Source organism: Xiphophorus maculatus, chromosome 19 (genome assembly GCF_002775205.1).
Source record: "Xiphophorus maculatus strain JP 163 A chromosome 19, X_maculatus-5.0-male, whole genome shotgun sequence".
Taxonomy (NCBI): Eukaryota; Metazoa; Chordata; class Actinopteri; order Cyprinodontiformes; family Poeciliidae; genus Xiphophorus; species Xiphophorus maculatus.
Window position 1 is genome coordinate 26,020,783 of NC_036461.1, and position 122,225 is coordinate 26,143,007.

A 122,225-nucleotide genomic window follows, 5' to 3' on the forward strand; every position below is an offset into this window, starting at 1 on the left:
ATGTTTTGAGTAGAAATCTTGAAGGATGTGTTTGTTCGTCAACTCAACAGAACCAAAGGCTCTTCTTTCAAACCAAACAAGGAGGTGTGCATGCTGACGCTGCAGATGTGTTGGTATTCACAATGTCAAACTTGTACAGTCATAATGCACAAACACTCACAGTCACACTTCCCAGCAATGTGCTGTCATTGGTGCAAAGAAACATTAACATAAGCACTCACACACACACACTGCGAAAACCATGCCAAACACACTTAGTCTTCTAACCAGACAGTGAGTGACAGAACACCAGGTCTTTCCATCAGCAGCCTGTACACTCACTCCTCCTCCTCTTTTGACCTCTGACCCTGATGACAACCGACTGTCATCACCGTCACTCCTGGAAGATAAACACTCCATCCCGAGTGTTTGTTCTCGTGTTGATGTACGCTCATTTTATGTGTATCTGAGTGTGTCCGTTCCTCTTTAAACATTTGGGTTGTTGCGATTTTTTACTTTTTTTTTGACTTGACCCTTTTCTTCACCTCTTTTTTATTTTTTATTTTACTCATCCAAGTTAATCGTCCTGCGCATACTTTGTTAATCAGCTCCAGTCCACCTGCAGCCCCGGACCAGAGCCAAAAAAAACTTAGATTTTTCTGCTGAATGTTCATGGAAAAGTGAGCTTTCGGGCACAAAATGCTTGCCAAAATGAAAAATATTTACCCTGCGTGACGCAAGCACTTCCCTGGCATTTAAACACTCTCAGCTATATTTAGTCCTCACCACCAGACCAAAGTACTGCCCTCATCAAGATAACATGAAAGGCAGAAAATGACTCTTCTTAAGCAGCAGCTCCCCCCCAGCCCCCATTCCTCTGCTCCCACCAATTTAACTGTCTCAGCACATTTCCAGTTAAGGCCTCTGACGCATCGCCGAATTTCTAATTTCCCAAATTATCCGAGAATCCATGTTCTTGACGTTTCCGTACACCTAAACTCAGCTTGCTCGTACATTTTCCGTATTCTTTGTGAGCTGTTTTCTACAGAGAATGCAACAAACACATGCTTATTTGATTTTTCCACAAATGAAACAAATGTGGAACGAGGGGTGGAGGTTGGCCAAAAGGGGAAAAAAGGGGGATTTGTGGTGGTGTTGGAGGGAAGGGGGTGGGGAGGGAGTAATGAGAAAGAGCCTGAAGCCAGTTTAAGGCTCCTCCTCTCCCTGGAGAACCGCTGAGCGACAGCCAGCTGGAAACCATTGACAGGAGTTTGTAGGGGGGGGTGGTTGTGAGTGAATGTGGAGACGGGCTTGATGGAGGGGATCACAGGGGACCTGCCTGTCTTCGTGAATCTTTATGAAACCAAAGAAAGTGAAGAAAGCAAATTTAGGCCATAATATTTCCAAAAACAAGGGTGGGCAGCAAAGAAGGGGCGCGATGCGAGAACTACAGAGTTCAGTTTTTAAAAATCTACCCTTCTGCCACAGAAAAGCCCAAACGAGTGGAGGTTCATACTTTTCTAAGTGGGACTTGCAGGCCATTCGTAAAAATCCTATTTTCATCCAGACATTTCCAGGCGATCTGCTTTAAAACAAACGTTATCTGCTTAAGTGTTTTGTAATATTATAATATTTCATTAAATGGCGTCAGTGCAACAAACAACATCTGCGTCTGTGTGTGGGATGGTGACAATGTGTTCATTTGAGTCATTCGGCTCTTCAAGCCGTGCCGCAACGCCTAAGTAAATCCAACTTTTCTGGAGTGCAAAGGATTGTTTTTAATCTAAATGAATGCCTGAAATTAGTCAAATAACTCTACCATGAATTTAAATGCAGTTCTTTAGTTGGTTAAAGAAAAAAAAAAACACGTTAAGATGGAAATGTTTTTACAAAATCACTGGTGCCACATTTATTATTCCCTTCTCAGCTCTTCCTTGCCATTTTGAACAATGCTTATCTTCAACACTTCATCATTTTGAAACATCCAGAAGAAGGGACGTTTACTGACTTCTCTTGTGAAATGTCTCTGCATCTTCCAGATCTTGCTCCTCTGTTGTGCCGTATTCACTGATGCTCGCCCTGCAAGTTTCCTTTGAGATGCCGTTCTGGGGACTGCGATGACCGTAGAAGAAGGTTGAGTTTGTGTCCATTCTACCATTTCTGTGGTTTGATCATTTTTCTACCGAAACTCCCCATGACGGTCTATTTTTAGCTCCCTGGCTGAGGCCAACACATCCGTATCTTAAAAACTTTTGTATGTTAAAGAGCTTATGATATCGTACACCCTAATTTTGATTTTCCACATTTCACTCCGACTCTCTACAATTGTTTCTCATATGACCAGATCACATGTGTCCAGTTGAAAGATTTCTCTTTTTTTCTTACATGCTTCCCAAACAACCATTTGACATGTAGTTGGTGTCTGGGGATTGTTTTGGAGTTTAAATGACCCAAAGATGCCAATGTGTGTCGCACCTCTCAAACAACAAACATTTGAGACCTTTACATAAAATGATTGCCCTAAATATAATAATGGGCAACATTACTACACCTAGAGCATAGCCATAAACACATTTCTGCCTTACTGACGTGCCACGTTCTCTTGTTTTTCCCTCTTAGACGACTAAGAGAGATGACACGGATGTCATGGACTGCTAACCGAAAGCTAAAAACACACATGTCTTATCTCAAAGAAATTATTGTGGTTTTGTTTTTCTGAATAATGAGGGGCATAATAGGTGATTCTGGCAATCAAATAGTAAATACATCTCTTAATGCTCAGTGTGTGTGTCCAACTAAATAAGTGCACTCAAATAAAATAATTGGGAATTTTCTACATTTTAATGCCAGATTTGTTCATGTTAAGTGCTTTGGGCACATTATAATTAGTTTTGTCTATCTTTCTAGATTGTTTTGTTCATAGACTTTAGTTAAATTATTTTTCTTTGTCCCTTTGAAGTATATATTGTGTTACATTGTGTCCTTGTCGGACATAACAGTTTGTTTTAGGAATGTACAAGAAGTTAAAGGAGTATAGAGTTCAAACGCTGGGTTACCGAGTACGCAGGTAGAAAAATGTATAAATGCTCAAACAAATAAAAAAAAATCAAAAAATCAATGCATGCTGGTATCTAAATATCTGTTATTTTTTAACATCTTGCGAGATTTCTCATCTTGATGCGTGAAACCATTTCTCCCCAAATTGAAGTGGCGACATGATTCACTGCAAGACAACATGAATAAAGTTTTTTTTTTTTTTCCTAAACCAACAGGATAATGACGGGATTCTCACACAGAAAACACGGCACAAACATCCTCTTAGTGGACCACTTCAAACCAACACCACACTGTGACATAGCCCGCTGACTAACACACAACTTCAGCTGGTCATCTATGTGATTACCACATTACCAAGAAAACTTGGTTATGTGTAAAAAATAATCGGCTCCGGCTTAAAATAATTTCCCTTTCCTTCCTCGACTGCTCCCTTTTGCACGCCGGGTGCCGAAAGCGACCGCGTCGGCAGTGACGAAACGCGTAATAAACGTCTTTGCAAAGCAACGGAGTCCTGTCTCATTCACTCTCTCCCTCTTAATCTCTCCTCTGGACTTTGGGAGCACTTGTGGAAAGTCTGTTTTTATCAGTGTATCTGTAGTGGAGCCATGCGCGGCAGCTGGTTTCCATTGCGCATTGGGCGAAAACAGCAGAAGAAACATGGCTTCCCATGGCCAGGCGAATTGAGGTTTCCACCGCCGGAGTTTTCAAGCTTGTTTCGGATGTCAGAATTAATAACAAATACAGACCGAGACGAAACGTAATCCTTCGGCCCTCGCAAGAAACATCGGTTTTTGTAAACGTTCAATAGAAATTTCACCGTGACCCGTTGAAAATGAGGAATGTCTGGGGTCTGGAAACAAACAGAAAACGACGAGAAGCATCAACATTTCTAGCCGTTTTCACGTGAACGTTTCCAAAAAGGATCCACAAAATGAATCGCACATAAATAAAAAATAAAGAAGTCCAGTGAAAACATTCACAAAGCTCTTGCTCTGGAGTTGGCTAACAGTCAAACACCTCATTCCTCCCTTTGTGAGATCGCGTCAACGGCCGAAGCCAAAAAGCAATCAAGTGTAATGCGTGCTGTTTCCGTCTTTGCCTTTTTCTCGTCCCTAACCGATATGTAGTTTTCTGATCTTTGGAGACGCTCAAATCCCACAGCAGAGCGCTCGCAGCTAACAAATGATTACAAGAGCATGATCACAGTTTCTGGATTCCCCACAGTTGTCCTCCTGGGAGTCGTGGTCACAGCTTGGCATGTCCTAATTCTCTCACAGGGTTGATTAGAAAGCTTGTTGTCCATCGCAGATGTTTCTTAAGGAGGAAAGATAAAGTAGCGGTTTTTTTTCTTAAGGCTCAAATAAAGTACGTAAATCACAGCGTGGGTGCAAGAGTGCAGCCACATGCGCGCTTGAAACTAGAAACCTCATCTGAGGTATCTGCGTGGGAAAATACCCAACAGTGATGGCATCAAAGGGAAGTACGCGAGGAGGCCGATGGTGCTGCGCTTGCCGTCGCGATCCGATCGTTTTAATCGCCGGTGTGAAAGTATTCATGCCTCTTAAAGCTTTTCCACATTTTGACACGCCACAACCGCGACCTGAAATGTGTTTTACTGGGATGCAAAGCTGTGAATTGTTGTTGAAAGGAATGATGAATGGGGTTTCTACAAAGTAAAAATCTGAAAAGTGTGGCGTGCATCTGTATCCGGCCCCGTTTGAGTCAGTCCTTTGTAGAAGCTGTTGAGGGTTTCTCAAGCAAACGTCTAAAGACCTGAGTGTTCCAACTCTTCCTGCAAATCCTAACGTGGATTTAGGATCATTGTAGCTCCGGCTGCTTGTTTATCCTTCTTTTCTTCCGCAATTTCCCCGTATTAAGTGGCCGTCTTCCCATCAGCGGTGGCCAACCTCTCTGTTCCTACTGAACCAAATGATGTGTAGCATGATACTGCCACCACCAATGTTTCACCAGGGGAAAGTGTGCACTGTTATGCTGTTGACACAAAAATTAAAGTTCCTGAAATGAATTTAAGAACAAGAGACAAGATGTGCAAACATTGCTCAAGTTCATCAATCTGGAATTGTGAGATTTAACTTAATTCTGCAACTTGAACCAAATAATTATTTCACAATATGCAAGAAAAAAGCTGCCCCCACCTAGTTAAAGAGCACACACTTCCTGATTAGTTTTACTCACATTATCAAGTTAAAATAACTACTTATTTTGCTTTAGAATAATTTTAATTATTGTTTCAAATTGCATAAACAAAATTTCTGATCCAATAGTGAATTGCATTAAATATTACAATGACTTATGCTCACAATTATCTAGTGTGAACAGAACATAGTCCTGAAGATAAATAAAATAAACATTTCCCTTAATAGTGCACAAGAGTCAGATCAAAGTAACGCACATTCATCTCACTCATAGTGCAACATAAAAACATGCCGCTAAACACTCTGGGAAATAGTTCCCACTCCTGTCTTTGTCTTCTTTCATTTTTTTAAGTGCTAACCTAAAATCTCTAGTTTATTCAACTGGATGGATGACAAAACTAATAAAAAGTTAACACAACTTACTGCTGTAAGTTTAACTTTCACAAACTCACACATTTAGGTTCTAAATCTAAAACTCGCTACATTTATTTGACTTAAAGAGCAGAAAATAGTCGACACAACTAAATGTTTTACAGTGTAGAGCCTCACAGCTCCTCGGAAAATGTTCAGAGGCATCCCTCTCCAGAAAACTATGTATTCTTCTGTCAAACGTGAAAATATCACATACATTTCCAATGTCACACAGTGAAATTTGTGCTTTTATATATAAGGAATTGCCAGTTTTATAGGTCAGCCTCTTTGGTACGAGATTTGAGAAAGCGAGAAGTCATGTCAGAGGGGGAGGCCGGAGCCGAAGCGCCTTCTGCCGCATCATAAGTTTTGAGAATGTCATAGCAAAAGTGGTGAGGTAAGAGCCATCCTCCACGCAGCAGACGGTGACACTCCGACTCAGGTTTGCCTAACTTGGTCATGGAGGACCAGTTCCACCAGCGCCCTTGATGGTCTTCAGCTTCCTGTGGGATAAAGGCGCCAAACTGTACGGGTCAAGGCGTCCTCCTTCATTTGTACGCCCAGTGAAACGAAAGGCAAAAAGCACACAAGCGAGTTGAAAAGTGTTTGCAACGTATAAGAAGGCAAAACTGGCAAATAAATGACCCGAGCTCCCATAAAAGGCAGATGTTGCTTTAAATCGCAAAAATGCTCTGTTATGACCGCTCGTCTCCAAGTGTTTGTGCTTCATAATTAAAACATTTACTGCAAACCGGCATCATCCCAGTCGTCGAGTGGCTTGAGAAAAATACGTCAACGCTCAAGTGTTTATGGGTCTGTAGGTGATTTGCTTTAAAAAGGCAAAAAAAAAAGAAAAAGACATGAGCTGCAAGTTGTGATTTAAGTATTCCGATGAGAGGGAAGGGGCTTGATTTTATTGAAAATGGGTGAAAAAAAGCCAAAACAAAACAAAAAAAACGACTTTGAGACTTGGGTTTTCGTCACCACGATCATTAAAATCATTAAATACGCCCACAGAAAATTAAAAACAGTTTGGGTTTGAAGGAGGCTGACACATCACTGCCTTGTCGAGTTGACCGGTCGGTTCTGAAAAGCCGAGGAGCTTTTCTTTTTATTTTGTTGACTCAAACGTTATCGTGATTCACTGTTAATTGCTGCTCATTATGTAACACAGATTCACAGACTCTGAACTCGGTCCATTGTCTCGAGTCCTAAGCGCCGACGCAGCGACGGCGCTTCCTTTGCCAGAGCAACACAGCCTCCTCAAACACAACTGTCCACAGACGCACAGCCCACCGGCTAGATCCTGCAGCGTAGCACGTATGGAGGAAACGGCTCCAGTTGGAGAAATCAGATCCATCTATGGGGAATATCCGAAAATAAACCCCTCTGTTCTCCCATATCAGGCCTTGTATAAATAAGATAGCACTGCAGGCACACTGCACCATGGGAATTAGCCAATCCAGTCCTGTAAACATCAGCCAATGACTTCTGGCAGGCTGGGCCAGCTCTCAGGAGGGGAGGTTCTGCGCTGGAATTCATAAATAAATCACTTTTTTTTTTCTGGGAGGATTATGTGTCCACACTCCCCGGTCCTCCCAGCACCCTCCCCTTCCTTGAAAAAATAAACAGAGCAAAAGTAGAAATAGAGGCGCAAGCATCACTACAGGAAATTATGTGGGCCCCTCGCTATAATTTGGGGACATTACTTTTGTGACAATTGCATTTTAGTAGAATAGAGGTTTTTTTTCTTCTTCTTTTTTCCCGGCCTTTCGTTGCACCGCCCCCTCAACTCTGCCGAGGTCAAATGACCTTCATCAGAGTCACTTGGCTTTCTAACCACCGGCTGCTTTGGACTTTTGTTTATGCCATTAACAGGGTTAAAGAGGAAGTAATCGACTTCCATTTAAATGTACTTTCCCAGGACATAATTACCTGCTCAGAAAAAAAATAAAATAAAAATAGAGGTGCCAAACTGTATGGGTCAATGTGTCCTCCTTCATTTGTACGGCCAGTGAAACGAAGGCAAAAAAACACCCACAAGCGACTTGCTTGTGTTGCTTATCAGAGTTGGGATCTGTCTCCGGGTGAGACGTTTTTAATAGATTTGCGACGCGTGCTGCCTAAATATAAAAGAAGAAATAATGAATGGAAATGCAGTGTTGTTTAGTCAAAACTGGATTTGGAGATCACCGTGTTGCAAGAATCTGCTTCGAAGAACACTCTGTGAGAACGGCTGTATTGCAATAGCAGCGGCGGCATGCATCACTTCAACCAAGTCGGTCGCATTTCTGGACCCGAATCAGGCCTCCTGTGTGTTGTAAGCACCAACCCCCCCCAAAAAACCCCACATTTGTTTGTATGTGAGTTATGCAACAATAACTGAGAGAAAAGTTTTCTTACGCTTGGGAAAAGTTCTGAATTTTATTATTGTTGCTGTTGTAACAAAGTGGCAAAAGGGCGACTAAAGCCCTATTGTTAGAGATGATTAAATGTGTCTAATCGTGTTTCAGGTCAGGCTAATTACAGTGCAGGGCAAGTTTATTGCTTGGAAAAAGACCATTTTCCTACCGTCAAAAATGTAAACATGCAAAGTTTGCTAAACAACTCCTGAGACTTTAACTGGAATGGCGTGCTTTGGTTAGGTGAAACTAAAGTTTTGGCTTTTCTGCTGCCAACACTTCAGGTGGGTCAGGAATTTATTTATTTATTTTTTTTTTAAAGATGAACATGTGGACAAGCGCCTTATACCCTATTATTAAGAATGGTAGTGGGATCTGTGATGCTGTGGGCTTGTTCATCTTCTAACTGCGATCCATGACACTGGGATCCACCTGGACAATTAAAATAAAAGGCTGGTGGAATCTACAAGATGGCAAAATATCTTTATCTTTATCTGGGTTTTCAATGGGATAATGACTCAAGACATATCAAATCAGTCACTAACCCAATCTTCTGCCACGGCCTTCTCAGTCACAAGATTCATATTTTGCAGAGAATATGTGTGGTGAGCTGAAGAGAAGAGAAATATATCTTTACCAACGGTGCCAATAATGGGCCCAGCACTGTGTGAGGGATTTTAGTCTGAATCATCAGTGCCATGATCTGAGGGTCCTCGTATTTTTTGTTCGTATGTTCCCACAGTTTCCATTTATCGCTGACTCTTCTCTTTTTGAGAGTGTTTTGTTCTTACTTGTGTTCTGTGTATTTGTTTAGGTTTTATTGTTTTGCACCATTCCCTCGGCTCCTTGGGTCAGGTTCTAACCCAGCTGCATTGCGATCCGCTGATTATTTCCACATGGCTTTCATGTCACTAATCACCTCCACCACAGCTTTGAGCCAGTCAGTTTTCTTTCTGCCCTGTCAGTTGCTTCCACTACCAACCAGTTTGCTTGTCCTCACCTGTTTACTGTCGTCTTGCTCCAGATCCCGTCGTTCCTGTTCCACGTCCTTTGTGAGTGAAGCAAATTAACAATCGTTCCGTTGTCCTGCCTGGACTTGTGTCCAACTCACCAGCAACTTATGACAGAAGTCAAGCTAACGTCTTGATTATGACACCCATTTCAGACAGGATGCAGCCACCAAAAACGACTGAAACCTCAAATAAACGAGAGGGTTGAACTGTGGTTGAATTGAAAACGATTTGTCTTCCTTTTTACACAACATTAGTTTCAGTGAAATGGGTTATTTACAGTTACAGTTACTGAGACTTGAGAAAGATTTGCGCTACGGCATGATTGACGATCCAGTACGCCAGATTTGCGTAGCTCCCTGGTGAAAGTCGAGTAAGAACTCTTGACCTGGCGTTCACTTGAACTTGAACCCAACAACGAGAGCACCCAAATATTTGTTTGTCCAACTTCAGCGGTAAGAAAAACAAAGTGACTTGTGTCAGTTCTCACTAACAAGTTCGCCACCTACTTATTATCCACTACTATTCCTGAAAGTGTTGCTGCACCCTCCAGGGGACACTTGGCATCATGACTAGTGGAAAATTTTTAGGGGGTGGGTCGGTTGAATGACGGAAACATTTCAAATGGAACCAATGTCAATTCTTGAATTGTCAAAACTTGCATGTTTTCGCTTCGAAAATCAACAAAGCCGCCTTTCTGTGATAACTCCATCGCGTGTGAGTGAGCGAGCCAACACTGTCTGTTCCGCATCCGTCTGCCAACACATAATAAAGGCACATTAGTGAAAGGTGGAGCAGTGGGACACGAAACATTTTTTAAACTCAAATCGTTGGTTATTCTTCTTTTTAAAAAACTGTTGATAGACGGCGCTATCCCGGATTGCCAGCTTTCGTTTGTTGATGGCGCACTGGCTTCATAGAAAAAACGGTTTCCATCGGCCACTGCAGGAAAAATGTTCACAAGAAGAAGTTCTCCTAATTTAATAACGAGCAGTCCAAATAAAGATACAAGGACATCTTGGAAACTGTAATAACTTTAGTCAATGAAAGAGGGTGTTTTCCCAATGGAGGAGGTTGCTGTTGTTGTTTTCGGCCTTTAGCATTGCTGACTTCTTCTTGTGTGGGCATGAATGGGTTAAAAGGGCGAAAAGACGCCGCAGAGGTGCACAGAAGCATCAAAGTATGGAGCACAGCTCGCCTCCTCCTCATGTTCCGTCCTGTCTGCAGCTAAGCTTTTATTCATACAGTTAAAGGCCTAGAAAAACCTTGTGGGTGTGGAGGATGCCTGCAAAAAGGAGACACAAACAGATCAACCTCCAGCATCCGGTTTGGTACGGTTTGCACACAGGTGCTACAAGCCCACAGGACACCCAGTGTTCAGTTTTGGCACACATGCACCGTACGTCACAGATACAAGTCAGGAAATTAAGTAAACGTTAACATCTGCTGGCTTGTTGTTAAGTGAGGAAGAAATAGGTTGTTTCAACTCTGAAATAGCTTCAGCACACTTTTTTTTAGGCCCTCTAACAACTGCGTCTGGGGAAAGTAAGGGGGCTTCCTTTTTCCACATCAAGAAGATAAGAAAGGAAGTGACATAAGTTCCTGTTGCAGACTGAGCCGCAGCAGCATGAGACGGTGAGGAATGCATGTTTTATGCTTTATGCTCACAGAAGAAAACACAGTGACACAAACCGGGCGAGATCTAAAAGAGATGAACATCAAATGCTCCGTTTTTGTATTTTAACTCTCCTTTAGTGCTCTTTCCCATCGCTCAACTGGGAAATTTGATGTTAATGTCACTTATTTTGCTCAAATAAAGCAAAACTGTGTGGGAATGCAAACTGTTGAGGCAATTCTCTGAAACCATGCAGTGCTTCAGTTATAGCTTGATATCGACAGACAAGATATTGTCCTGCAGTAACCTGCGCTGACTTTGACTGTGAAAGCAGACAAAAAGCCGTGTTATCCAAGTTTAATCAGATCTGTCAACAAATCGGCTGACTCATACCTGTAATAATAACCCAACGTGCTTCAATATCAACCATTCAGACACCAGTAGAGGAACTCTTAACGCTGACGTAAACCCTAAGAGAATGACTTGTGTTAAGAGAGTACACCAGAATGCAAATGTAAGCGACTGTACACGGAGTGGGAAGAGAAAAGGAATACACAAGTTTCTATGCTGCAGGGTGAGATGCGTCCCAGTACTCTTGACCATGGCCAGAGAGGACACATTGAGCAACGCTGTTTGTAAACTGAACCCTGAACTTGCAACTGCAGGGTTCACGGCGTGAGTCACAGCCTGCCTGTGGTGTGGCCAAGGTTTAGCGGCTCAGTAAACATGACAGCAGACTGCCAAAAAGGAGAAAGTGCCCTGGAAAGTACCTAAGACAATTCACTGCGCAGATTGACGAACGCACGCGTTGGCCTCAATCGTTTGATAAGGCGCCTCTGCCTCTGAATATCTATGGAGGGAGGAAGAAAGCAGAGATTAAAATGTGCAACAAGAGAATGCATGTAGGCTGAGTGTATTTTTGTTCTGCGTGGCATAGACGTTAGGGCTATTGGCAAACAAGAAACGCTAAAACGGAAACAAGGTGATAAGAATCTGAACGCTAGCATTTGCTCAAGTGGTCGACTTTGTCAACAAAGTGACATTTAGCTCTGGATCCTGAGGGGGGGTTTAGAGCACATCTAACCCAGACGTGGTCTCACCTTGGTTCGTGGGCAACACAATAATGACTCATTTGAGATGTGGCACTTTCTCATAATAGACGGTCTGTGGAGGGTTAACATGCCACCCTCGTTCTAGATAGTGGACTCGCAGGGCCACATGAAGGCAGAGTTGACACACTGTTGCAGTCTGAAGTCCAGACTTTGAACCCACTCCTCTTTGGACTTGGCTGCATCTCAAACAGGCAGCAGGCCGTTTGCTTAGGCTGATAAACAACTCCCGGGCACGGAAACAAGCTGACTGAGAACAAGCAGAGCTGAACGGTTGCACATCCTACATTTGGCACATGCACACGTTGACTCTTTAAATTCCTTGACCGAGGGGTTTTGAGATTTTACGAATACATTTCCGAACAAATATGGCTCACTGCGGGCGTTTTAACAGCTCACAGTTTCATAATCACCTTTGGGTTTGAGAACATTCTCGAGCATCTCAGAGCACACAAGAGTCCTGTGTCTTGTTTCTTCGCCACCGCACATTACATCAAAACATGAGCGCAGGAAATGGACAGAAGGGGGAGTTCTGTGCACAACTAAAATAGCTTGTCAAAAACAAAGATCTACGTCGCTAGCATTTTACGGTTGCATGTGTTGTCCATTGTTCGTCAGTCTGAGCTCATCATATACAAAAGGGATATATTCTTAAAACAAAAACAGGTGTGGAGGCCTCTCTGTGAAAGGGAAGCAACTCTGCCTCCAAATCCAAGTCCAGTCTTATGCAACAGGCAAGGTAATTTACTCTAACCCACTTAGGAAAGAAAGAGATCAGTGTGGTGGCTGCAAAGTTCATTAGGCAGTGACTCTATTTCTTGGAAGTCTCGAGGGTGCTCTCTATGTTGGACACATGTTGGGCTGACGTGAAAAGTCCAACTTTGAGGAGGTCACCTCTTTTACAGCCATGAATCACCCAAAAATCAACAAGCCAAGTTGTTCCCACTAGAGCCTTTTTCCACCAAACTCTGCCCAGGGTCATATAAAGCATGTGGCATGTCACAGTACACAGTAAAAGGGAGTAGAGTGTAAGATATAGGTTATAAAAAATATTTCTCCCTAATACCTTAAAGGGACAGTTCAGAATGTTTGACTGTTATTGTAGTTATCGTATCTCCTGCAAATAAATCTCTCAGAGATCTTCATCTAGTATAAATCTATTCTGCTGGTCAAGCTAACAGCTATAGCTGTCTGTCTGGTTCCCTAGACCAAAGTGGACTGCTGCCATCAACTCCAGACTCACAAACATCACAGTGGTTTATGCAAATCATGCTATTTTATAACCATTTAAACTGTCATCACACTTGCTTTGGATGGTAATTACACAGAAGGTTGAGGAGACAGTGCGCCACAAATGATCTTCCTGTGGAGAAACACCTACTGAGATCAGAACTAGTTTATTTAGTCACATGTACAAGATGGAATTGACTTAAAGAAATGTGGTGCAAGAAAAGAAAGCAAGAACTCAGTGGTTAACGTGAATTGTATTTCTACAGATTATCCCACTGCCTGTCGCATCAGTGTCCAGCTACAGTCCTCAAGGACCGGTGTCCCGCGCGTTTTGAATCTGTCAGCTGATTAAAATGGTCAAACTTCATCCCCAGCTTGTTTAACGTTTATAAAAAGGAAAGTTTTGTCATCGCCACCAACACACCAGGGTTTCCTAGGAGTCTCCCCATACGTCTGCATCCAGACAGCGTCGCCTGTGCACAGCGGTCAATAACAGTACCATCCATAGGGTGGTGCCAAACACACAGTAGATTTAAATGATGACCAGAAGAAGAAAAACAACTACAAAGCTTGTTTTAATGCACTATAATGAGGATAAATCTGCCGTTTTCCCAATGATATTTTGATGAGGTACTCAATTAGCTTAGCTCAGTTTAGTTTAGCTTCATTTATTTCTTCTTCCACTCTTCATAGTAATAGAGATCATAAACTAGTGCATATCGCCCTCTCAGAGGCTGTAGGAAAAACTGTCTTTTCTGAGTGAAACAATATTATTTATCTTAGCTGAAATTAGTATGAATAGGCTTGTCTGTACGAGAGGTACGTCAATCTCTTTATGTTTTTTTTTTACTAAAGTGGCACTCTGACTAGAAATCTTTTTTGTCCAAGAGGACATTGCCTATAGGAAGTTCTTCCAAAAAAGTTTTAAAAACAACCAGGCTTCTACATCCTTAAACAACTCCAATCTCAAAATGTTCAGAGTGGTGCGCACGCAATTTCAGGGCAATTTTTAAACCTCCGTCATGGTAGGTGACAGTCCACCACCACTGATCTTGATGTGTGAAAAACATAGTAAATACCATAACATAACATAGAAAAATATAGACAGGCGAAAAGCATAAATATAGTCGTTGAAGTGAAAACTAAATGGGCTTGTATTATCTTAACCTAATTCAAAAACATCGATGATATTTTATGAACAAGTAAACTGGCATCACAGTTGTGTTGGACTGTAGAAAGTAGCTGATTACATAGGAAATTGAGGCAGGAAGCGATGAGTTACATTTGATATTCCTGTGTGAAACGTGCCATACCATGAAAAGTGTTTTGGGCTGCAAGTAGCGGATAAAATGACGCTCACTTAAATCCCTTTAATATTAGACTAAAACCAGATACAGAAGGGAAGTTTACATGTTACTGCCATGTAAACAGGCACTTGACAGCAGTTTTAAAGGTTGATAAAATAGCATTCACCTGATTTTAAAGAAAAAAGTAGACAGTAGGACTCAGCTTTGGACTTGTCCTCTCTCAAATTAGCCACTTACTAATCTGGGTTTATGCTAAATGAACATGTTATCTACAACTTACAAGACATTAACTTCACTTTGAAATTCCTGAACTACTCCTTTAACTAACTTCAGGAATACTCTGTAAATAATTCACCACAATTTTATTGTTGCTTTCAAGCTGATGGCAATTTACGAGTGAAACTGCTATCGTTTCCCCCTGGGGAGGCTTTTGTTTAGTGTGTGTTTGGGTGTGTGGGTGCGTGCGCGTGGGTGTGTGTGTGTGTGTGTTTGTGTCCCTTTCTGGATCTTCAGACAGGGTGTGACTATAGTTTATGAATTTGACCTACAACTTTTGACATAACAGGACAGAAGATGATAAACAGATGTTCCACAGGATAAAACCAAACAGCCTTCAAGGCAAGCTTGCTTCAGTTCAAAGTGCTTTACACCATAAAAACAATACAATAACCAGTTATGAAACAAGTGATAATACATTTGTCAAAAGCCATCATCATCAAAATATGCCACTTTGCAGGCAACTTGGAGTTAAGTGCACCCTTAACCCCAGGAAGGAAAATCCTTGACGTGTGTTAATTTTTTTTACAAACATATGCATAGTTAAATATAAACACAGAGGGAGTAAACATTGCGATATTTTTTAAAACAGATTTTAAAAACTGCATAAAAGTAACACTTATGACGCCAGACCTTGTGGTTAGAGTCGTTTAAGCAATACAGTCACATTAGTCACAGTCCAAACCTAAATTTATCTGACAATATGTGGCAAGACTTGAATATTCATGTGCCACTCTCCACTCTTTATGACTGGGCTGTTTAAGCAAAAGTTGCATCTCAAAGAACACAGTCCTGATGTGACTAAATGTGGGGAGGTTCAGGGTTCACGGTTTTGCGAGGCGCTCTGTGTGTCAAAGGATCTGGCCCTGATCTGTGATTATTCTCTAATAAATTCTCTCTGCGTGTGATTTCGTTTTTAAGCGCTCCCTAGGCGTGCTCAGGGGATTTACACGCTTCTAACAATCAAACTGGAGAGTCTGAGGGCTTGTGCTTGCTTTGTCATTATTTACTGCCAAAGTCCCAGGAGCGTCAGGAAGAGAGGAAGCTCCACCCAGCTGCCTGTTCTTCATTAACCTGGCTCAGACAGTCGAGCCGAGTCAAGGCCGCCGTTCACTGCCTCCTTTTAACTTTTATCGTGTCAGCAAGCAGCAAGTACCCGGTCCCCACCCACCAGCTTTGACACATCTGCATACACAGATTTTATTCTTTCCCCATTATCTCTCTGTTTGGGTTCCTCGCAAAATCAAACCCCCCTTTCTCACTGTGCTCCTTTTCATTCCTCCATCCTAGCTGCCTCCCACCTCCCCTTCCTTTTCTTCATCTCTTGGGCCCTCTCACTGACAGCTGGCTCTGATTATGGCTGTGAAAAATGGGGCATTCAAGCCAGGAATCCCCCCCTTCCCTCAGATCCCCCCCACTCCTTAAACATTCCTACAGCATGACTCCGCACTTTCTCCCCACTGCTTTGAGGCCTGTCTTTGCTTCCCTCCCTTCTGCTTCCCTCTGCTTTCTCTGCCTTTCTTCAGCTGTCTTTGTTTCTGTCTTGTTGTTTTTGCAGTTTCAATACTGTACCCTGCAGCAATCAGGAGGGTAAACGTTATGCAAGTACAAGTCTGTATGGGGGGCGGACTTCAGTCTCATGTTTAATTAGACCAGCTAAATATACAAGGTTTATGGGTAGAAAACAAAGGGACGCAAATTGTGTTTAAATTAGCCATAGATGGTTCTTATGTAGCATTCAGCGAAGAATTCATACTGTTCCTGACTTTCTGGGATTCTCTGACCATAATGACAAGTTTGAATAAAACATCCAAACATTTACATTGAATTTAGGGCAGAAATGTCTACAGTGGAGGAAAGGAAAGAAGGAAGGAAGAAAGGGATGACAGAAAGAAAGAAGAATAAAAGGAAGTAAGGATGGAAGGAAGGAAGGAAGGAAGGAAGGAAGGAAGGAAGGAAGGAAGGAAGGAAGGAAGGAAGGAAGGAAGGAAGGAAGGAAGGAAGGAAGGAAGGAAAGAGAATAAAAGGAAGTAAGGATGGTAGGAAGGAAGGATGGTAGGAAGGAAGGAAGGAAGGGATGACAGAAAGAAAGAAGAATATAAAGGAAGGAAGGAAGGAAGGGATGACAGAAAGAAAGAAGAATAAAAGGAGGAGGAAGGAGGAGGAGAGGAAGGAAGGAAGGAAGTAAGGAAGGAAGGAAGGAAGGAAGGAAGGAAGGAAGGAAGGAAGGAAGGAAGGAAGGAAGGAAGGAAGGATTTTCCCTTCCTACAACATGGAAAATGTCTACAAATACAAATATTTTACAGAACGTATTCAGCCTGAAAATATATTTCAGTCCAACTCCACGCTTTTCCATACTTTCCCAAACAGCAACCCTGGCCGTTAGAGAGAGACGGAGGATTTGCGGAAACAGTCCACAGCTTCTTCGCAGATGGAGCCCGGTTTTAAAACATGACCAGCCCGCACAAGAACAAACACACTCCATCACTGCCTCATGCTCTGACGTTTATGGTACGTTACTTGACTGTATAATGACTACAGCATGTCAGAGTGCACACTGTTTTGGCAGATTTCTCCATACATGCTTATTTATTTGTCTTAACTGACACAGAGCAAAACCTCACTGTCACCAGAACCCGCAGTAAATGCTGACAGAGTTTTTGTTGCGTGATCTGGCTGCGCTGAAGCCGTTCAGACGGTAAAAGCAGCTCCATCCACACGCCGACTGCCAAACCTTCCACTCTCTCCTGCTCGGTATACTTGAAAATAAAGTCCTCGTCCGGAGTTCATAGCAGAATGTTGACGTCACGTTAACATTTGGCTAGGAATAATTTTCCCATGATGTAGAATAATCGAGGGATTAATGGGTGAGGTTTCACAATAGGACAATAAACCTGTTTTCTCCTGATGAATTATAGATTTCAAACCATTCTCCCACATCTGGACACTCCTTACTCTAATCGTCCAAACACATGCTAACTATTGTGAAGGCCGAAAGTTATTTGATTATATTGAATGGCAGCTGTGCATACTTAGTCCTCGGAAGTGTTTTGGTGTTTAGCTAAGTTTGTCTTTGCCAAAACATTAGCTGGAAGTCAGGAAATAAATTCAGGTCAATCTCTTGTTGAAAGTTTTATTCCTAATGACTGCAACATCACGCATAAGCTGAAATTTGACCCAGCAGTATTTCTTCCTTAAAATCTTGACTGCGTTGGTAAAGCTTTGAAACCACATCGAAACCAGTGGCTAACACAAACAAATGCATCAATATAGTGGTACCAGTAGAGAAACAAAAATAGCCTGATTAACTGGGGGCTCTTTTTAATTTAGCTAGCGATTAGCCTGCTAAGGCTAGCAGCTAACTAGCTTTCAACTTTCTCTTAAAGTTCTGAAACATTCTGCGCTACGTAATTGTGAAATGGACTGTGCTCTTCATTTTTAACTACCAACAAAAGCTGTCTTACCGATAACGAGTATAAGGTTAAACCGCAACTCATAGATGACTCTAGAGAATAGCTAATCCATCCATCGCTGGTCATAATATTGTCTCATTTATGGCCAGTCGGACATTTTGAGTATTCTTGGAATTGCTTCACCTTTGGTCCTTCAAACAGTAAAAGTTGAGACATTAAAGGGATTTCTGTTTTCACCATGTTGCAGGTATGACTTCTAGAAAACAGCACACCAGCATTGCCTCTCTATGAATCTGATGCATTAGCATAAGTACTGTACAATTTTATTTTAACTTGTAGTTTTTTTGACAAGCTTAAAAATAGAAACTGAAAAGATTATATACATCAGTGACATAAATCACTGCAACATTTAAATAAGTGCTACTGAAATGCTACAGCAATGAGCTGATAATGCCATTACTTCATCTCATGCAATGCTATGCAGACCTTCTGTCTACACTAACGAAGTTTCAGTCACCTTCTTGATGGTTCTAACAACCGGGAAGCTCAAAATATTTTCTGGTTACTTCCGCTAATGGTTTGAAAATTTGATGGACAGGGTCTGTATTTTAATTACTGAATGCTGGGAACCCTAAAAGAAAACTGGAATCCTGAAGTCGATAACTTATACACATAGTAGCCTCCTTTGGTTACAATAGCTGGGAAAGTTGTTGACATTTGTTCACTACTCACCTTCCTATTTGCAGCAGATTGTCAGATAAGGCACTGTTAATAAATGTTAGGTGTACCCTTACATTTCCAGTGGGCTATTTTAGCAGTCATGTTGACAATGTCCATGGCCCAGCACCAGTAACTCAGCTACTAGTGCAGTTTATCACTAGCCTGGTTAGTCTTAGGTGTTGGCAGCAACAATTATTCCCAAATACGTATGCGTTAGTACTCGCTTATTTGTATTAATGTGGTTACTGTGCCATAGTGAGAAGGCATGCTTTCATATAGTCACTAAAAGAGTAAAGCAACAAACACAACCACTTCCATGTTGTGAGTGATTTGAAAATGAAGGTGCAGAAGTTACAAATGAACTATCATGGACATTATTTTTCTGACTTGCCTTTAAGGTTATCTGAGTAAAGTCCCAACATTGTCTTTTTGTGCTTGTGTATAAGCAAAATGAACTAAACTAATGCTGGATTCCTCCAGGAATTGGCTGCCGCCGTAAACGTTCAGATTGATTTTTGTTTCCTCAGGCTGTACCCACATGTTTTAACACCTTTTTGTGGTTTTTAATCATTTGTTCTCACCCAGGGCTTGCTGGTTTTGCTTTCACTCACGGCTGAGTAAGGTTGTTTAAGCAATAAAAAATAATAAAGTGAGAAAAACTGTTGCTGTAACATCTATACTACCCATAGTCATCACTGTGGCTTGCAGTTGTCTTGGAATTGGAAGATTGTGGGTTTGACTCCAGCATCCACATGTTGACAGGAATCTACTTTTCCAACATTTAGTTAAGAAAATACCCTTTGATTGGCCAGTATAGGTACCAAAGCCCAATATGAATCCAGTCCAGAAGCCATGTTACCATCCTCTATCTCTGACCTTCCAGGTAACAGCTTCTGCAAAGCACTGAAAGAAGGCAAAGGCCTGGATTAATCCCACAAAAATCAAATGCGTGGTTTTCTCGTTCGCCAAACAATGCAGGTTTCACTTCTTGCTCTTTCTCTGCTTTAGATCTGTCTGCAGTAACATATCCAAATTTGAAATGACCGTTCTCATAAAAATAAACCAAAAGTCATTGTTTCCAAAAACTCCGGTCTTTTGTGGTGTTTCCTGCATCTTTATATGGCTTCACTCAAGAAAAATTAAACAGGTTTCGATCTCAGACAGCATTAAACGTCTGATCGATACTTTTAAAGACGTGTATTGAAAATCCACAGAGCATGAATACAGCTGACTTGGAATGAAGTAGAACTTCTGCTTTAGACAAACTCTGATCCTTTCTCTCACAGTCTGACAGGGAGTGGAGAAAGCTGTTACAGCATCATCTAAGCTCTCCAGAGGCCAACAGATGTTTTGTGTCATGTTGCATAAACAAGAAAGAACACTTTCATCCATCATGCAGTTGAACTGTGAGCCTTAAGGCCTCTTATCCAGCTTAAGGCGTCTTGTAGAAGCAAAGACACATCAAGGGCGCCAACCTCGATATTACCTCAGTGGACATAAATCAGGCCTAAATACCACGCTTTAAAAATATACCCACTCAATGCTGCGCTGTCTCTCGGACACGAGAAAAGAAAAGAAAAAAAAAAAAGACGGTTCCGATATCATTGTTTCGAAGCTCTTCAACCTCCGTTCGTGTCAAAGTATTCAACCCTCATTTATTAAAAACAAAATCGTATGTGAGCAGAGGCTGATGTTAAACTCACATGAAAGCCCTGCGATGGAAGCTTTTGATTCACAGGCTTGTCGAGTAAGTCAAACTCATATCCTGTGTTTAAAGACTTTCTGAAAATGGCCTCTTGCTCGAGGCATTTCAGGCACCCACCGTAATCAAAATCAGATGAAAGATGTCGATTCCAACACGTCTTCCACAGAGAGAGTTATATTAGGCTAATTAAGCACATTTCTTAGAAGCCAGACAATGCCGCACGGATGATATGTCACTGCTGACGTCACTCTGGGTTTGTTTTTCACATATGCAAAGATGGAGAACTTGACACTTTTCATTGGTATTTTAATTGTTCACTTATCCCCTAAATGAGTCACGGAGCGAGACGGTTGCCCACAGTGGAAGCTCCAGTACTGTACTATGATCCCACCCACATGCTAGCTCTGGTGTCTCCACTGCTGCACATTTATCTTTTCTTTTCACCTGCTAACTCTCTTCCAACTATCTCTTTATTCGATACAGTAGACTTTACCGTTCTAGATTTCAGAGCTATGGACTGTGAGACCATGTGTAAGTAAGACATCTCTTAAAAAAAATAAAATGCCTCACTGCATGAAACAGGGAAAAAAAAAATCTCATAAAACAACATGACTTTCCTTGATCTGAAGAAATTCAGGACGTGATGACAAATAAAGCCAATGAAAAAGACATTTCCATGAGGAATCAAGAACAGTGGTAAACATTTTGAAAACTGGCCGACCCTCTAAAACTACTTCAAGAATGCATCAAAGACTCATTCGAGAAGTCACAAACAAAATCAAAGTAAAGACCCTCCCCCCCAAAAATCTGGATGATCCTAAATATTTTTAGGGAGACAGAGAAACAAAAGTGTGTGTCCCTTTACATCTGGTGTAAAATCTACCACAACATTTCAGAACAAAAACAATATGAAACCCCAGTAGGACATGGCGGTGGTTGTGTGATGGGACAGCGTCTGTTTTCTGTTGGGACTTTCACTGATGGAACCACAAATTTGGTCTTTAATTCAAAGATCCCGAAGAAGAATGCCTTCAGTTTGTGGCCGAACACCGAAGTTTATAAAATTATAATTTGAAAACTACATTTGGTATTTACTCGGCTTGCCTTTGCCAGCTTTTTTTTTTTTCTTTTTTCATTTGTTTGATGATCTGAAGCATCAAAGTGGGACAAAAAGCAAATCTTGTAAAAAACATCTTTCATCAGCTGCTGTCTCCAATCAGACAGCAGCAAAATTGTGCCTGGATGGCTGATGACGCCATCAGTAGTTCTTTGTAGTTCTTGTAGTTCTTTATAAGGATTCTAAAAGTTACAAATTAACATTATAACTCAAATCCACCGAGTCAGACAGCTCCACTGGAGTAAAACACCCAACTAAAAGCTTCAATGACCAGAACGATAGATTGCCTGGGTGTACTTTGGCAGCAGTTTTGGCTTGCAGTTCTGGCAATGATGATGGTCTGAAGGTGGGGGCTGTAAGCCTGGGATTTTTGGTAAATGTAAGTCGGTTGGGTTGAGGGGACTGTAAACTCGCATTTCTGGGAAAGCCACTGACTTTTACAAGCCTTTGCGGAACCTACAGGAGTAGCAAGCAAGAAAAAAAAAAAAAGAAGCAAACCCAAGAGTATTTAACGAGCACAAAAAGTGTTTCCATATTCATGTGTCACACAACACAGCAGCAAAGGGAGCACTCCCCAGGGTTGACACAGTCACGTGGCCTGCCACCGAGAATGATGTGACGTTAATAAAGCTTGCTGGAAGTGGACACAATGAGTGCATTGTGTTGTTTTAGAGAGCATGATAATAATATTAGACTGTTACCAAAACTTGAAACCAAAAAATGTGTTGTCTTTGGTTTTGGGGCTTGAGGCCACACAATGACTGGCAGTAAAGTAACAACAAATATAAATTTAACAAGAAACACAGAACTTTAATTGTTCCTGAACCATCTGGTCCTGCATTAGAGATGTTTGAAATCTTTAAGAGATAGATCCAGGCATATCAGTACTGTCATTTGCTTTCAATTAACACATAATCATTTAATTATGTCTAATTATGCTTACGTCTGTTCAGAAAATAGCAATCTTGTTTAGCTCCAGTGTAAATGCTTGACTTGATCTGATGTTGTGCAACTTGAGTCTGAATCTGAAATCTGAGTCATCATCTGAAGCCAGTATGCAAAAAAAAAATCCTTCAATTGTTTACAATGAAGAAACTATTCTTTGAGGTATTCTGTGATCATAAATAAACTATCCTGGATAAAACAAGTCAAGAAGGAAGAAAATGGGATTTGTCTTGCTTAATTAATGACATTTTTGAAAATGTACACTGCTGTTTGGTGTAAAATGTATTTAAGTCACCTCAAGTTGTCAGACTGACTGAGTTACGATGGCAGCATTTAACATTTCCAGAGCAGAACCTGTTGATCCATACAGCTTTTTGGCTCTCAGACATGTGGAACCCTGTGTGTTATGGGGCTCCAGGTCACTCCCCATTGTGTTGTTGAATGTAGATGGCCGGAGCCCAGGAACTGCTCCGGTTTGCATGTTAGGCACTGGCAAAGTCCACTTAAAACCCTGGCCAGGAAAGTGAACCAAATGGACTGATTCTTCTCATTCAGCCTGAAGGATTCTTCACAGCTGCACGTTGTTTTACAGCCAGGGGGAGACGACAGTCTGAAAGAGGGAGAGGAGGAAGGGAGGCGGACAGGGGAGCAGTTGAGCTGGACAGGCCTTGAAGACTATGAGGCTTGTTTGCTTTGAAGACAAAAAGAAGCGGCTTCAGCTCGGCTTGGACGTAAAACTGCACTCTGGCTCGTTAGGCACTTAGACAAAACTCTTGAAGATTTTTTTTTTTCTTTTTAAACTATTGGAACAGACTCTGTCAATTTAGAAAGGGGGGTGGGGGGTGAAAGGGACCATTGACCATTTTCTACAAAGAAGGGTTCAACTAAGATTTTAATCGGGAAATATGCATCTGAATCCAGCTGGACTCTTGTGTAGCAACAAAATAAACCGTTTAAGTAATAAGAAAGACGTGTTAAAGCAAGAATGGCAACCTACCTGGCATGTTCCCACCTATCTCTCATACACTGTTCCAGGAAAGGACAAGCTCAGCCTACAAGGATTAAGTAGGCTGAGCTTAATTATACCCTAATAATTGTAGGGTACAATTATTAAAATGTTCATAATTTCTGGACTATTTCTCCCTCTGCTCTCTCAAGCCTTCCCAGATTCACCCATTCACCCATTTTCTCCTTGGGCTACATTTGCAAACTTATAATTTACTTACAGACTCTAACTGAGCACCAGTGTTGAAGCAATAATGTGTCCTCTGGTTCAGGCCAAGCTGACAGTACTCACCTGGAAACCCCTAGTTTGGTTCACGAGAGCGTTCTGCTGGTTCTACTCACCAGTCTAATCACTGTATTTTTCAAAAGTAAAAAAATCTTTGAATTTATGTGTTCCAAGGACTTCCATGGCCACAGGTGCACATAATCAGGCACAGCATCCCGGCTGCTTCTACAAACATTTGTGAAAGAACGGGTCGCTCTCAGGACATCAGGAAATTCCAGTGTGATACCGTAATAAGATGCATCCTGTCCTGAAATGTCCTTGCTACTGAAATATTCCACAGTCACCTCTTGCGTGGTGTTATGGCAAAGTGGGAGCAATCTGGGAAAAACAACAGGTCGGACAAAAAAGTGGTAGAATCACAGAGTGGGGCCAGTGAATAGCGATCCGTATAGTTCCCAGAGGTTGCCAAATTTCAGCAGTCAGCATCCACACACCTCCAAACCTTATTTGAGATTAGGTTAAGAATAGTGTGTAGCTTCGTGGAATGGGTTTCCACGGCCAGACAGCTCCATCCAAGTCTTACATCAACGAGTGCAATGCAAGGCTTTGGATACATTGATGTAAGTCAGACTCCATAGCAGTGGTAACGTGCTGTCCAGTTGACAATTTGTCCCTCTTTGGTTGGCGATCCAATGGATGAGTTTGGGTCTAACAATTGCCAGGGGAACAGCACTGCGTCAGGTAAGTTCGTTGCATTGGGCGTTATGGTGTAGGACCGTTTTTCACATGATGGGCTCATCCTCTTAGTTCCCAGGAAAGAAAATTTCATACTGCAGCATGGCAAGACATTTTGGAGTATTTTATGTTTCCAACTATTTGAGAGGAGTTTGTCTGTTCCAAAATGATTCCAGCCAGAACAAAGCCAGAACCATAAGGACATGAATGAGTCCCGATCTCAACATGACAGAACACCTTGGGGATAAATCAGAGCAATGACTGTGAGACAAACCGTTTCATCCAACATCAGCGTCTAACTCACAGCTGAACATTTAAAGCAGCTTTGCAAATAGTTGTTGTCGCTTTAAAGGTTGGGTCAATGGCACATTAAAATCTTTGTGTTAAGATTGGGAAATTATTAAAGTTTGTGTTTTTGTAGTTTTGGCAATACAGTCTAACTCAACACACTCAGAGGTGTTCTGAGTGTTCTTATTATTTGTCACTGAGATGCAAGTAAGTACGATTTTACTTACATAGCACATTTGTAAGTAAAAGATAAAAATCTCAAAGCGATGTGTGAAATGTTACTTTAAAGCGGTGCTAGAGCCTCGCAGCCTGTATGTTTTCTACCTAACTAAAACTTAAGAACTTTTATTCATTACTGTGTGCGCCGCATTTCTTTGGTGTGAGATGAACATTCTGGACACATGGCACCTCAGAGCGAAAATGTATCAATATAATGTTTATGTGAATAGCATGTTCACAAGTGCAGGGAGGAAAGAGCATATGTTGGCAGGAACAAGTAAGAACTGTCAGGAAGCTAAGGATGGTTGTATTACAAACACATTCCTGTACATAGTTTTATCAGTAAACTTCTTGCTAGCCATTGTGCAACCCTCAGCGCTTGTTCAATCGAGTCCAACTCTTTCCTTACACTTTGCGGCTATCAAAGAGTCAGATTCCCTCGCCTGTCTGATATATCAGCGTCTTTACTTTTATCTCTGTGTCTTTACAGTTAAATAAAGATTTCGTTTTTTTCTGTACTTTCCTGGGACTCGCGTTGCTTGACTCTTGTTCATTTCCTTGTTCTCCTTTTAACTGAGAGCGGAAATACTTCTGGAGCTTATGTCAACCCATGGGAGTTGCAGCAGGTCAGAGAGGAGTAAAGAGCAGATGTTACGAGAGCTTCTCACCGCAGCCGGGTTATCGTAGATGCAGCACATGACATGTGCAGTACCGACTACAGCTCACATGGCTCGTGAGACAGCAATTATTAAAGCAAAGTTGAAGGCTTGTTAAAAAGACATATGTGTTGTTTCCTCAGAAATAAGCATGTATGCTGACGTTGAGCATTCGCATGCTCATGTAAGACAACCAAACAAAGAAAGTATGTTTACTAATCTTACAGCACAGGGCTTAGTTATATTAGCTTATTTGGACTGTAATCGGTGACTGGACAGTGGGGTCGTTATCCAGAGTATGTCAGACACTGTTTATGACGTTTTCCCACACTTTATGGTCTGTTGAGCTGACATTTGCTTGACTGAAATCAAGAAGCCAAGGTGTCAGCTCGCTGGCTCCAGACGAGTTGGTGCTCTTAACTCTACAGACGTGACTGAATCGTTGCAGTTTATGCTTCTGGATCCACTCTTTAATGGTTTGGAATCGTTCTCTGATGTTGCAACTGGTTAGAAGGACTTATGTTTTTGTTCCACTAAATGGGTTTGAGTCAGATCTTTCTTGTTTCTAACTGTGCCAAGCTTTGGCTACGACCAATAAGCTGATGCTATCGTGGCTCCGACTTCAGGCTGGGCAAGATGAAAGATATAGTTTTGCCAGGATGTGGAGAGACACAGATCATTTTTCACACGCCTGCCTGCCCTGGTCTTATTTTTTCTATTTAAAAAAAAAACAAAAAAAAAACATTTAAAGCATTTGGGTTTATGATAAAATCAGATTGGTACTTGTTCTTATCTTCCCACTGTTTCTCCAACATAACCCTTCAAAGTTTTAGTTTTGATTTCACACTGGCAGTGTCTAGCCAGCCGCCAAGAAAACATCCTTTTCCAAACTTTCCTGCTCAATAATGTAACTTCCCCAGAAAAACTACAAATAGTTGACATCCCATAATATTATCTGTCTTCAGTAAGTGTTGACCAATCCTGCTGTAAAAGCTTCTTGCAGCTTCCTGTTGGTAGCAATCAGATCAGAGAGCTGGTTTGTGAAATATTCACAAGCACCAATTGTTAAAAAGAACGCTATTAAATGAAGTTGGCTGTACTAGGTCATCACTTAAAGGGATGGCAAGATGAATACGAGTTTTATCGAGAAAACTTTTATAACAAACAGAGGATACTTTCATTTATTTCATTAGCTAACCACCTTAGCTCCGATAACCTAGCGCAATGAATAGTGGTATATCTGATGTCCTTTGTTTTGGTTCTTACCCATGAAAGTAGGAATGAAACAAAATGTACACCCAATGAGAATACTAAATCTGAAATGATTTTTGTATAAATTTTTTCCATTGTTTTTTTTTTTTTCCCATTGGCAAGCGTAGCCTAATTTTAGCCCTTTCAATCCTCTAGGAACTATCAAACCGTGAAGTATATTCATGTAATAGATTGCAGATCATTTTTCACATTCTGTTGGCGACGCAACAAGGCTTTAAAAAGGTTCAGATTAAAATTACAGCTGTAATAAAAGCAGATTTATGGGAATAAACGATCACACATCTGATACCGGTCGACTGAAATGGGTTCTTCTCTCACAGATCTACGAAGTTTAATGAGAACCAACCACTGATCAGTCCGCACATCATCAAAGGCCGATTTCCAAACGCTTGTTCGGTGGGAGCTCCAATCAAACACAATGCAGCCTCTGTCATATTAACAGCATCTGGAAGAATATATCAATAACTGAAATGGTGGCACATCTAATAAATTTGAGGGAGTAAGGAGGTGAAGATTCATACGGGCGACGGGGTTTTAAGCGTTCTACAGAGCCAGACACATGGACGGAGTAATTCTAGTCTAGAAGTGAGCACACATCGCTGGTTGTGAGGTCCGGGAGGGCTGCAAAGTCGAGACAGATGGGTCAGGATTTTTTGGTGGGAGAATGCTTTCCGTGGTTTTAGCATCATACAAAGCCCATTGATTTTTCCTTGCGCTGAGGGACGGGCAGAGGAATATCTGGTTACATCATCCACCACATAACCATGACACCTGGACCACAGAGGGGTCTTGCCAGTTGCCCCCTAGTAGAACAACATGAGGTGGATCCTGCAAACTCCAGGTTGAGGTACTTCATGTTCTCACTGCATGCGATGTGATAAAGCACGGTTTTCAATTAAAAAATAAAAAACAGAATTGTGGGGCATTCATTTGTATTGAGCCTCTTCATTCCTATAACCCTAGATAGATTCCACTGCAACTAATTTTGCCTTCAGATGTCACCCAGTCCCAAATTACGCATTCTGTGAAGGCTGTAGAGGTTTTACAGAAAACGTCAGTGTGATGTTTGCACGCTTATAAAGAAATACACTAGACTGGAGTCAATGTCGCTTTACTAGTCAAGCCATACGAAATGCTTCTGATACAGCAATAGATGGTTACAATCCGTCTCTGGATGTTGTCTGTTCTCTACAACACACATGTGCGCTTGCATCTCCATCTTTCTCCTGGTGCATTTACTGACAGTCTGTAACATAAATGTATAAGTACCGCTGTATACATTACAGTGTACTAACACTCATGAAGACCATCGCTTAGGTAGTATCCCGAGCTCTGGACATCTCACAGAACACTGTTCAGTCATCCAAAAATGGAAAGAATATGCATGTGTATGGAAGAAAGCCATGACATGGCCCCCTTTTACAGTTTGCAACAAGCCATTTAAATGGATCAAGTGAACATATGGGAGAAAATGTTCTGGTTCACTGTGAAAAACACTGTGTGGTAAAAAACAAACAAAATAACAACAACAACAACAATAAAACTAATCCCACTGTGAAAGATAGTGGAGTTCCTTTAGCATAGACAGGAAAGCTGGTCAGAGCTAATGGGAAGATAACTGGAGCTAAGCACAGGGCAATCTTGGTTAAGAAAAAAAAAAACTGTCAGAGGCCGCAGAGGAGTTTGAACTGGGGCAGAGGTTCACCTTCCAGCTGGACAACAGCAGTAAACAGTCAGAGCTACGGTGTAGTCAAAGCACACCACACCACTTTGGGTTTAATATAATACGAAAATCATCATGAAATACATTGAAGTTTGTGGTTTTAATGCTACAAACTCTGCAGAAGTTCAAGGGGTGCGAATGCAAGGCCCTGTGAGACGTCCAGATTGCTAGGGCTATTAGAAAGCTTCTGATGACGGTCTCACTTTTATTGCTAGACGGTTTTGACCCCGGCTTGGTCCAGTGCGCGAACGGAAAACAAAGCTCTTTTTTTCCCATGAGCCCTCTGGATAGACTGGAAGATTGTTCCTCAGGAAGCATGGGTCAGGAAGTCAGATGAGGAAGCTAGTCTTTCGTTCTAAATGCTACCCCCTCCTCTGGAGAGTGCTGCATCAGCAGAGAATTGGACATTAAATCCTGCTTAAAACGCTGACCCCTCGCTCCCTTGTTTTGTTGCTATTTTTGTGTCCTCATCTTCAACCAAAACATCATAACTCCTCTTGTTTTACTGCGAATTGGCACCAGAGAAGCCACAAACCGAGTTGCTGTTTATTTTGAACTCTGGCTGTGATCGCAATGCTGCGACATATCAATGGCTCGCATTGATGCTGTATCCCACCCAGTGTGAGAAGAAGGGCAGTGGAAGTGAGTGGATGGGCATGTTGGAGCGATTCATGGGAACAACATCGGCAAGACCATTTGGCGGTTCACCACTAACAATGCTGTGGCTACCCTTAAGGACGATTAATTGCTTCAAGCTCTCATTTTCCCTCTTCCCTCAATCTCTCGCTCTCCCTCCCAAAGTCTCCTCGGCCGGGGCTAGTTTCATCCTGCACGATGACCACAGCGCTCCCTTATGATCGCTACAGGTCCAGAACACATGAAAGGAGGCAACCATGGTGCCCTGGCTGTCAAAAATGATGCAAACAAGACATGGATTGGACTAAGTGGAGAGGGGGAACAAAAAACTTACACATAAGTAAAAATCAATGCAGCTTTCCAGCGAGCTTGGGCTGATTCGTGGTCAAGAAATCAAACTCTGCTCATATCTGGCTGTCCTAAACCGCTCATTGCTCAACATGCAGCTGGCTGATGAGTTGTTCTGTCGGTGTTTCGAAAGGCATGCTCGCATGTTGTTAAAAAGTGGGAAGTTCAAGAAGTCTTAAGTAAGCGATAACTTTTAATAGGAGCTGAATCGCCACAAGTTGTATTTCTGCCGTTCTGCATACAGTTTTCTAAAACTTTTTTTTTTTTTCTAAAGGAGGAGGAACTCACTGCTGGGCAAAATTCGTTAGAATTGAAGTATCCAAAGAAGGGATGCTTGTTTATACTTTACAACGGTTTAATTGGGAAATTAAACCACCCATTGAAGAAAGTGTTTTTGTTATAAACACAATATCTTTTTTAATTGTTTATCTTAAATTAGACAGTAGTAAATTTTTCTCGTTTTTTGTTTTTGTTATTATTATGTCCGCAGTAGTGATTATGTTCACAGTTTAATCAAGATATGTGTCCTTATGTGAGTATTCTAAAAACTTTCACTTCTTCACTTTTTATCACACTACAACCGTAAATGTCAGCGTATTTAAATGTTTTATAATAGACCAATACAAAGTTGGGAATTATAACTTAAACTTTGACTAGGCCATTCTAACTTTAAATAATCTTGATCTTGATTCTTTTGCCGCCTCTGTCAGGTTTTCTTCCATCTGCTCTCTGATGCTGACCACCTTCGCATAACATTCCCACAGCATGATAATGCCACCTCCATGTCCTACCACAGGGATGGCATTTTAATGGTGAGTGTTAGTTTACCCTCTGCACGCAGTTATTTAGATCTCATGTGACCAGAACATCTTTGTCACATGCCCCGTGTCCCTTTTCACAGATTTCCAAAAGTTGGAAATACCCAGAAAAAAAAAGAGCAATGGATTCATACTGCTAACAGTGGGTAAGCATAAAGTCCTGTAATGTGAGTTGACTCAAGTTATTTTTGTTTGCAAACTGAGCATGTTGCAAGTTGGAATAATAAGTAAATAGGAAAAGCAAGTCTGGTTTCTTTTGTAGTCTAGAACAATTATGCTTGAACAAACTATTTTCACTTGAACGCACGTTTATGGTAATGCCCCCTGATGGCTCATCAGCTGAAAATGCCAGTAAGTATGCGATTTTTTATTTTATTTCATTTTTCACTCCCACATGAAAAAAAATGTGGAGATTTCAGATGGAAATTTACTTGCTTCAACTTCTAGCGCTTGTCAACAACCCTGTCAGTATCCCCTCCCTCCCTAACCCCTCCCCAGAATACACATAATGTCCCTCCAGCAATAAGAACCGTTATTCCTCCTTTGAGGCAGCTTTTTTATGAGCTAGCGGTCACATTAAGTGGGATGTGGTGTTGCAAAGATTAAAAATACCACTCTGCATATGTGAGCACTTGTAACACAGATAAGCTCGTGCTTTATATGAGGCTAGTAAGGTAGTGTGTCAGAGCAGAGGTTGATTACACAACATGCACATCTAGCTGACCCCCAATTCTACTCGATTCAACACACAAAGAGCACTGTGTTTGGGTGAGACAATATGCATATCTAGTTTTTGAAGAATTTACAGGAGGTATAAGTGATCTGATCTTAAAGTATGCATATGGCAGCTATCTAGATCTTTAAATTATGTCTGGGGGGGAAAAAAAGTAAGAAAGAAATGGGGAAATTCTAAATCTGGAGAGAGGAAAGGAAGAACTCTGCCCTCTGTTGGTTGCAATGAAGCACAACAGCAAACTGTTGCTTTAAGAGTCCCTGAATATGTTGTACTTAACTTTTCTTTCATCTCCTGTTCAATTAGATGAAAATTTAACATCCCGTCATCCCACTTAAAGTTTATCAGTGACCTCGAACTCCATCCTCGTCCTCCCTTCTGAGGAGGAGGGAGTGGAAGCAGAAAAGGCAGAAAACAAACCGTGCAGCAAAGGCCGAGGAGTGACTGGCTGCAGCTCCGATGGTGCCTGAAAAACAGGAGGATATCAATGACCTTAAGGCGCTCACGTGTTCTGAAATGAACTGAAACGTTAGCATCTCAAGTTGATAAAAGTCAACATGAACTGACAGCTCATGATTCTTGTCTTTGCACTTTATCAGCTAAAAATAAAAAAGCTTTCAAAAATACCTTAGAAGTTTGTTCTGTATTGCCGGTTTCTTGTCAAGCCAACCTGTTCTCGCTTTGGAGACGTTTCTCATGTCTGGAGGTAAAATTGAAAATATTTTGATTTGAAACAATGTGACGGACAAAACAAGACATCCTGCCCAGTGTTCAGAAGGGAATTTTTCAGACATAAAAAACTAACCGCATTGAGGAAGTGTATGTTTGTGAGCATTGTGAATTTACTGGAATTGCTGTTTGGCACTCTGAACCAGGCCTTGGGAAGCGACAGGGGGGTAAAACATGCTAACATGCCGAAATAAATGATGAAAAATCAGACAGTGTGCACAACCTTTTACACAGTTTTGTTATTTGTGGTTAGCTGGCTGCATATAGAAAGTAGGATTACATGTGGCTACTGCTGTTTGTGTTTGCAGTTTCTTCCTTCAGTTTACCTGGAATCAGGTACCACCTCCTTCTCCTGCTCCTCCTCCTCCTGCTCCTTCTCCTGCTCCTCCTCCTGCCAGGAACAACCATCAAACAATATCATAGTGTAACAATTTAGAAACTTGGGCAGATTTGACGACATTACATAACTAGTTTTATGTATTGTTACTAATAATGTATGTTTTAGATCTGTTCTAACAAAATAGCATGTGAAGTAGAAGTTCAGTTTATTAGCAAGCCTGATGTTAGCATTAGTGCTTCTAATAAGCTACGTACTAAATTGAATTTAACGCCAAGTCCCTGCTCATCAGAAACTTTTTTAAACATAAGTCTTATGAAAGCTCTTTTGTTAAGATGAACCAACTTCAGGTAACATTATAATAGACTGTTTTACCAAAAAACAAAATGCCACTGCTAATGTTAGAATTTGAACTTTTTTTTTATGCCTCATTTACTTACTATTATATTTAACTTCAGTTATTGCTCCAACACGGAAACTTTCTCAGCCACATCTTATAAAGGATCTATATAACTTGATATATCCATTCACAATACAACCCACATAAAAGTATCTGTTCTCTGTCAGTTACTGAACGCAACAAATAAAGCTAACAGCTAACTGATCAAACTATCATCAGCTAAATGCAAAACAAAAACCTCATCTGAGATTTGTTTCAAAAGTAAAGTAGGCGGTGTTGTAAGACATTCACTTGTAGTGGACATTACATTTATAAACTAATGTGCTTAAACATACTGGAAAGAAGATGTAGATCTAATATTTTATACTCACCAGTCTTCTTTTGCATTCAGCATTAGCGCTGAGTGCAAAGCTGGATACGAACATAAATCATTGTTCCAACACAATTAGGTTCTCAACACTACATTTTCCTTTCGGTGAGTTAATGTTAATTCCATTAATATAGCATATATTTATCTCAGCGTATCCTCTGACTCTTCTAAGGTGGACGCAGAGATGAGGAATGAGGCTAGCACTTCACTGAACTAGCATCTTCAAATGAATTTTTACCAAAATAAAGTAGCTGATTTGCCATTATTATACATTTAGTATGCATTTACCAGCTAATATTTTTGACTAATATGCACATAATTGCAATTACTTTTTTATTTCCTCATAAAACTCCTTTAGAAAGTTCACCTTGTTAGCACACTTTAGAAGTAAAGCTGTCGCTAAACTAGCTAAACCTAGATATGAGCGTAAATTCAACTTCATTCACAAAAGTTCCAAACATTTATTGATCTGAAGTATTAATTTATGAAACAGCCCATATAAAATGTTCTGAATACTCTTCAGTATTTCTTTTCATAGCTTACACCAGGGAGCATTAAAGAAAACAATGTAATTTTTGAGTCTTCCTTCAATGCTCCATTGACCTGCCTGAGATCTTTACGACTCTCTGCTGTGAAGTTTCTAGCTGTGAACCTCGCAGCTACGCGAGCACACATTACAGAATACTTAAAGTCTGTTTCATGTCTGGCATGTTGCAGACCTGCAAAGCAATTTCACACCAGCGACATATTTTTTGTTATTTGCACGGTGGGGGGGCGGGAAAGCCCGTGGGCCATGCTGCTGTAAATATTCCTTAGAGGGAGACAATCGATCTGATTCACTTTATCAATCAGTGACGAGGCCTTTGAACTGCAGACGTGATTTCCAGCGGGTCTGCCATCCCACCCTGTCGTCTGTGAAAACACTCCGGGGGGAGATTGCTCCACACAGGCCTGGCTCGTAAAAAACGTTTTTTGTTTTTTTTATGTTCAAACACGCCCTCGCCGATCGTTGACAGAGTCCAGGAAAAGCAACTGTTTGCATAAAGTTCTTCTGCTTTTCTTATTGGACTGCAGTTCCACAAAGGCCTGAGTCAGGCTTTGTACCAGCTCTCTCCTCTGTTCAAACTCCTTTCAGCAGAATACCACCTTCTCTTCCACCTCCACTCCTGCAAGCAAAGAAACAAAGCTCTCCACCCCCTGTGTGGCTCCTATATAGGCAAAGGAGAGGAAGGGGAAAGGGAATGTTTTCCCTCTCTGTCCCCACCTCTCTTCCCTCACCTCCCCAGGCCAGTACTGTGTAGTAATAAAGTCCCCCCTCTGCCCCTACACCCTTCTCCATAAATCTTCTCCTCATGCCATCCTCCCCTTCTTCCGACTCTCCCTCCTCCCCTCAGAACCCTGCCTTTCTTTTTCACTCTTCCCCTTTCTGCTGCGACCCAACGCTGATGTAAACAAACAGCCGATAGCTGCTCTGTCATGGATTTCAGCAGGCGGGAGGAAGATGGGCCTCAGTGGATTTGTATAGGTCCCACAGTCTGCAGCCGGCCCCTTTCCTGTGTCTCTGCATGCGTCACCCATGACAGAATGCAGTGTGAATCTGGTGAGGTCACTTGGGTATCGTGTTATCACCTGCCTGGTGAAATGATATGCACATATTCAATTCAAGGATACCTCTAGGCCTGCATGTAAGGCACAACATTTGAGCTTTGGTTAAAAAAAAAAAAAAAGACAAGACAACAGAGAGGTAGAATGCACATAACTACAGTAGGGGAAAGAGTTTAGCTCCTGCTCTCTAAATTCACCGGAAAGTCCCACAAAGTGACGACAATTAGGAGTAAATTAATTACAGAGCAGTATGGTAGCTGAAACCCTGAGGATCATTTTATAAGTCTCAGTAAACAACCTTCAACTGCTCAAAACTATCCTAAAAAAAGAAATAAAGTAATTTATCTATCTATCTATCTATCTATCTATCTATCTATCTATCTATCTATCTATCTATCTATCTATCTATCTATCTATCTATCTATCTATCTATCTATCTATCTATCTATTTTATGGTGTGCATTATGGCTCATTGCCCAGGGCAGCACAGACATGGGGGCGTCGCAATCCAGATTTCTATTACCTGACTTGTATGTTTCATCAATAATACAGTTTTGAGGTGGTAAAACATTGAGGATCTTACGTACGCTGACGTGAAGGTAAAGTTTGCAGCTGCTTATGGCCCCCTGCTGGTCTGGAGGAGCTCCAACAGAGCTTAAATTCAAAGATGGAAAGTCTGCATATGCATACAAAGAAACCAAATGAATTCTTAATGGATAATAAGAGCAGAAAACAAAGAGAGAAGAGAGAAGAGCCGAGAAAAATGTCCATGTTAACAAGTCGCAGCCTTTTTGTTGTGTGCGTTTGCTTGTGAACGCAACTTTAAGGTTGGATTCCCTTCTCTGGAAAAAAAGAGAAATTAGATTATATGAGCACATTAAAGGATAGTGTAACAGTGTATTTCTTCCGTTTTCACTAATTTGTTGAAATTGCATTTTAACTATCTCATATCCTATTATCTCAGGAGCACTTTATAGTATTACCATAGGAAGCAAATAATTACAAAATATTAAATATTTCTTTCTTTAAATTTACTGTTGGCTCACCAGCAGTAGTAGCTGCTAAAAAAAACTTGTGTTCGCAGAATAATATCAACATGATCGAATACTGCCGGACAATATTGAACGCAGGTCAGGTAGGCTTAACCGGAGGTGGCCCTCCCAAGGAAACTCTGCTTTGGGCCTCATAAAAGTTTGAGCCGCCTCTGGGGGTTGCCACTGATCTGAAAGCAGCCGTGTCTAAGCCGAGCAAACTTCTGCCTCTGTTATTAAGAATTCACAGCAACGTAGTGATGTCAAAGAAACTGACAAGCCAGTGCACATAAAAAAAAAAAAAAAAAAAAAAAAAAAAAAAAAGTCTGTCTGTAAAAGAAGAGGAACAAAAAAAAAGTTCAGAAAGTAACCGCCCAGCACTTCTGTGGCTCCTCCTTGCCGGCGCTTATAAAGCCAATGTCCGAGCTGAAGCGGGGCAGAGGGGGAGTCTGCAGGGTGTAAAATACATAGGAGCTGCGAATCAGAAACTCCGCAGACCTGCGTAACTTTTCTAACAAGCGGCGGCCGCTTTTTTTTTTCTTTCCTAACTCGACTTGGTTGCTGGAAAGATGACCACAGCCGTGGTGTCGCCTTTCTTCGACTTTGACATGATAAACAAGGTATTTTTGAACACATTTTTAAAATCTTGGGCTTAGTTTGGTGAGTCGCAGTGTGCAGGAATGAGGAGCCGCATGACCGCGGCCCTCTGCTGCCACAGCCGCCGCTTTACGCGCAGCCTGGTTTGTTTTGCTGCGTTTCCACTCGCTGTTTTCTTCATTTAGACTAAACAATATGGCCGTGTTTTTTGTTTTCTTTTTTTGACTTGGTTCATCCCCGGCAGGGCGTTTGTGTTTAATAATTATCTCCTAGCCGACTCCAAGCGTGTCGGTGCCGGTAGTTTGACATTAGTTTTAATGGTAAACTCGGGTGTTTTTCATTTTCGGCATGTGCCACATCAGCTAACGCAACTGTTGCTTCAGTTCGGCCCCACAGGCCAAGATTGGCTTCGTCTAAAGAAAGGGAGGTTTTTTGCGCTACTTTTTAACACTCGCAGCAGCCACATGCTCTCTAATCATTAACAAGATTTACTGAGCTTTAGCTTTGGTCTTTGCTCCTGGAAGCTGTTGAAGGCTGCTGCCTCTCAGGGGCGCTTCCAGAAAGTTTATAAAGAGAGCAGTAAATCTTGGGGTGAGCACAACAACGACAAAAGCCGAGCTATTAATCAGAATATTTGGAGTTTCAGTAAGCTGTCCTCCTCCGTGAGGCTGGTTGTCAGTGATGGATACTAAAAAAAAATGGCAAAGAAAACTTGCATTTGTAGTAATTCATATACACCCATTCACACTTTCCTCTCCCCATTTCATACCTGTAAACAAACAGTTTTGTACCCACAAGCTTGAACTGTTTTTCATCTGGTTAATTTTTTTTTCTCATAGCAGCATATTTTTTATTTATTATGGCGATAAATCCTTGTAAAATGCTCAAATATTATTCGTAGTTGAATAGCACTCTTTGTTGGTTTTTTTAAGGTATAAAAACTAGCTGTTACTACTTATTTCCACCCATTGTGATTCTGATCACAGTTTGGACTATTTGACTCTTATGTTACACAGTGCATTGGGTCCACTGACCAAAAATGATTCCAAGGGACTAAATTCTAGTGAATCATAAATACGCTGGGTACAAAAATAACCACATTTGAAGAGGGGCAACATCCCAAAACATTATATTGAATAAGCATCTTGAATTTCTATGATTAAAAACATTATAAGTGTGTCTGGCTGAGGTGGTAAAGCCCCTGTACTCCCCCCAATCTTCCCTTAGTGGCAGCTCTGTTTAAGCTCAGTGAGTGATGACTTCTCTTAGATGTGTCTAACACATTTTATTTCACCTTTCTCCCCCCCCCCGCCCCCATTGCTTCTGTTACTTTTCATTCTCATGTTAATCAGTCACCTGTGGTCGTTGGGTGGGTGTGTTGCGATGCAGACCCAAAGTTTCTCTTTGTAGTCCGGCAGGATGTTTTGCCTCTCTTTCGCTGTCTTTCAAATGACGCAGCCCACAGGCCTCTCATGTGCTGCTGTTGCTCCATTTACTAAACAGGCACACATTCCTAACCAGGGCAACTTGCCAAACCAGCTGCTGTTCTATAGGCCTGTATCCGCTTCTGTTGTGGGAGCCAAAAAGGAACAATCGTGCAGTTCGATGGGAGGTTTCTATTCAGTCCCCCCCCCCCGTACGCCGGTGACCGTAAATAAAGTCAGCTGGCTCCAAATGAAGTAAACAGAAACCAGATGTGTAATCTAATCTTTGGATTAATGCTGCTGTTGCGTGCGTACGTCGTTGTGTGTTGCACTCAATGCACCGTCTCCAGTGTAAAGCATGGTAGAGGCACTGATATGCTGAGGGGATGTTGGATGGAGCTCCTGTATCCAACCATATCCAACTGCAGTCACCATTACAATATCAATATCCTAACCACTGCAATTATGAAGGACTTGTTTTGGAAAAATATCTGGTTGACTGTTGAATGTCAGATGACATTGTACTGAAAACCTTCTTGCCAGTTCTGTATCTGACCACTTGGATTGACTTTAATTTTTGTTCACATTTGTTATTGATCTTACTGATCCTACGGCTCAGGCAGTGCGGTGAAGACTTTTTTTCGTGATGGAAAATAATGTTACAATGTTGTGTTCTCCTAATACTATGCAGCCCTACTTTTTAATATGAGATATCTTTGAAACCCTTGTTACGTCAGTCCTGAAGGCAATCATAGACTATGCTCTCATACCACGTGTTTCTTTCTTTGCAGAACAATAAATTCAGCTACAGCAACAACCTGGGGGGCCCTCACCCAGTGTCTGTCCCTTGCACTGGCACCAGCGTGCCCCTCTCCAACGCCACCGGATCCCTGCTGGACAGGAAGGCGGTGGGATCCCCCGCAATGGCAAGCGTGTTCCATCGGCGTCACTCTGTCAGCAGCACCAAGTTCAGCCAGAACCAGTTTCTGAACAGCCTGAAGACGGTGGAGCACTCCTCACTCATCTCAGGGGCTGGCAATGCCAGCAGCAACAACAAGGAGTCCCGCCTGCGAGACCGCTCCTTCTCTGAGACGGGGGAGCGGCTCCTCAACAAGTGCCTGGGGCCCTCCAGCCCGACGTGCGGTGGTGGCGGCGGCACCAGCCCGGTGAACTCCAGCCGTTACAAAACGGAGCTGTGCAGGCCCTTCGAGGAGAACGGCACCTGCAAGTACGGCGACAAGTGTCAGTTTGCCCACGGGGTGCATGAACTGCGCAGCCTTAGCCGTCACCCCAAATACAAAACCGAGCTGTGCCGCACCTTCCACACCATCGGCTTCTGCCCCTATGGGCCGCGTTGCCACTTCATCCACAATGCCGAGGAGCGTCGCGGACCTCCGCAGCAGTCCTCCCCTTTAAACTCTTCCAACAAGATGGAGAGGCCCCGGCTGCAGCACAGCTACAGCTTCGCCGGCTTCTCCAGCTCCGGAGGACTTAGGGACAGCCCGACCTCGGTCACCCCGCCGCCCATGTTCTTCCCAGACGAGGTCCCAAACTGGCCCAGCAGCAACCCTTTCACCTACTCCAGCCAGGAGCTGGCCAACCTGTTTGGGCCGAGCCTAAGCGCCGGTACGGCAGGCGCGGAGCCAAATAGCGCCGCGCCGCCCTCTCCAACTGGCACGCCTTACTTCTTCAGACCCATGTTGGAGTCCCCTCCGCTGTTCGAAACCCCTTCTAGCCCCCCAGACTCTCTGTCAGACCAGGAAGGCTACCAGAGCAGCTCTGGCTCCGAATCGCCCTCGCTGGACAACAGCCGCCGCCTTCCCATCTTCAGCCGCCTTTCCATCTCTGATGAGTAACGGCACGCATCTAAAGATTGGTGACACAAAGAGAGCATGGCACTCCCCTCTACCTCTTCCCCTCTGTTCCCCTGAGCTTCCCCGGTCCTCCCTTACTCCAGATCCTTGTCCGTTTTTAAGGATGTAATAATAAAATTAAGGGAACTAAATTGTAATTTCACCCCAGCTGATCTGCACATAAAGTTTTAGAAATGATGCCATGTGTCATAGTGCCAAACGAGGAGTGGAAACTGAACAATGAAAATCACAAGAACAACAATTGACTGTTTTTGTTTGTTTGTTTGTTTTCCCCAGGTGCCACTTGTGTATTTTTCTCTTTTCCCTTTTTTTTTCTTTTTTTCATTCATGAATGTGTAGCAGTACAAGTGGCCTTGGAAAGGGGGAGTGCATTGCACTAACCCAACCTTCCCTCCCGTCTTCCTGCTCTGTGTCCCCAATGACATCACTTCCCCCTGAGCTAGCTAGAAGGTGCTCACTAATGTAATTGTAGCTCTGCAGCAGACGTTTTTACAGACTGATATGAGACAAAAACAAAGTAACAGACCCTGAAAATATATGAATAGTTTTTTTTGTGTTTTTTTTTTAAAGGTTTAATAAAAAATAAAGTGCCTGGGGCGGCTTCTGCATGTGTTTAGGGTGAATGGACTACTGTTTTTCGCTTCTTTACCTGCTCCCACGCCACTGTCGGTGCTCCTCAAGTCCCGTCTTCTGTTTCTGATCTGGGTGAGTCTGCAGGAAGGACTTTTGAACTGGAAGTTGGTTAAATACTCCCCTCGCCCTTTCATCTGAGTTTCCCCTCCTGTTGCTGGTCACTGGCTTATATATTTTATTTGTCACTATTTGGGGAAGGAAGTCTTTATCGAACTGATCATTAAACCTGTATGACTTTGCTCCCGCTCCCCCACCTTGTCGCCCTCTCCGGTCTGGGGGATTTCCAGCATTCCCATGGTGCAGTTCAGATCGGACCTCCAAGCTGTTTTACTTTACCCCCCGCCCCCTTGTCCCTCTTTACAACCTGCTCCACTGAGCATTTTGTACTCATTACACCCCTTTTGCTTTCATTATTTGATAATTATTTTTATTAATGTTATTATTACGGTTATTATTTGAAAAAAAAAAGAAAAAAAAACTTTCCAGACAGAAGGTTTGCGTGTCACTGCTTATTTAACTTATCAGAACATATTTATTGGTGATCATATGCATTTTTTTGTTAATTTTGTTTTTTGTATTTATCTGGATAATGAACAATAGAATATATTTTCTTTTATGTTAAATTATGATCTTCCATATTAATCTAAAGATTGTGAAGATGTTTTTTGTCAGTTTTCCTTTTTTTTCACAGTTTAATATATTGTACTTCAATGACTTTTTGTTCTGCAATTACACTTTGTCAGAAATGAAACTAATTTAAAGCAGAAAAAAATGCAAAAAAAGTTTGCGTTTTTGATTATTTATTATACTTTTTTCTTTTCTTTTTTTTTTTTCCTTTTCCTACTCCCTCTCATTGGACTGCAATTCCATCTGAACAAGATTTGCTGGTGTTCATTCCAGATGTTTTCCCTGCACAACTTGCAACAATCTGACGGTCGCAGTTGCCAACTGTTATTACATAAATTGAGCTTTTTGAGATAAAATTCTTGGGAAAAAAAGCCTGCCTCAACTGGAGGACTGGTATAAAATGGATTTCCTCCCAGTTTGTTATTACAAGCAATAGCTGTGACCAAATGAGTTGAGGAAAGAGTTTTTTTTTTTTTTCTTTTCTTTATAATTTGATCGGATGCTTGACGCACTTGCTCGGCCCCCCTTTTGACCAGTGGAAGTGCCTCTTTGAATACATTCCAGGTAGCTAAAGGCTTCTCAGCCTTTTTATATTTGATTTAAAAAAAAAAAGAAACAGTACAGTTTTTAAAGTCTATTGTTCTGTGTTGCCTTCACGTGTGGTGGAAGAGGTGAAAGGATCATGACACAAAGAAAGTGAAACTGTTGAATGTATTTTTTTTTCTTTTGTTTTTAGTTCAGCCATGTGTTTTCACTACAGTAATTTCTGTGAGTTTATATCAAAACCTTTTTTCCCTCTTTTTTTTTTTTGTAAGTATTGATTGCAGTTAAGTCAATAAACCCCATATTTTTTGGAAAACTTAACATGTGTCTCGAGTTCTATCTTTGGGTTGTTGGTGCTTTTTATGAATTTTATGTGATAAAGCAACACACAGTAGTGTATATTCATAAATTCCCACTGGAATGTGGGAATAACGGGCGGATTTCTGTCAGGTCTAAATACCTATTCAAATATTTGATAATTACTAATAATACAATTTACCTAACAATTTCCTTTTAGTATTCCCCCAAATAAAAGAATCTGATGCTGCGTTTCTCCTTGAACACACCAATCCTGTAATGAAGCATGCTTTTATTTTTGCAGGGAGAAGGAATGTGGGCATGGGGCATTGGATGCTGCATAATAAGCTTAAATCTTTCAGTCCTTCAAAGTCAATTTTTTGCAGATGCATCTTTTTTGCTGCAATCATAGCTGCATGTTTTTGGTATTTTTCAAACGGCTTTGCATATCTGAACGAGCCACTGCACTCATTCAAAATGGATCGACCTCAATGAGACTGGAAGAGGAACACCTCCTTTAAATATAACTTAAAATGGACAACCTCTGGCACTTTGTCTAGAGGCCTCAAAAACATGATTTGCTCTATGCCACTGTAGGTCTGGTGGTGTGTTTAGGGTTGTTTTCCTGCTAGGTGAATTTTACAGTTTTGTCAGTGACTTATTTCTTCTCCATAGTGTGATGTTTCCACCACAATTTTTCATTAAGGAGGTGGTGTTGTGCAGGATCAGATTTTCTAGGTACTAATGGTCTATATGGACAGTAATCATACAGGAAATGTGGGGGGGAGGGGGGGAGTCTCAAGGTTAAACCCAAGATGCTATTAGTATCAGATTTTTATTTTTATTATTTTCTTTCCCATTCAGCATTTATGCTAACTTATGTTTGCCTTATGATGAAAATTCATTGAAATGTGTGGCTGTAATGTGGCAAAATGAGAAAAAGGACAAAACGTGTGGCAGAGAACCCTGGAGTGACTCAAAAGAACCAGACATTGCTTTGCATATCTTCACTTCAAACCCAGACCTCTGTAATGCACTTTTAATAGTGTCAGTTAGCCAAAGCCTCAACAAACACAACAAACTCAACTCTTGCTTTGCATAAAGGTTCACAGTGTGTCCACAATTGTTGAAAGGAAAAACCAAATACCAATGGAAAACTAGATTTGCCTCCCAGAACCAAAGGGAGTTTCAGTGTGGTGAGAGTTGATTGGTCAGCTGCTCAGGCTGCAGTCAGGGCTATTGACCCGGGGATAATCAAAGTCTGATTGAGCAGGTTTGGTCACACAAAGAATCAGCACTCCTAGTTTCAGCTGAATTATTGATCAGAGCATTCCGTAACCATAAAGTTTCCAGGAATGAAAAGTTATGCACTCAGGCAATGACCAGATCGTTGACACTAAGTTGCGAGCTGATCAATAAAATGTTTTGAGAATGTTCTTGGCACGGACACAACAAACAACTGCGTTTTGTGCTTGTTAGCCTCCGTTTGTGACGCCGTTCATCTGATGTATTTCTAAAGAAAGATAAATGCATAAAGTTATCTCTGTTCTTCATACCTTAGCTTCTCCTCCATAGACTCAGCTCAACATCTGTGCTGCTTCTGCTTTTTCTCTCCCTTCTCGCTCTGGACTCTTCTGCCTGTCTGTGTTTATACTCTCAGATTGCAAAAAAAAAAAAAAAAGGAGCCTGAACAGGAACTACTTTTCTCGATACAATGGTGAGTGCTGACCCATGACCCCTGGAGATCTTGTGTTGCTTTATTTCAGGGAAACCAAGGCCCTCTAGATTTCTGTCTTCTTTATCTTTACTGCCACTCCCAATCCCAAACAAGCTACAGTGTTCGCAAAAGTATTTACACCCCTTTAACAAATTTGGATTTTACATACAGAAAAAAAAAGCTTTTTTAAAAGGAGGGAGACACCAAGTAGTATATATTTGCAAAGGCAAAGGAAAAGTATATATATATATTATATATATATATATACACCGAGTGTGCTAAAGACTTGAAACCAAGAGAGAGGTTCACCCTGGGCCTAAGCAAAGAATAATAAAAGTAATTAAGAAATGTTTTAAATCCATGCTAGAAAGGCACAGTCAAAGTACAGACCTAAATCCATAACAACAACGGGTACGAATACATTTGCAAGACATTGTACCAGCCCAAAATGGGGTTTTTTAGGTGATTTCTTTAGATTGTGTCAAAACTTTTGAGAGTTTATACGAACTGTTATGTTGATGATTACCTGCTTTACATTAAAAGCAACAGAAACCCTTTTTTTTTTTTTTTTCTGGAAGTTACCCAGTGTTTCCAACTCCAGTCCTTTATGACCTGACCATGTTTTAGATGTGAACCATTCATCTAAATCAGGTGTGTTAAACCAGGGAAAGCTCTACAACATGAAGAACTGACTTTGGCTGCCAGTGAAGTCACCCGATAAAACCAACAAGCTTGTCTGGATGTTTCTTCTGGTTATTATTTTTATTAAATTAAGTTTTTTTATATATAACTTTGGTGGTGGTGAAGTGCAAAGAGGAGAAAAAAAGATAGTCCCTTCCTCAAAAGCTTTATCATGTTGTGTCTTGATTGCATCAAAGGGAAAGCAAAAGAAGAAAAGAAGAAAATTAATAGTAAAGGTCTCTCAAGCTAAATGCAGGGGACTAGAGCTCACACAAGCCTTTTTTTAGAAGAACTTAAAATGCGCAGTTTGAAGCACATGAAAGAGGGCTGCTTCCTGTGCGTGCGGTCTGTGCACAGAGGCACCTTGATATAAAGTACCAGGAAGTGGCTTTTTGTGCCGGCGAAGGTGCCGGATGGAGGGGGTCGTCTATTCTTTGAGATGTGGCAAAAGAAAGGAGAAAAAAAAACCCAAAAAATAAAAACCTTCCATTTCTTCAAAACAACAACAGGTTAGTTTCCAAAATAAAGACAGAGCAGTGACACATATGACACTTACGGTTCATTTACTTGCCACCTGTGCAGTGGGGAAAAAGTGATTGTATTGCTCTGCTCTCGGGGGGCCAATCGTCGCTCACCTTTAACCTGTGAGGTTGAGCAAGCGAATGCCGCAGCATGTACGCCGTGCAACTGTGCTATCAAAAAAAGGACCACCTCCTTGTTTGAGAAAGAGTTGAGCAAATAACGCCGATGTGCTGACTCTCCCTTATCTGTTTAGCTCTTACATCCGAGAGGCCGGCACATATCTGTAGACTGACGCTCGTGGACGCCCGTGCACGGTTGAGGGCCCGTGCACCAGGAGCAGGTGTAGTGGAAGAGGTGATTAATCACCAAACAAGGGCTTAGGTCAACACCGAGTGTGCAGGTTAGGTTACAGGCTTTGTCTGTAGAAAACAGAGACACAATTAACCTCATTCAGACACAAATACCAGAGTTCAGGGACCTGCAGTAGAAGCATCCGCCCAAGCAAACATGGCATACTTCATGTGGGGGCAGAAATGTTCTGCTCAGCGGAAACAAGCGGAGAGCGAGTCGTGTGATAAAACACTCTGCACAAGAAAACACTCTGATTTCCTCTGATTTCAGCTTCCAGATTCAGCCTTTTCATGACAGAAAACTAAGTGACAAAGAAAACAAACAAGGGTCTAAAATGAGGTGATGATATATTCCAATAACAGAGTATATTCATACCACCTGGCACTGGGTGCTAGCTATTTGGTATTTCATTGATTTTTATCAGGCGTCACAAAATTATCCATTTCACCAGATTAAAAAAAAAAATCCACTATAGATCAATTCTGATTGTCAGTTGCTCTATTGCACATCTGCTTTGACAATGAAGATACTTCCAGTAGATAACACACAAAAATTGCCTTTCCACCCATGTGATAGAGTAGCATGTGATTAGATCTCCCGCTAAGCCAGGCTGCTAACTGGAGTTAACAAACTGGTTTGACCGAATCATCTGAGGCTGCGGTTCTTCCTCTGAGTCTGCAGTGTTCCTGGTAACCCCACGGACTTTCTATGAGTTCAAGAATTCGCTCTGTGTAGTTCGTCCATGATGACTCACGATTTCTGATTCAGAACAAAGATTGAGATCAATCGGGAAAAGAACAACTCTAGTTCAGGCGACCATTAAGTGTTGGTGACTTCTGAGGGATGACACAGTAATTCACCAGTCACTACACTAAAACAACAGTAAGACTGGGTGGATCATGAGCTGCACATGCACTTTATAGACACATTGTCAAAGATGTTCGTGGATGTTTTATGTTTAAACCTCTGTTGACAGACACTTCAAAATACACAGCAAGACAATAAACAGTGTATTAAAAGTGTTACTATGGTGAAATTACAAGTAAACAAAAAGGTACAATAAAAACAAATGTATTCTTAAGTGACACTTATTTGTTCATGATGGTCTCTTTTGTCATTGTTACCTTACTTACAATAAAACGTAGTACTATCAGTAAGGTGGTGGTTCATATGAAACCAGTAACTTGTTAGCTTAGAAATTACTTAGCTTAGCTGAAAGGTAGGTGAGAAACAGAAAAATACAAAAACTCCTCGTCCTTTGCCAAAGGTTACACTAATACGAATACTTGCACTTCTAAAGCCCCAGCGGTCAGAGTGGTGTCAAAACGACCGTAGCAGTAAGAAATGAGGCCACAATTTGACATAGTTCCAGGCTTTCTAAATTATAGCAAACAATGCTAACTATGCACATTTCAGAGCCTTTTCACAAACCCATTGACCTTACCGCTGCAGGACATACTCTTAAACCTGACTCTGTTGATAAAAACGTCCATTTATGCTCATCTTTGGTTTAAATAGACTGTCAGCCTCCCTGTCTGTGGCTACTCAGACTTTACCCTCCTCTGTCTTCCGACTGAGGGCCCCACAAAGGAAGGGGGTTTCAAGAGTTAGCACATTGTTTTCCAAAATAATAAAATTCTTAGCTTAATTATGGGAATGTGTTATATAATTTGTGTTAACAAGGGGGCTTCACATCTCACCTCTAATCTCTTCCTGACAATTATAAGCCTGTGTCATAAGTGTTTCTCTGTTTAGGAAGTTTACACTCCGAATACAAAGCAGTGCAGATTACCCACGGAGAAAGTGGAAAATCCAATACTTAAATCTGCTCTGTGATTTTTGATCACTTTTCCTTAAGCAAAATATGCAATTAAACACACAATCCACAACCACTGTTTTGCTTCTTTTTTTTCTTCTATCCCGTGGTGTTTAGGATCTTTATCTCCATAAACAATCAGAGGAATTTTCACCCTCACACTTCCAACATGTTTCATAAAATATCCGATAGTCATGCTCCAGCAGTCACTGCCAGGCTTTTTTACCTCACTAATCACTGTAATCTTAGTATATGTTTGCGGCCTTTGGCAAATGACAGGCTTTTATCTTTCTAGGTCTATGTGTTACAGTGAGACTGGCTGTAGATCAGCAAAGACAAGAGTCATAAACAGACGCTGATCCTGTGGGTTTGAATCTCTGCGCTCCACATTGCTATTACAAAGGCCACTGAGGCTATAACACACTGCACAGTGGGTAATGACCATTGGCCTGGATCCAGTGTACCATGTGCTTCTCTTCCTCTGGGCTAAGTGGCAACCCTTCACCTGTGAAAGAAAGAAACAGACAATACGTATGTGTTGAGGTGAGGTGAGGAGGCTTCAGAGTGGAGCTGCGGTGACGGTTGTCTGACAGGTTATGGAAACACACCCTTCCACTCCTTAGTGTGACAGAAAAACAAACACAGAAGTAGAAAACTGGCTCTGAGCCTAGCGCTAATGGACAAGCGATGACTTTTTTTGAAACAACACGCTCCGCGCTCTGTAAGGAAACCCGAGCTGAGCACCGGCCTGTGGGAGACGCCGTCCCGAACCCGAAACTGTTGTGCTTTGGGTTTTCTGGTCCGTCGGTACCGAGCGAATCACTGCCTCACTTCCCAAGAGTACTTAACCACTTAGCTCTTCCTGTCTCATGACTTACAACATCACCCAGAGAGCGGCCTTGCACTAGCAAAACAACACCTGCTCTGTATTTTTGACCCAATGCTCCAGATTCACTAAAAAGCTCCAGATTATCACAAATGTTTATATGACAACATTGTTTTCATTAAAAAAAAACAGCTTGGAAGGATCTGTAAACAGAGAGCTCCAACACGCTTCTTCACCGAGAGACTGTAAACAATCATTGGTTCACTACCTTCCCTTCACGTTACCCGTCGCTCATCCTGGTGCCCAGTGCTCTGAAACATCTGGATGTGGCCATGCCTGAACGGATAAACCAGCAAGAATTTATAAAGTCTATTTTCTTAGTCACATTCAGAGGGTTAGACTGCCTCTGTGCCACTGGTAAAGAGCAAGGTGGGGGGAATGAAAAGCTCATCTGCCGGGTTGTATTAACCTGTTGGACCCTAAGGGGGTATAAATAAATTTCTGCCTGACAAAAACACAGAAAAGTAAATCACTTACAGCCTCAGAGCTATTAGATTTAACGGATATGGCAAAGAATACAACAACTGAGGGTTGAGTTGAGTTGAGTTGCAATTGCAGCTTCAGGTGTTTTGGGGTATGCCTCTACCAGAATTGCCCAAGCTCCCTCAGATTGGGCGCAGATGGCCTGCCAACATCAGCCTTCAAGCCTTGTCACGGACTCTCAGTTGGAATAAGGTTTTGAGTTTAACTGGACCATTTAAAAAAAACAAGTAAGCATTGCTCTAAACCAGTCCATTGTTACTCTAGTTGTATGTTTAGGGCCTTTGTCCAAATGGAAGGTGAAGCGCTAACAGGTTTTGTTCCGGGATTACTCTTGAGGACTGAAGTTGCAGATCCCTATATTAGGGACATCAGAGTACAGGGAGGGTGTTGAATACAAAGGTATGCCACATGTTTTAAGATTCTTAGTAAAATAATGTGAGACCCATGTGTCATTTTTCCTTCCTGCACAATTATGATGACCCATCACTTAAAAATCCATGTGAAGCACATTAAAGCTTGTGGTTGTTACCTGAAAAGATTTTGCAAACTGACAAAAAAAAGGGGGTTTGATTACTTTTGCAAAGTGCTGTGTTTTTCCATGACAGAGCTATGCTGAAACCCTGCGCTATGCTCAAATCCTGCCTCGTGAATGAGGTTAGCTTCAAGTCGGCGAAGCGTGCTGCAGCTAAAAACGGCACGTTTCCTTACACATGACTCTCAGTTTTGTTTTGCAGCATCTGTTTCCTCTGGTGGCGGCAGCGCTGGAAAACAATCTCGTTCTCACTTCTTAGATGCAGTTTTTGGTTTCTCACCACTCCTGTGCCGATTTCTATGACCTCACACAAACACACGCAGACGCATACACACACTTGTCTAGAAATAAACAGACTCCTACACACCCTTCTCTCCTACAGATATGCAGCAGATGATGGGCCCACAAAGTTGACTAACCACTCTCTTAGTCACTCAGACCTAATAAAAGTAGAAGCAGACAACAGATGATGAGTGATAATTTTACAGGAAGTCCTTGCTCTGTCTTGCGTTGAGGCCAAGTCTTCACTTTGCACAGATGGCCGTCTCTTATCTACAATTTAATACCCCAAATAGCCACATTATGTTCGGTAAAATTTTACATTACAAAACAGAGAGGAGATAAAGGCCATGGAAGTAGAAATATTGGCACAATAAGGGCAAGAAAGAGGAGATTGATAGAGATTATGACTGAACCTAAGTCAATGTTAACACCGGTGTAACCACTGCTGGATGATTTTTTTTTTTTTTCTGCTTGAATTGTAAACAAGACCCAGATATCTGTCCTTGGGAAGTTAGGGAATAGTTAAAAGTGAACTCTGTCTCTCTCTGTTTTGGCGTGTGCGTGTATTTCACAATGATCTGCTGGCTGAGGCTCACAGAGACGGAGATAAGACTCGACTGTGAGAAACTGCAGCTCTCACACCCACTCAACAGGAAAGAGCGCACGCCGCCAGCACAAGCGCGCAAGTATATCCCTCCCCTCCCGGAGGGGATGCTCACGCGGACGTTAAGGTCACGTTTAAAAACCGACACCTTTCCCTAGCAGATCACGCGGGGCTTCTCTGGCCTGGGTTGTAGGTCGTTTGGAAGTGTCTGACTTACTGCTTACATTTCTTCAGGCAAGTCTTCCATCGAGATAAGGCCCTACCTGAAACCTGTCTAGCTCGCTCCCGCCCTGCGCTCAACCCCCGGGGCCTCACCTGATAGCCTGTCGCAACACGCGCTCGCACAGGTAGGAGAGGAAAGGAGGATTAAAGTGTTACCCTACCTCAAGGTTCGGAGTGATGGTGGTGTCAGGATATACAACAATGTCAGAGTCTGCCCACAGCCCACTGTTTTTGCCTGGGTCTTTTTGTAAACTTTACTGAAGGCTGCAGAGTCGACCTAAATCAGCATTATTATTAGTAGTATTACTATTATTATTATTATTATTATTATTATTATTATTATTATTATTATTATTATTATAAAAAGAGGTTCAAATCCTGAGATGTGACGGGTGGAAAAGATTTAAAACTTCAATATAGTTTAGTGGGATTATGTGTGACAGACCAACACAAAGTAGTGCATGAATGTGAAGAGGAAGGGAACTAATGTATTATTTTCAACATTCTTTTACAAATTAAATCCCTACATAAACAAAACTATCTCCATGCATAGTGGTGTTGGCATCAGACGTCTTGGTGGACAGAGTTGATTCAGTGATGAACGGTGGGTGATGATCCACGGTTTCCGAATTCCTTTACAAAGAAATTGATGCACTTGTATCGATACCCCTAAACACCCCTAAAGTCAAGTCTAGTCAGCAAGGAATAGGAGAGGGGTCAGAGTTGAGGTGGAGGTTCGGGACTTGCACCAATAGCTACAGAAGAAGGAGGCTCTACGAACATTGTGCCACACTTTTCACTTTTATTACTGGAAATAGTTTGAGAGCCAATACATCATTCATATTCAACATTTTGCATTAGTCTATGCCGCAAAATCCCCCCATAAGCCTCCTCCTTAAAAAAAAAAAAACGCATTAAGGTTTGTTTGTGGACTCAGTGGGATAAGATGGGAGAAAAAGTTCAAGGGGTTTGAATACTTTTGAAAGGTGCTTTATTTTGTGTGAGAATTGAAAGAAGGAATGTTAAAAATGTTGACTGAAAAGTTGAAATAGTGAGGTTTAAAAAAAAACAAGTGAAAAAAAGCCTGTCTTTGTTTTAGTTCCGATCACATGGTTTTGCTGCTATCGTCTTACTTATTCTGGCGTGACGGCTGCATGCCTGTTTGCTAATGTTACCTAACGTTGGATGGATGAACATCTGAAATTCCTGTGGATTTTTGACTCTTAGACAAAATGCTTCTGGTTCCCATAGATTATTTTTCATCCTTCCAGATCAAGGTACGCCAACAGAAGTAACTTATCTTACACCTAAAGCCATGAAACTGTTTTTGTTGAAGGTCTGATTCTTATTTTAATTTCTCCAATTAATTTTTTTTGTCATGATGAACATTATAATTTCAAACTGTTGTTTTTAAAGGATTGCTATGGACCAAAACAGTTAATGTGTTAAGTTTGTTTGTGACAGATCAGGCTTCTTCTCTTACTGGCCCCCAAAAAATCTGAAGAAGCTGAAGAGACGCTCAGGTATTTTGCAAGTGTTTCAGTTCCTCCATGGGTTTGTCCCACACTATTTCTGAGATTCTTGGACGGTCATGCATGCACTGCTGTTTTGAGCCGTCCTGCTATTTTGGGGGTTTGTGGGCAAAATGGCAAACATCTGTCAATATTTTTTTTGTTTCTGTGTGGTGTTGTGCGATGATCCAGACGAACCGAGTTTTCTTTCTACTAATGAATTGTTTCACATCTTGCGGGACTCTCGTCCTCTCTGAAAATATCATTTTTTATCTTTTATATCTTGGGCTTTAGTCTCTAAATGTTTGTTCAGACCAAGATGTCCACTTTCAGCACCATGAATTAAATGGTAAACATATGACTTTAGTGATTTTTATGAATTGGACCCTCAAGCTTGAATTAGTGTGCACTCTCAAAATTGCACATACATACACCCCCACTAATCTTTGAATAATTGTCTTAACATGACCTCATGCTCTTTGTTGCCATCAACAAGCCTTGGGCATAATTCTGCCTGTAAGACTGACAACTCTTGATGACAGAACCTGTGAAGTTCATTGACTGCTTTGCTGCCATAGAAATTTCTAATAAGCATCTTCAGGAAGCATAATATGAGTCTTCCAAAGCTTTTTCTTAATGTGTGTTTGGGACAATTATGCTGTTGGAACACCTATTGTTGAACTTTACTGTCTAAAGTTCAACAATTTGACTCAAAATGTGTGTATGTTTGGGATTTTTTTTTTTTTTTTACAAATTAAAGGGAATTTGTTATGGTCAGCAGCAACCCAGTAAACACAGACACCCAAACATGTAATCTGAGTCAGTCCAGGATCTTGTTGATGGCGACACAAAGAGTGAAGTTTCTGGACAAAAAGAACCAGAGTGAATATAAAACGAAGCAAAAAAAAAAAAAAAACCTTCAAAAAGAAGGTGACCCAGTACAAAAAACAAGTTTGTACCATTCAACAACACCAATGTTGGCAATGACTAACAATGGATCTTTAAGGGGAAGCTTAACCTCATGCTGCAGCATCTCAATCAGAGCTTTGACTCTAACTACGAGCCTTCAAAAGTATCTAATTTTCTAGGTAGGGCTGTGTTGGTTAAGACACTGTTGGTGTTAGCTATTTACCTACTAGCATGTCCCAAATGTTCACCAGATTACAAAAAACAAACTTCTCTACCTGCTGTTTCAGCTTGAATTTAAAATTTCACTTTAAATTTGTACTCCAAAAAAGTCCTAAAGCATTTTAGAACCAAGTTTATTAATGGGGCAAGAAGTACCAGTAAGAGCAGGGAGTGTAGTCTTGAATCTGCCTTAAAAAGAAAAAGTGCTAAGCCACTTACACAACAGCTTTATGTGTGGAAACAATAAATCTGTTCCCTGAGGGGAACTCGTGTGGGTTTTCCACTCTGAGACTCAGGCATCATTGTTATCAGACACACAGACTAACAAGAGGAGAAGGGAAAAACAATGTGTCAGAGACGCTTGAGGCCCAAAAGGAAGGGAGAAGCACAATGAGAGGCAAAAGAAGCCCTCGATAAATCACCGCGGTAACTGTTTCCCCACCTGCGACCACTGTCTTCCCAGAAAGTTAGCTTCCCTGCCCTGGAAAATGAGCAGGACCTTAACACTCAGACATGGAGTCGGAAATGAAAAAAAAAAAAAAGTTGGGATGTTAAAACCACCGGGAACGGGAGGAACAAGAGCACCTCTTCAGGATAGGAATGATTATTTCTTCATATGATGACTCTGCACAGCTGGGTTTGCACGGCTCATGGCTTGCACATCATCTTTTGCACATGTAGAAAAATAAGCATAGATTCGAAGGACATTTCAGTTCCCAGTCTTAATAAGGTCAACTAACCTCAACAAAATCAAACGTCTGACACAGAAATCCTGAGGTCATCCATAAATCCCCGCGATATTACCATTAATACACCATCAGTCAGGTTTATGGGCTTGTTTAAGAAGAAAAAAAAAAAAAGCTTGTCAGAGGTGGAGGCTGACACAGTTCGGGTGTGTGTATGTGCAACTCAGCCGTATGTAAACACACCACGATGTGTATGAGCATGTGTGCCGCGGGGGGAGGGTTGTTTACTTGGGCAGCCTCTCAGAGAGCGTCTCCTGGCCGGCTCCCACTTCCTGCCCTCGCGCCTGCAGCAGCGGTCTGTCTAGTCACCCGCCTCGGACTGACAGCGAGACCACATGCTAGAAGACTTATTGGCCTACTTTAGGAGACGACCTGTGGGGGAGAAGACAAGATGTATACGGGCCTGCTCTGGGTGGGGCTGGGACTGTTTAGATGGGAGATGAGGTGACCGGGCGGGGGGGTGAGGAGGCAGGGGTCTTTGAGGTGTCTGATATTTTTTAATAAAGCTCTCGGCGAGCTTCCCTGCTTCCCTCTGAGTGCTTACAGCTGTGAGGTCGAAGAAGCAGGAGGAGGAGGGGAGGCTGAACAGAGGGAACAGGATACTCAAGAACACAACTGCGCACTTTCTGAGGTGTGTGCGAACGCAGAAGACGCAGAAAATGTCGTCCAGAAATAAATTTTCCACCATCGTTTTGGCGCACCCTCTAGAGCGGCGCCCCTATGCGTCGCAAGTAGGACATACCCATAGAGAGCGCCCTTCACAGAATCACATCCGAAGCTTTCTCAGAGAGCTCAGCAGAGCAGAAAGGCTAATCAAAGTCTTAAGTTATGCAATGGAACGCTTCCATGTTCCCCCCAGACGGTGATGTTGGCTTGATCGTCCAGGATGTGCTTGATAAGTTCGCTCAGGCTTACATCTATCGTGCCTGTAGCAGCTCGCTAACACAGTTTCTGGATAATCCTGCAGTTCCAGGGCCATACATGGTCTCACTACAGTGAGACGTCTGACCAGCCGACAGGCATACAAAAACCAGGGTTTGGCAATGGCTGCTTCTAAACGGCCCACTTAGGCTGATTGGTCCATGTTGTTGCGCTGCGGCTAAGTTTCCACTGTCCGACAACAGCGGAAAAAAAAAAATCCCCGGAGAATTACAAACGTTTAGTACGACGCGTAATTAAACATGGTGCGCAATGATTCTTTCTGAACCTTGCTCAAAGTGTACGCAATTGTAAGGTAATTGCAAGCTTTCCACTTTATGACAAACACATGTCTGCTGGGGTGTTGTTGTGCTTCACACTCGCAAAAAAAAAAAAAAAAGAAAACAAAAAGAACCAGAACTAGAAGAACCACACATAACCAGCTAGCTGGTTATGTGTGGGAAGTGGAAAGAAGGGCCTTCACTGTGGAACTTCACGGTAAGAAGTGGGTTGATGAATGACTGAGAATAAAACAAATCTATATGCCTGCATCGTTATGAACTGTGCTTCATAAAAGTGTTACTACCCGTTAGCATTTTGAATATTTTCTGCCAGGAAAATCACTAGATAAATGTTTTTAGTGAGATTTTATGTCATAAACCACATAAAAACTAAAAACGTGGATATTGCACGCACTCTCCACAGTAAAACATGGTGGAGGCATTGTCATGGTGTGTGTTTTTCATCCTACTACGCTAACGTCACAAAAATCAAATCAATGTGTGTCTGAGCTGTACTAAAACATAGAAGCAGTCACAAGTAATCACGTCAACCTTACAATCTGAAATGTATATATGTTTTAGATTCTGTTTATGGTATTGTTTTGCTTAGACAGTGGCAAACCTTTGCACCCGATATAAGTAAAAGTGCTGGGAAAATGTTTTTTTGTTGTTTTTTTTACCCCTGGAAAACACAAGAAACAACACCGCAACAAGTCAGAGTATGCCTGATTCTGCTTGGGGAACTTCCCAGAGATGATCACCAGGAAATCAATCCATATTCTATAACAGCAGGCATGAAAAATAAATAATAAATCAGTGGTAAAATGCTGCCATGTCTCTTTTGTGTCTGATCTGTGGAGCTGTAGAGGCCCACATTCTTTGCACGCCCCACGAGGGGAGGCCATCTCATGCGGCTTGTCAGCAGCGCGTGTTAAGCTGGAATAGTTGTGCCGTTACTTCCCAAAATTGATTTGATTCTGGGCTGTGTTTGTCTTGGCCGCCGCCCGCCGCTCGCCGCTGTGGTTGTGGTCTGAGAGTGGAAAGGCAGAGGGCAAGAGGGGAAGGAGGAGGAGATGTCAGGGGGTGGGGGGAAGACGGGCGTGGAGAGAGAAGCAGGAGATGTTGGTGTTCTGAGAATTATGTAAGACTTCAAACGGGTCCAGTCTGGCGAGGGGTGTCGATGTGAGAGTTGTGGGCCCCTCGGGTCAGGTGGCCTCTCACATAGCCTCCCATATGCTCCGCATTTCTCCCCTCATTGCCGCTGCCTTTCGTCTAATTGCCAGGTAATGTATCGTCGCTCCCCTTCCCGCCACTGTTATTCTTCTCCGTTTATAGCGGCGTGGTGCTCACGGTGATGGAGGAGATTGAGGCTCCAGGTCTGGCATCTTGCCGGGGAGAGGCCCCAACGCTGACACTTTATACACCGGCAGGTTTTACCAAGGTGTTCATTTCAGGAGCTTCTTCTCTCCTTCATCTGTTTCTTTTTTTTTTTTCTGTTCCCCCTTCATCTGAGAAAGTTAAATCAAAGCTGGCACTGACATAGGAAACCTTTGGATCATCTCGGTGTTACATCCTGTTTCCATCAGACGTTTGTCCCATACAGATGGAAACATGCAGGGGCCTTGCAGACACACTCATAGCCCTTGAATTTTTTTCACATATTGTCACTTTACAACTGCAAACTTCAGTGTATCTTGTTGGGATTGGGATATTTCTTCTGCTTTTGCCTTTTAGTCAGGCTTAAATTTTTCACGTCATTAGACCGATTTTAAAAGATACCGTTGGGCCATGAGACTCTGAATCCCAAAATTTACTGCATTTCCTTGACTTTTTTTTATTGTTTTGCTTGAGATCACATGTTGTGAATTGACTCTATATAAGTAAAACAGAAATGCAATAAAATTCCTTTTTACTTTTTTCAAAGTTTAGTTACAAGGTCAGTTACACCACTAGCCTAGTGAAAGAGTTTGCATTTTGACTGAAGGTTAAAGCAGTTCTTGAATAAATTCTTCTATTTTGGAGAGACGCGGTCTGTGATTATGTTACATAATATGTGTTCAGCGCTAACGTCAACATCTGTTGTTCTGTAACGCCGCACCTTACCAGAAATGTATTCATAATGTAACAATTGACTTTGACTGACCTGATTATCAGGGACTTGGTAATTTTGGTCAAAGTGACTGCTAACAACTGTCTTCAGCACTAGTTGGTAATTATCCATAGCCAAGTCAAGTCTATTGCAAAATCTCATAACCCAGGTAATACGAAATGCTATTTTCAAATTATTGTTTCATTTACAATGAGGAACAAAGCTATCAAAACTAACTTGGCCCTTTGTGAAAAAGTAATCACCCTCTTAACTTAATAACTCTTAGCAGCAACAAGCATTTGCAGTAACTGGTCTAATCAGTCTTTTACAACCCTGTGGAGGTATTTCTGGTCCTCCCGTCTTTGCAGAACTGTATTAATGCAGCCAGATTGGAGCACATCCCAGTAGGAGCAGCTGTCTTAAGCAGCATCTCAATTGGCTAATGTCCAGACTTTGTGTAGGCCACACCAAAACGTTCCTCTTTTTTTTTTTTCCTTCTGAGTCATTCATAGGTAGCTACTGTGCTCTGTTGTTCTATTTAGATTATATCTAGGGTTTACAGGTCAATCAGGCATCAGGCTTTTCCTATTTTGTAATGTGAAACCACAACCTTCAGTGTATTTATCTGGGCTTTTAGGTGATAAATCAACGCAGTCCGTACTGAAACATTGTTTTTGACACTTTGTTTCTGAACTTAAAAAATAGAATTAAAAAAAAGTGTGGCTTGCATTCATATTCAACCCAAAAGAGTCAATATTTTGCGGAACCGTTCTCCATAATTACAACTGCAATCATGTAGGGGTATCTCTCTATTAGCATACTGATGTAAACCCTTCCATTATAGCGCCGGCTTCAATGCTATGTTTAGGTCCTGTTGTAACATGAATTTCTGCACCAGTCTGAAGTTTTCTACGTTTTCACCAAGAACTGGAATGAATTTCACTCCATGGGAGGATGGAATGAACATCCTCCCATCAACTCTGGTCAGCGTCCCTGTCCCAGCTGAAGAAAAGCTTTCCCCACAGCATGATGCTGCTGCCACTATCCTATTGAGCATTTCAGCATTCAGACCAGAAAGTTACAATTTGATCATCTCTGACCAGAGGACTTTGTCCCACATGTTTCATGTATCACCTACATTGCTTGAGGGAAACTTTAAACAGGACTGCTTTGGACAAAAAAATAAAACGATTGTCCAGCATGGGTGGGTGGGGGGGACACAAACTGTTTATTCAACCAGAAAAACAAAAGTGCGATCTGTGAAAGTGGCTTGTGGCTACTTCTCATCAGACCTCAGCAGTCCAGCAGCAGCAACAGCAGCAGCAGCTCTGTGGAAACAATGACTCAAAGCTTGGACCTTACTGTACCTCTTCACAGCTCCCGATGAGGGGTTGGAAATGGTGATTATTTTATTTCGACGTAGAACAGATTCATTGTTACAACTAACAAACACGCAACACTTGCGAGAGAATGAAATCACACGCCTGTGAAATAAAACCTCTCAACTGCAGCAAAAACAGCAGCCATGTTTCCATTTAAAAAAAAAAAAGGGGGGGGGGGGCATAAAGATGTGTTATTGCCACAGCCAGACCTCTGGGAGACTGCTGGCCCATCATGAGCCTCTTATTAGACAACTCTTGTCAGGGAACTTGTGGCTTAATCTTATAAAACTCTAAACACCCACTCCCTGTGTGCTCCACCACAGGCTTTTTAGTTACCGCTCTGCCTTTTAGTGCTGCAGCTTTGTAAATGGACTCCTACTTTTTAGACTCTCTAAGATAGAACCTCTTCCAACTTGAAATGTCGTGGAAAAGCACAGGTTAAGGAGGTGCTCTGAGAGTGACGCTGCTTTTTTTTTTTTTCCCACACTGTTCAGCTGTTGTTGTCGAAAGCTCCAGGTTTCATCAGTGCAATGCCTTGCTCAAAGCTCGTTGCAGAGGCATCGGCCCTGCGACACAGCGGCTGTCTGAAGACACGCAAAATCCACCAAACCCTCAACTGTCTGCTGTAAATACTTTGTTTACGCCCAGGTACCCATGTTACAGTCTATCAACTTCTTTTTATTTTTAGCCAGACAATTTGACTTGCGACTAGAAAAGAGGAACTAATCATTGCTGAGCTCCGTGCTTGTACAATTTTTTTTCTTTTCTTTTTTTTGTTTAGCCTAGGGAAACAGGAAACAGCAGTGATAAAGGAAGTCAGTGCATAACAACAAAAGCCAAGCTGTGGTGAGAGCAGCAAAATGAGAGTATAACTCTATGCCATCCCACGGGATTCGGATCCTCAAGAAGCATTAAGCAAACAGGAAGTGACATTTAGCATCAAAGAAAGTAAACAACAATTAAGGCGCAGAAGTGGAAAGTTGCCTTGACTTGACCTCAGATCATGTACTATAAAGTCTCTGTTGGGTTTCTGTACCGGGGGGGGGTCAGCCTTGAGTGCGTTAAAGCTGTTTGGCTTCGAAAACATCTGTTTAGATTTAGACGTAAAATGAATGATCGAGCCTAAAAGATGCGGCTCAGAAGAAAATGTTTGCTACATAAAAAAAGCTTTTAAGGCTTCCAGTGGCATCTAGCCGCCTGTGATTTATCAGTTTACTGCGTTAGACTCGCCTCAGAGGTCAGACTCCACATCTGGAAATAAAATTGCACTCGAGCCGAGGGGATTTTAGTCGCAAGTCAGAATATAAGTGGGATTTGCTAGATGTTGTGGTGCTAGCTATTAAAGGATCGTGATCACGAATAAAAGGTTGTGCAGTATGTTTGTCATTGGTCAAGTGCAATGCAAACCACAATTGGTGTAGTAATGTAACATGTTCTTTGTGTCAGCCATATTGTATTCTCATTCTAGAGGTGCTCAGTGACCTCCAATTGACATAGATGTAATTTTATTTTGTTTTCACAGGATTCTTGTTGACATAACTTGAAATACCATAAAATCATGTATCATAACCCGTCTAGGAGTGGAGAAAGCTTTGGGTTTTTTTTTTTTTGCAGCAATTGGTTATTTGCACAATTACATTAAAGATGGTCAGTACCTCTGGTTATCTGGGTCTTGTACTTGTTTGGAAATTATCCCACTGGACTCATGATAAGCCAGTTAGGTCAGCAACTGAGATGGACTGATCAAGGCAGCATATTTATGAGCGGTGATCTGGAAGTTGTTTGGCTAAAACAAACTTAGACAAACTCACTGTAGCTCTTGCAAAAATCTGCTACTAAATCTATATCTGCTAATATAGTATTGCAACCAATGGATATGAATATTTTCATTTAGTTATTATAGCTGTTAACCCTCTATGGCATGGCGTTGCCCTCAGGCAACAAACCACATAGCTGTACCTCACATTGCTCCTTTATTTTATTTTTTGGGGGGCATGATTTTTGACATATTTTTGTCCAAAAAATAGTTCTTTTATGAATATAGTTTTTGTTTGATTTGTATTTCATTTCTCATAATCAGTGTAGACAATCTTGGTGTTCTAGACCAATGTTACCCTGAGGCAACAAACCCAAATCTGGTTCCAGGAGGTGTCAGAGTCCGATTTTATGATTGACATGTAATTAGGGACCACCAAGCTCCCAAAGAATGCAGGAAAATATTTCTTCCCCACAAAAATAAAAAGTCATGCCATAGAGGGTTAACAGCTAAAATGTTGGTCTTCTTCTATCACTAGCATTATGCGAAGGTGTGTTTGAATGGATGACTGTTGTGTAAAATGCTTTGGAGTCCTCTGACCTGACAAAACCCCGTACAAACGCAGGCAATTTACCATTTCGATCAAGATCTAGTCCGAATAGAAGTGCAATACACACTTGAAAAGATATGAACCAAAAACAGTGGAAAGGAACTTATCACTTTGTTTTAAACCTTTGGAAACCATATTGGATTTTGATTTTTTTTAATTTACAAAAAAACAGAAGCCTTCCTTTCTATTCTTTTAGACAGAACTTGTAAATCATATTTCTTGTCACTTTTTTTCAGCCAATCCAAGCCACGTTGTACATAGTAAACCTTTCAGTATTTACTGAGGCAGGACTTAAATGTGAAGTTTGAAAACCGTTATCAAAGTTATCACCACAACAATCAGCAAATCCTGCCGGTTTTCCAACTCGCAACTAAAACCAGATTTACTCGAGTGTGATGTCACTCCTAGATCTGAGCTCCAGCTTCCGAGACAAAACACGGCATTATTCTGCCGGCCGTACGTAAGTAAACATCAGGGGCAAATTAGAGCTAGACGCCACAGAACTAAATCACCAACTTTCCTCTTTTAACAAAAGACAAGCAAACTTAATCCCGAATTAAAACGCAAATAGATAACCTAATTCCAACCTACGCCTCCCCAGATCCGTTGTTCTCCGGTCCGGCATTTGGTGTGAAACTGTGTCTCAGCAGCTGTCCTGGTTTGCTGAGACCTCTCAGTCTCCAGGCCAAGTTCCATGTCCGCTCTGATTATAGCGTCAGAACAATGGGAGCGATTGTGACGTAGCGAGTGTGGAGTTACGGCCGTTTTCATCTTATCCCTCTCGCACTCTCGTTCGGCACACACTGCGATGGACTTAAAGCCCTGAGAGAACCACATGAAGGTAAAAACGTATGGCGGGCATGATATATCGTCGACTGGATCCTTAGTGTTCAGGCAGCCTGCCAAGACTTGCAGCAAGCACTTGAGATCCATCAGAGTAAGAAACACACACGCCCACACGCGCGCACCCCTGCAGCCAGCGCCTCTAACACATGCACTCTGGCTGCAGAAGGCTTCAGGCCCACAGGGGAAGAACAGTCTGACATGCCACACAGTGAGGCTCTCTGCAATTAAACACTTTATCACACCACAACCTTCTCCCTTTCCATTTCTCACTCCTTGCACACACCCCCGACAAACACACAAAGGTGTAATCACTCGCAAACACACTACCAAACTAAAAACTGCTATTATCCTTCATTAGGCACACACACACTCACACACACGCCATAACACATTTCACAGGCACATTCCCGATGAATAAACCCAGTCACAGTCATACACTGGATGCCTGCACATGGTGATATAGTCATGAAAACGGACATGTTATGATTTGTCCATCCGGGGGGGCCAATTAGAGGACAGGTAGAGCTTCTGTAACCCATAACCTTTGACCCCCCCCCCCCCCCCCCCCCCCCCCCCCCGGGGATCAGGGGAATTACCATGAGTCAGGAGACCCAGAGGGGTGGACAGGAGTCCTTCCTTTCTCGTTGTCTGTCACTGCGTCCTGGAAAAGTTCCACTTTTCTGCATGTGAACCCATCTGAATCCACAAACTGGTTAAAACAGGCGAGTTTTTAAACATACACACATGCATGGTTGTATACACTGATGCAGCCAAGTGTTGAAACTGTAGGAAAAGCCATTAGATGAGACTAAAGAGACGGCCGATTAAGATCATTTATCTCATTCAAAATGGATGATCTCAGAAGATAGGCAGTTAGTATATCTCACCTGAAATAGATAACTCACTTATTGTCTTCATTTAGTCTAAATTCTGATTGTTTACATAGGCTGCAACCTTGAGAAAATGAAACAGATTCAACATATTGTATAATGCTACTCAGTCATTGCTACTTGCTTCACTGTAATTTGGGAAAAGGAGGTTGGAGGCCATGTGCCACAAATAATCTTCCTGTGTGAAACACGTGCTGACAACAGCACATTTAAAGTGTCTCCTCTCAGAGGCATTAAGAGCAAAAATATTCTGTCATTTTAAGTGAACTATGTGTTATGGATCACATTTTTTTAGGTTTCACGTGTTAAGATAATTCAGTTTCACAGTGTAAGCGCTGTGAAGCAATAACTTTTAGCTCCAACACAATGTTTTGATCCCTTCTGAATGTGTTGCTATTGTCCTCTAGCCCTTTGGAGTCTTGGGTCTAAATGGCCGTTTTGGTCTAATTTTGAATATACCCTTATATTTTCACCATAAAAACTATTTACCTTACCTTGTTTGGTATCATTATTTTCAGAACATCCTAAACTTTGTGATTTTACAGTGTTTGTTTCATTTTGACAAAATTTATGATCACATTGGAGCAAAAAACACACACAGAAACATGACCTCATGCCCGCCACAGGGCGGGCGTCGACCTTAAAAGGCTAGCCTCAAAGGTGACAGGACGGGGAATTTTGCTTTGATTAAATCGCTTTAAATTCTATTTCAAGTACGGCCTCCTGCAGAGTTTGTGACTTTGTATAAGTTGCGAAATGTAATTACTGCGACAGAATCACGAGTTGTAGTTTTATTGGAGAAAAATCACAGCTTTTGAACCAAAGCTTCTCTCCCACTCTCAGTCGATGCTGCTCGCAGCAGGAAGAGTTACTGCTCAGTCGTGTTTTGGACTCCACAGAGGAAGCGCTCGCAAATGGATGGCCAGGCTAAATGATGTTTGGGGTAATTTTTCCAGGTCTTATAACAGCTTATATTTTAAAACAGCCTTTCCTCCATAATGAGGTCGGTAAAAACACGGGGAGCACAGTCCACAGACGTCCTGCGTGGTGCCTGGCCGCGAGTAGGCTTTGTAAACGTTCATTATTAAAAATGCTATAGACGAGTTAGACCGTATTTGAAAAGCCCTGCGGCGACTCGGTTCTGAGAAACACCATGACACAATCTCCTGGGAATGTGCCTTCCCCGTCTTAAAGCACAACATTTCTCAACACGTGCGTTAAACAATTAGACAATATTTATTTCAGTAGATGCTGTGTTCGTTTCGTATCAGGAGATTTCCCTCTGGAATGACAGCTTCATAGGGAAGCAGGACATGAAGCACAAAGGAACTTCAGGGAATCGTTGAAAGGATATCAGATAACAAACGAAGATCTGCCTGAGGTTAAACCAGGAAGAGTAAAGAGCAGGTTAGCTCACAATAAATGCTCCAGGGCAATAGCCTGTTTCCTAATGCTTGATGTGACTGACTGGATTTGTTGCATACATTTACAACTCCAGGACATATATTTAAGCCCTTTTTTTGTGAAAATATATTTATTAGCTTGATTTGGAAAGTGATTGAAACATTACCCAGCTGGAGGGCACAAATTAGGATCCATTTTACAATTTTTTTGACAAAGGCTTTATTTGTTTTTTTGTTTCTATTTTAAGTGTCTCAGTATTTGAAAGAGTTAATATCGAGGGAACGGACGCAGCCCACAGCATCACAGATCACCCACTGCGCTAAACAGTGGACTTGAGTTGCTTTTCTAAATACTCAGTGTTTGCCTTGCCTTGGAGAATCACATCCGTTCTTCACACAGCCGTATTTGTCTTTAGAAATTATAACTACAGCACGTCAATCATCCGAAAAACAAACTGACTTTGTGTCTAACCTTCCATGCAGCTTGTAGCTTTGCTTCTTTCTATGGCGGGAAGAAATGCGTTGGTGGCCTGGAGTTCAAATCTCATCCTGGAGTCTTTCTGCAACGATTTTCCATCATCTCTTCCTCCAGTGATCCAAAAAACAAGCATGTTAGGTTAAAAAACACAACTTAATAATTAATTTTGGTAGTGAGTGAATGGTTTGCCCAGTGTGTCTCTGTGACGAACGGGCAATCTTCTCAAGACGCACCCAGCCTCTCATCTATCTGTGCGTCACTTTTTATTGTAAAACAATCCTTCACAACTGGAACGTTATATAAAGTTTATAAAGTCTAAAAAAACCCGAAAGGAAATCAGACAAGAGAAAGAAATTTCATCTTGTTTTACTGTACGTCGTTTGCTGAGAAACACAGGCCGGCATGTATACATTTCTCTAGTGCTATTACATTCTTTAGAAGGAGTCTTTCAATATTTTTTTGTTTTTTTTGTTCTCTGTATAAATTTTTCCTCTCTCTCTGCTCTGAAGCTAGATAAAAAGAAGCGACCGGGGCGGAGGAGGCTGAACCTGCCTGTGGGGTGTTCTCTACAACAACATCTCAGATCAGTGTCTCCTTTTTGCTCTTCTGATCTGCGCAGCTTCCATCAAAGACACCGGAGCTGCCTGGCTGCGGCGGCGTGGATGGGCCCAGCCCTGCCCACCGTGCGCGCGCGCGCACCCGCAGCCATTTCTCTTGCCCTCCACAGGTAGTTGGGTTACTAACAGGCTGCTACAGGCCGGCATCTGGGATCCTGGCTTGTGTGCGTTTTTGTCCGTGTCATTGTATGCTTGCTGAAAGCTAAACAGACTTGCCAGAAAGGGCAGACATGTTGCCGCACGCCGCCCAGATCTGCTGCGCTCATCTCAGAGCAGTACGCTGTAAGATAATCTTTATATAACACTTTCTGAAAGGGTAGACGGATGTTACACGGGGGAAGAATGCGCGGCGATTTGTGGGATGAAATGCAGACATGACAGAGACTAAATAAATGCAGAATTTATGGGGAAATCTACAGAAATGTAAGTAGTTTTTTTGTAAAAAAAAAAAAAAAAAAAATTTCCACTACTTTGGATTTTGCAATCCCCTTGCAACAAAGCTTTCTAGAAATGAAAAGCACAAGTCCATGGAGGTCAAAGGGCAAAAGGGTTACACACACACACAAAAAAAACTTGCCTCATTCCAAAAGCATTACCTGGATGTATTACACCTTAGTCTTCAGCTGTGAGGGTTAAACACATTCTGTTAAAGTCATCGGGGGAAATTCCCATAAACAAAGTCTAAAATCAAGCAGTGCAAAGATTTTTATTTTTCTTATTATTTTCTTCTCTTTTTTTGTTTTTGATTGATATGACATGTGGACGGATTAAGTTTTAAGTCTTAAAATCCTGCCTTTAAAGAGGAGTCAAATAAATTGAGGGAGCCACAAAGTCAATGATTTACTTTGGGGAAATTTGGACATAGCAACAGCGAGTCTCCAGATTGGACTCCTCTTATCAGAGTAGTTATTTCAGATATGGCTCACAACTATAACAAGGTGACTCATTTGTGTCAGAGAGCGTAACTGCAGCAGTTAAACCAAACAGCGTCTCCACTGAGTCAGCTCAGACACTGAAAAGTTTATCATCAACTCATCAGCATATTTCTCCAACTCGTCCCCCTGTACGAGGTTTTCTGACTGTTAGCTGCATAAAGTCAAAGAGGATCTTTTACTCTGGGAACATCAGCTGACAAATTGATTCTGCTCGACCTCCATGGCTCAGCAAGCATCTGTAGACAGGCTCTTGTCGACCATATCGTAGATTCGAGATGAAACAGATAAATAGATGTTTGAGCATCTTTATTGCCATAACAAACATAACAATGTCAGAGAGTATTTTATAAATATGGTCAATGTTCTGTCTAAAAAAAACGCGATGCACCGATCTGAGATTTTTTGGGTCCTATTTCCAGTCACCAACTTTGCAAAAACCTGCTGATGTCGACATTAAAATACTTTATTTTTGCTTTACTTAAAATTTAAAGAAAGTAGGGGTTTTATCTTCTCTAAAACACTGAAAATCTACAACTACAATCATATTCAATTATGAATTAGTAATAAATTCCTGAAATAAATGGGATTTTCAGTATTATTCTAACTGCAGGTTATTGAACGTGGGTCCAAATAAACCCAACTAAAAAAAGAATAAAAATTCTCCACATGTCTTCTCTACTCCTTTTCAAGACTGATTATACCTTGCTGACTTTTTTAAAATTTCTTTTTAATTATTGCGTTACTAGCTCAAGATATGGTGCTCTGCCAAAGTGGTTCAAGTCTCATTTGGCAGGACGAGGCTACTTTATTTGCTAATTATTAATCTGAGCAAATAAGGGAGGTTCCTCCAGGCTCCGTTATACTGCACATTGTTTTTCTGTGCCACCTCATAGCCACTGCAGTTGCTGAGTCAGCGTGTCCAAAATGTCATAATTTCCTCCACCTTAGTGGAGGAAATACAGAAGTCATTGTCTTTGATTCTGGAAATGCAGGATTATGAAATCAGCTCCCTCTGACAACGAAGCTAAAGCCAATGCAAAAAATAACAACAACAACAAAAAAACACCAAAACAAAACTGGGTGTGATTATTCATCTCATTGCCTACTACCATCTCACACATGTTTACTCTAGTTGCTATACGATGTCAAGATTGCTTTACGATGTCACTTTTATTGTGTTTTATTTTATTTCTCTTTGTTTTAATTGCATTTTAAAGTTTTTCTTTTCACGTCACGCCCACATTTTCAACCCACTACTTGTTTTTTAATGCAATTTCATGATCTCTGTTCCTTTATTTTCTTGTAAAGCGGTCTAAATAACCTGGGATATAAATAAACGTACCTTTCTGCGCCGTGTGTTCCACTGTTCATTAATTTATTGTAACTTTGCATGAGCCTTGAAGAGTCTGTCTATCATAAAAGGTTATTAATTATTGATATCAGCATAACAGAATGTCACAACATGAGTTTCTAAGAGAGCAGCCTGTATTACACAGCTCTGCAGTTAAACAAGATTTTATTAAAACAAAGAAAGGGGAAATGATTACAGACCTGTGATTTTACACTCTGTTCAGTGTTTCTTATTAGGCTGTAGCACAATTTCATAGTGAGAATTACACACTGTAATCAATCTGAGTCTGTTTATTGGCTTACCTATAAACTGAACATAGCTAACAATTAGTCTTTTCCACCCAGTAACACACAGAAGAGGAAAATATAGTACAAATAAACTGCATGCTAAGTCATGGTGCGTTTACTGATAAAAAAAAAACATTCTAGTTTCCCAAATCAAACATAAAAACTTCCAGTTTTTTGTGTTTGTGTTTGATTTGTGTTTCGGCAAATCTATTAGCGCAATAAATGTCCTTTATCTGTTTCAACTGGGTGCTGCATGTCTAAAAGTTAAGCAAAAATGCAGAACTTTTAAGATCTTCTCTCCGTGCAACAAGTAAGCGTCACGTTGAAGAGGACAAATGAAAGTTGTGTGTTTTTGTGTGAACAAAATTGTGTGCTAATGAGCTTGTCAAGAGCCACAAACTGTAGACACCCCTGGCACAAATCCCTGAAAAACAACCTCACAACCGTGAAGTCGGTTAAACGTTTTCTCAGCAGTACTTGTCTGTCAGGAGGCGATTGCGCAAGGCAGTCTTACATCAGACACCCTGTGACTGCTTTGATAAGAGTTGATGGACGTGATTGCACTTCACGCCTCAGGTCCTTCTCATAGTGGCAGGGCTATATACTGAGGCAGGACGAGACATGCTAAGGCTAAGGGGGAAAAGAACACAGGGATTGTCTCCATTGCCCGTTACACACATAAAACAGGATTTGTAGAAACATGCAGTACAGCCGTCTGTACTAAAAGGGCCAGAAAACCAGGTCATCTAACTCTGAGGGAGACTAAATAAGTTCAGGGCTAAGTTCAAGTACATATCAGCACAGTGATTAACCTATAAACCACTGCTTTACAATGAGGTAGCATTCATTTACAGACAGGGATAATCATACTCAGCATCATGGTGCACACTGGGCATGTCTGTGTTATTCTGTCCCATACCAAGAAATCTCTGCGACAATCAGTGATACAGTCCAGTTACAGATAAGTGCAGCTGTTGCCAAATTGAGTCTGGAGCTCTTACTTTATTTCACAATTCAGAAATTAGCGCTGATAATGTCTGGAGTGCATTCTTTTTCATTTTGGGATGTATCCATGCCAACACAGCCTACAAAACAGAAACAACAGGATTTTGAGGAAAGAACTGATAAAGAGGAAAAGGTCAGACTTTTTATATAGAAAGTAGAAAGGCTTTTTTTTTTTACTCCAACCATATTGTACAGTCAAGACAAAACAGATTAATGCATATTTGAGAATCTGCATTTCCATAAAAACCTTTAACAACATCTGAGAGCATTTTCATGATTCACAATGTATTCACTGGAGAATCCTGCAATTTATTATACAGGTGTCTGTGCAATTAAACCCAACTGAAAATATGCAGCTTTTTATCCTCTTTACTCATGTACAAAGACAGACTTCAGCTTGGTAACATTTTCTTTTTTTTATTATTTTCTTTGTAGTTTTCTCTTTTTTTAACAGCATAATATGTGGTACTCTGCCAAACTGGATCAGATCTGATTTGGCCACTTTGTGACATGTGGTAATTAATTGTGTGTCTGCAGGTGGTTCCATGTTGTCCCTGAAATGACATCATAATTTTGAAGTGACTGTAAATGAATTCACTGGTAACACATCTGTTAGCCAGGGAAGCTACCTGCACAGCACTGCTTTTTCCTGCTTATGTGGCTCTGTTCAAACTCGCTCCTTTGTCCCTTCCTACTTAATGACGCGACGGATTGCTTAAATCCCGCAAATATTCTCGAGGATTTCATGTCTGTTTCACATGGATTTGTGGAGCATCTAGAAGCTAAAACCAGAACCACCACTGAGAGCGGCAGGATGATGCTCCGGGCTGAAGGCATGTGACAGATGCTGATCATTTCCTGCATGTCAACACGATTCCTACAATCAATTATTGCATCTGAACTGTGGTGAAAATATTAATGCAAATGTTTTGGTTTTCCCATTCCTGATTGGACAAGGATTTCTGAGAAATGAAATGATGACCAAACTCATAAATCATAAGAAGAAAAGATCTTTAGATGGCTAGGAAAAGTTAAGCAAAAATAAAACCAAAAAAAGATTATTCTTCTACGTCCTAAGAGAAAAATTAGATGTGCCTTTCCAGTCCACTTCAAGACTACAAAGAAATTAGTAAATGTTGGGATTTTCCCACCGTCATTTGTGCCACTGCATTAATGGACACTTCCTGTCTTTTTCCAGGTCTTTTTGCTGTTCAGCCAATTGCGACAGATCAGCTGATCAGGTGTATTGAAACAGCTCACAGCCGCTGCTGATGTAAAATTAGCATGGCAAGCTATTTGGTCGAGAAATAGCAACAAACTTAGCAACCAAGTTGTGAAAGTGTTTACATCAAATATCCTCCAATAAATAGAGCTCTAAAATTTGAGTTCCTTGAAAATCTTAGAGAACCAATACAGTTTTCTACAAACTGATAGTCTGCGACAGGTGAGCAAAATACCACCAAAATTATTTTCAGGAAAACCTCTCGTCAAAATCTGAACCGTCCCTTTGCAGCCTAAAATTAGATAAATAACCATTTTGGTTTTCTCTCACTGAAACGGTGTGATTCTGTCATAATACTGAAAGGAACATGACAGGTACATTAGTTGATCTTTGTTTAAGTTTTTCTTTTTTACCTCTAAGATGTCTCGTTTCAAATGACGGATACTCCGCCTTTGACAAAGCTGCAGAAACATGCCAGCACGCTGCTTGTATTTTCAGATTATACAAGAATCAATCAACAGGTGAAGGCCACAAGGTTTAGGGAGAGGAGGAGCCTTGGAGAGGTTTCTTCTAGAAAAAACGTGTTTCAGCAGAGAGATTTTATGAGCTTGTCACATATGACCTGATTGCTATACAAAGCAGTTTCCACGCCCAAAGGCTGCCATTCTGCCAGGTGTGTGTATTCTTGCTGGCAACTTGCTTTTTTTCTTTTTCTGGGGGGGGGATCTAAGACACCTGAAGAGGGTTAGAGACCAACAGGACACACCTTCTCCCCTGTTTCCACTTCCCAATTTACATTACCGTAAATGTGTGGTTAACCAGGAAAGAGGCAGCTGGTGCAGGCAGAGCAAATCCTGAGGGAAGCAGATTTCTTTGAGAAATCCTGTTTTTTTTTTTTGGGGGGGGGGGAGAGGGGGGGGGGGGGTTTGGTGAGATCAGAGGTACTGTGGATTTGTCAGGGGCAAGCCTGCGACAAGCCTAAGGACCGGGTGATTATTGTGGCAGAGTTTATGCGCTTTTGGTTTGGCTAGAGAGCACATGTTGCCTCTCTGAGCTACAAACAAGCTCAGATATCAAGGCCAAAAGTTAGCTGTAGCTTCTGAGCCTGGAGACCGGAGAGAAGGAGATAGGCGATGGGAAAGAAAGCTGGCGAGCCAAAAACAAGTCCATGAATGAAATAAACAGATACGGAGAGGAGAGGAAAGGAAAGAGCGGAGCAAATGACAGAAACAGCAGAGAGATGGAAGGGATGAGGGGGGGGGGAGAAGAAGAGGAGGAGGGAGTGACTGAGCATTGCTTTTCAAGAGCAGAGAGAGAACAAAGGCTCTTTTGTGTGGAGTGCTGAGAGAGTGAAGTGGAGCCAGGGCTTAGGGAGTGTTTAACAGTGTACACCGACTGCATTCCTGCAGTGTGATTACAAGACGCGTTTAATTTATACTCAGGAAATGGACTTAACTCTTTGCTTTCCTTGTTTTCCATTACACTCGACCTGTATCGGTTCCCGTTCTCGTTGTGTTTTAATGCGATCAGGTAAACCCAGTCAGAGTAAACTTTAAACTTTCACACTGTATACACAACTCACTTTTTTTTTTTTTTTACAAAGGGGTCAATTCTACCCAACGTTGAGGCTAACTTATACACATTAAAACGTAGAGAGTTCTACAACGTAAAAATTCAATTTTACTTAAAATCATGCGTCTGTTTGACTTTAACAATCGACAATCTTTTCTACTTTTTTGTAGGAAGACATTTCAAAATAAAATTCTTGTAAAAGCTCATAAGCACTTAATATTTTACCTCTCTTGAGCTCTTAAACCATGTGGGGCCAAGATCAAAGTGGACATTTATCTTCTTAGTCAAATGTCAAAATTGTTCATGTTTATTTACACAGGAAGTGAAGATGGAAGGTAGTGTACCATCAATGATCTTCCTACATGAAACTCAAACTTCAAATGGAACATCCAAAATATTTTATTGCCATTTTATTTTTTGCCTTTAGCTACTTTATTTTTAGACAGATGTTCCAGATGACTTTATTATGGCTTTATTAGATAGATTTGTCAACAACACAACAGAGATTGGAATCGATCAACAAAAGTTCAGTCAAGTTTGTTACAATACGCAAACATAAAGGCTGCATGTGGACCTAAAAAGAAGAATTCAATAAATTAAAAAAAGGCTCCCTAATTGTGAAACAAATGCAAATAAGTCATGCAAAAATAAAACTAAAAGCTGTTTAACAACAAAACAGCCAGGAACAGAGCAGTTCTTTGTTTTTATATTTGCGTCCTAGACTGAAGGAGTAGGAAATATCCAAAAGCAGGACAGGAGTCATCATGGAGGATGGAGCTGGCAGTCACCTTAACTATCTGCTGAACTGTCCAGACATGTTACATGTTCCCTTCACAGCATGCGTTTCACATAGGAAGATGTTTGGTGACGCACTTCCTCCAATCTGCCTCCACTTTACATACGTCACTGCCAAACGTTAGCGATTGAGCAAATCAGATCAAATTGTTAAAACTTTAACAGAGTCCACACCTCTAGCAAACAGTCGCTTGTCAATAGCCGAGGGTCCGGATCCTATGAATGAAGCAAAGCGTATAACAAGGGACCGGTTTACATAGGTAGTCATACCTGCCTTTAAAAACAGATTGATGTCTCTGTTGCTCCTTTTTCACTTTTAAAATGTTGATTATTGTGACCTCAATTAAATCTGTCCCTTCACTCAACTGGGGGACATAACTTCTGAATCCAAAGCTAACTCAGACGTGCCTGATCAACACCATGGAAACTCCTTCTATCCATTGTAACAACCTGGATGAATGGAGCAGAGAGTTAAAGGGGAAATCTGAACGCTCTAGCGGCCGAAGTCGAGCCTTGTGGACGCCAACCTCTGGCCTTGCTGCTGAGAAAAGTCCCGACCCGTGTCTGGAAGCAATCATCGTGGCTGGATGTTATCTGGAGGAAACATCTGATCTCAGATCATCGCCTTCCCTCCCCAGCCTCCACTCAGTGCCAACCAGGACCAGACAATAGTACAACATAAGTGTGTCCACCTTATAAGAGACGAGCCACTAGCTGCTTCTTTTAAAGCACACTTCTTCTTGCTTTTTGTTGTTGTTGTTATCCCAACTCTCGTACCACTCCCACACATCCAACGCTGACTGTATTCATACACTACAATGTAAGATGAAACTCCTGCTCTGGGGGCTTTCATTTCTTCCTCCCTTTTCTCCCTGCTTTAGATCCTGCTCAGTGCTGAGTGATTTATGGGGGATGGGGGCAATGGGGGTCCTACCTCTTTTCTTTTTCTTCTCTTAACATCTTTGCTCAAACCCTCTTTTCCAGTAATGAGCCTGAGCATTGTCCAACTCACTCTTAAGCTTCCATGAACAGCCATGAAGAAAAAAACATAAGGGTAAAGAAAAACCAGGGGTGGGCTGAGAAATAAAAAGCATGAGGAAGAGGAGAAAAGATTTTGAAAACTTTTTTTTTTTAAAGACAGGACAGTCCAACTCCCACCCACCACAAGATTAGCTTCCCCTCAGGAGAACAGTATAAAGATTTAATTAGCTGACCATTTCTTTATGGCTTGCCATTCAATTGCCTTTTTTCCCCCTTTATCTGTATTTCAATATGCCTGCTCTGCATTTTCCAGACCACCTAAAAACTTAAACCTCCCTATTTTGTTTTCAGTGTGCACTTTCCTTTTCTTTAATCTGTGCAGGTCTATGGTGATGGGATGGGCAAGGGGGTGTAACAGCCTAATGTCCATCAAGAATAATGTAAGGTGTTCAGTTTAGCTGCCAATCAAGGAGGATTACACTTTCTAATGAGGCATGTGAAGTTTTTCAAAATGTCATCTTTATCCTAAAGCAGCAAACCTTCGTCTGGTCAAAATAACTTTAGTCCATTATGGGCTGGACACGAGACCTTTGGGGCGACTGTGTGGTTTAACACGGAGACACTGATTGGGCAATTCACTTAATTCTCTCGCTGTGGATCAGGCTCACTCAAATTCATCCCACAAACACTTAATTGAAGCTTTGGCTTCTTTGTCACCTCAAGCATTTACTGTGGAGCTTTTTTTTTATGCAAAGGGAACATTATTCTGTCAGAGGAAGGCTGTAGCCCTGAAGGTTTGTGCCGTGACTGGACTTTTCTTGGTGGGTGGTGCGTGTCAAAGAATGATCCCCGACGAACCCAAGTTTCTGCGGTTTAAAAAAATAAAATAAAATAAAAACACTTGTAAAAGTTTTGGACGCTCCGAAAGAACATGAAAATCTTCATGAAATGGTTTGGGTAATGCAGCTGACCGCCGTCTGGCTACCTGAGCAGGTTATTAAGTGGGTAATATAAGCTAGTACGGACCAACTTCAACTATGCTCTGCATGGAGTACAGTTTATACTTGTCTATAAATAAATCTTTATTGCATATGTAGTAAAAATATTCTAAAGATGCTCACAGTTGGGAAGACCGCCATTTCCGAGCAAAACCCAAAAAGTCCGGTTAAGGTTTAAGGATGAGGGGAGGGGAGCGTTTTGGAGGAAACAGCTCAGCGTGCCTGAGGGCCCGCTTTGTCAATTGAGCTGAGGCAGAGGAAGGGAGAGCGAAGAGTAAAGCACTGGGGGATAAAAGATGGCGAGAAAGGAGGCATGATGAAAGTTAGTCCGAAGAAACTCTTTTTTTTTTTTCACTTTGCATCAAAGCAACGGCTGGCAAGAGAAATAAAAGAGGCAATCTGCATTTCCATGGGCTGCTCCTGACCTTCCAGCCTCCCCCTGGCCCCAGCCCCAAACCTCCTCATCCTTCCTTCATTATCCTCCTGTACCTTAGCCAACCACCAGCCACCTCCCTTTCCACCCACACCTTTCTCTTGCGCTCACACAGCAGAAACACTGGAAACTACTCCTCGCTTTATGGAAACCAACTGCAACCCTGTCCTGACCTGCATCTTGCTCAACTTTGACTCCCTTCCAAACTCTTAATAGGGTTTTTCCAGCAAAGCAGTTCCAGTTCTTAACCAGAGCTGGCAATGAAGCCAGTTCTGCACCAGTTTCTTTAGAACACAGCTTAGATTTTCATAACCAGGTAGCCAAAATCTTTGATCATCCGTATTTGGGATTTTAATTGGGCATCGCAGTTGTATTATATACATGGAAATACTTGTCTTAGGATGAAGGCCAGTTATTAATGTTGCTTTAAACTACATGTAACATTTTAGAATCTGATCAATGCAATCTGTGCTGGAAAACAGAAGACACAGAAAGGTAGTAAGCAGAGTTTTTCTACCTTACTTCATGAATGATTGGTTAAGATTTAACAATAAAGAAAGCATCTAGAACATGCAGCACATTAGTCAAATTAAAAACAAACAGCGAAAAGACAAAGCGACGAGAAGCTGATGTGATTTCCTTTTTTATTGCTGTTGTTAATATTATACATATAACAACAAACGTAACTTGGGAGTTTGAAATGTGAGGCTCACGCCACATTGTGATTGGCTGTTGGGTTATGTGGCCCCGCCTCCAGCTCCCGATAAACGCGATTGTTTTCTCTAAGAGTTGGTACAAAGATGGCACCAGTTGATCAGTGCCAGAGTTGGTATTTGCTGCGATGAAAACACAAATAACTTCCCGATAAGATAATGCTGAAGACTTTTTAGAAATATGTTTATATACGTTCAAGGTTTAAGTCAACTGAATATGCTGCCGCTGAGAGGAAATATATTTAGGCCTACAATCCCTTGTGACATTAAAAAGAAACCGTACTACGCTCAAACACGAACCGCTGTTGTTTAGACACTGGACCTCCCACATGAGATCTCTCTAAAGATTTGATCTTTCATTGTCTGAAAGTAAAGACGTGTTGGTGTGTGAAGAAAGGTCAAACCACAAATGGAGAACATCTATGAGACATGGGTAGCCATGGCCGAAATAAGGTTTCCGTGCCCACATCTAGAGAGTCGAACTTCCTCTGGAAGACTTAGGACAAAAAAACAAAACATAACCGTGATGCATCTATCACCACGCAGTGTGGTCTGCTGGTGTGATGTGGTTGGGTGGAAAAAAAACACACACACACACACACATGCACACGCCCACTAGATGGCAAATGGCAGAAGAGAAAGTCTGACAGATAAAATACTGCTCAACACCTTCATGCAAAGAGATGTGTTCTCTTTGATAAGAATCTTAATGTAATGCTAAACTGTGATATAGATATAAATATGATTATAAATAATATCTCCTCTTCTAAATGTGTTCTAAAAGACCGAAACGATATGAACCTTTTGCCACAAAAGAGGCCACAGTATCTTATGTCAAGCTAGCATTATTTTCATTCACCAGATTGTTTTTTGTCTCTGTTCTGCAACATAATTCCACCACTGTTCCTTGTTTCACTATGATGTTTTTGATGGCTTTCAGGAACGGACTGGCTTCCTACTATTCCCGGGAAAACCAGCCGGAGAGAATTTTTAAACTGCAGGACAACTTGGAAACTCCAAGTAAAAGTCCCTATTCGGCTCTCTTCTGGTTTCACTATTACATCCCCTGACTTCTTGCATCCACCGTGCAGAATGAAGGAAGCACATCAAAACACACTCACATTAACCTTTCTGTTTAGACAACAGCAGGATTTGGAAGATATGGATGCGCTTGTCCAGATTTCACGCTCTCCTGCTCAAACAATCAAGATTTTGACCTTCAAGTTTCTGAGCCACGATGAATGAGTCTCTCTCTCAAAAAAAAAAAAAAAAAAAAAAAAAACAAAGCCCCCTGCTGTGTGCAAGTCATCTTTTGTTTTGTCTTTCTCCGCATATCTGAATTTTAGTTTCTTCCCCCCCGTCTCTGTGAGTTCAAATGTTTCATGCCAGAAAGAGATGGTTGGCATCGCTTCATGGCAGCGGCAGTTTTGGTTTGGCGAAGGAAGCACGCCTGTCTGTTATAGTAATTATCAGTTAGTGGGGAGAAAAAAATTGCTCAGCTAAATTGTTCTTCTTGTATGTAATCATAAACACCTGCTTTGCGGTAGGTTCAACCTGATTGCTGGGCTAAAGGCAGAGCGGAAAAACAACATCAGCTGTACCAACTAAGAAAACAGGGAACAACCAAGCAGGTAGTCTCTGAAAAACTAGAATCAAGAATAAAGTTTTTTACTAAAAAATAACAAAGAAATCAGCTCAGGCTATCCCCTGCATTGATAGTATGAAGGATTTATGCCGGTGACAATGTCTGAGTCGACCTGGAAGTAACCTCAGTGACAGCGCTCGCACTCGAAATAGACGCAACTTAATAAATAGCACTCAGCATTCTGGGTGTGCCGCATTTCTTCTTGGCTTCGGTTCCATTGGCTGAGGTGTGCCGATCCCTCGCATCGTACGAAACCTAAGAATGGGCAGGAAGTCAAAAGACGGATTTACTGTTCGCTTTAAAACAAGGCCGAGCTTGTTGTCTTATTCATTTGTAGCTCGCTGCTCTATGTAAACCACATTCTCTTTGCTTCCAAGGAAGGTGAATACCATAAAAGAACACTCTGTTTTACTGTGCTGACTTTGGTCTTTGACTGGTCATGAACAGTGCAGAGAAAGCCATTCTGACACCCAGGAAATTCATCTTTTATGGCAATAGCGTCATCTCCGACTGAAAACACGTCTAAAAATACAACCTTTAAATCTTGTAGGATTTCACGAGGTTGGAACACAGAGTAAGAGATATTTGAGCATTCCTGCTTGCACAGGAAGTATTGATGATGCAGAGCACTCTAATGTGCATCGTTAGAAGTAAAAGTAGGCCCATGACATCGTGCTGAACAGTAGACCTGAACTGCTTTTAACCTATCCATATTTGGCTTCATTGACAATCATGTCAAACGTGAAGTTTTGAAAACTTTACATGTTTACTTCTGGTATTGCAGGGCAGAAAAGGTTTTTCTTTTTCTCTTTTTTTCTGGCATCACTTCAAAGCAACTAGCTAGCACGTACGTAGCATTTGACAATTTTGTTTACTGCCTTTTACACGTCACTTACAGGGGTGCCAGCCAGTAATAAATATGGTCAGTACTGCAACTTACACAGCTGGTTTACTGTAAGAACTGAGGCCGAGATAATAGCATCAGATCAGAACATGAGCAAAACGGAGAAAAAACCGAGCATTAACTTTAGACATGCGGATATTTAATACTATAAAAGTGCAGCTTTTTGAGCAGATGTCACAAAGTCGTGTTAAATAAATGGTTTTTCCAACACTTAAAACCAACACTTTGTTTGGAATCATTTTTTTTCTCATTTGGTTTTGCTACTTGGTTCTAATAAATCATAGCTGACCAAATCATTTGAACTGAAACTACTCCCACATGCTTTCACTTTATTCTACCTTTGGCCCTGTTCTATTTCTCAGTTTCATACAGAAACCTTTCCAGCAGCAGGCAAAAAAAAAAAAAAAAAAATACAGGACGCATCCACGCAGCTTATAGACTGCGACAACAGACGGTCCTTCGAAACCAAAACTTTTAAGTTATCAGGAAACAGACCTGGAATCAGAAATTCAGATCATTTTTACATTTTCGAGATCTAATGTTGTACCAGCCCAAGAAAAAAGGCAGAGAAAGAGAAAGCAGACAAACCATCGTTCTTAGAGACGAAGAGTTTCACCCTCAGGCAAAAAATATATAAATCAGTCCTGCACAGCTGGGAGCAGTTTGAGAGAAATGTGGGCTGTGATCAACGCAGGTTTGGATTTAATAATTCAAATTGGAGGGATTACATGAGTGGAAAGACAAGTGCACCTCCTAGCCTGGCTTTCCCCCATCTTTATTTAACTAGGCCTCTATTACCAGGACCGTCCTCCTTCCAGAACCCCCACCTCCACCTCATCCCCCACCCTGCTTACCCTGTGACCCGTTCCCTGCATCACTCACGGGTCATCTGCAAGAAGAAAGAAGGATTTAACAGCCAACTTGGCCCGGGAGGGCCCTCAGAGGTGGGGGCCTTGCACGTCTCAGCGAATCCAAACCTTCGGCTGACTCCCCCCTCTGCTCCTTCCCCCTCCCATCTCCCCGGTTCCCTCCCGCTGTGCTTTTCTTTCCCCACTAAGGAACGGAGAGAAAACATGGGCCCTCACTTCTTGGGTTGATTATTAGGGCTGGAGAGCACGTCTGTCAAGAGTTCAATGATGAGGAACAGAGACACCCGCTCCCACAACGCACCATCTTGTAGAGGCATGGCGAACATCCTCTGTAGGAAAAATTGCTTCAAGGCTTTTTCATGCTTATTCACTTTCTTGCTGAGAAATGGAAAAAAAATAAATAAAAGAAAATCCTGCCATGCATGAGTCTGTAAGGTAGGTATGTACAGAAACTGGAGGCAGTAGCTTGTTAGCTTAGCATTAGACCTGGGGAAAAAGGAAACAGGAGGCCCGACTCTGTCAGTCAGAACCTTGCTCAGGATTCCTACACACACTGTCTGGGAAAGTATGGAATGTAATTAATCCAGTTTTGCATAAGTTTGGAAAATAAAATAGACTATGAAAACAAATATATGTAATTCTGAACTTTATTCCTTATCCCATTCTCTAAAAGTTTCATCCATTCTCTCCTTAGAGTCCAGTTCCCCCAGGTACCATATTTAAAGGGGCAGCATTATGTATTTCTAAGCCATACAGTGACATTTCATAGCACAATTGCATAACTACGGTACCTCCAGCTGTACATCTTAAAAGAAATATGACTTTGAAATTGGGGTTCTGTCTCTTTAAAAACTCCTGCTCTTTCTGACACTTCACTTTCAACAAGCCATCACAACATCACTCCACTATTGACCTTTTAACAACATTTTTACCAGAATTTCACTGAGAAGCAGCTCGCATAATGAGCTCAGCGGATGCACAGTTCCACCAGGTGTGTTGCTAATTAATGGTGCTAGTCTGGAGGGGCTGAGTGGGGGCGTCTGCTCTTGAAGCTCAGAAGCTTGGAAAATGCAGCTCTAAGGAGGAGCTGCGTCTTGAAGGCGGAGCTAGGTCCACCCAGATGTTTCGCACAGCTGAATGGTTGCCATGGGAGATAAAAGGATTTCTCAAACAAGCTTGAAAGAATAAAGGCAACAGTTTAGGTACGGTTTTTGATGAGAGAATAGCGTAATAACTTTTATGTTTACTTTAAATATCGCTGCCCGTTTAATGCTGGACAACTGCTGAGACATCATCCTTAAATTTAAATTCACATAATTACCATTTTTCTCTTGCAATAAAAAAAAAAAAGTAACTATCAGAGTCTTGAAGCTTTATAGTGTGCCGAAAGTGATCATTCAAACTGGCTCTACTGTACACTTGACTTCACTGTGTGACGCCGTGGTGGTGGAAAGGTAACAGAGTTTTATGGTGTTGTATTTACACCACAGACCATAGTGCCATATAATTCTGCTCATGCTTCCCTCACCAGGAATGTGAGTCACACAGTTTCTTCCTGCAAGTCAGCGGGGGCGGGGGCTTAGCAGGCTCTGCTAGGTAAAATAAGAATTTGGGGAGCGAAATTATGTTTTGTTATCTAAGAAAAGGGACTAAGAGATTAAGGGATCAGGCAGGAAATCACAAAAGCAATCCCATCTTTTTTTTCCCCTTTTTTCTTCCAAAAGCGCCTCATGTCAGCCATTGTGATGGGAAGCCTTAGGAGGCTTTTTGTTCCTTCCAGGAGTCCTCAACTCATTGCTTCACTTCTGAAGCTGCGCTGGCCAAGTGGGGAAGTAGGAGGGCGGGAGAGGGGGGTGATGGTGGTGCGATTTTGCCTCTGGGTGGGGTGGAACGGAGTGAGGGACTTGTAGGATTCTTCTGGTTTGATCAATAACCCTATTAAAGACTAATGAATTTGGTGGAGGCAGACTCAATTTGATTGTGAGGCTTTATTTGAACATGGCAGGAAGCAGCAGCAGCAGAAATACATCAAAGGGAGGCTTTGTGAAGAGAGGACCAGATTAGGGCCTCTGACGCAAAGATGGACCCAGTGAAGGGGAGACGATGAATACACACACACACACACCCACACACACACACACGCAAACATGCCCACAGAGAGAGAGAGAGAGACAGAGAGAAAGAGCCTCAGCACACAGGCCAACACACTGCAAAGGCATTCAATCTAATTCCACATTTTCCATTTACTTTCATTGGATGTCTACACGCACTGCTACCCAGAGGCACATGTGTGCACTAAACCAGTTGCACAGAAACACACGGATGCTCAACGAGATGCATATTTACTGTGAGGGACCAGCAGATGGTGGAGCAGTATTAATCGGTACATAAATCACAGTTAAAAGAAGGACGGCATAAACAACCTAAATCGCGCATTACAAGTTATAAATAATCAGGCAATTTTTTTTTTTATTATTTTTTTTTTAATAGCACTGGAATGATTTTAATTGTCTACCCATATCCTGCTGCAACATGTTCAGATAGCATGTCACAACGGCATTTTTTTTTTTTCAGAAAGTGCAATGACTACAACAAGTGTTATCTAATAGATTATGTTGAAATGCAGAGATTTTGCCTGTCAAAGTGACGTTTGCGCAGCAACTGGGTGCTAGCCAGTTGCTGTCGTTATGTTTAAGGTTTTTATTTGGAAGAAAGAAATAAATGTATTTAACAACTTTTCAGAGAATCTTCTTCCAGAATGTAAAAGATGGCAAATCTAAAAACTTTTTCTGGTGTTATTTAAAACTTCATGCGACTGAAGGATTTACTGTTCTCACTTTTCTCAACAGGAAGCACTCGAAGTCGACCTAGTCCTCGTGCAGTTGCCCATCCCAGCTGTTCATCATCATTGCTCCATTTGCACAAGTATGTTTAGAAATGTATAGATAACATTATTTTATTGTGCAGAAATTTAACATTTCATTTTGCATTTAATTTCGTTTATGTTAAGTATATTGTATGTCCAATAATTTCCCAATTCTAGACTCAAACCTTTGCGAAAAGCAGAGTTTAAAAGCATATATGGTTGACCCACTTACAGACAGGTGGGGATATAAACATGCAATTGTTTGTGTAAAATAAGTAAAAAATAAGTGTAATATATTATAAATTGACATGTTTTCACCAAATGATTTAGATTGTTTTTGTAGTTTAAATATAATAGTAAAAAAAAGATTTTACAGTTAATTGTTGTAGGTTTCTAAGCAAGGTGTAAAGTTTAAAACCAAACTAGACTTCTGAAAAACAAAATTGAGAAACGAAAGGTCATCTGTAACTAAAATTACATTTAGCTACTTTGTTTTTACTTACTCTTTGTCTCTCCGACAACGTCAATCTTTTTTCCAACTGTTTCCATTACAACTATACATGCAGTACTTCAATTACGGAAATAAGGAGATGAAATCATTCAGCAAAATCCTATAACTACTTACTTTACTCAGGAGATATCAGAGGTGGAGGCAGTTCTGCAATTGAAGTGTTGTGACGACAGAGTAGGAAGGATTGATTTATAAAGACTGCCTGTTGGGTTTGCCAAAAGAGGATTGAAAAATCTTTTGCTTCTTCTAAAAACTGTCTCTGGCAACAGTGAGGTGCTGTGTAGAAAATTAATAGAAGTTCACATCAACACTATGGTATATTTGCAGTTTTTAAAAAATATAATTTCTGGTTCACAATCCTAAATAATGTAAAATCATTCACACCCTAGATTTCCAAGGTGTGGAGAACATGCTTCCTCTAGATTCTTCTTCTGATGCTTCTTGTTGAAGAAAGACAGATTTTCTCTGTAGTGACATCTACTGTTCAAAAGGAGAACAACAATGAGTGTATATAAGAGAGCAGGTAGTAAAGGTTCATGTTGTTGCACGAAATAACCTACAACCAGACAAAATCACTATTTTAAATTGCAGTATTGCTAAAACTATGAGCGCTCAAGTGATCCTAAAGAAAGTTACGCTTTTTGACATAGTGACATGTGTAGTCTGTCAAGTGACCAAGGTTGCGTTTATGTGTAATCAAGTGCCATTTAATTTGCATTTCTCACTCAAGGCAAAACCAATGTGTGGGAGAGAGCTCTACTAAGAATAAATTATAGAACAGAGCAGAGTAATGCTGCTAAAAATGAAAAACCGGTGACTTGCAAAAGACTTTGCACCCCGTTTGTCAGACTTTGGTGTATTTATTTGGTTTCTGTGAACACATATTATTGCATAATTGTGATGTGAAAGGGAAATGATACATGCCTCCGTAGCTGTAGCAACATAGGCAGTTGCCGGTGTTGGGGTCCAGCCATGGGAGGAGCAAAAAGGACTAAACTACGGAGAACAAAAGAAACAGGTAAAAACTTTGAATCCCAGAACACACTGGATTAATCTATTTTCAAGCACAGTTTCCATAAATGGGAGTCACGGTTAGACACTGCGTGTTTTTTAGTCAGTCTCTTTGGATTGGGGACTAGTTAAGGTCTTGGAGCTCGCTGGCCACTTAAAAGACTGCGTCTTCCAGGACACCTTGTTTTTCAAGGTTTCTTGGAAGACCTCAGTCTACTGAAAATAAACATGAATCTGGCTAATCTGAGCTGCATCAGAAAAGAATCTGACAGATTTTGTTACATTTGCAGGTATACATCTTTTGGGGTTTGTCACCAACAGCTTTGAACAAAGAGACTGACATTTCTACCAGTTCATATTTGTAGAATAGTCAGTCAAGTTGGATTGAGAGCAACTGTGACCATCAGTTTTCAAATCTGGCCAAAGATTCTCATTTGGATTGAAGTTTGGACTATTGGTGGGCCATTCAGACAGTAGCGAAGCATTAAATGGTGAATGGCCTGTACTTTTACAGCACTCTAGTCCAGAGGATCCCAAAATGCTTCTTCACCACATTTCGTTATGTGTTTAGGGTGCATGTACAACATCAGTTTTCCATGTTTTGCATTTATTTCTAAACGAAGAAATAAAAACAGACTTTGTTTCCATCTAACCAGAATATATCTTTTTATGTGTGGTATGTCTTATAAAAATTTTGCCATAAATGACAATCACATCCTGCTTTTCTTTTTCTGACATTCTTCTATAAAGCCCAGAAAGTTGCACTTTCAGCAGATTTTCCAACCCCAACTGTGGATTTTCTATGCACAATTATTCACAAGATTGAGTTGGTCTATCACATAAAACTTCCTTCAAGTTACATTGAAGTGTTTTGTTATGATGTGACAAAATGTGAAAAGGCTCAAGTAAATTCTTTTACAAGACCCATTAACCTCGTCTGAGTTACTTGTTCTATATTTGAAGGGCTGTCCTCTCCCACACACTGGTTTGATTACTGTGACCAATGTGAATGAAATGGCAACAGGCAGATGATTATACATAAATATAACCTTTGTTACAAGTCTTAGGGTATGAATATTATCCCAAGGTAGTTTGTTTAGCCAAATCAGAAACCATTCACCCCCGCACGCACACCCCCACACACCACACACGCTCATCCTGCCCACTCCCCCCACCCCCTACTTTAACGATGCCCTGCTTCCTAATAAACTTTTGTGGCGTTTGGAATCCATTAGGAGCAATATCCCACTTCTCAAAACATCCTGGCTCGATCTGGGGGGGAGCAGAGCGAGGAGACGAGAAGCCCTGAGAGGGGAGGGCCTCAAATTTCCATGTCTATTGAAGGCAGATGAAGGAGAGTTGAGCAAGGCTGTGGAGTCTCATATGATGGAGAGAAAGAATGCTGTGAGAGTCGATCTCAGAGGTGTCAGAGGAGAAACACCGAAGGGAAGATGCCGTGCTTAACGGTTTTTGAGTAAGCTTACGACGCTCTGCTCTCTGACTGGCTTGTTGCAAACGACAGAGATCTGGTTTACGTCATCGCCTCTTCGTGAAAAGCTACTCGGCCTCAAGAACCAGAGATCAAACCAACCAGCCGAATGGAACAATGGAACGTTCCTCAAATAAAACAAATGAACCGTGTAGGTGCTGAATCCGTCCTTCAGATGGCGATCATAAATCTGTTTGGAGGCAGAAAGCTGAAACTTTGTTGTGTTTCTTGGTAAGAGCCTAAATTCCTTCCTCAGAACAAACATAAAACACAACAACTGTAGCTCAGCAGCTGCTTGCGAAGGAACCAAAAGAAACCCGCTGAAAGAGCTTTTACTTTCCTATTCTTCTTTTACTATCCAACATTCGCCCTTGAAACGTACACAGGTGTTGTGAGGTCCTTCTTCAAGCCGCTCTTATGCTCAGAACCATTCCGACCAAATCAGCTCTGGTGGGTGTTTTCCTGCTCTAAACAAACCTTTAATCCAATACAGATATCAGGCACTCGAGTGTCGCAACAATTGTTCCCTCTGTGTGAAAGTAAGCCGTTATCTTAAAACACAAGAGATGCGAGACAAATGTGTGGCAGAGTGCCAGAAGGGGGAGGCACGGGAGTGACGGGCCTGAGATTACAGACAAAGCAGGAGTAAACAGCGCCTTCAGATAAAAAAAAAACATTCGGGTGTACTTTTAACAATAGTTCTTTCCTGGCAGGGGAGCAACAACAAAGGGCCTTCCTGTATGCGCACCCTCCTGCATGTGCCCTGACTTCCCCAGGATGCCGAGACATGCGGCTCACCGCATATACATCAACACTGACCCTAAGTGCTACTGACCCTTGACCTCTTTGTGGCTTTCTAGCGCTAAAACACTCTTACTTCAGCAGGTTACATAACAGGGTTACGTGTTTGATATGGATTCAGTAAATTGTGAAATTTTAGTCATAAAAGTAACTCCGGAAGACGTGTTAATCCTGATGGATGACATGCTTACTCAATTGCCATTTTCAAACTTAAAGGTGCCGAATGCAGCTTTCATAAAAAAATTGTGTTTTTTTTTATGTATTTCTTAAAGCTGTCAATGTGCCATGACAGTATTATATCCTCCATCTGCTCTCTGTGCTGCTGCTGCCGTCTGAAGAAACACACTGCTCCTGGTCAAAAACCAACAATTAAAGCTAGGGGGAGGGACTTAGCGCTGTCAATCAACCCAGGAGGTGCGCGCAATGTGCTAGTGGAGGAGAAACTGCTTACTGTTACAGAAAAACTGTTTATCCAACGTCGTCATGAAGCTGTTGCACAGGCATGATTAACAGCGTTAAGACCCTCCTTCTGGGTCCGACTTGTTGTTTCTAGTTAGTACTGGGAGCACTGGGTGAAGGCAGAGATTTTCACAGATTATCTGCCTCATATCATACTGTCTAGATATAGTTGGACATAGTTTTATTTTAATTTACATGTAAAAATCTGACACCCCTAAACAAAATCCTGTGACCTGGTAAATGAGAGTTTGCTTTTCTTGTAATTAAATCTCTGCATAAGTGCAGCTGTTCCTTAAACGTTTTAGAGGTTTTGTTTTAGAGATAATAAGTGAACAATTACACTTTTCAGTTGATCATCTGAAAATGGAAATTGCATGACCCAACTTAAAAAAGTTTGTAGTTGGGTAAAGAGAGCAGTAAAATCATAATCAGACAAGACCCAAAATGCTGTGTGAGGCAAAAAAAGTCTCTCTATAACTGAACCTCAATAATGTTGATTTCTTTTGGTAGCATAAATCGAATTCATCAGGAACCTCAATTGTGACCCGCAACTCAATGCGGCTGGGTGAAATTTGAATATTTCTTTCAAGAATATGAATAGTAAACAATATAACAGATGACAAAATCATAACAACAAAAGTAGCGCAAAAGGATTCAACTATGTTTGAGCAAACTTAGCTTGTAGCAACGTAAAAAGCAAGCAACCCTCCCCTCACAGCTCTAAATTAACATAAGTTGTGCTCATTCCCACTCTGGTTTATTGAATCCTGCTTGACTCAGCTCCCTTCAAAGCAGCGCAACGATCCCAAGAGGCAAACAGCTATCTAAAGAAGGAGTTGCAGATCAGACCCGTTAACAAATTCATCATGTTTGTCTTGTTTTTATAAGTCCTGGCAACACACTTTCAGCTGAAGTAAAAAAGCACATTTGTGCATGGCACGTCTCGGCCGACCCTCGAAAGCCGCTTTACTTCTAAATCATGACCATAAATGACGCCTGCACTCGGGCTGCTTTTATGATTCGCAGTGAGGAGGCGGAGGGGGCCGGGGGGTTGGAGGGTGGAGGGTGGGTTCTGGGGATCATAAAAAGAAAAGAGAAAAGGAGAACACAGGACTTGTGGGTAATTGTGGCTCAGAGTGGTGGGAGAAGGAGCGTATGGGAAAGACTCTGAGGCCAGATGTGTGAGGAATGTTCTGGCTGCTGCAGCACACAGAGGGTGGATGGATGGATAGATGGGATGGGGGCGGTTTGGAGGGTGGCTGTGGTGCTGGAGGTGTGGGGGTGTGTGTTGGGGGGGAGAACCAGTCGAATTACACAGCCTGCAGATTGTTAAAGAGCTGTCAGGCCTCCAGCGTTCTACTGTGTGTTTCACATCATCTCCAGAGCAGCTACAGCCTGTCCTCTCAGTGGAAAGAAAGCAAGTTTCTTTGGTGCTCAGGGTTTTTACACTTTTCCCACAGTAAAGTTCAATCCAATCACTTCCAAGCTTTTTCAAGGTAAGTTTTCAAACTTTTCCAGCACCGCACCGAGGAGATTAAAGCAGCACAAATGAACTAAAGAAGACCGTTTCAATTCACTATGAAGTGATGTCATTTATTACTGTTATTGATAATGTCAGCAGGGACAAGATAGGCTAGAATAATAACAACACTTTGTGTTTTGAAATGTCTGTCTCACACACACCTTATACACCTGACTGGCCCGAGAGCAAAACAGAATGCACTGGATTAATCTACAAAAGAAATCTCCCAATTTCAATAATGTTGTTTTAAGCCTTCCTTCGATTCAATTACACAGAAAGTCATTGAGTCATTAGCCAATAATAAATGTTCATTACTTTCAAACAATCCAAACCAAAAGGAAGATGAGCTTCTTATTCAAATTAAAAGCTTAAAAAAATCATCCAAAGACAAAACAAAATCTCTAAAGAATGTTCTCGCTAGGTTTTCTGTCACTTAGAAAGTAGAAATAATCGTGGTAGTTGTCTCTATACAAAAAGTAACGGACACATTCATGCTACCTTCAGGAGAAATCATTGAGAAAAGTTCAATTTGGCCCATTTTGGTGACAAATATCAGGGTTCCTACAGTTTGGAAAATCTGGACAAGAGTGAAATTTTACCTACATGTATGTCTAAAGTGTTGATTGGTATGGAGACAAAATATATGGAGAAATATTTGAATTTCTAAACTCCAGTTCATTTACTATTGTCTACGTTTTCTGGCCATCCGTCCATCGAATCACTCACCAATCAATGTATCAATCCCCCCATGTTTGTCTGTCCATCCATTTATTGCTCCATCTGTCCACAAATCCTTCACTGCATTCGTCAGGTTTTCCATTCATCCATCCGTCCTTAAAGCCCAAACATTGGACAGTTTTATGGCATTAATTAATAGAAAAATGCCCTATTCATTTATTACAAATTGGCTGAGAAAAGGACCGAACCCTCTGGAAATTAGAGTTTGGAAAAGTCTGGACTTCTGACATGAGAAATGTGTAGGAACCCTGGTGTTTGTACCAAACCACCGACCACAGGACCAAACTTTAAAGCTAATCCATCGTGATCATTCCACAACCTCAAAAACTTGGGCATGTGCTCACAGAGCCTACCCACAATGCACCTGGTGAGCTCAACCTGCGTCACGGGTAGATAGCAAAGCAAAAAAGAAGCGAGGGGGGGAAGAGGGGAGGAACCGAAAGAAAGAAAAAAAAGAAAACACCCTCCATCTGCTTCCCATCATCTTCATCCATCTCCCCCACCCCTGTCAACCAGACTCTTTCTCCCTCTCTGTTTCATGCTCTGCCTCGCCAACTCATCCAGCCCTCCACCACCACAACCACTGGAGCTGCGGCATGGATAAATAGTCCCCAACAGCTGGGTCTGACTTTTGACCAGGACCACCCCTCCAGACAGGACCAACAACATTGCCTTTTCTTTCCCACCACAACCACTACCACCACCTCCTCTCTGAGTGTGTATCCTGTGTTTCAAAGACGAAGCCGAGACAAGTCAGAGTCTTTGTTTATGCTATGATTTATCTGAGCTTGTACATTACGGCTCTGTTCATTCAGATTCATTACTCGGGCATTTCATAAATGGCCCTCTGACTGCCCTGTCTGACCTTGGTGAAGGTTTGTTTACAATTCCAGACTTGCAAAAAAAAACCACGGGGATTTGAGGTATGATCATTCGACAAAAACCTATTTTCCATGTTTCCTTTCAAATGTTTCAGGACTATACACAAATACACCCGAGCTGTGCACGGCTCCAATAAATTCTTGATTGTGCCTTTAAGTCGAGAGCGTGTTGTTTGTTCAGCTGCTCGAGGGCCTCAGAGAGAAACCCGGGGAGGCCGCGGAGAATTCATACCTTCTATTCATCACAGAGGAAGGGGTGGAGGGAGGAGTTTTTAGGACGAAGAAAGAGCGAGGAAATGAAAAGACAAGAGCCTGTTTCTCTCCCCCCTCCTCCTTCTCTGCTGAGTAAGGAAAGAGGTAAGCTCAGCTTTCTGACAGCTGGGCCGAGAAACCTCTGCTCAAATGATCAACGACTCATGCCTCATTTATGCAACCATTAAGGCACAAATTGCTTCAGATTTGCAGCAATCAATAATGTCAGTTCCAGACTGAAAAGACAGAGTCTCTGTTTATCTACAAAAGGATTTTCATCGTGATGCACCGGATTTTTGTTTCAAAAGGTATACAGGGGAAGGTACTACAGATAGGTTCAGTCGATGTAAAATTGAATGCTAGCTCACAGGAAATAGCATCATGGAACCATTATCAATGGGAACATTTGCATCACGTTTTTGTACAACTTTTTAGTACCTTGAAGAAAGCTTACTTTTAGATAAGATGTTCTAAAGCTTTTGAACTTATGAGCAAATCTCTATTATTAAGCTACTTACAAATTAGAAGCAAAATAAACAGTAAAAACATATCATGTGCCCTTGAGTAACAACTACAGCTTGACATCAATGTCTTACTCGTCACAAGTTAACTTATTATTGCCTTCTTAGGTACAGCTTCCCGTATTTCTGGAAAGTTCACTGAGCTTCAGGGATGCGAGCCTGTACCTGTTGAATCAGCTGATTCCAGAGGTTATGGGATTCAGGTCTGAAGAAATATCAGGCCCCTTTATTCGAGGTACCCCTGTATCCAGCAGCCACTTCCTAATGACGGGACCTCAATGTGCTGCAACATTGTCGTCCATGTTGATGAAATTAGGCCTGTGTTGGGTCACAATGACAGGAATGATGACATTCTTCAGGCAGTATTGGTTTTTCGCAGTGCCATTCACAAAATGTGGTGCAGCTTTGTCAACACTGTATCACCACCACCACCAAAAGCTTGTTTAAAGACAGCAGCAGTTGATACACAGTGCTCTCCTTGACGTCTCCAACATCGCCGGCGGCCATCTTGTCTACTCAATGTGAAGTGACTTTCATCAGAACCAACCAGTCCTTCATCTGGTGTAAATGCTCCCTCGTGGTGTGGTCAGGGGTCCTTGCAGGTCATCTAGAACAAGCTGAGGTAAATAGTTTCCAATGGCCAGACGGAAGACCTGTCTTAAATGTGCATAGAGTTGAGTGAAATTCCTCATCTGGTTCCACAAGAGAACTGTTCACAGTGAAGCGGTCGTCAGCGTGGGATGTGGCGGTCATCAGCGTGGGATGTGGCCAAAGGACATCCACTTCCATATGACTCTTCCAGGCTCTGTATCTTTGTTGCAAGCTACAGATGACACTCTGTGACACTATGACCTCAGTGGCCACTTCCATCTGAGAACATCCTGTTTGAAGCCTTGCAGACACAAAGTACTGTTGATCAGATGTTAGGTGTTGTCTCGTTCTCATGTCAAAATGAAAGCTGAATGTCTCCAACGTTTTGTAAGTAGTATATTTCTAAAACAAAAGAAAAAAGTTAGACATCAGCTAATACACAGTTAAACAAGATCTGTTACAACTGAAGAAAGGCAGAAATGAATAGCAATGCAATAAAATGCAGTTTGTGTCGTCAGAGAAACTTTGTTGTGGTATTATTATTATGGTTTGGGCCTACTTTGCTGATTCTAAGTAGAGGTTATCTTTTCGCCACAGACGAACAGATAAAATCTGAATAATGCTAATGTGACATCTCAGTTGACGTCATGTTTCTAAACCAAAGGTTAGAAGAAGAGCATAACCACAAGTATAGAATGACTAAACCGTCTCGCAACCACGTTTAATGAAATGACATTTCTACAAAGATGCTGAGTATAAAACAAAGCAAATGTGAGGATTTGAGTTTTTCTTTGTGTTTATTTTAGGTTTCTGTGTCTATTGAGTCTCCATGTTGTCCTGTCTACCCCTTGATTGTTCCCAGCTGTGTCTCGTTTCCCTGATTACACTCTGTGTATTTAATCCCACCTGTGTTCCTTGTTCCTTGTTGGGTCCTTGTCGAATCTGTTGTGTCAAGCTGTCTTGCTGTCAAGTCTTTGGTCAGACGTCCATTGTTACCAGTCGCTACCAGTTTTGAGCCTCAGCCTTCCATTCATTCTATGCTGCCTGGACTTTGGATTATTGTGCTTTTGATCATTAAATCATCATCATTTCTCCATAAACTGGGTCCGCTGCGTCTGCCTCACCACCTCAACTACCGCGTTTCATGACAGCAAATGGAAAAAGATGAACAAAGTAGATTAAATACTTTGAAAGAATAAATGTCAAAGTCAAAATTTCTCAGTTCAAAACTTATTGGAAAAAGAAAGAAATGAACAATTCTCCAGAAGGTATTGGTACTGGACAAAGTTATTGAGCCAGCAGTCACTCTTGTACTTTTAGTTCAGTCAAAATATTCACCCTTTGAAACATATCTTTGGTTGGAAAATAGTATGACAGGCCTTAAAACTATTTGTACAGTCCTAACAAAATGTTCAAGAAAATATCCTAAAGAAATGGGAAACAAAACCAGCAAAGGCATGTCAGGATTCCTGAGAGATGTGTCTGTCTCTTTATGTGAATCATCCACTGTTTCCATAGTGCGGTCGGTCAGAAGTTGTGTATAAAAGCAGAAAGTGAAGCTGATGTACCAAATTAAGAACCTATTTGTCCAATTGGACAACATTTATTGGAAACTGAAGGAGTGGAGGTGCAGTTGGGAACTGAAGTGCCCAGGTAAAAATTTGGGTAAATAGGCGGCACATTGTAAGAGCAAGTGTATTTTTGATGAAGGAACAATGTTACAACATGATATGAACACCAGATTTTAATCCTGACCATGACTGACTGTCTTTTTTTTTCTTTTACCTCAGAAGAAATGGATTTTCTAAGTCTGTGTCCACGAAATTCCTTAATAACTTTTTGAAGTTACAATTTTCCATGGAGTTTGTAGTGACTCTATGTAAGCTACGAAGTGTAGCTGCTGTTTTATGCCTGCTTGTACAGGTAAAAAAACATTGAAGCTCATTGGACTAGACAATATGTGATGCTGGATTCACAAGAACAAGATAAGATGACATTATAGCATTTTAATATTTTTGCTACATGTAACAAACTTGTATTCTTAAATCAGTGGATTAGCCACAGCGTCATTGGACTTTGTGGATCACTTTCGATCCAGCTTAATTACCGTTCGGGGTTAACAGTGCTGAAATGTTTTAAAATTTACTTTGACCCACAAGGAGAGAAACACTGAGAAATGATTAGAGCAGTGGTTCCCAAAGTGTGGGGCGCGCCACCTAGGACGGGTGCAGTGCCATTGCAGTTGGGGCGTGATTGGAAAAAAAAAAAAAACTCTCAGGGATCTGTTCATGTTTTAACCCTATTTTGCACAGAGGCTTTTTTTAAATGTATTGATGATAGCAAAGTTGAACATTGTTACAAATAAAAAACAGGAAATATGTTTGAAATGACACTGACAGCAAAGAATACTCTTCTACAGTATAGAACTAAAAACAAACAGTTACAGAAAAATGTTTCACTGTAAAGAATGTTGTGTGTGCCCAGTTGATTTTTTTTTCTTCTTTTTTGAGAAGGATTTAATTGTAATCCATAGGGGGGCCCAGAAAATCTTTGGGAACCACTGGATTAGAGGAAGATTAAAGAATCATATAATAGTAAAATGTAATTTTCTTGCAGAGATCTGGAGAAGTAACAGTCTGGGAAGAGACCTTAAGCCATGTTCACACTGCTGATCTTAATGCTCATCAGATTTTTGTTTTTGTTTGCTGAGACTGTTTTTTTTGCATTGCTGTTCACATTTCAATTTTAATGCATCTGTCATCAGACTCCAATGTGAACAGCCTACAGCTCTGAAGTAACCTGAAGAAGACCTGACATCACCACACTGCGTTTCCTGAAGGGAATATGAAGAGCGCACATCAACTGCAGCGTAAAAGTTTTGAAATTGTGCCTCTAGACTGAATAAAATTACAACAATCTCCATTCATAATCTGCTCAATGGTCACTTTGTGGATGTCACATTGGGTCTCGTCGCTTCCCACCTGCTTGGGCGCAAAACAGCTAACCTGTCACACTTCCATTCACATCCAGGTTGTTTCGATTTGGGAAAGCATATGAAAAATAACCTGAGTATGAACTGTGCTGTTCATTATGGACCACTAAATGTGCCGTCTGAACTTAGCTGTAAAGAGAGCAGGACAGGATTAGCTGGAATTCGAGGTAAGCGATTAACGAGGTGACAATTACAGGCGTAAGGAACAGGTGAGGGTAATTATCTGAATGTTCTGCAACTGTGGTGAAAAATGTACAAAGACATGGAGGTGTAGTGGCTAAAATGATACAGACCGAATTGAGAAAGAAAGCAGGGAGAAGAGTGGAAAGTGATTACTGAAAGAAGCAAATTAACCAAACGATAATCCACTCAAAATACAATTGCTAGAACAACAAAATGCAAAATCAAAGCCCAAGGATTCACTTTAATATCAAGAAACCATAATCATAGTTAAAATTAAAACAGCAAGTAGATAGTACTTTCTGAGACAGGCTTCGCTGTCATCATGCTTCCCCATGGTGTTGAGAAATCAAAAATCAAATGGTTAAATCAAATGCCACAAAAGAAGGATGATTAAGCCCTACTGCTGCTGTGGAACCCGTCCAACCTGAACAGACTGGATTTGTCCTCTCCCCATGATTCAACGCTAGGCTCGTCTCCATTCTGCTCCCACTTCCTCTGTCATGATCATGTCTTGCTTCATCCTGTTGTTACTCACTCTAGTTGCAACAGTGCTGCTTCACAACTGTCTCATCAGCACTTCTCACTTCCTCAAAGCCCCTTTTAGTGGACTGAAAAACACTGCAGGCTGATTAAGTTCAGATCAGGAAGAAGCCACTGTGGTCAACGAATAATCCCCACCACGTGAACCGTCCTGTGTCTGGAACGGCTAAAAAGCCGCGCTGATTCAACAAAATGCTAACTAAGTTCTTACCATTTGACCGTGTTTGGAGTTGAACGTGTTTTCAGAGTCCCTGCTACAGCTGATACGAGGTTAAGAAACTGGGACAGGCAAAATAAGAAAAGGGCGGGAAAAGAAAACACTCGGAGAGGTAGTTTTGAGAGCCCCAATGGTTTATTACCCTCGATTTTCAGGGGCTGAAATTTCAGCCTCGCTTTGAGGAGAAACTCGAACCGCTGGTCCAGCTGTCCACAGCTTGCCAGGATTGAGAAAACCTCCACCGCACACGTTCTAACAAACCTAGTCTTTTTTTTTTTCCCTCCTCCCTTGCGTCTCCAAGCCAGGTAATCAATAGGAAACCCAAACACGCTGTGGCTGCCAGAGGAATCGAGACGAGCTGTTGTGACATGAAGGTCCCACAAACAAATCTGTCACTCGGGAGCGCGACCATGTTCTCACTTGTATGTTTTATGTTCTCTATCCCGCTCTAGCTGTGCAAAAAAATTAAACAAAATAACACGACCAGGTGGGAAGCAATTGGAAATGTTTAAGCTCTTTAGTGCTATTTTTATCACGCTTTTGTCATTGACTATTATTTTGAAGGAAGAAAAGAAGAGGTTCTTGAGCTGAACTTTCGTTTTGAGACAGACGACAGATAAAGAAATATTGTTGTGCTGGATGCAAATAGCCAGTTTTATTAGCAAAACTTTAAATAGTCTGTGTGGCAGGGACAAAGCAACAGGCAACACGTAAATGATTTGTAAGTACTGTAAAAATATCGGGAGTGGATAACAATTAGTGCTGACAATGCTAACAGTAGACTCTAATCTGAACTATTATGCTGCGCCAAGCTAATGGTGTGTATTAGCAATCATCTTCTATAAATTGTATCTAGATTACTATATCTAGCTAACTTGTGCGCTGTGTCATCTGCGTACATTGTTACACCCCTCTTGTTTAGTGGAATTCATCAAATAGTGATGCTTTTTCACATGACTATTTGAGGATTTGTTTATGATTTTAGAAAGTTCACATTTATATGAGGTTCTAACTCTAAAAGGTTGAGTGAAATCTGTTTTCTCTAACAGGTGACTGTCATGTTTAGATGGAGAAACTCTCCTTTGTTCTCCTCTGTGCCTAGCTCAGTGCAGCGGAAGGCCACTCCGACCTCACAGTGACTCATTATCCAGGCCTCGGTCACACACAGGGAATTAGTGACCTTGGGCACTGGACAATGAGGAGTTGTCTAAACTGCTTGTCTTATCAGTCTCTGGGAAATGTATCAACTGATCTTTTCTAGCCAGACTCTCCCACAGCCTCCTACAGCCTTGCCTCAGCTTGGATACAAGGAGCGGTGATGTCATCGTGGCATCGAGGACTTTAGCTTTGATCTGGGATTATAACTTTGCCGAAAGTCTTCAGTAAATCAAACTGGTTGCTCTGCTAGTTTTAGTTTATTTATCATGCAGCAATTTCCTCTAAGTGCCAGTCTTTTAAATTAGCACGGATCTGATTCAATCATTTGCTCATTGTTTCAAGTTACCTTAAAGGGGTAGTTCAGAGTTTTTGCATTCAGGTTCTCTTTAAAGTTCATAATGAGTTTATGTCTTACCTACAACTAGTTAATGTTTTGATATATTAAGTAATAAGAAAACATTTTACTCTGTGCCAGAAACTAAAGCTAACAGCTTTCCTGAGGATCCATGATTATACCAGGTTTATTAAAAATACTCCAATGTCAACAACTTCATTATGATTTATGTTACTTTTTCTTTGGATGATTATTTACAGGATTTGATGATTTGCTATATGGACAATGGATGTAGGAGGTGGTGTGTTCCCAATGATCTTCCTGTAGTAAACACAGAGAGAACAGAAAGTAATTCCAATCAGAAAAGGTGACTGATATAAAAAGCAAAATAAATAAATAAATAATTCTAACAAAATGTAATTATATTTATTCGCACAATTTTCTGAACGGGACCAACTCTGACTTGTAACAATTTACATTTTCTGTTCTTAGTATGTTTCCCACAGGAAGACAATTGGTGGTGCACCGCCTCCAACCAGGAGTTTCTGTTTAAATAACTGTAAGTAAACTGATCACCAAGTATAGCATGTTAAATACATCTGAATATGGATGCAGATGAGGCTTTTTGTCAGATTAAAAGTACATTTTAAAAATAACAACCTTTAGTTAAACATACTGTCGTTCAAACCAACATTTCTGTGTGAAAAATGTTTTTTATTAGTATGATGTAATATTAAATAATTGATTTGTTTTCATGAGCTTGAAGCAGAAAATTATCATAAATAAAAGCTTGAGAACATCAGTCTATGTGTAATTAGTCTATATAATGTGTTCCACTTAATGAACTGAATTACTGAAATAAATAAACTTTTTAATAGTGCTTCAATCTATTAAATAAGTCCATGCATGTTCCAAAATTGCTCTGAATAAATCCCTAGGCTCATTTTGAGATAGGAGTTGTTTTATGGTAGGAAAAGTTTACATGGACTTGCTGTTTGCTTTTGCCTCCGAAATTCGGATGTTACTCCAAATAAAGAAGAAACATGGAGTCTGAAGACTTATTTACTGCAGGTAAGTTATTTACTGCTCTCAGTATTTCAACAGAACCTCACTATAAATATTTTGTCCATTTAAGTGCAGCACAGCAGCTACAGTACGCCATTCATCTTCAGGAGCCATCGTTCCTTTTTTTTTAATTATTACTCGTCCAGGTTAACCTAAATAGAAGTACAGGACAGCTGCCAGATTTAAGGCAGTTGTGCAACATCGAGGATGTAAAGGAAACAGTTGCTGTTCACATGTTTATATCATCTGGTTGTTGCGACAGACATGTCCATCTTTTTTTTCGTTTTTCTTTTTTTTACAGGATTTATGAAATATATGACTTTAAAACAACTTCTGCTCCTGCCTGCTCTTGCTCAACTGTGTCAAAAAAAAGAAATACAGAGTAAACCAGTGGAGTAAGGCTACTGGTTTGTTAAAATGATGTAAATCTTACAAAATAACAAAAAGAAGTCAAAAATGCATTGGAGAAACTATGTCAGCTATTCAATTCAAAAGAACCAAATTGAGATTTTTATTTGTTTGCTTGTTGCCAATTAAGATTTAAAAATCTAATGTTTTTGGCAGCCATTTGACTCCTTTTGCTTCCACTCTATGTGTTCTGTGGGTTTGTTTCTATCAACTTTGTGAATCTAGAGGCTGAAGGTTTTGTACTTTTTCACAGAATTGCATGAATTGTTGCAGCTTTTCAATAATATTTAGGTCTAAATACTTTAACCCTCTGATGCATGAATTATGATCCTTTGTGTCAGAATTTCTTTTTCATTTTTTAAAATTCTTTTCTTAAGGCATAAAAAAGGTAGGAAAATGTTTTTGTAAAAATAATTTATTTTTTATTTTTATGTGATCAATTGTAATTTTGTCCAAATACAAAGTTGTTATTTGAAAAATACATCAGTAGTATTGTTCCTTAGGGGTTATCTGAGGTCACAATATTTTTTTTACTTGCAAGAGTCGTCTACAGTAGAAGGAGGGACCGGGTCGGTTCTCATGCTTTTTTGTCTGTCGGCCATATTGTATTTAACAAAAATAATTTCTTGCATCTGCAGCTGATGGCCAGTAGTTGATGGTATATTTTATGATGCATTAGTGTCCACTTCAGTGGTCTGTGTGCATTTATAACATAAAAATCCACAGGAAGCACAAGAAAATGGCTTTTAGATAGCTGTCCACTGTAGTGACCACTATGCATGAAAGGGTTAACATGACCTATTTCCTTGTATCTTGGGCACTCCTGTTCAAGTAATTTGCAGGGTTTTCTCAAAGATTGCCTCATATTTCCATCAATCGTCCCATCAGCTCTGACCAGTTTCCCTGTCCCTGCCAAGAACAGCATCTTTACATCATGATACTGCCACCACCATGTTTTGCAATGGAAATGGTTTGTTCACATAAGTAAATTATGCACAAGTAGACTTTGCTCACTATTTAGGTGACTTTTGAGGACAATTGGTCGCACTGGATTATATTTTACCAAAGGGAAAGGATGTATAAAAAATGTATTTGTAAAAAAAAAAAAAAAAATGCTTTACCTTTTTTTCCACTTCTTACTTATGTAAGACACATAAGTAAGTCTGGGTGTGACACATAAAGACCTAAAAACATACATCAAAGCTAGTGGTCCAAGTGGTAAAATGTGGAACGCTGTATAAAACAGTAAAATACATAACAAAATACTCAACATGTGTTTTGTTGTGTTGCTTCGTCCGTGCGTCCAGGACGTAGTTGTTGAACGAGGCGCTGGATTCGAACAACAATATGGACGGAGGAAGCGTAAACTGCAGAGGAGGAAGAAGGCTCATTGGCCAGCAGATGTTTCAGCTTTTGGGTTTTTGGCTAGAAAAGAGCAATTAAGAGCTCCCCTTAATGAGGCTGGCAGCCACCCTATAAACTGTCTGGTTCAGTGAAAGAGTTGCTCATTAAGTGAAACGTTCCCCCACTCCGCCCTTCTCTCTGGCGCTGCCCTCGCTTGTACAGGAAGTAATGGATCAGACTTTTTAAAAATTGTATGCCATCTTCAGACAAAGTCACTTTGTCTGAACGGCTGGCTTTGCCCACACCAACCCGTATGCACACATGTGCAAGCCTGTGTGTGTGTGTCCCCATTTGCGTCCATGTACGCCGAAATGTCTGTTGTGCGCCTGGCTTGAGCCGAGTGTGGGGAAGTGATGCACATTTTCCATGAGGCAGCTAACTATGCACCTCCAGCACTAAAGGCCACAACAGTCAACAGAACATTACAGATGAGAATGCCGAGATTAAAATACCAAACAACCCAAATAGGGGCCAGATCCTGTTTTCCCACCCTCAGTTTCTGTTCACCATAAACTTCTAATTTAGCTAATAAAGAGCAAGCACCAGAAAAAGAACCCAGGAGAGCTGGCTCGCAGCTGCTTGTAACAGAGCCGTACACAAGCGCTGATTTGTTTGTCACCCTTGCGTTTCCAAATCAGGACTCCATTGACTGATGGAAATCACATTCGCTCATGTGCTGTACAGCCAGAAATGTAAGTTGTTTCATGCCGCTCTTTATTGAATATTTAATAGGTACAGTTCTCTAGAGTTTGCGATCACATAATTGAATCTTTTGGCTTCAGTTACACAGTAAATATCAAGTTATGTGGCTGTGTGATTTGGCTTGATTCACTGCACATTTCCAGAAATGAGAAGAACGCTGAATTGAATGGGTCCAGCTCTTCAAAAGAGTTTCTTATTTGTGGTGCTTTCTTGCACATTTTTACATTTCCTTCTGTTAGAACCACAAGCTTCAATGCATCTCAGATTCTATGTGGCACATTAGCACAAAGTAGTACATGAAGGAAGAAAGACGGACATATATTTTAAAATAAAAAATGTTCAAATAAAAATTCAAAAAGTCAAGTATATGCATTTGTGCTAGGTCCCCTTTGCACATAAATAAATATGACTCTCCACTCCAGACTTAAGACTTCAACAGTTCTTCAATCTTGCCATCACCAAGTCTCACAATGGCAAATTCAGTGTGATCTGCGGCGTGCTCCTCCATAAATAAAGTTAAACATATGGACCAAAAAGCTCAGTTTTGGTCTCCTCTGAATATAACATGTTCTTCCATATGTTTGTAGTATCCCCAACAAGGCTCGTGGTAAACTATGAAGGCGAACTTCACATGGAGGTTTTCTTGCTACTGTTCCATGAAGACGAAGTGGAGTGTGGGACATGTATTTGTCCTGTCAGCATATACTTCCACCTGAGCTGCGGATCTCTGCAGGGTTAGCGTGTGAATCTTGGCAGCTTCTTTGAATAAACCTCTTTTTGCCTTGATCCTCAGTTTAGGTGGGTAGCAATGTTTTTGTCACGATCCTGGGGCGTTTTATTTTTTATCCTTTGTGGTTTATTTATGTTCAAAAAGTCTTGTCATATATAGTTTATCATTTTTACTTTATGGTTTTGCCGTATACATTCATCTCCTTATGTTTAGGTTCTTGTGTTCTGTCATTGGATTGTATTAAGGGGGAACCGAAGTGCATGAAATGCATGCAACACAATTCAGATATTAATTTTTGAAACACTTCACAGCTGTTGCTCTACTTTGAGCTGGTCTGTTGTATAAAATGCCAATAAAACAGATAAAAAATGTGACAAAACATGAAAACATTCCAAAGGGTATAAGTAAAGCATTTTCAGCTGTTTTTTGTTGGGGTTTTTTTTTTCAGGTTTTATGTGGTCAGGTGACCACACAAAACTAAACCAAACCAAACCACAGGATTAACTGATTACCTGAAAAAATAAACACCAAATCAATCCTCCCCTAGAACAACAAGGGATACCGCTCTCACAGTATCTGGTGGGGCCTTGTCCCCGGACCCCGTCTGGCATCAGGAGGACTTGGCACAAGGCGCCCCATTGAGTCCTGACCAAAACTAGGTCATTTGCAAAGCTCCCGCTGGACACGCGCGGCGGAAAGAAAATAAACGCAGAGATGAAGAGAGCTCGACAGGAGGCGGCCGAGCTTCCTGCGAGGGCCACAGAGGGATGCTGAGAGCGAGGTTAAGATAATGCGGAGCTGTGATAATGCACTGGCGTTTTCATAAGCTCGAGGTTGCCTTCCATGTCATCTCCGAGTCTTCCTCTCATTGTTCCAGGCTTACCGTGTGATGTGTTTGTAAAAGCTTCCTCCTGCTGAGTTCAATGATATTTACCCCCCTCACTCCAACCGCCATATTTAAAATCATGCAGGAATCCCAAATCACTTTCATAAATCACTCTCTTACCGAGGCAGACATTGCAAACCGGCCCTGGTTGACGTCTGATGGCAATCATAACCTTGAGAAATTATCAAGCAAAGCCATACATCCCACGACTTGACCTATTGTTCACGTTTCTCTCTGAAGCCTGCAACAGCCGCGCAGCACACATGTTGTTGTCATCACCGGCAGGACTGGCCTTCTCGAAATATCTGGTAGAAACCCCAGGCATGCAGGAAGCGAGAAAGAAAAAAACGCAGAGATGAGAGGCGGGAAATCAGGTGACTGGAGTTTTAATTGTTTTTTTCCACTTGTAGTGTTACAGCAGAAACACACTCGCTTTAGCCAAACACAAACGCACCAAAAAAAAATTTTTTTTAAATGCACACGCTTACATCTGAAAGGAACCATGTCCACCAGCTCCCTCCAGCCTCCTCTCCCTCCCTTGGTGAAAATCCTGAAGTTCTCCGTCAACAGTCTGTGGAGTTATGGAATCGATCCCTACCCCCACATCCTCCCTTCTCCATGCAGCTTCAAGCGTATGTCTGCCAGATGTCCAAAGCAGAGAAAGGGGAATATGAAAGCTGAAGCTGAAGACTGACAGAGGTGTCTTTTATGGAAGGAGTTAACGTCCTAATGATATAAAAGATGCCATCAGTTTATCAAGAACCAGTGTCTCCCCTTTCTGCATTAGAGTCTCTTCGGGATTGCTTTTTGAAAAAGAAAAACAAACAAAACGATGATTTTCCTTCTTCCATTCAAATAAACTGTCCTATTTTTAAATTACGTTAACATTCGTGAAAAAGAAGTGATTTCTAAGTTTATAAAAATACCCATTGTTCGGTGAAAATGCCTAAACTCCTTTGTTGAGCTATTGTGCGTTTCTGTAAACCGCATACATGTGAGGGGAAACTCGAGCCCGTGATTTGACTTGAGTTATACCATGTAGCACACATTGTATACAGACCCCGCTAGATGGATATCTACCCCTAAGCCCCTGGAGTATTTCAGTGAATAGATGACGAGGAGGGTAGACAGTACCTGACATTTACTCAGTACTGCAGGAAAGACAGGCCATTGTCTTTGCTGAAATGAGAGACTCGGCCACAGAAGGGCGACTGGGGGAGAAAGAGGGCGGTGTAAGACAACCTGATATTAATCTAATGAAATAATAGCAAGCGCTCTGAAGTGGATATCTGGGATATTTTGACTTTTTTTTTTTACCCCATTGTCAAACCCGTTCTTCACCTGGGGAAGGGCCCGGACATGAGAAGGACGAACTCAGTCACACAAACCTGCTTTCACTGTCTCTAAAGGAGATGCCAGGTGAACCACAGAAGTAAGAAGTTCACATAACGCTAATCACGAGCAAGAGAGGGGTTTTAAATCCTGGGGTTTATTAATGGGATATTTAAATTCTCAAGACATAACCTCTCCACTAATATTTGGAGAAATGTCCTTTAGAAAGGTGCAGAGAAACCTCTTGCTTCTGGAACCTCTGTAAATATTCTTACTGGACATTTGACCTCATTTTCTTTTATAAGAAATCATATAAATTGGTTGATTATTTGTGTCTATTGACCAGTTTTTTTAAACTAGACTACAAATTTTCAGTTCGAGGATTCAAGGATGTTTTTATTGTCATACCACCTTGCTTGGTTGTGGTACTAAATTTGGACTCAGGTCCCAGATTAAGAAATTTACTACACACAAAAAATATATACATAAAGTAATTTATGTAATGTATAGATATGTGTGTGTTGAAGTTAGGTCCATTCCTACTTTTACCCTTTCTGAACCAGTTTTTATAGATTTTTGTGATTTCTATGAACTTGCATTCACGTTTCAACAATGTTGTTTTCATGAAGTTAAAGACGGCAGCTGCTTTTGTCAGAGGTAGGCACGGCGGTGGCAGCTTCATGCTGAGGGCCTGTGGTTCTGGTACATGGCACAAAGTGGATGGAATAATAAACGTTTAGTCTTCAACCTCACATCAAAACGCCACATGAAAACATCTCGACACAGTCGGGTGATCCAACAACTCTGAGATCCCAAACACACATCAAACCGGTTTACTAGAATGGAGACATCGGGCTACCATTAAGAGTTTGGAATGACCTCGGCCTTGACCTTTTGTAAATTTGCTGCGTCTGTACCCAGAAACCAACTCACTTAAATGAACGCCACCAATTCTGCTCAGCAATGTGGTCAAATATGTAGAGAGAGAAGTATGCCAGAACCTTGTAATTGGCTTCTGTGGTTTCTCAGTAACTCAACAGTAGTGCTGAGTTTTTGAAACTCATTGAAGTTACTTGTTGCATAAAGAACGACTCTAGAGGCAGCGCGGGGGGCTCATGTGACATTTGTGCAGAGTAAGAGTGTTGGCGAACTTCTGACGGGCACCGTCAACAAAACCCTCCGCGGAGGCCACTACAAAGATGTGTGACTAAGACGACACTTGTGAACCTTCTGGGCTGGAAAATGTTTCTGCCGTGTGGCTTCTGTTCTGGTTGTCTCTTGACTAATGGAGATAAGGACAAGACGAAGAAGAAGAAGAAGAAGAAAAAACACCCACGATGTGACAAACGGCACATATGGCAGGCAGAGGCAAACAAACACGGTAAAGTCCAAAACAAGTCGAGAGCTTCTCTGCGTCTGTTGTGTCGGGCTTCCACAGAAACAGCAAAAACGGCTCAGCATCCAGACAAAAAGAGGAAGGGAAAGAAGAACTGGTGAAAGGAAGTGAGACTGAGGCCAAAGAAACATCTGCTCCAGATCCTTTTTAGTGCACGCCGTCCACTTCTCGCAGAGTGATTTGTTTGTCCGTGAGTCAGGAGCACAAGCCAAACGCAGAGAGAGAGAGGAGAAGGGGGAGAGAGAGAAAGAGACGTTAAGGGATGTGTGCGTGCACAGAGGGAGAAGTTAATAAGTCAATAGGACACGGCTCCATATCTTATTGGGCCTTGTTTAAGCGGCGAGTCCCAGAGAATAATAAACAGGACAGACACAAATCAGTGTTATCTTTTCACTCAGCGGGGTGAATGGGGAGAGTAACAGAGCCAAAAAGAACAACAACAAAAAAGAACAGAGGAACAAAAAGAGAAAGAAAGGGAGGGTTTGGGAAGAGGAGTGGGGGGTAAAGGAGAATGAAAAGCCCCCTTCTGACTCGCACTGACCCACATACATTCGCCCAGCTTTTCTGAGGCTCGCTCTGTCTTGGCAACCAGCAGCCTCTGTGAAAGAATCCCAGCGTTCAGCCAAAGGCAAAGCCCATGTGAGAGAGGAGGGGAGGGGAGGATGGCAGAGGGAGAAAACGACAGAAAAGGAGAAGTGGATGGGTGGACACTAGACTCCTCCTTTTTTTTTCCTCCCTCCTCCTTCCTCACCAGCTCTGTTGCTCCTGACGACCGGTTCTCAATGGATTCCTGCATATTCAGGAGGCTGAGCGCTCATCGACTTAAGTAAAAAACCATGTGGGGATCCTTCATTATAAATAATCTTCGTCAAAAGCGCTAAACTGCCACCAGCTAGGACGCATAATGAAGTTAAAGCTGTACCGCTGTGCTATTAAACAGACATGAAATCCAATCGGTCATTCGTCAAATGGCATTTTTATTGTTTTACTCGGGAACGTCCGCTTACATCCATTGCTTAACTGTGAGGCAAAGAAATGGAGCGACTGATAAATGACAGAAGAACTGCACTCAAGACAGGATTTGTTAGGAGTTTCCGCAGCTAAAACCTGTTTTTGCTGTAGACCGATGCAAAGCTAAAACAGAGACAGACGTATGCAGCACCATTCATTTTCCATCGACTTTGAAAAGTCTCCCTGTCTCTGCTGGAGGAAGGAATTCCCACACCATGATTCCCCTAACACCGTGTTTCATCACATTAGCGGTGTTAAAAGATTTATGTGTGGTGATACTATTCACCCACAGTGTTTGGCACAGTAATGGTCTATAAAAAAACACCCCTCTGGATTCACAATGACTTTCTTCAATCACAGAACAGCTTAAATCATTTATAAAATAATTGTCTTCTGAGGGAGATTTGTATTTATTTGCATCCAGCGTAGTGTTGGTCTGTTTCACGACATTTTAACTTCTGTGCTCAGCTAGCGCGGTTTTCTGCTTTGGCTTTATTTGCTCTCTCACCTTGCTTTGGTCAGAAGAGCCACGCGAGACAAAGGGGAATTATTTTGGCGCACCGTCTTTTTTTGGTGCAGAGCAGCAGCTGCGATCAGTGAGCAAACTGAAAAGAGACTTGTCCAAGCTTTTAATGGGGGGTTTGATTGGGGTATCCAGACTTGTAGCCTAATGATGGATGAATGCAGAGCCTTCTAAGCATTAGTGACATAATCAGAGAGCTGTAGGTCAGCGAGTGACAGTTGGGTGCCTGTAGCCGAATGGGAGAAAGAGGCCTTTCAGCCCCAACGTTCACAGACACCAGTCCAAGTTCATTAGCAGTCAGATTGGCTACAAGGCCTGCTGCAGGCTTCTCCCGGCGACACATGGCACACACATACAGATGTATCAGCGAGCGCCGAAACGCCGAGCGACCCCTAACAGGCAGCTTTTTCTTCCTTAAAGTGAATCTGTTTCTGTCCGCGCCGACCCAACGCAGGGATTTCATGAAAACCCCCGCTCGCCTTTTAAGCGGCTCTGGCAGCAGGTTTTATCTGTAAACAATAAAACGTTTGGGCTTAAACGTTTTTTTTTTTTTCGTCTCTCTGGTTTTGGCGTTTCTTCACCAGCAATCATCTATAGACTCTCCCTTCTTTTCCTGCCATTAAGCGATGATGAGGCCAAACCCGCAGCTCAGCCAAAAGAACCTGATAGTCGTGGAACCGACGCAGATTCCCCCTCCACCCCGTCCCACCGCCCCTCTCCGAGCCCCCCACCTTGGAATGCATTTCTGCTGCGCTGCACTTTTCACCATCCAGCAGGGGATGGACGCAACCCCACCAGCCAAGGAAAAATAAAAGAAAGAAAGAAAGAAAGAAAATCCCCACCTGCACCCACCCACTCAGGCACAAACTCACCACCACTTACTTCTCGAGCAATTGCCCCAAAGACCCCGTGAGGCCTACGCAAACTCACCGACAGGCGTGGAAAACGGCTAAATATGTCCTGTTGAACTTCAAAACAGCAGTTACATGTAGAGCTGGTTTAAAGCAAAAAACATCTTTTATCAACTTTAAAGTGTAATTAATTCATTACTTTGCATACTTTACATGGTTGCGCATTTGTTAATAAACCTGGTAAAAATCTATATATTTTTGCAACAGTATGACTTCTCACTGTTTTCCAGTTTATATTGGAAAACATTTATTTAGTTGGAGAACAATTAAATATGTCACAGACAGCCTTATTGTGCTATCTAGGTACAATCTGTGTGGCAAAGTTGTTAATTGCCTTTCAAATAAATTTAACTGCACCATTTAATACTTTTTCCTGTTTCATAAATTTGAGGTGACACAGAGGTCAATGTATTTTAGCCACAGGTCTCTAAACTGCATAAAATCTATATTTATATCCCCCACCTGCAAACACAAACACACGCCCACTCACACAACGAGGAGGATGATATGTTGGTGTCATCAAGTAACCATAACCAGTAGATAAGCGACTACAATCCAGTCAGTTGCTTTGAAAATTATGCCAAGAAAAAGCCTTTTGCGTCCTACAATAACAAACGTAAATGTATGGAGTTTGCGAATCGACTCGGGGATTTTTAAACGAGGCAATAATTTAAACAATTGGCCAAAAATCTCCTTTTGGGCTGTCAGTTTTCCGGTCCACTATAGAGAGACTCCTAGTTAGGACCAGCCTTCGGATCATGCAATATTTATTTTCACAACAAGAACAAACCAGCCAATGAAAAGAAAATTACACAAATGTTAAAGAAGAAAAAAAAGACGGAACTTTGTTGTTTTATTAACATGATCCTAACAATCCTGTTAAATTTAATGACCCCCACAGTCTTAAAAACCAGAGAGCCAGATTCTTCTTCCATTCTTGACCCATTCCATTCGTATTTTCACAGAAATGGAGGATCTGTGAGCTTCTCCAATCCTTGTTTATTTCAAATATCAGGGCTTAATGGTCAGCGTGTTTCCCTTTAACAAGCTCACACACACATGCACGTAAAAAAAGAAAGAAAGAATGAAAAACCCACAAAGAACCACCCCAACACACACACACACACACACCCTGCTTCTCATAAATGGCCACAACTGAACGGAGACAAATTCCGCCACAGATGCGCCTCTCAGCCTCCCTGACCGCAGAAGCTATGGTGGAGAAAACAAGACCCCCGGCTCCCACCACGTACATCACATCCTCTGTGGTGCACCATACACCCCCACCCCACCTCTGTTTAAGTCATCCTTCCTACACATTGAACTCTACTTCTTCCATTACGCCCCCTGAAACATGCTCACATGAGTGGGCTACAAGTGTGTACAGTAAAACGGTTTTCAGTGGAGGTGTTTGAGCCGTGCACTCGTTCTGTACCTGAACAAACGAGGGCATAGAAAGGACATTTATGCGAACAGTGAAGCCCCCCTCAGCTCCGGTGGGAATTATTACACTGCCCCCTGGTGGCAAAAAAAGAAACACAGACAGCCCACCTTCCTTTCTTATTTCTTCAATCTGCCATTCTGTAAAAAATAAACTTTATTCATGTCATCGTACTGTTAAAACAGGCTCCAATAAACTCCTCACACAGGTTTGTAGAAGCGGAGCTACAACATGAATGCTTTCCACCTGCCTTGTTTTGCCGTTCGTACGAGCTGACCTTAAGCAGATTTGAAGCGGGTTGTTTCATAAAGGCATCAACTGGGTTATGACCTGGTTGTTGAGCTAATGAATTAGATGCAAAGAAAACAGACACCTGAGAAGTCTTCCACACCCTGTTCCTTGCCATTGTGCAGTGGGTGTGTGTGAGCTGTGAGTTGATTTTAGTGTTCGGATGTAAATGCAGGGAGAAGGTATTCATGACACTAACTAGTCTGTAGAAAAGGTATTGCCAATATTGTGTTTAAAAACTCACAGAATGTGTTGCTTGATTGTAAATGAACTTGAATGAATCTTCTCAGTTCGTAAAACCAGATCACTATCTTACTTTATGGGTTCTTCTGTGCAACATATGATCTTTTATTTGTCATGTTGCCCTAATTTAAACATAAGTTGGATACCCCAATCAAACTTATGAGTTTGCCGTTTTTTAATAGAGAGCACACAGTGCCTTACAAGAGACTCAGAAACGATAACCTATCTTGACAACATGAAGTAGGCTTAAAGATCTCTAAAAGCAACACACCATGTCCTGATCTAAATTCAAGAACAGATTTAAAAAACAAAACAAAAAATCCCCCCAAATTGGCAAGGACTAGTCTGGAAAGAGTTATAATGTAATTTCTAAGGCTTTGGGACTCCAGCTAACCACAGTGGGAGTCATTATCCACAAATGGAGAAAACATGGAGCAGTGGTGTGGTGATCCTTCCCAGGAGAAGCTGATCTAACAAAAAATCTCCATTGACTCATCAAAGAGGTCACAAAAAAAAAAAAATTAAATACAACACACAAACCAAGCCATAAATGAAGAAGGAGCTCAAACAGCTAGAAGCCAAAACATGTAATAAAACAGAGGGCAAGTTTCATTAAGTCACTAAATAAATTTCTGTTTTTGTCATAAGAGTTATAGCAACAGCTGCAGGTGTAGAACCAGCTTTCGCCACACAGCAGCTGTAAGCCTATTGGGGTATTCCTTCACCAGCTTTGCACATTTAGAAATATTTTTACACTTTCTTTTTTTCTTTTGCATTAGCTCAAGCTTAGATGTATTTAGGTCTGGACTCTGATTGACCCATGTCACCAGATGAGTGTGTTTTGCTTTGCTAGCTGTAACGCTGTGTGTTTGAGGTTGTTTCTCCTACTGGACGGCTTAATATTTCCACCAATTCCACAAAATTTTATTTTTGAGTCTCAGCATAACGGAGCCTAAATCATCAGCAGAAAAAACTCAGATGACTCTGCGGTGTGTATCAGCGATGGGTGATAAGCAGAGAACAGAGAGTTGGTGAACCGCTTTGTGGCATGTTGTGGGAACAGTCGTCTTATCTTGAAATGGGAGCGAGACAAATCAGATTATAGATTCATGAGAAACAGCATTAAGTAAAGTGCTATGTCAATCATGGGCGAAGAAGGTTGTGGCGTATAAATACAGAGTCAGTGACTAACAAAGACTCAACAACTTGATAAAAAATAAAAGAAGATAACTGGAGATAAAGATGCAAAGAAGGATTCTTCATAAAAATCAAGAAAACATGGACAACCCCGAGCATCTTCTTCCTGAGACTGTCATACAAAAACAGTGCCTTCAGTCAGAGTCTTCTTTAGATTTGCTGTAACACAGACCTCTACAGGAGATCTTCCCTGCATCTACAACAACATCTTGAAAAATCTTGCTTGATATGAGCTGCAGCAACTTTTAATTTCCCTTTAGGATCACTAAAGTATTTATGAGTCTGAACTCAATTTGAAATACAAACTATTCATACATTTTTAAATTAAAGTTTGCAAATTCAGGTATGTCTGTGTGCTTGTGGATCTTCTGTGGACTTATCCTTTTGGGGCCTTTCCCTCAGGGCTGCAGTTCAGTGGGTTATGAGCTCAGGCTGCCAAAGCAGAATACAGGTTTTGTTGAATTTGTCACAAGTTCTGACCTGCCTGCCTGTCAGTCAGCTTTGTGAGCAAACTGCAGAGTGAGCGTAAGCCTTCTAAAACCGCTTTTAAGTCACATTAGGTGCAAGCGGTGTCATATGTGGTAATGCGTACAGGAGGAAGGGCTGCATTCGCGCATTACAAAAGGGCTTCCTTAAACTGCAACAGAAAGGACAATTTGCTGACAGAAATGATGAATTACATGTTTTCACAATTCTTCTTTTCCGGTGTGTTGGATGAGTTTCTGCTGATTTGACTCAAAGGATGATGGACAAATCTTGAGATTTGCACATTTTTGCCAGAGAGAGAGAGAGAGAGAGCACTGTGCCACGCTGATTGCAACTTTATACGTGCCACCAAGTAAGCTAAACTCAGCTTGACCTCCACTGGCAGCCGAGATGTTTTCATCACAATCATGCTGCTGTGTGCACAACTCCAAAACTCAACGTCCTGGTGTCTAATGGAAGAAAAATCCAGTTCTACCCAAAAAAACTGACTTTGATCATAGTGTCATTATGTTTCCTTTTTGTTACACAACTTGCTGACCTGAAGGTCAACTCCGAATATGCACACTGAGAAAGGAAAATAGCAAAACTGTGGTTCATTTGTGCAAATCTAAAACATTTCTCTGTTTCTGTCATTTCTCTCGCCGCCAGCACAACAAATGTCAGCAAAGTGAATAGCAGCCTGTCTCATCTCAAGAGTTTTCTACACAAATAATCTCTGACTAACAGTCTAGCGCTTAATGTGATTAATAACGCACACTCGCCTAGTTAATATTTTCCGAGAAAAGGCTTACAGAAACAGACATCTCAGGAGTCGGAGAAAAATGGTAAAAAAAGATTTTTAAAAAAAGAAACTGTCGTTTCTTAGAGATGTGTTTATTTTTAGAAAAGAAAAAACCCACAGACAAACCTTTATTTTACTTAATTTCACAAATTATTGTTTAATTCAATCTGAGTATACCTGCAGCTTTTCTGTGAAGTTTTAGGAGTTTGCTAGAGAGCATTAGTGAACCAAAAGCATCATGGAAACCAATTGACACAGCAAAGAGGTCAGATATTTGAAGCAGGGTGAAGTTACATAGTCAAAATTCAGAGCTTTGAACAGATTACTGGGAACTGTTCAAAAGAGCTAAAAAAAAAAAAACTGCGATCCCTAACAAGAGCAGATCATTAATCAGGAAAGCGGCCTATCTAAACAAAAAAATTAGTGGACATGTCAACTTGGTGTTCACTCCATAAATCTGGTCTTTATAAAAGAAGGTCTTTTAGAAAGAAAGCCTTTGGAAGTCTTGTAATGATGAAACCAAAATCGATACTCTGTGACATGATTCAGAGAAATTGTGGTAAAAGTCTTTCAGCCTAAATCTGCCTGAGGTATGAAAAATGTTGGGATTCATTGTACCCCTTGGGATTTGCAGCAAACTTTACAAATGAAATACTGTGAAGTTTGAGGTTGAAACTAATAAGTGTGAAAAGGTCTCAGAAGTACGACTATGTTTGCGAGGCACTTGAGAAGACCTTAAATCCCCCCTACTTTCTCGCAATAAGAGTTCTTAATCTAAACTAATGCGGCTATCTGATTAGAATCTTTGAATTTTATCAGCTTGACAAGCAGCAGAGGTGAGTTCGACAAGCCAAGTTATCAGGTCTGTACAGATATCGAGGCTTGAGGCATTTTTTTTGCTCCAAAAAACATCCTCCCGTCAGTCAACTAAAGCAGCTAACTCAGATCCGCGACAGGTGTGGCTTCGACACCCAAACAGCCGGGTTGGTGGCGTCCTCTAAGCTCTCCTTCCTTCCCTTTTCTCCTTATCAGCCCAAACAAGCACTTTGCCTGTTATCTGCGTCTTTAATTGCCCTTGGCATCTTGCATCTGCTCCGACAAACTCAATAAACACCATCAAACGCTTTCAATATCAAAAGGCTGCCGTTGGTGTGAATACACAGCCCTCACAGACTTTGGCCGTCAATGAGTAACGGTGAATAGAGGCTAAAGTACTTCAAATATTCAAAGTACATTTAACTTCCTTATAACCTCGACCGCTTTGTGTTTGAATCCATGGATGGCTAACGTGAAACAAAGCCATCCTTCACCTGAAGGAAGCATGTGTGAGAAGGATTGCGTTGCCTGAATTCCAGGGTAAAGTGATCCCTCAAGCATTTATTGACTTCATGCACAAGTGTGCAAATGAGATTTTTTTTTTTTTTAGCTGATATTGAGACTTTGGAATTGACTTACAGAGGCTCTCAACTGTCCCCAATGACAAGGCCACACACCCGGAGCATACCACACACTAAACATGGAGACCGCAGCAGGCACGGTGGTTCCCAGGTTAAGAGCGGTCCAGATGGGTTGGGGGGGGGTGGATGCTCAGATGGACTGCATTCTTGAGAAAATGTAAACCTGCCAGGACCTTTTTTTTTTTTTTTTTTTCCAGAATTGGGTGGTCCGCCGGAGTAATGTGGTGCAGGCGAGGACGCATAAAGGCGCCAACTGTCGGCGTGCCGCGACCAGGCGGGGCATCAAAGGACGGCGGGGGAGTCCTGTCGAAAGTGACCCGCAGAGTCCAGTCTGGCTCAGTCTGTCGCCCGCAGTACGTCCCGGCTGCCGAGATCACAGCCCCGCGGTCACAGATTGGCTTCACGTTGTCCCAGAGGAGTTGCACATTCCGAGGATCCCATTTTCTCTGCTGGGAGAAGGTCGAAACACCTGCTGGCCCAGAGTAGCAAATGTCGTTCTTTAACCAGGAGAACATTTACATCTTCGTCTAATAAAGCTGCTTTCCACCCATAACCATTGGAACGGTGACCAACATAATAGATGTCTGTTGACAGTTTTTATGACTGCACTCTGTAAAATGTAATGTTTGTCTCCGGTTTCTAAATTTGGTGACTGTATGTTGTTTTTATGACGGGGATGTTGTTACTTTTTGTGCGTCTTCTTATAATGTAAAGAACTTTGTTGTTGCTGAAATGTGCTATGCAAATAAACGTTATTGATTGATGTAAACTGCCTGCATTAAGAAGACTGTATTTAGCTACGTTTTTTTTTGCTTAATAAGTTAAACTTCTCAGATCATCACTTGCTTTACTTTACACATTTTTAACACTTAAAAAAAAGATTCACAATGACCAGACGACTCTGACACATGAAATCCGTATCAAACCAGGTAGTCGAATTTCAGCCCTGGAGACCATGAAATCTTGCAACTTTTACAGATTCAAACAATTGTTTATTAGTTCCCAGCAGCTTCCCAGTAGTTTGTTTATTGGTTCCCAGCAGCTTCCCAGTAGTTTGTTTATTGGTTCCCAGCAGCATCCCAGTAGTTTGTTTATTGGTTCCCAGCAGCTTCCCAGTAGTTTGGGAACAATTTGGGAACAGTTCGGGTGTCTCCTAACCCTTTCTGCTGGTTCAGTTTACTCAGATTTCTGTTCTACAGGGATGGGAATGAAACCAAAAACAGCAACTTCAGCCAATCTATTATACTATGTCAATTTGTAAATTCCGCTTTTACGTCTTCTGGGTTTTGTAACAAAAACATACTTTGTTTTTTCTTACACACAGCGGAGTTCAATGCTTGCAGATCTTTTTGTGGAACGTTGCTCCAAATTATTAGCTGTGCTTCTCATAGCTGTAATGCATTACTCACCACCTGGTTTCAATTCTACTGTCGGCCCTCCTCATATTTACAGATGTGTTTTTTTCAGATCTTTCCATCAAATGTGTTTTTTTTCCTGTTGCTCCTGAGTTTTTTCCTCTGTTATTTTCACCTACAATCTACATTTTTGGTGACTTATTTTTAAATGCTTTTCTTTGTAAGCTTTATACTTTTTGGCCCTCTGCCTCCATAAATTATGACACTGGCTGAGTCATCTTCCTGCTTTGCAGCGACAATTTGCAGCATTATATTTATCTCCATCCATCTTCCAATTAACTTAGCAACTTCTTTCACCCACAAAGGAAAATATTTAACACATCATGATAATGCCGCCACCATGTCTGACGTTGGGATGATGCGTTCAGGGCGACGCGTAGCGTTTTGCATGATTTTTTTTTTACCACAAATATTCTCCCACATCCTTATGATTCCTTCTAAAAACTGTTGTAATAAAAGGATTAACTTTACACAAGCAGATGCCATTTACTGATTTATATTGTAGTATATTGATGAATTTTAGATGACACTGTAAAAATGGCATGAGAATAAACCCATGCCACATTTCAGATTTTGGTTTGCCACATACTACATCGTTTCAAAGTGTGGAAATGTTCATGTTAGAGAACTCTCACACACACAGTGATCTCCAGGGCTCAGTGTAGTGGAATAGAGTGGAACACCAGATACCTCAAGACCATGACGGCCTCAGATTCATTCATGAGACAAAAGGGACTTTCCCATAATCCCTCACATCATTTAGTTAATGAGTGGCTGCAAACGCTGTTGTAACAGCTTTTAATTTAACTTCAGGATCACAGAGATTAGTCATCAGTTTAACTGATACTTTAGTTGACCGGCAAAATAATAAGAATGACTCAAGTAAACAGGCCAGGCGGAGGTGGCAATTTACCGCCATCGAACTTCACTGGAAGTTTGTTATTTTCCACATAAAATCCTCCTGGATTTTCTTTGTTTTCCGACCCAAAACTGTGAACAACACACACCCACACACACACACAAAACATGCTTCCTGACAATTGGCCCTGTCGCTCTGTTCCGCTGGTTTTCACAGTCATTGTCTAGACCTGGTAATCTTGGCTTCATCTGAACCTGACCAAGTTTTTTTTTTTTTCTTTTCCATTTAAAATGAAAGAATGAGGTCAGAACTGCTTACTCATCCAGCCCTCGGATAGCCATTCACAGAACTCCGCGGTTGTTTGCATGTGAATAGGCGCCAAACCTGCATTTCCAGTTTACACAGCCTATTTTTATTTATTTTTTTTTGTTGTTGTTTTTTTGTTTTTTTTTACCCCGACAAATCGGCGTGTGTGTGCCTGTGTGTACGTGCCTGCCTGTTTCTGTGATTGACAAGTTAGAACAGCCAAAGCAAACATTAAAGGATCCCTCTGAGCGCTAATGAAAGGTTGGAGGGTGTGCGTTTGAATGTTTACAGATGAAATCAATCACTAACTCGAAGCGCGATGACTCACGAAGGACCAGAGCAGCCAAGGAGAAACAAAAGCAGAGCCCTCAGGTAGCGTTCCCACTGTTACGTCACAAAAGGTGGGGGGGTTCGCTGCAACGTCTGGCCACAGGCTCTCTGCCAATTAGTGAGCTGTTCGGTGGGAGGGGCCGGTCAGAATGATGGATGCGGATTAAAGACTATTAGGAGCTGGCATCCGTTTAGGGGAAAAAACACAACAAGACATCAAAAGGTCAGATCACGCCTCGGTTTGCCATGAGCTCAGAGATTAAGAGGCGGTTCAGAGTAAGTAGGCAAAATAAACAATAGGCAATAGGGTCAAGGAAGAACTTATTTTTTGTGGTTTATGCTCCGGGTCTTAAATGATTTATTAGTCATGGGAACAGAGAGGAGCCTCCTTAACTTTTATTGAGTTTATGTGCACAGACAGGTGCTCTGTTTTTATAAAGAAAAAAAAAAAAAACTTTTTGCTAACTCATGTAAAATTTAATTGTCTAATGTGGAAGGTTAGTCACTACCAAACATAGGGTTAAAAAAAAAACCCCACAAATGATAAACCATAAACTGGATGACTAAACAAATTACCACTAGCGATATATTCATTATTTGCTATTTTGTTGTAACTCAGTTTAGTTTATTAATGTTTACACCAATTTTTAACAAACATCATCTAACGCCACGGGACAGTCGACTCGGTCAAATCGTACCGACTCATTCAAAGTCAATTAAATCAGTAATTTGTAATTCAACACTACAAAATTTCAGATAAAAAAAACAACAACTAACTTTTGACATCTTCTATTGACAAGAACTTAAATGAGAAATGACATTTCACATTCAATTCAAAACAATTATATGTTTCCTTATTTTATTCTCCGAAAGATTTTTAGTGAAGTTTAAACCGGTCATTTATTCAAAATGGCGAGTCGTGTGAAATATTGAGGCTCCTTCTTGTCTTTTCTCTTTTCAACAAACTCTGTCTCAATTTTGACTCATTGTTTGGTTAAAACAACCCATCTTCTCTCCCTGCTGGGATGAATAAAGTACTTCTATTCTATTCTATTCTATTCTATTCTATTCTATTCTATTCTATTCTATTCTATTCAAAATAAAAAAAAAACAGCTATTTCGACATTTTGGAATAAAACTCCTAAATTAAGCTGATTTGTAGATTATTACCGCTGAGAAAATAATACAGTGGAAAATCTCATCTATTCACAAATGTGTGCTTTTGTAGAGCATTTCTAAAATAGTAAATGCATCTTGGGAAGCTGAAATATTTGGGCACAACGCTGCTCAAAATGTTGTGGACGGACGTTTTGTAAAGCAGCCAATCTGGGAGCTGCGTTTATTTTCTGAACATCCAAAAGTGGAGATAAGGAAGACTGTAGATGTCAGCTTCTGCGGTTGTGCCAAGGCGCTTTTCACTCTGTATTAACACATAATAAGATATATTTGATGTTGGGACAATCGAAATAGGCAGTTTTCATGTGGTTCCTAACCGCTGCACATAGCAGAAATCCTCAGTCACACTGATTCACAATTACAAGAAACCTAAAACAAATGTGTAGCTTCTTTAAAAATGCTATGAAAACACTACGACTTGGTGGTTAGGACTGTTATCTTACAGTACGGAAAAGTCTTGGATTAAAATCCCGTGTTGAGCTCGGCTGCTCTTTCTGTGCATGATTGGGTTTTCTCAGGCTACTCATGTTTCCAAAAAATATGCATGCGATGTTACAAAGACTTGTCCTCAGAGTGTGTGTTGGCATGTCTGCTTATTGTGTGTCTGTGCATTGACCCTGACGGACTGGCAACCTTTTAGCGGTTACGCCCTTCTGGCCAATAATCGCTGTTCATTGATAACTTAGCATAAACTATATAAAGATGATAGAGAAAATGGATGGATCGATGGTGACCTGAAGTCCTTATATATATAGACTGAACTTATTAGCTTTTTCCAGAAAAGAGCTCTAAGATATATTATTACATTTGACCTATTTGAACAAGGTTGTTTCGCAGCACCCATCAAACATCTGATCTGAGTGAGCATGTGATATTCCCCACAGCTAAATGCTACCCACTGGAGAGCTTTTGCAAGGACAGCCAAGCTATTTGTCATAATTATACTCAGCGCTGGAAACTTCACCTGTCACACTGGAAATGGCTCCACTTGAGGAACTTTTTTTTTTTTTTGCAGCATTAGCAGCAGCAGTCACCTGCGAGCAATCACTCATCCACCTTCTCCTGTTCCTTGAAACCCACACTCTCTCGCGCACCCCTTTAAGCGTGCAGTGCCCACATCCTCGAGCACAGAGGGACCATTCTACCGCCAGATGCTGCCTGGCCGCGCAAAGGCTGCAGCCGGGGGTCTATTTTCATGATGACAAGCGAGATTTGTAGAAAGAGGGGGTGGAGGTGTTGTGGAGTGCAGACATGATGTAAAATAACTTAACTGCTTCATAAAATGCAACGAAGGGAGGCGGGAGGCGAGCAGGAGGGGAGCGGGAGGAAGGAGAAGCTCCCATGAGGGGAAAGAGGCCGAGCTCGCGGGCCGCAGTCGGACAACACAAACCGCGCTCGGCCCCCGTGCCAAAATCAACACGAGGAGACCCGAGCAGATGCTGTTTTTGTTGCTGCCAAATTATGCCTCTTTTTTTTTCTTTTTTCTTTTCTTTTTGATACTTGACCCTTTTTTTGCAGGCTAATAAACATGTCTCTCAGAGCGCATTTCGCCCCTCTTTTTTTAACCGTTTATTTCACGATCGCTGGCAGATGAAGTGGTTCTGAACTCATTTCATGTTATTTGCAAAGAACAGAGAAAAACCACGTTATTTGAAACCCTAGACTAACTTGCATACGTGTTTGTTTGTTTGTTGCCTTTGAACTTTGTCATTTGATCACATTTCAGCCACAAACAATAATGAATTTTCTTTGTTTTTTTGTTTTTTTACGAAACAGACAAACACAAAAGCAGGCCACAAGTGGAAATAAAACTAAATGTTGTTTTGAAACTTTTTAGCAGCTAAATATTATGAAAACTGCAGCGTGCCTCTTGATACAATGTCTGAACCATCTGTAGAAGATTTGCACGTGAAGAGTCTGAGACAAATGCCCTTTTCATAATGGAGGGAGATTTGAACACTGGATTTAAGTCTGGACTTTGGGCCATTTTAACACAGGAGTAGTCGTGGATCCAAACCATTCCATTGTAGTTCTGGTGTGTTTGGGGTCTTTATGTCATCTGCAGACGTGAACTCCGGAAGACCATAAAGGAATTTCATTAAACTAATCAGAACAGGAGCAGAACAAGAATGGGACTTGACGGAGAGGAAGAGAAACCGGAGGAGCCCGTAAATTAAGAATTGGCATTAGGCACTGATAAGGAAATAAAAAAAATTTAAAAAGAAAGAAAATCAGGTGAATAGGAACAGCTGTGGAAGGGAGCAAACTGAAAGGACGTGAATAACAACAATAAGGGGCCGAACTAAAACTCGAGGATATTACTAAACGAGGCGAAATGAACAATTCTGATCCAAAATAATCACAAAGAACAGAACATGATGGGCTACGAAACTAAATACAAATGAATGAACCTGTGTGGCAATACCGTACTAGCAATAATAGGATGCAGAGGAATGAACAGAGTATGGCAAGACCTAAAGAATATATTAAACAAGAAAAAGATCAAAACAAATGAAAATCCAAACCGACATGAATCGTATTACTACAGTCTTGTTGGAAGGAGAACATTGAGCTCAGTCTAAAGTCCTTTTAAAGCCTTTAACAGGTTTTATTTTAAGATTGACTTCTATAACGTAAATGGTAATTGGACAAGTTGATGTGAAGTTTCTGGGGTTGGTTTTTTGCCACACGTTGTGTTTTGCATGTAAGGCAGAAAGTTCAGTTCTGGCCTGATTCAACCAGAGCACATTCTTTCAGAATCATGTTGTGTTCATTAAGTGATTTGTGACCAACTTCAAACCAAGCTTTTTATGACATTCTTCCAAAAAAAAAAAAAAAAACCCAACTTTCTCATTGCCACTTGTTCAACGGGTCCAGATTTGTAGAGTCAGAGTCAGTCAGAGTCCTGGTAGAAGATTCTCCCACCTGAGCTGTTCTTCTTGGCGGTTCCTTCAACGTTACAGTGAATTTAGCACTTTGCGTTGGCCTTTCACGTGAAATCCCAAGTAAATTTATTAAAGTCTTTTGTTGTACTTTGTCAAAATGTGGAAATGTTGATGGAGTTTATGCAGTAAAGATATGTAAAGGTGTTTTTATTTGTCAAATTCAAGATCCTTGGGTGAAAGATATAGGTTGCAAAACTCTGCTCATGTTGTATGCGATTACATAAACCTCCTGTCAAGTTAAAGTGTTCACCCCCTTGTGATGAGCATTAAACCTGACGGCTCTGTACTGGCTTCGGGCCCGCGACAGTGTATAATCTTCCTCATCACATCCTCATTAGAGCAAGAGAAGGAATAACAGAAGTGAGATGCCCACAGGTGGCGTTCGGCAGAGTTAGTGGGCGCCGACCCACATCTTGGAAAAACTGGCTGCCAGCCCACGAATCAAAGCAGGTCTAAAAATAATCGCTGACTGTGCCCCTCTGCTTTCCAGTAGACCGAAGAGGGGCATGTGGGCGATGGAGACCCCCGCAGCATGCTTCTGAGCCAGGCAGGAAATCACACTGTTTGCCTTTGCTCTGAATTGGGCATTGCTCTGAAAAGCACCAATGATCCAAAACGGCACCAGCACGTTTCATAATCAGACGTCATACTGCAGCACACCTGTACAAACAGCGGCGGTACTGTAAACTCCTGTAGAGCTGCTCCCATGCACACACTGGGGGGAAGACAGGCCATGAATGTAGCTTATAGTGTATCCAGTGGTTGAGCTGTTGATCTGGGGCTTCGCTGCTCTTACACACACAAGAGTTAATTGCTGATATAAAAGTCTGCAACAAAAAAAAAAAAACACAATATACTTATTGAGTTGCTAAAGAAAATCTGCAGGGTCATGAGATAATTATGGAGGCAGGACTTAAAAGTAATGTAGTTCTGTCACAAAAAGCATCGGTTCACTGTGTATCTTTATTTATTTATATTTTTACTTTTTAATTGAGAATTGTGGTCAAATCCAAATTTTTTTTAGAGAATGTGACCACAGAATTTGTTACTATTTGGGTACTAAATAGTTACATTTTCTCAGTCAAAGTTACTTAAACAACATTTTGGAAGAATTTAGTTTTTTATGTTTTACTGTTTACTTTTACTTGAGCAAATTATATAATATGAGATATTGCTCTTCTTACTTGAGTAAAATTTCTGGACACTCTATTCTCTGTCAGTAACTCCACTGAATGAAGAACGAGCTTCTTCGAACCAAAACTTCACCAGACACAGACACATGTCTGCAGATTTTGTTAAAGTTTCATAAGTCTTATGTTGAAAGAATTGGAAAAAATGTTTTATTGTTTTGTAATTAGGTTACTTAAATTAATTATTTTCATTTTGATCTTTGAAACACCAAAATTTACACACAACTGTATGTTTTTTTCTCCGTCCGACGAGGTCATTTTTAAATTTTAAAATATTGATCCGTTACACAGTAGCCTTCTTACCAAATACTTTTTTACTCTTACGTAATTTCTTCACCGGCTACTTTTTACTTTTACTTGAAGTAGTGCTACTCTTATTTGAGTACAATTTAGGAGCACCTCTTAGTTATAAAAAGCCCAATTCAAGATGAAACAACAGATTTCTAAGTTTTTATGATCAAATAAACTGTAGCTTAAGCCTTGAACTTTGACATAAAATGCAACCAGAGCAGTCAGCTACACTCAATAAAAAGAGTTAAATATTTCCTTTTAAAATCTCTGCAATTATGTATAGTCTCATGACACAGTAATATTTAGCCAGAGGTTAGACACCGTGAACATAAAACTTTAGTGCACCACTATGGTAAATGTAAACTAACTTCTTGGCTTAAGGAAATGTCCCTGTAGAGGCACTGCAGCACTGCTAATGTTTTTTTTTTTTTTCACATATTCACATTTAGTCACTTTAGCTTTATATTTAGCTCCAACCATCTTCCCATCAAACATCCCCACAACACCAAGCTGCCACTACTGTGCTTCAAAGAGAGCATCCACAGGTCTTTAAGATGATCTACACAAATGAATTCCTTTGTGTTAAGTTATTGTTTCTTAGTTCTTTCCTGTTTTTTGCTCAGGTTGTTTCTCCAGCTGCATTCATTAGTTGCACCCGGTTATCATGGCAGCCGTTCACCCCTCTTTAAGCTCCCAGTAGCTTGAAGATAATTTAGTTTCATTATGTATTCACCAGATTCCTCAGATTTGCTATTCTCATTGCCTTTTATCTTCCATACTGATTTTTTTATGACACTGTTTCTTCTGGTTTTCCAGTTTCTTCCTTTGCAATATGTAATTTAATAAATGTTCAACTACTATATGGGAGTGCAGTCCACTGCTTTGCATTTGGGTGCAGTTCAACCACAACCCTCGACAGTGATGAGTTTAGCTAGTTTTCCACCACTTATAGCCTTTTGCACACTAGCAAAAACATTCGATTTTGCTCTTCCCTCGTCAGAGTTTCTTCTGCCACATGCTTGATTTTACCCCAGCATCAATTGTGGCAAACTGCAATTTGACTTGTTGAAGCCTTGTTTTCCTGACAGCCTCCTCCTTCTCACTTATCACTAGAGACTGGAACTGGAGTGCAGGAACAATTGTAGAGTAGTCTACAAAGCCGTTTGGATTCTGGCACCTTTCTCCAATTTGCCAGATTCTGAAGGCCACAACTTATAGCTATGAAATCAGATTAATGCAGCTAAGCTCTGGATCTCTGGAGAGTTGCCACTGGCTTCTTGGCTAGTCAGTTCAGGTGCATGGCAATGTCTACAACAGGACAATAACTTTCACATTTTTTGACTCTGCTGTAAACATTTCAGTACTTTTATCTCTGACCTGCCTGTTGTGTTCTCTGTTCTTTGAGATTCTGTTGGTTCACAAATAACAACCTCTAACAAACCTCTGAGGCCTTCGCCTAACTGGTTGGGTGACTTCTGAAGCAAAACATTTTGAAATCCATGTATCATTTTTGCTTTCATTTCATATACACATTTCTTCCCAGTAATCACTTTGAGGTTTATCGTGGTAATATAACAAAGGTTGCCAGAAACTTCATGGCAAAAGGTGAAAGCGTCTTTTATACACCTGGTTGAAAAAAAAGTTCCCTGTCTTACCAAAGTTATACCAACATGGAGGCAACAATACGAGCAAACAGAAACCCAAACACAGCACCATGAGTCCTGCCAAAGTCACAACTAGACTGGATGAGCAACCTGGAGTTAGCCACAACCGCCACCGCCAGCTGCCGAGAACCTCCTCTTGGAAAACACAAACACTTCCCCCACAGTTGGAAAAGATGACAGTGGATCATGACCAAAAGGCTTATGCAACCACTGGGTCAGTAGCCCAGCTCTGCCGCAGGAGTAAAACTGTTAGATTCTTATCTTTGCTTGTTTGAATGAGAAAATATTCTCTGTGTGCACAGATGGTCACGTGGCCGCACACTTTCAGTTGTAATCAGAAACATCAGACAGGTGCTATGTGAGCGATGCAGGTAAATACAGTTAAGCCATAACTTTGGCATTAGTGTTTATTTACACCTTAGGCTAAACTGCTTCCAATGCCGTAGCAGGGCGTTCATCATACAAAACAAAAAAAGAAAGGAATGAGCTGTAGGGGAGCGTTTTTGTGGCCGCTGTGTTGGTCAAATGAATGTCTAAGATGAAATAATTTCCTGAAAAACGATCAAATGCAGTTTAAAGTGAACAAAGTAACTCTTTCCAGTTTGGACCCCAGCGAAACCAAAGTACGATGACGGCAGAATTTGCTTAAGTGAAAGGATTCCCACTTCAAAGAGGAGAATGAG

At 41.3% G+C, this 122,225-nt stretch overlaps 1 protein-coding gene and 2 long non-coding RNA genes across 3 annotated transcripts; 2 read left to right on the plus strand and 1 right to left on the minus strand.

Moving 5' to 3' along the window:
- The first annotated feature begins 1,883 nt into the window (after positions 1 to 1,883).
- On the plus strand, positions 1,884 to 30,762 carry LOC111612175. Its single transcript, XR_002754455.1, has 3 exons — positions 1,884 to 2,112; positions 30,271 to 30,372; positions 30,462 to 30,762. It is a non-coding gene; the product is annotated as an uncharacterized LOC111612175 (long non-coding RNA).
- A 767-nt stretch (positions 30,763 to 31,529) lies between these two features.
- LOC111612176 lies at positions 31,530 to 32,253 on the minus strand. Its single transcript, XR_002754456.1, has 3 exons — positions 32,167 to 32,253; positions 31,739 to 31,811; positions 31,530 to 31,577 (listed from the first exon to the last, which is right to left on the minus strand). It is a non-coding gene; the product is annotated as an uncharacterized LOC111612176 (long non-coding RNA).
- A 3,769-nt stretch (positions 32,254 to 36,022) lies between these two features.
- Positions 36,023 to 41,602, plus strand: LOC102224118 (mRNA decay activator protein ZFP36L1-like). Its single transcript, XM_005815976.3, has 2 exons — positions 36,023 to 36,203; positions 38,396 to 41,602. The coding sequence occupies exons 1-2, from the start codon at positions 36,153 to 36,155 to the stop codon at positions 39,458 to 39,460; spliced, it is 1,116 nt and encodes a 371-aa protein (XP_005816033.1). The 5' UTR covers positions 36,023 to 36,152; the 3' UTR covers positions 39,461 to 41,602.
- Positions 41,603 to 122,225: the final 80,623 nt, after the last annotated feature.

Coding starts and splice junctions, on each gene's coding strand:
- LOC102224118 (XM_005815976.3), top strand. CDS start 36,153: ATGACCACAGCCGTGGTGTCGCCTTTCTTCGACTTTGACATGATAAAC. Junction 36,204..38,395: donor ACTTTGACATGATAAACAAG/GTATTTTTGAAC, acceptor CTTTCTTTGCAG/AACAATAAATTCAGCTACAG.